The sequence below is a fragment of the Lathamus discolor genome, chromosome 1 (assembly GCF_037157495.1).
Source record: "Lathamus discolor isolate bLatDis1 chromosome 1, bLatDis1.hap1, whole genome shotgun sequence".
NCBI classification, from domain to species: Eukaryota; Metazoa; Chordata; class Aves; order Psittaciformes; family Psittacidae; genus Lathamus; species Lathamus discolor.
Genome location: NC_088884.1, coordinates 58,275,419 through 58,416,780, shown reverse-complemented (window position 1 = coordinate 58,416,780; position 141,362 = coordinate 58,275,419). Strand labels below are relative to the sequence as shown.

At 38.9% G+C, this 141,362-nt stretch overlaps 1 protein-coding gene across 3 annotated transcripts; it reads left to right on the top strand.

Annotated features, from left to right (window-relative positions):
* The first annotated feature begins 28,824 nt into the window (after positions 1–28,824).
* ATXN10 (ataxin 10) lies at positions 28,825–132,370 on the top strand. Of its 3 annotated transcripts, XM_065672780.1 has the most exons (11): positions 28,827–28,970; positions 34,532–34,723; positions 36,765–36,847; positions 56,803–56,899; positions 58,331–58,495; positions 69,863–69,943; positions 75,467–75,629; positions 80,759–80,867; positions 84,164–84,333; positions 114,882–114,945; positions 131,564–132,370. In XM_065672780.1, the coding sequence occupies exons 1-11, from the start codon at positions 28,846–28,848 to the stop codon at positions 131,749–131,751; spliced, it is 1,437 nt and encodes a 478-aa protein (XP_065528852.1). In that variant the 5' UTR covers positions 28,827–28,845; the 3' UTR covers positions 131,752–132,370. The 3 variants fall into 3 exon arrangements, with proteins under 3 accessions (XP_065528863.1, XP_065528852.1, XP_065528870.1); XM_065672791.1 differs by lacking the exon at positions 69,863–69,943 and having other exon boundaries at positions 28,825–28,970; XM_065672798.1 differs by lacking the exons at positions 36,765–36,847; positions 56,803–56,899; positions 58,331–58,495 and having other exon boundaries at positions 28,829–28,970.
* Positions 132,371–141,362: the final 8,992 nt, after the last annotated feature.

The following is a 141,362-nucleotide window of genomic DNA, read 5'->3' as shown; positions in this document are numbered from 1 at the left end:
ATTTGCACATATTGAGCTGGTGACCATATGTCCAGCTCTACCAGGCATCAGGTTATCTGTGGTGTCCACAGATGACAATGTACTTTGTAAAACAACTGACCAAAACATAAGAAAAAAGGGATTCTGTAGCCTTCAATTTATGATGCGCTTCACCTCTGACGGATCAGAGACCACCTCTGCAGCCACCAAATCTCATACTTGTTTTAATTCAGACCCCATTAGTTAACAGGTCACGGTAAACTTTGCTTTCTTCAGTAAAAGTGAGCTTCACTTTGTCTTTAATTATACACGTGAGAATTAATTCAGTGATATTTCTTCAACACATGCAGGCGAAACTGGCCTTTCCAAACTCATGCACCTTTGGCTGCTGATCTCTCTGTAAATGTTTGTGAATACAGTTTTTCACCCCTACACTGAGTAAGCTTCACACCTGACCTTCCCTTCCTGAAGTTTCTCAGGTGTGGAACAGCTGGGAACATGGAAAGAGGATTTCAGCTGCTGATGCCTCAGTCAAACAGAAGCGAGATGTTTTGCCCCCCACAAGCCTCCATGTTTGCAGAGCTGCTGCCTCCCTGTCAGACAGATACCCAGTGAAGAAGGTTATATGGGATTAGATGGGCGGATAGAGGCAGGAAAGCATCTGTTAGCAAGCCAAGAAGTAGGCATTAATGCAGTCAGAAAACATGTGGGCTTTCCCGAGCTCCTCCTAGGCAAAGGTTATACTGAAATTGTTGGTGGTTCAGGCTTGACTTTCTGATGTCTGTCCAAGCACAGTTAGCTGATAGGCGTGGGTGGCTGAAAGATTGCTCTCATTGAACAGCATTGACAAAATGAGCAGCTTTTTTATTTCCCTAAAACCCACAAGCTTTCCCAGATCTGCAGATGAATGGCTTACTGAGGCACGGTTAGATCTTTCCTGGCTTACTGAGACGCGGTTAGAGAGCAGCTGAAACAGAGCTCCATGTCTAGGCTAGAAACGGGCTTACCCAGGCAGCGGCAGAAGGACTGAAAAGGCACAAGTGGTCAGTTGAGGTGAGACCCAGAGATCCCCCTCTTCAGAGGTGGTTTTGTAATCAATACTTGCTCTAGAGACTGCCTCTGGAGGACCTTCTCTGCAAGAGGAGCAGAGGGAGAACAGCAGTTCGAAAAGCAGCTTGGTCAGGAGGGCCTCTGGTATCTCTGCCAGCAGAATTCATGCCCCCTTTCTCTGGAGCCCCATCTCCTCTGAAACATGGAGGCAGTGGGTTGGCAGGAAGGACTGGGAACCAACTGGTTCATCCTCTTTCCCACGGCAGCCAGTTATGTTCTAGCAAAGTGGAGAAAACGCTCCTACTGAGGAAAGGAGGAGGAAAAATACAAGCCAACAGGATTGATCTCCCAGCAGGGATGTGCTCAGCAGAGCTGGGTGGGCAGATGTGCACTGTTGAGAGCTGGGTGGGAGTCCAGCAGCAGGTGAGGGTAGCTGCATGAGCCCATGGAGGGGAGGAACACAACTGAAATAGAGAGAAGGTCTCATTGTGTCTTTACACAACACCAGGCACACAGGGAAGCCATGCTGGCTCCACACTGCATTCACTGTACCAGACCTGGCTTCTTATCTGCTTGGATGCTGTGGCAGGGGTCTGGATGGCTTCTCCAGTGCCAGCTACATAGGGTCAGTGCAGGGTTCCCAAGCTATCTAAAGCAGTATTATCCAATTCAAGATTTGTCAGGCATTCAATATCATAAAGAGACCTCAGACCTCACCTCTTTACACCATGTTTTACCCGTTACTTTTATGGAGATTATAGAGACAGGTACCTGAAAAATACGCATTTTGATGTTTTGCTACTAAAAGCAAGTTGTACTGTCACCTTGGGTTGCAGAGACTCCAAGGGAGAACACAGATTCTATTAAGTGGCTTATCTTAATATTTATCTTTAGTTATACAAAAATGTTAACATATTTTGTAAAGATTTGAAATTTATAACCCAGAAACTCCACAGAAACAGTGGAAAGGTGATGATAGCAGTTGGGGAGGCCAAAAAGTATCTTCTGCAGTGCTGAGTTTGGCAGAGAGCAGGTCTGCACCGGTGTTGCTGAGGGGGATGGCTTTTGTTGGCTCTTGCAATCTGCAGTGGGTTATCCTGAGCTGGGAGGGTCCCCAAGGGGTGGTTTGATCCTCTAGAGTGACTCTAAGGGCTCAATACAGAGCTTCCACCTGCAGTTCTTGGTCCTTGGGTGCTTCTTTCCTTGAGCTGATGGAAGCCTTCAAAATTACATAAATACTTGCTTTCTGGCTGAGCGGGTGGGAAGCAAAGGGACTACTAAGCAGCAGAGCCAGATGGAGGAGGAAGGAGAGGCAGCAGCAGCCAGGGAGACCAGAGACCATGTTGTGAAGCCAGCTCTTAAGGAAACAGTAGCTCCCTGGAACAGCTCTTCAGTCTGAAACACCCGCTGATGGATGTGCAGGTCTACATGAAATGTGACTGTGAAGTAAGACAGGGCTGTTAATCTGTACGGAGTTGTCTGGGGTCTCCAGGGAATTTGGTCAGTTGGTCACTCAATGCTCAGCTGCAGTAGCTCCTCCCTAGCTTATCAGTCCCTGTGCATTAGTTCCCTGCATCCTTCAGCTAGCCCACCTAGTCCTGCCACCATGACCCCAGGCAGACTGGCAAGCAAGAGTCTTGTTTGAATTTGTCCTGTTTGTCTCCACATGGCCCCAAGACCACGTGTTGTGAAAGTGGACATTCGGTCAGAAACACCACTCTCAGCAAGGACCTGATAGGTGGGATTCAGTTGCTTAACCAGCTGGCTTCTAGTGCCATTTTTGGTGTTTTGGGATGACAGACAACTCTGTGTTGCTCAGGATATGACAGAGGACTTCTAGGAGACCCACACCCTTCTGGAAGAGGGTGGAGACCAGGGGGCATTTTGACTGTCACTAACTGCCTGGATTTCAGCATCTGAACTCCATCTCCAGGGCACCCTAGAGCACTGAGCCCTCCTGGGGCCTGCCCTGGTGGGACAACACAGGTTAGGCATGGCTGATATGGCCATATCTAAACTGGTGGCACTCTTCTGTTTCCAGTAGTCAAGAGCTGGCTTTATTTATGCGGGACTGGATCCAGTAATTTGTGCCGACAGGAATTTCACCACTGAATTCAGCAGAATAAAGGCTAGCACAGATTCATGCTGATGGGCTTCCAAAACCATTTGTTGACAAGCCACTGTAAAAGGGAAAATGAGATTTAGTCTAATGGAGATAACAGGAAAATAGAGTTGTGTAGACAAAAACGCTGTTTTCTGTCATCTTGCCATGCTTCTCAGAGAGGATAAGGAAAAGCAGATGTTGTCTGTAGGGAAAGGTGTCTATAAGAAATGAAGCACATCTGGAGAAGATTTTTCAGTATTATCTTGTCTAGCTTGGAAATGGAAAATGCAGACTGGAAAGTGACTGGGCAGAGAAGCTGAATATGTTCAACCAAGAACTGACCAAAACAGAAGAGTAATGCAGGTAGAAAGAAAGATTGAACAAGGAGCTGGGGAGAGTTGGCAGCTTCTGGGTTTGCTTTTCCTTTTTTCATCTGATTAAAGAAATATCAGCCCAGTGGGTTTCCATCTGAGTGGTTGAGTGGCTGCCAGGTAATATCAGTGCAAGTGCTCGGATGATAGGAGCATTTGGTAGCTACCTGTATGTAAATCAAGTGAGTTATTTACAGACCAAAGACTCCAGGATATGAATGAGAGGTGCTATCACTTGGCTGGTTCTCGTCAGAAGAAAACCGACAGGACCTCCCAGTCTGCCACAGCTGTGCCCAGGAAGACCTGTGTGAAGTACTTCCGAGGGTCTTGTCAGATCGACCTTTGCGGATCTATCAGTGGAAACTACTAACAGCAGGCTTGGAAGCTTAAATCCTATTATTTTTCTGATATGTATGAAAAAGCAAAGGGAAATGAATATTTCTTTTCACCCCATTCACAGAAAGCACATTAAGATGATGGTTCAGGATGAATGAAATGAATCTCACTTTTCAAGTCATTCTATTTCTCTCAGCATTCATATTTTTATTAGAATATTTTAAAAAATATAAAATCCACAGACATTTTTTAGGAAAATTTAATTAATAGAACAATGCAGGAAATAAACTGCATGCCATAAATAAATAAAGACCATTAGTGTGTTGACAGAAAAAACTGCCACTGAAGAAAGGCAATTCTGTCTGTAATATCTGTTGCCAGTGAATCCGAGCAGAGGGCCAGCAAGGGTCTGTAACTGAAAAGGCTGTTGAACTGAATTCACTCTAATATCAGGGTCTTTATGGAAACTGGTGTGAGCTTTAAATGCAAAAATCTAGATCACCCTGTTCTGCTCCATTTGACTGGAATTTGAGGACTTGAGTCAAAAATTGGAGTCTACAAAAGTAATCGTATTTTATTGACAGATCCCCAGGCTGGGAAGGGAGACTGCAGGCTTGGTTTGACAGGAAAAGAGGGAGTTACAAACGTTTGTTTTCCTTCACTTCTGTTCCTGATCATTTGGAAAAGAGAACATAGATGAGTTAAATGCAGTGGAGATAGTGCTCATTCTGAGACAGAGGATGTCATAACAAAAAGAGATAACATAGCTATAACCAAATTAGCCATGTCTAATTTACAATGCTGTGTCAGGGACTATCAGATACAGATGAGCTCAACAAATCAGCTTCAAACCACAGGTGCCTCACTCAAGATTAAGTCCCACATGTGAAATTAAAGGAAATCCAAGAACATAATTATTTGCAATATATTAAGGAGTTTACATCAGATTTCTTGAAGGAGGAGTTTGTAAAAGCAGGGATATTATAGCCTGTTTATAGGCTAAATACCAAGCTGGCAATGATGTTCTGCTTATTTAATTTCCTTTGCAATTCTAATTGCATACACAAATCTTCTTCCTCTCTGCTCTCTACAGCTCTTCAGGACCTGCCATACTCTTTGGAACATTGTGTAAGTTATTGTGTCACTATAAACAAGCACTGATCTGTTCTGCAGCTAGTAAATGTTATATGAAACTTCATTCATGCTCAAATAAGGAGCACTCAGGTAACTGCAGCCCTGGGTCTAGCTCATAAATGCAACATGCTAAAATAACCAAATAGCATCCATCTCTGAATTTACACTGCACATGTCTTGTCCAGACAATGTGCTTTTATTCTCTTCTAGTTGCGGTAGCTGCGGTTCACGGCCTGAACTTGCTTTCCTGAAGTCTCAATGGAGCACTGCCACTAGTTTTGACCAGAGAATTTCATTAATGACTAAATCTCTTTGTCTCTCTTCCCACTGCCTGTTTTCTGTAATTCTTCTAAAATGCTAAATGCATTAGATCCTCTAAAACATATCAACCTTATTTTTTATTTCCAAAAACCTAAACTCTTGGGGTGAGGAGTGGGGGGATAAAATGGATAAACCAACAAATATTTGACAGATCTGTGGATCTGCAAACCATTTTCCACATGGCCAGGTTTCTGAAAACCTGCAAATGCCTAGTGAGATTGTTGTAAGAGTCAAGACAGATTAGCTAGCTGTGATATTTAGGTATGTCACTGTGGGTTTCTTTTAATCTAGTCCTTAATCTCCTCAAAATTTGTCTGTATAACAAATAAGAAAGTACATACTAAGGTATTTACAGAAAGGCACTTTTAAAAATACAATTCTTTCCTGATGAAACATGAAAATAAAATACAATGAACTTGACAGAAAGTAATGTACTTTCCCACTGCCCCCCTTAAACTGGAACCAGAGACTATGTCTGTAAACCCTGAAGCCAACTGAAAGTGCTATAAGCCCTCCAACTGGCACGAAGGAATTGAAATGCTGATACTCTGTAAGATACTCAGACGACATGATTCAACTAACTGTAAACCACCTACACCACAGAGCAAACAATCACTTGTTAAACAGTGGAAGAAAGTCTACTGATGGGATGACTTGCATCCTCTTCACCTTCAGCTAACGGTCAATAAATCTCATTTGAAAAGTAATACTGCCCACTTATCCTTTCAGCACAAAGAGACTGTCATCACCATGCTATATTATTTCTGACCTCATAGCATTTGCACTGCTGACCTATTATTAGTCAAATTATATCATCATCCATGACTAAGTTGGTTTGCTGGTTTGTCAGTGGGTGGAATTGTCCCAGGTCACTCTGCATCTCGTTGATGGAAATAAAAGCACTTCTTCTGCAGAAAAGAAAGATGAAAGCGACAGGTCCAAGTGATGGCGGGGAAGGAGGGGCAAGGGAGGGAATCTTGTCTGACTGCAGCTGGTGAGAGATCAAATGTGCGCCCTGATATGAGGCCTGAAATGTTTGGATGCAGTAAGTTGTAACTGCACACTTAATTGTGTCACATATCTCAAAGAGGTAAGAAGCAGCTCAGGAGGGCTGAGCTTCATTTTCATGTTCTCTATAGCCTTGAGCAAGTTGTGTAGACTTTGTCTACACTACCAAGCAGTGAAGTGCAAAAGGATCGGTTTTGGAGACTGAAAGTTGAAGGTAAGGAGCTGATGTTCACCCTCCACACATACACCAACCTCATAGGTTGTTTTTTCCCCTGAAAAAAAAAAGTCTAGTCTGATCCATAGTGCTGAACACTCATGAGGCTTAGGAGCCATCTTAGTATGTATCTTAATTCAGTTTCATCTAGGGTGAATCCAGCTGTTACTGTGACCTCTCTACAGTATAAACAAAAGCATTTTAGGTAAGGACAACCAGGAGATTAATTTCAGAAGTGCACTAACGGTGCAAACTAAAATGCCAATGCAGATAACCCTTTTACTCCTGCTGCCTCATAGGGATATGGCTATGCTAGATTCATTTTTGTATGACCTGTTCGACTACTATGATAATGATAGTAGATGTGATGACAGCATGTTTTATTTCAGCATTCACTTGACAGTATGTAAGCAAAGATTAAATGATGTTTAGTAGGTGCATAATTAGCAGAGATCAGACTAAAAATGAAAAAGGAGGTGGTTTTTCACATGGTGGGGAATTAAACTGTGGTTCCTTGCTACAGGATATTGTAGACAGTAAAAATTCACATCACAAAAGTGGCTGCACAGATTCCTAGAAGTAAAATTCATGGAGGGGCATTTTTTCTAAAGACTTTTCCTGTGTCTTAGGAAGCCTGAGCTGCAAATTGCTGGAGGTTTGGAGTTTCCTTGGGAACAATCACTATGTGCTTCCCCAAGCACACAGTATTGGGTGCTGCCAGAGATAGAGTAATGGAGCAAAACAAACCTCTGACCTAACATGTTATAACAATTCTTGAATTGATCACATCTTTCTTTAAAAAGCTTTATATTTTTCAAATTTAGTCATTCAACAACTAATTTCAATGATTCAGGTTTTGAATTATTTTTATTTTAAATACATCTCTTTGGAAATTATATTGCGGTTCCCAGGGAGAAGGCACGGGATATTCCTTCTGACAGAATAGCTGAGGTCCTCCTCCTGGCTCAGTCCCACTATAATGCCACAAGTCTTCCCCGAAAGTTGGGCAGGGGTCCACAATGGGAAAAGACACAAACTCTGTCTCTATGTTATGGTAGAGCACTGAAAACAACATCTGTACTTCAGCCTCAAGTAGCTGGGGACTGGCCATTCATGTTTTCACACAAAACTGTGATCTCCCCAAAAGTCAAATGTTTTATACGAAAACGAATCTGTTCAGTCCAAATCTCAGCATCCCACCAAACAACACGTCAAAAAATGAAAAAACTTCCTTACTGGCTCACTCTGAAGCTTTTAATTTGCCACTGTGGAAAGCCTCAGTGCACACATACGATGCAGTATAAATCTACAGTTTATATGGGACACAAGGAGGTAGTGTTGCTGCTGGCCATGCTCAGGCTTTTCAATATTCATCAGTGGATCAGACGTTCTGGTGGCTCCAACCAGGTCTGAGAGAGCAGTTCCATAATATTCAGAGGGGATTGTATACTCTGTGACAGGTCTCATTCTCACAGCCAGTTTGAGAATCCCTGCTCCTCACCAGCCCTTTCAAACCTTGCACAGTGCTCTGCTGTCCCGTGGCTATGGGTGATGCGGCTCTTTAAGAACATGTGCTGTAAACCAGGTCTTTTACATGGTCTGTATTAGAACATGAAATCGTTGCTTTGTGATTCACGGGACAGACAACCCTGCAGCCAGTTTGTCAGGTGTGCCAGGCCCTTGTTTTCTTAGGCACTAGACTAGACTAACTATGTGCTGCCTCTAGAACAGGCCCAGTATTCTGAAGGGGACTGGTGTGTAACTGTTACACAACATTTGAACAAAAAGAGATGACAAAAAGAAGAAATTTTAGAATGGAAAATGGGTTTTGAAGGAAACATGCCTGCAGCCAATGAGGTTAAAATAGTGATGAAATTAACTGTTTGCTTTCCAAGGAAGAGTGTTTGTTTATAGAAAATGTCCTAAACTCAAGGCAATTCTCAGTCCTAAGGCATGTCATGTAGTTGTGATATGGCATTCAACCTGTTCTGCTGCAAGAGTTTGCTTTCAGCTTTATTGCTTGAGAAAGATTTAAGGCGTCCTATCTAGCTGCAGTGACACAGCTGTGACAACAATACTGTGGTTACTTTAGCTAAAGTGATTATATTTTTAAGCGGGAATAATGAATTCAGTTCAGAGCTGGGGAAAGCTTTGTAGTGACTTTACTAAATTTTGGTTGTGTAACTGGATTAAAATGGCATTGTAGAATAGTAGCACTGTATCTGACATCCCATTTTTACTTCTTTAAAAGGTTTTCCACGTCTTTTCCTTGTGATAGGATTTGAGATTCCAGTTTGGATGGGTTAGGTGTAAGTTTCATCAATGTCAGGATTACTTTTGTTTTCTTTAGCCTTTATGTTACATTAATAAATAAAATATAAGATGCTCCAAAAAAGTGACTTTCAAACCATAATACCTGTTCTTTTTAGCAACAGATCTGTACAAAAAAGCAGGGTAGCGTGTTTGTTCTTAAGAGCTTATTGTAAAGGGATGCATGTGAAAAGCTGTTTGCAATGCATGGAAGGAAGTTTGATCTGGTCTGGGAGAAATAAGTGCCATCTATTGGGACTTTATCCATTAGCAATTAGCATATCTCCACACACATCTCCCTTCCAGGATGTATTACTATACCCATTTTCGGTTTGAGGTTTAGATTTTGTGAAATGGAGCTGTGCAGTATGGGCAGAAAATGGCCAGATGCTCAAAGGAGCCAGCACAAAACAGTGAGATCTGTAAACTGAAGTAGAGTCCTGGGAGCATGGGAAGGATGATGCTGTGGTCCCATTGAATTTGAGTGTTACACTGCAGCGTATTTATCCATGCATTTATGCAGCATTTTGTCTCGCCAGCATCCCAGGGCATACAAATGAAGGGCAGAAACAAGAGCCAAACTATCTAGCCCAACCCCTTGCAGAGATAATGTTCTCGCAGTTAAGGAAATTCACTCTTATTCAGCCAAAATAGGTAATGGAAACCAGGTTAAGCAGGCCACCATCTCTCCTTGCGCTCTCTGTATCACAGCTACTTTCCTGCTTTTACCCTTCCTGCTTCCTTACTGCTCCCCCAGCCCAAAGGAGACGTCAGGTCTCTGCTTTGTGTGTGCTGGCTCTTCAGCCTCTGCTTTCCAAGAATGGTAGTTCCCTGTGCCACGGGCTGCGTTTACCTAAGCATTTCCCAGACAGGTGCTTACACTCCATGGTCCGAGACTGAGAGCTAAACCTTTGGTCTGACCTGCAGCCATTGTGTGTGTTGCTGTCCTTGAGCTCCTGAGTTGTCCCTGACAAAGTGGGATGTGGATTCATGAAGAGGCGATCTTGGCTGGGAATGTGAGGCAGATTTAGGAGTCTTGGTCCAGTCAAATTTTTCTAATGAGAAACTTCTCTTGCACACAAAGTGTAGCTAATGCTAGAGTTTTCACTAAACCAAGATAACGAAGAATCCTAAAGCTAAAACAATTCAAGGAACAAAGCTTCCCTTTCTCCTCTGAAGAGTTTAACCCACAGGCCAATAGATTTAGTTGACGAAAGGATTGGAAAATCTGACACATGGAGGCAGATGCAGGCATGTGTAAGATACATAAGTAGTTACCTGTAGGCATAAGGATTATAATACAAACATACTGATGTTTGTCCTTGCAAAGGTGGGAATGTTAGTATAAACACTGAAGTGCTGGTTTCTATAACATCATGTAATGATCCATTTTTGAACCTTGATAATGTATGGGCCAAATTACTTATCCATTCAGCTGATGAGCACAGAAGCAATCTTCCCCTCTGACAGCACGGTGTTGCCTGGACAGTCTGCAGGTGTCTGAGATCTTGTCAAGACTGTATTACAGCCTGCCTGGGCTTTCGCTGCCCCTCTGGAAAGGTGTATATCTTCCACAGCTCCAATATCACATCCGCCAGCCTGGTGTGGGTATCTCGGCTAGCCTAAATAGTTTATTATGGCACTGCACATCTGTGTTCAGGAACCTGAATTGCTCCCCTCAGGAGCTCTGCTGGAGCCTGTATTGAGAGAGAATTATGGCCAGGCAATAGCGGATTTTCACCATTGGGCAGACCAACACACTGTGGAAGGAAGAAAAAAGTTATAATAGATTACAGAGGGATTGCCTGACTAAAATGCTCCCAGCTGTGCATGGGAGCAGGGAGTTTTGTTACTGCTAGCAGGAAAGGGAGTAAAATGCCCACTTTGTTAGCTGGAGGAGACCCAATTTGTAAAGTTCAAATCTGCATTCAGACCAAAGTCCAGGGCTATTTTGTTCAAAGAAGTGGGTATTGCCTGCTGTGGAGACAAAAACAATAGCCAGACTGGACTGGCAGAGAGTGAGCTGAAGCTTTCAACAACCAGCTTCTCATTTCTTGGAGCATTGAGCCTGGATACAGTTGTCCAGGAGTGACTCAGTGCACAAAGAAGCTGTACTGGGAGCACTGAGACTGTTAGGTAGATAACACTAGGGGTAGATTAGATTGCAGTGTGCCAAAGGAACATGTGTTTTGGGGAACAGCAGGAGGAGCAGAAAGAAAAAGACAATATAATGTGCAGAAGCTAAGTTTTCGACAGTATTCCCAATTATTTGAATTCTTGGATTCCAAAAAAGTTCTCCTTGTTAAACCACTGGTGAACTTTCCCACTGCTCAGGAGTTTTCCTGTTGTCAAGGAGCTGGGTCATTGCAGAAGGTGCAAAGAGCTCACATATAATGAATGCTGCAGTGGAGAACAGCCAGTTCAACGGCCATACTTGATTTAAAGTGGCGAACTGCACCAAAGACAGCATTTATGATGTTGTAAAAGTAGCATCTGCATTGCTCAGGGTTATTTAAGAACTACTTTTATTGAATCACTCATCGGGTCGGCAACACGATTTTAACAGCACAACTCCCCTGCTCCCCTCTTTTATCTCTCTGGATGATGTACTTTTATCCTGAGAAAAAATAGAAGTAACTGGTCCTGACAACAGCAGTCATTTGAAGAAATATAAATGCTGACAGCACGGAATTGCTCAGCAGCAGATACCAGCTTTGCACTTAGGGTTGCAGAGGCTACAGAGAGCTCCAAGTGCTACATTCCCAATGAGGATAAGATCATTGATTTATTTCATAATTTCACCTGCCTCCCACTGATAGATGGCTGCTTATTTTGATCCCTGGAAAACAGTTCTGCACAATAACATAGGTGCATTGAATGCTCCAAAGGTCAAGCAGCTTGAGCATGGGAAAATATTTGTGAATGAGGCCCTAAAAAACTACTGAAAGAGGTGATTTCTGGCTCAAAGATTAGTCTTCATTTAGAGACTGAGAATTTATTGCTGCCCAAACCAGCATTATCAGCTTTCTGTCAGCAACAATCATCAGGATTTCCTTTCCCAATCAACGTGAGCTGTGACCTCATCGTTGCAAAGGTGAAACCCTGACAGGGATTAAAGGCTAATAGAGAGAAATGAGGTAGCAGGGCTAAACAAAGAGGAGATTGTTACATGGCAATAGCGAACTCGGGCAGAATGTTACAGCTGAAACATGAACCACTGAGCCAAAGGGAGAAAAGTGTATTTTTAAGAAGAGCCAGAGTAACTCTGGGTTTCTCTGTCTTTCAGTGGAGAAGGAAGGCAGGCTGCTATCCTTGCCATCAGAGGTTTTTGAAGCAGGATTAGCATAACCTTGTGGTTTGTCAAGTGTTTAATTGCAATTCTGCAGGGACATAGCCTGAAAGACACTGGAAACCAATTTAACAATCATGCATGTCGTTATATACACTAAATTGCTCCTGTGCACACATAATATTTAGGAGTCTGAAACAGAGATGCCAAGTCTAGGGGCAAGGTTTAGAATGTGAAAAGTGATGAAAGGCAAATACATGCCTGATATTCATCAAAGCAATTTAATCCATGTCTGAATAGTGCGCAGAAGTAAAAGGGATTTTATGTTGTTGATCCGTGAGTTATTGGTTCCCCCCCCCCCCCCCCCCCTTCAGTTTCTGGAACCAGCAAGTGAGGATGTTCATTCTGGGGGGTTCTATTCTCTTATAGGTCACTCTTGGCTGCCACAATACTTCTTCATCTTAAAACTCTGGATCAGCCCCTTCCTCAATCTCCAACATACCCCTGTTTGTTCCAGCAGAGGCAGACTTGTGCTGTAGTCCAGGTCCAGGTGTTTTGGAAGTTCATGGCATCCAGGTTGCTTTCTGCACATTTCCAATATCTTCAGCCCACCAATACAGGGTAACATCTTCTCCTGCTGTGTTTTGGATTCTATTTAAAAGGGACCAGATAATTAGACCTCTCACCAGAGCACAGAAATTACCTGAGTGCTGAAGGTACTCAGCACTTTACCACATGAAGTCTCTAGGTTGCAGTCACTTGTGAGGTTGCAAGTGGAAGATCAGAAACCAAACCCATCTCAAAGGTATTAGAACAGTACTGAACTTAACATGAATCAGATGTCATTATATTTGATGTGGTCTAATTACAACACATCTCAAACTGGAACAATGATTTCAAGTGGATCTTAAGCAGAAAGGGTGGATGAAAATATTTTTATTATGATAAATATATACATTAATCAGGGTCCTCACTGATACTAAGCAGCCTTCAGAAACTACTCAGAAACATCTCCAGCCTAATGCATTTCAGGGCTTTCTGTGAAGAATCAATGCATATTTAAAACATCCAAAGTGCTTTTCTCTTTATATTTTAGGGATTGATGTCAGCCACAAATGCAACAAGGTTAAGCCTTCCCTAGTAACGAAATAACCAACCCAAGCAATCTGGTTGATCTCTGGCTCCCAAAAGGTGGAGCTACAGGAACAGCCTTCAGTTTGCTCTGAAACTTGAAGTCACGTGCCCAGCCCACAGGGAAGCGTTCAGATGCAAGGTTGGTATCTGCAGAGGGTAGCCCAAGTGAAATTTGGCTCCTAACTAATGATAAAAACACACAATAGCTTTTGGAGGCTGAGCAAGTTGGTTCCCTTTCTGGGCTGTATTGTGTGGGTTTGGCACTGCTGGAACTTTTCACTCCAGGGTATTAAAATACCTAATTGTATGAAAATCTTAGAATATTAGGATTTAGCAGTGCTATCCTTGAGCTCTTTTCTTTAGTGCTACCAGACTAAGAAATATGAAGCCTACTAAGGCAGAGGTATAAAGAGTCCTGCAGCAAAACTGAAAGCTATACAACATCAAATGGCAAGTGGCAGGCTTTAGATTTGTTAGACGACAGTTTTCAGAGAGGAAGACACATACATCATATTGAACTGAAGGGGAAATTTAAGTAGGCACAATATAATTACCTTCTCTGGAATAAGGCCAGGAAACCAGACTATGATCTTTATGCTCAATGAAAACTGCATGGATTTATGCCCGGAAAACTATTTACCAGGAATAATTTATTAATTCATATGCTTTATTTTGTTTTCAACTTAATTTTTAGTGACTGACCACCTGCGAACAAAGATAACTTTTCTCTCTTTTTTTCTTCCTATCCTCAGCGGTGATCAAGCACTCATCAGAATCCATTTCAGTTGCTCTCTTTCTTGCAAAGCATTTTATTTTCATTATTTTTATTTTTTGTTAATTTTATTTTTTATCTTATGCTATTTCCACTTCATGGATGACTGGATCTCCAGGCACAAGAAAGGTAAAAAGGTTTCAAGAGCTCAGCCTATTTAACTGTCAGGTTTGAATGTTTTTACTAACACTGGAGTTTGAGTGAGGTGGTTTTGCAAACTTTTACAACATGGGAATATGCCCCTCCTTGTTTCCTCCCTCTCTCTGCAAACACACTCTGATTTAGAGTGAGCTTGAACTACTTTTTTTCACTATATATATTGAAGACAGGCTTGGTGTTTGTATTGGCCCAGAGCCTGACATGGCATTTGTGAGGATGAACCACAAACATGTGTACTCCAGCTAAGCCAAGCTAGGAAAAGGTGTGCTGCAACCAGGAGCTGCCTTCTCTCCCCATCCCTCCATTTCCAAACCATTAAGGTAAGGAGGAAAGCACACTTCAGGCTTCCCCTCTGTAACTTGTAGCCATGGCTTCCTCTCTTACATCTCACTACTCTCAACAGGCACACACTGAGACCACTCACGGTGCTAGGGATGGTCAGGTCTGCGTGAGCAAGCTTTAAGAAAGAAATTCTTTGCAATGAGAGTGGTAAAACACTGGCACAGGTTGTCCAGAGAGGTGGTGGATGGATCCTGGAGACATTCAAGACCAGGCTGGATGTGGTTCTGGGCAACCTGATGTAGTTGAAAATGTCCCTGCTCATTGCAGGGAGGTTGGCCTAGATGACCTTTGAAGGTCCTTTTCAACCCAAAACTATTCTATGATGTGCAGGGGTAGAAGGAGAGGAACATGGAAGTGGTCATAAATAGATGATGCTTTGGCTTTTTTTTTTCAATAAATTGCAGTGAAACACAGCAAAGCTTTCATGGAGGATAAGATAATATGCCCCTAATAATGGGCAATAATTGAGCATGTCCCCAACTGGATCAAGGAGAATATTCCAAGGAGGCAATTATAACTCTATATCCCAATCCCTTGAGGAGCTCTGCCCCTAGCCCCAGCTAGCAGTAACTCATACACGTCAGTGAGCAAAACTCCACTGTGTTATATAAAGACGTGTTCTGTAGTAAGATTAATCTGAAATGGTGCGATAGAGCGGTTTGGCATGTGAAGGAACTAATGAACTGCAGAACTTTTTGACTCGATAGTCATCAGATCTCATCCAAGCTGGTAGCAGCCAAACTCCCCCAGACAGAGACTCTCCTGTTCCTGGGCATTTTTCACAGGGAATCGTGGTTTTCTGACTGCTACCCAAACATCCAATACAAATAACACCTCCCTGCCCGGTAGCTTGCCTAAGATAGATTGGTCCAGTGCCAACAGAGCTGATAATTGATCATATTTGAACAGGTGCCATCTTATGGCTCTACCTATGCTGAAGGACGTCAGTGGAAGTGCTAGAAACCAATTGCCAGCTGAGGCCCAGGCTGTTACTGTCTGCCAGTATGGGAAAAGCTCCTAGGACACTGCCCTGATGGTATCTGTGCTGTACTCATTCTAGGGGCAAACCTGGATGTTCTTTTCCAATATATTTACCGACTGATGACTAATGAAAGGAGGAGATGGAATTTTTGTTAGTATATGTGAATCAAACCTGATTTAACATTTAAGGGCTTCCCAAGGACCAGCCACTACAGAGCGAACTAGCTCAAGTTGAGTCCCTGTGCATTTAGTGATGCCTGGAGCTGCAGGAAGAGATCAGGTCGTAAGGCGGGAATGGCTCCTGTGCACAAGGGTCACAGAGATGCTCATCCTTGTTCGATGTTAATGGGAGCTTCAAGATGCCTGAATAACTTCCATTTTCAAAGCCATTTACTTTCCATCTGTGCTCAGTAGAAGGTTGTACATCTGGAGGTAACTCCTACAAAATGTCTTCATTTGCAGTGTGACTGGAAAAAACACCATCTCTTGAGCTCATTAAGGTCATTTGACCAATTAATTTATTGAAACTAAGTAATTTTTTTGCTTAACCAGCACATTCAGTCTACTCTTTTCCCACAATATTCCTTCAGACTGTGTTGCTGGCACTTAGTATTTGCAGTTCCATACTTACTTAAACTTGAGGTGATACAAGTAATTGTGTGTTGTCATTTCTATCTAGATCAGGATGCACCCAATTTTCTCTGGTTTTATTCAAACTCTGCAAAGCTTTTAATGAAAATTTTGCTCTTCTTTCACGTTAAAAAAGTAATAAATTTTTTTTCATCTCCACTTCAAAACCTGGATGATTTCAGAGAATTATTTTCTGAGAAAAAAGTTACTGTTTTTGAAAAACAAACAAACACCACCACCAACAACAAAAAAGTCCTGAAAACCCCTTTATTTAATTCAAATTTTAAATTTTGTGAAGATAACATCATCCAAAATTTGGAAAGCTTTCATGAGCTCTGAGCCAGATAGATTTATAAACTGGCACAAGTGGATATAGACTGATGGGTTGGGGTTTTTTGACTGAAATGATTAAAACCTTTTTCCATTTAAGGTTAGCAAGAGCTAACTGAGACAGTATATTTCAGCATCTCCTCTAAGTGAATTCTTAAGAATTCAAAGGTAGACATATCAAGAAACTGTAGTTAATATGTTTCCCTGATACATTCCTCAGTCATTTACACATCTTTTTGTTGTTTGATCATTACATTAGTCAATCTTTTCTGCTTCAGGTGTCTTACATTGTTGTGTAGGGATTTTTGACATTTTTTCCATCAGAAACCCTGCAGTGATTAACAAGATGTTTTTATAAATGGCAGGGGGGAAAAATCAAGAGAAGAGGTTTTGTCTTTATACAAGCAGGTTGGCTTCATTTCTTTTGGTATATTTTCCCCTTTACTCTTGTTAAGAGAAAATTATTTACCTGCCTAACTTCGTGCTCTTATCAAGTTTCTTAAATGTGAAAGACAAGTAGGACAGTACTTTTAAAGGAGATTATTGGACAGAGTGTCTGGAGAGGTTGAAATACCTCTTTAAAAAGCAGGTATTTTTAAGAATCTTGGCTCTAGGAAGGAAGTTGGAAGCTGCTGTCAGCTCAACTCTTTGTTTGCCAGAAGTCAAGAATGATGAGAAGAGATTATGCACCAAGTAAATAATGTTGAGTAACGAGCTCTGAAACTCTTCTGAAGTTTTAAGCTTGCATTTTCTTCCATTTCTTCTACATTGGTCTGTATAAATCTTCTTAATTAAAAAAAATCAATATCTGGAACAAACATTGCTTTGTCATGTAAACCACAGTGCTCAGTAAGTCTTGCTGTTTCTGGCATTAGCAGACAGCTGAGGGTGAGCGTGTGGCTGTGCCTGAACTGTACCTGCTGAGAGGACGGACTCTTCAGAGTTTTATCCATCAACCCCTTCTCAGGAACACTCTCCCCTGGACCCAGTTCTCTAGAGTGTTCTGTTGACTGGTATCTTTCTGCCCTGTGCTCAGTCAGGTGCCCTGACCCTATGCAGGAGGGCATAGAAGGAACATGGATGGCATTTTCTGTTTCAGGAGTTACCTGTGGCTTGCTTGGTGCCTAGTTTGGGCTAGGTCTGCTGTAGATCTGGGCTGTATTACAGCACTAGAGGTGGTTGTCTGGCCAGTAAAACCTGCAAAGTTCACCTTCCTTTCCAGCTCTGACCCGCCTCCCAAAAATAACCTGCTTTGTCATGCTTTGTGCGAAGGGTGGCAATGCCAGTTATGACATCCTGCCCTTTCATGTTCTCTGTTCCTCATTCTTGCAGGCCCCCATCTCTTCCCTTGCATCAAACTGAGTGTTGAGTCACCACATGGTGGACCATGCAAGAGCTGATAAAAATAATAACATGAACATGATGTAGCAAAATTTGAACCGTCAGATCAGATCACCAGCACAGACGGATGTGTGTCCACAGAAACACTCGCAACAGTACAGCATGGGAGGCAAGGACAAAGCAGGACTGCTTCTTTCTGAGAGCTTTCAGTCTGCAGCCATCCCATTTGCCTGACTCAGCTGCCTGCTCTGGATCATCAGCAGTCACCACCAGTGCAGGAGAGAGGCTAGGCAATTTCAAGGCAGATTATTTAAGTCATTCCTGGTGTCTGAGCAGTACAGTCTCCCACAGGGTACTTACTGCTCTTCCCCCATTCTTGTCTACCTGCCATGGGGCAGAAGCCAGCCTGTGAGGCTCACAGACAACCTCTTCTTGATGTCTGCAGTTGCACCAAGGGCTGAAAGGCCGCTGAATGGTAAGAGAGGATGAAATATTCCCTAGTTAATTATGTCCCAGGAAAATGCCAGCATACCACAGGAGAGATACATTGCTCTTGTTTCAGGGAATATATGAGAGGCCAGATGAAGGTATCCCCTAAAATAAGGAGATGAATTCCTTAGAAAGGCTCTTAGCAGCATATCAATATGCATCAATATGGGAGTAAAGCAGCACAACTCACTTCAGACTGGGAACACTGTTATACAGTGAACACAGTGGCTGAATGTGCTGTCATGTTTAAATCTCAGCTCTTATTAATGGAATGGGAGAGGGGAGGAAGAAAAGACAAAAATGGCCCTTTCATGACAAAACCAGTCATTGTTTTTTTCTTTACAAACAATGGGGAAAAGAGGGAAAAGTGCTCTCATGAGAACCTGTATGAATTTCCTTAAGAGGGTGTACTTCAGATGCAGAATAAGCTAAATTCTGAGAGATATTGGGGTTACCAAGGTAACAATGCAGCTTTTTGAATACGAAAGCAAACAGATGTATAAGCCCAAAGTAAATCATTAATGTGCATCAGTATTTTTGAGATGGGTTGGAGTGACTTATATATTGTAGTCCCTCTTTATTTAATATTTCAAAAGTGTTCTTTGATTTAAAAGCAAACACTTAACAGGCCTCTCTTCAGACAATTATGCTCCTTTTTCTACACAGCACTCTGAGAAGAGACTGGTTACTGATGCCATCTAGTAGAACAAACACACAAACTTGATGGAGTCAGAACAGAACAGAGGGGCCTTGGTACATCAAGAAACTTAAGCATGGGCATTATTTTAGGTTGCAAATCATCCCAGGACTGCTCAATTTCTTGCAAACTTGCACTTGCTTCAGCACCCTGCTGAATTCCAGCTTACTTGGGCAATCTGCATTATACTTTTTAATCGCAGCAAACAATTTTTGTAACAGTATTTTTTAACTAAATCTTTCTATAATAACAAATTTAAAAAGTAGTTGTAGACAGGTTGGGGGTGGACACAGCTTTTTTCCAAGCAATTATCTTCTTTTTCATACCCTATTTTCCCTTTTTAATACAATTAACTCAGTCCAGAAGACCCGTTTGTAACTGCATGATGAATAACTCCTAAGGTAGGTTAAAGTGTCAATTGAAGAGATTTTACACATGGCCTCTTCAAGTACTGAACCTCTAATGCTTGCTAATAACTGAATGATCATTTCTTCCCCCAAGATCCAACCATTGTTCCAACTTCTCTTCCCATTTTCATTGCTATACTAGTGACATTCTCAAAATGTGGGCTACATAATTAGCAGTGCTAAAACATGATCATTTGAAAGTGCTACTAAGATGAAATAAATACAGCTTAGAGGTACTCAGCTCATCAAAGTTTATGATCAATAACACAGGATTATTTTCCACAACAAAAAAATTATACTGCCAGCCTAACAGTATGGAAGGGAACTAAACTATGATCTGTGTTTAAAGAAATCTTTGTAATTACTTTCATTAGTCCAATAGAGAAACATATATTTTCTCTGATATGGGAAATGTTAAATCTGTGGCAATTTATTCAGTGATGGAGTTTTTACAGTTCGTAATGCAGATGAATAATTACAAAAAAATAAGTTCTTAAGAACTCAAGTAGTGTATCTTCCCAGGATTATTTCTGAAAGCTCCTATTTGCTGTAAATTATTTGTGTCCCTTCTGTCTTGACACATGAGCAGCAGTGAGTTTGTAAGCAGCTGCTACTGAAGAAGGCATGTAAAAGCACCTCCGGTTTCTGCAACTCTGTTAATGATCTAACAAAACATACCTTTTATTGCAAATCTCATCTCCTTTAGACAATCCTGACTACAGCAAATGCCTGTCACTTCCAGCTGCAGAGGAGAGCCTGGTACTGGGAGCAAGCAGCACAAGGAGGAGGGGGAACTCTGCTAACCTTCCCTGGGAAGCTCCCAGCCGGATGACGGTGCCACACCACATCACTGCTGACAGTTCCCTGAGCAGATTCCTTCCATGGGTAATTAGCTTTCACAAAGCATGAATGGACTAGTTTTCTATTGGGAGACTGAATTTTAGCTGACAAATTAGACAGATTCCCCCAGGCCAGAGTTATGTAGCTTTGCCAGACCAACTAAAAATGTGATTTATAACAGATTCCTCGGCAAAGGCACTCCTTGCTTCAGGAATGAAGGTGCACACCACACTCAGACTCTTTGCTTAACATGATGGTCTTATAAAACTTTGTCTTCTGCTAAGAAAAGCTGACTTTGTTACCTACTTCTGATTATCAAGTGATTCCACTTTTGTCCATCTGTGACTGTGCTGAGAAACTACAGTCTGTATTCAGAAGCCAGGCGTGTGCAGGTGTATATAACATTTCAGGAGATAAGGGGGAGCATTATTTTGAGAAGTTATACCAGATTAAGCTGGATGGAGTTTCTAGCTGGGAAAACAATTCAACAGATTTTATCTAAGATATGTCTCTGGTTTTTGATGACGTTGGCATAAAAACAGAAGCAGGGGAGCAGAGATTGTGGCCTGTGGTGTTCAGGCCTCTTACCTTGCATTAATTACTTGCATTAATTATATGGAAATATCTCATCCTGCATGTTCCCCGGCACTGGGGCACTGAACAGCATGAATCCCAATGTCTATTATTTCTGAGCATAGCCCCAGGGACACGATAAGCCTGCTATGCCAATTCACCCCGCAGGCAAGGATGCCTATTTCATCATTGCGGGGCGAGCATGGGTAGAAGACAAAAATGAAGTCTAGCAGACATGAATGCCATATTCTGCTTTATTCCTCTTCTCATCCTGCCTCTAAACCAGACCACACAGAAAAGCAGACAAACAATATGTTTTCTCGGGATTAATGGGAAAACCCAGAGTCTTCTGCAGTTGCAGAGACCCAGGTAATAAAAATGATGGGCAAGAAGAAAGGGTAAGAGAGAAGTCTGAAGGGGCTTTAGACTAATATAATCCCAGACCCAGTTCTTGCCAATGGAGGCTCCACCTCCGACTCACCACTGGGTTTTCTCTTTATTTACCCCTCCAGCAAAACCGGTATTTGTACTAGGTGAATATCAGCACTTACTCTGATCAAAAAGCAGGCTCGCCCATCCCTGACAGTGTCTTGAACATGCCTGTGTTTGCAAGGTATTAATAGTTAATATTTACTTTAATTATTAATTTATAGTACTTAACAACTTCATGCAGTGTTATTGAGGTACCAGGCACATTAGAGGCTGATGAATGATGGTGGGGAGGCTAATAAAACCCATGGATTCTAGGTCTAGCGAGTGGATAATGTGTGGCAGACTGATGCGGGCACAGCGGGCTGGTTTTAGCTGTATGGATTTTAGGCTTAAGGAGGATACTACACAGGTGAACGTATGGACAACCCCCTCCTTCAAAATTTGCTTTTATCTATGGGAAATCTAATAGCTCCATAGCATGATTACTCCCAATCATTAAAGACTGTGGGATTTTTCAATTTAGAAAATCAGAATCCTGTCATGTAAACACAAATAATGACTTTAGTGGAGGCAGCCTCTTATAATCAGCACACGCAGAAGGGAATTATCTAATTTCATTTATATTTGTGGTGGCTTTAGGAAGTTAAGACGGTGGTTTAAAAAAGTAATAATCCATATATCACTTAGCTTTAGTCTAATGACATGATCATGTGGGGATAAAAAACACATAAAACATGAATGGAAAAGAGCTTCCCTTCCAATATGTAATTAGGTTAACTTTTTGGACAGCTATTACATACTGGTTTAAAAGAAACTTAATTTTCTTCTTTTCAGGTCCACGGGTATGGCAATGAGGTTTCATCTAATATTTCTTTAGTGTGTTAAGGTTTTGAAATTTAAAAGGCAATAAAGTATCCTCATATCCACAAATCTTCTGAAATCTTCTGAGGACGCTACTTTAATAGCAATATTTCTTTCCTTTTTTAAAATTTAGGTTGCATGCTTCTTTCAAGGGGATATAAAGCTGATATAAGACAATTCTAAGAAAATAAGAGTTGCGATTTTTTAATTAGCTCTTCTTAATTAGCTCTGTCAATTAATTAATACTCACAATTTTGACTGCCCTTTGCTCATGACTATTAAACTTCTCTTATAGCTGCAAAAACTGACAAAGAAAATCCTGAAGAATAAGATCCTGGAGAACTTAACTTTAAACCCTTTATTTCTCCATATCTGTCAGTCATTCAAACAACTCTATGTAACTGGATACATTTTGTGCTTAGAGACACACAAACAATGTATGTGACAACTTCCAGGTTATCATTAGCATCTTCTCACACATTATTTCTTAAGCTAAGACTGGCTTTCACAAATGCTCCGAAACCAAACTTTGTATTTGTTTCCTAATAACTAAGGTACAGATCCCAGTCCTCCTGCCCTCATCTTACAAAACCTATCCATTGACACAGTATTGTAAGTATGGAAAATCTTCTAAAGTTTGAGTTTTTGTGATTTTAGTTGGATCCTAATATTATTTCTGTGTAAGCTAAATGAAATACTGTAAATCTGCCTACTGTTCCTGTGATTTCAGTTTACAATAAGGATTCATAGATTCAATCATCAAAATATTTTACATTTCAGAAATGGAATTAACAAATTAAATGAACTGAACATCTGTAGTAAATAATATGAGCTCAGTATAGTCATTCAGAAACGGTTTTAAGTGGAGTTTTGCAGCCCATTATTTTACCTCCACTAGATGTCAGTCTGTTGACAGAGCTGGAGGGGTTTAATCCCTATTTCATAGTAAAGAGCATGGTCAGGATCACAGCTAAAATTCTCTACTTCCAATCACCAGCAGTAACCCAAGAGAGGAGATACTCTGAGTCACTACATTGGGGTTTTTTGGTTGTTTTTTTGTTTTTGTTTTTGTTCTTTGCTCTCTTACCCCCTGTATTTTTCCTCCAGCAAATTTCTCAGAAATTGACAAGGTCCACCAATGCTGATATATGGGAGCAGCGCCGAGTAACATGGTATTCCCCACAGGCATTTTCCCTTCGCTCATCCATTCATAAGAGGCCAGGCTTGACACATCTACTCAGGAGGACTTGTTCACTTGTGAGTTCCTTGATAATATATAAGTGAATGCCTTTTTTACTCCCTGACAGCGGCCAGGTGGTGAGAAGCTTTTCGGCTATTCCTGTTCCTCAGTAGGGATACTTATTTTTATTTTCTGGGAAGAATGTATCATTTCAGAAAGTATTGTCACCACTCCAATAGTATCTTTATAAGACAGCTGAAGGATCCAGGCTGGACTAAAGGTTTAGCAGATGAATTAAACCTCTCAAGCAGCAGAATCAGGATAATATTTCCAGGACTGTACACAGGATTTTGGAGGATTTTGCTCGCAGATGCTAATTGATGGCTTCTGCAGCCCCCAAAAGGTAAGCTTCCCAAGTGCAGCTCTGCAAGCGCAATGCCATCCCAGCATGTCAGGTTTAATGTGCATACAGAGAGTGAGCAGACGCTGCATGCGAAAGCAGTGAGTCTGCTTGAACTCTGTCCTGTGATACAAAGTTACTCCATGAACGCACAAAAGCTTGGTGAGCTCAGTACGGAGCACAGGAGTGATTTATGTGTGCTTATGTGTGCTTACTTAGTAGCAACTGCCTGGACTGTCAGTTGTCCAGGCTGCTGAAATCCTAAAGAACTGCTGCTGCTGTCAAAACACAGGAAAAGTCAAGATTCTCACGAGAGATGAGATCTGACTGCATTTGCATGGGAAATCTATATTATATGACAAAACTTTCAAAATTAGCACTGCTTGTGGGAGCATTTTCACATGGGAGTATAGGACTTAAAATAACACTGGATAGCTGAAAAGGTCACAAGAGGACACTAGGAACTGCACATTCTCACCTTCGCAGTCCTCTTCAACAATCCTCCTTTCCCACAAAACCTTAAACAAAATGCTTGGAACTTATTTCAGATATCCTGTTTCTATGCAGCACAAGCCATTTCTGGTCATGCTTTGCTTTAAACCTGCTGCTTACTGTCACCTTCCCTACATCCATCTTTTCTTCTTTAGTCTTGCGGTCAATGTCAATGGCAGCCTGTCTTGTGGAGAGAGGCTTTTCCCTGTTTTGTGTATTGCCTGGAGCATGCCTGTCCTTTCCTAGGACAGATGTTAAACTGCAGTAATAGATTTTCCCCCCTGCCATGGTGTCAAACTATATGATTGTCAACTACCATCCAAAAAGAGGAAAAATCAGCGAGTTTTTTAAGGTTTAGTTTTATCCAAATTTGCATTTCCTCATAGAGGAAAAATGAAAATGTCATACAGAGCATCTGATAGAGAGCAAACTGTATCCCACCTTCTCCTATACGCATAAATTTTCTATTTTGACTGCACTCACCTCCTTAGTCATCCCAATCCAGACTTACCCTGGTTCCCTCAAAAATGAGAATATCACTCCCCGTGTGCCAGCCTGAATCCTGATTTAGCATATACTGCAAAACATCAGAGAATAAATTCCTATGCTTTTCACAGCTCTCCCTGTCTCTAATACGCCACATGCCATGCATTTATACATGTAAGCAGGTGCAAACACTCATGCACAAACTGTACCAGTGGTCCACTTCTGCAGTGGTGGGTGCTGTGTGCTGCAGACAAAAGGAATCCTGCTGTGCCCATCAGACCCTGGGGTTTTAAGCAGGCAAGCCCTGTATGCGACATAGCTCCTGCAACACAGGTTTTGCCACTGAGCTCCTCCCAGTCCTGGTAATTAAACTCCAAGCATGGGATTTAATGTAAACCCCTGTAACAGGGAGATTCTCTGTCCACGAGTATAAATTCCTAAACTGAAGGAGGCCTCTCCCTGGCCAAGGTTTTTGCTTTGCTTGTGCCCTCACAGCACGGGAATTTCTTCTCGTCACAACTGAAAACTGACTGGAAAGGAAGAGGTTGCTGTGGCAAGGGAGGGAGCCAATAGAAAAGCAGACAGAGAAAGGCACTTGTTAGGATCCCTGGAGGATGCCCAGCCAGCTCATATACAAATTTGAGCAGCCCAGAATGTATTTTCAGCTGGAGGACAGGAGAGGTGGCAGCTGGGATATGCATGGAAGATGCAGGCAGAGCCATGCACAGCAGATATGGGTCAAGATGGGGAAAGGGAGGAGGTGATAAAATAGTATGCCTTCTCCTCTGTGAGAGAATAAAATCTTTGAGATAGCTATTGCCAAGCCCAAAGCTAATGACAAGTAGAGAAATAAAAATGACCCTTCCCTGGTGTTCCTAGTTTATAGTGTTTAAAATCAGAATGCTGGAGAAATGCAGAGGCAATGAGCTAGGGCTGGATGTAGGCCTCATACTCCCAGGGATGACATATATTCTTACTGATATGACAGACAATCTCTGTGCCCCTTACACACAGAAAACTGCAGGACTATATAAGTTGACATACGCACAGCCTCCTTTAACTTGGTGGCATCAGCCTTCTTACAATTCAGCTGTGTCTTCTGCCATACCCAACCAAAGCTGGACTTTAAATTCTACATTAAAAAAATAAACTGGTATATGTATAAGGTAGAATTCATGTGCAATGAAATTGCCAAGGTTATTAAGGAGCTAGATTTTGGGTACCAGATATCCCAAGTACTGTCTCTGATCCAGCTGAATAGGGCAAAGATTGAGTCCTTCCATACACTTGTGCAGCTGCCAAATGTGATGATGATCCTGAGAAAAAAATCCACTCCATACAGATGCAGCATAAAAACTTTGTGAAGGGCAGATGACAGTTACAAAATTCCTCATTGACTCTGGAAATCGGACTGTATCTAACAAATGAGGCGAAAGTATCTGCAGTGTCTCTGACAACCTGTACAGTGAACAGTATTTCATCCATACTTACGTCTTGGAAGATGCCAATCATTTCAATGATAAACTGCAAGTGCTTTAAATATCTCCTCCAGGGTTCTGCAGGCTTTCTTTCCAGATGGATGGATTTCTTTCTTATGAAGAATGAAATTTATTTCTGCTATTACATAACAAAGGAGTGACACATACATCTGAACATCAAATGCAACCACTCTTTTACGGTCTTCAGACACGTGTAACATCTCATCTGAAGCCAAATAAACTCTAAAGTTGTTGAATTGGGACTTCAGTAGCTATCTGAAGGATTAAGACAGTCTGCAGTACCCATTTCATATGGATTCTTCATTGCTCCCAAATACCTCCAAATACTTAAAATACTGTTTTGTGTTCCACCTCTGGTGGTTAAGAAGATAGTGCTGTCTCCTCTCAGATGTATTCTTCCTTATCTTTAGCATAGGTGTTCAGAATTCCTTGGCCAATTACTGTAATTTGCCTGGTGTAAGAAGGAAGCTGAGAACCAGCATGAGGGTAGGGTGTGCTCCGCAGCTCAGCAGATCTGCTGTGGGGCTCACTGCTCAGCAACAAAGGCTAATCAAAAGCATTTTCCCAAGTCCATCAGTCAATTTCACTGGATCCTATTAAATGCTGGACCAAAAATAAAAACTTTGGTCTACAGCTTCAAAGCTCTGTGGCCCAGGTCATACTTAATCTAATACAGGCCCAAAATAAGAGTCAGAAAACTAATATTTATGCCGGAAATATAACATGCTGCAGGATTTGTTTCTTTAGTGTAAAGTAACTTTTTCCAGAGCCCGAATTTTATCTTCTGATGGGAGTTACCTCCAATAGAAAAGGGCAAGGCTAGTATACATGTTGTGATTAGAATGAACAGCCACCTCTCAACATTTGAGATATGAGGGATGCAAAGTCTTTGGCCTGCTTTGCTTCCCACAGAGCCATCATTTGTTGGATTGAGGGAACTGTCTCCACCCAGAGTCTCAGCTGGGACAAATCTTTCTCCGCATTCAGCTTCAAACACCAGGGCCTCAAGAGAGTGGTCTTCCTCTTAATTTTATGCAGAAATCTAAAAATAGGTTCTGTGTAATTTTGTTTTCAGCTGGACTATCTGGCTCTAGGTGGATTGTTTCCCTTCTAGTAGTTCTCTAAATCTGTGCTAAGAAAAACAGACATTATTTAGATTGTAAGCACTTTGAGGGGAAAAACAGATCTTCAAGGGATCTGCCAGTGCTCACGGAATCAAGCAAATCAGATGAGCTCAAGATACAGCATTTGCAAGTATCCTGGTAAAAATTACTAAATTCTGTAACTGATAACCCTGAGACCCTGCAAAACTCCCTTGTGAGAAACCTATCTCAAAGTATTGCATAGTCTTGTAATAAAGGTGGTTTCGAGTTTGCTGTTGAGAATGAATGAAAGCATGGAAAGACTAAAATGAAGAAAACGAAAATCTCTGCGGCTATTTAAGGCAGGAAACAAAAAAGCGCAAAAGAGATTATGTGCATAGGCAAGCCTATTTTTCACAAGGATCCATGAGTAATAATCATTAATACTGATTGCAGAGGCATTTGATGAAACGTGCAGCAAGTCTAAACAGGTAAAGCTGGCCTATGGAAACCACTGAAGATATCACCAAGATCAGGTCTCTGTTAAGATTGCCAGAATAAAGTAAAAAAAAAAAAAAAAAAGACTTTTCCCTTCTGCATTGCTTTCTAAGTGCTCTTAAAAAGAAAATACTTATATGTGGAGCTGCTGTGTGCTATCTAACCCCAGGGTAAGCATGAGTTATTTTTGCCTTCCTTTATATCAGCTGGGGTTAGGTTGAAGCCTTAACAATGCAGTAGGTTGAATTAGAGAACTAATGCATTCTCATACTGATGTCTTGCACCGTATCTATAGCCAATTCTGTGTTTTCAGCTATTAAATCTGAAATATTTTGCAAAGTAACACTTCAGTACACGTGCAAAATCTGTATACTTATGGAGTAAAAGCTGGTTAGCAGTCTCCTTAGAATATAACATGTTTAAAAAAAAACCCCAAATCCCAAAACAGGTGTGCTTGTAACGGGTAAAGAAAAAAATCTCACAAGATTTGTGTTTGACAAAAGACAGGCAAAACATCAGCTCAAAGACAGTGAGTTAAACGGGACTGATGGCCAAATAGCACCCCTTCCCACACAGTGTGGTATACAAACACAGAATTAGTAAATTGCAGGTAAATTTCACAGACCACATGTGACTATGTTGTCAGATTTTAGTGTACTCCACTGCTTTCCTCACTGCAGCTGTGATCTGCTGGTTGTATCTACTTTAACTTTTCATACATACGCTTAGAACACACTGAAATGCTTATTTGGACCTGGAAACCCCAACCGCACATGTGAGGAGGGGAAGGACCGGGCTCGATGGCTGCCTTCCGCAGCCAGCCTTCACAGCGCTCCGCTCCGCAAGGAGAGCCGAGGGTTGGCACCCCGGGCTGCGGAAGAAGGCGGAACTGAAGGCTGTCGCCACGGCCTGCTTTTTACGAGGGGAAAAGACAGTGGTTTACAGCCCCTGGGCCCACACGGGACACAGTCCCACAGCCGGCACGCCGAATCCCCCCGCAGGGTTCCGGGCCTGCCTCGCGAGGCGTACCGCCCGTGCGGCGGGGCCTGGCTGCCGCCATTTCCGCGCGGCGGGAGGCGGAGCTGGGCCGCGCCGGGGCAGGCGATGGCGATGGCGATGGCGATGGCGATGGCGGCGGCGGAACCGCTGCCCGCCGTGGCGGCCGCACCGGGGGCCCGCCTGGAAAGCGTGCGGGCACTGGCGGGCCTGTTCCGGGAGGCGCAGCACAGGTAGCGGGGAGGAGGGGCCGCCCGCGGCCACGTGCGCCGGGAGAGGGAGGTCCGGCCGCGGGAGGAGCCGGTGTCGGCGGGCCTGGGACGTGTGTGGCTCGCTGCTGCTTCCAGCGCAGTCTCCTGCCCCTCGGGCAGTGGGGTCCGCAGGGAAAGGGTCCCGCAGTGCCCACAGTGCCGCCCTCCCTGCTGTGAAACCTCTGCCTTTCCCCCTGGGGCTGTTGGTGTGGGGCCCGGGGCCAGTAGGGTGACCTGTTCCTTTCCTTTGGGTCCCATAAGGAGCTGGCAGTCTGCTCATCTGCCTGAGGCAAGCCTAGGGCGGGGGGGAAAACTTTGTGCCTCCCAGTCACGGGTGACAGCAGTTGCACTAAAAGCAGGTGTGCTCGGGTAGCCACTATGGGGCAAAAAGCCACGCTGAGCACTGCAGGGTGTCTAGAAATGGGCAAGGTGTGTGTGACTGAGGCCTTTCTGGGTGACTGTTTCATGTGCCTGCGAGGCCAAGGCTTTGAAATGAGAGTGGTGGTTGTAGGCAACTGAGGGCAACTGCTGTGCAGTAGGATGGGCTGCAGGGGCTTCAGTGGGAGGAAAGGTTGGGTGCCCCTTAGTGTTAGGGTAGGGAGAGAAAGCATGGGGTTACTGGAGAAAGAATGGGAGGAAAGGTTGGGTGCCCCTTAGTGTTAGGGTAGGGAGAGAAAGCATGGGGTTACTGGAGAAAGAATGGGACTGGTATGGAGGGCAGCTGTGTCTGTAAGGTAAGTGGGACCTCTGCAGTATTGCAAACCACTTGTTGGCTTTGGCAAAGGTTGAGTGTGCAGATGTTCAGCTGTGTGACAATGCTTGGAGTAATGTTTTTCACTCTGTCTGGGAGGTGGCATAGGTTGATGTGAAGCTTGTGCTCACTCCTAACAGTAGCTGTTTGAAAGTTATTGCACCTAAGAATGAAGAAATCAAACTACATAGCTTAGCATGGAATTGTAGTGGTTGGTGCCCTTCCCCCACCATCACCCTCCCTCTCCTCCCCTCTCCCCAGTTCTATTTTTGAGTAGCTATTCCCCCAAAATTGCCAAGTTTTGTGGGTACAGGTAGGCCAAAAGAGAGGCAGTGTAGTTGCCCGTCCAGAAGGACAAAGCTGTAGTGTTAGCGCACATCCAGAATGGATCAGAATGGATCTGAGAGCAACTTTGGCAATAAATTTGCCAACTGTGGAAAATGCTGAACCAGAAGATGCAATCCAATGGATGTTTGGTATTTGAAGTTATGATACTTAATGACGATTCTTTTGTTATTATGTGATTGTTCAGTGCTTGTGGAAACAAAGTAATTTTAAAATGTGAGTGCTAGTGGTCTGTAATTCAGAAGCAAATAAGGTGAGAAAATACTGCCTCAGTTAGGAGACCGTGGTGTGGAACTTGGGAGACTTGAATTCAGCTGTGTGCTTTGGCTGAGACTTACGGTGCTTTTGAGCAGAAAACTTGATTTCCTTATGCTTTCATTACTGATCTACAAGAGGGAAAAAATGGTTTTATTCTATTACCAGGATATTATGAAGATAAATACTTTAAACGCTTTTTTTAGGGTCTCTGTTTATAGGTATGGAATTGTGTAAGTATCTAAAACATGAAATGGAAATGCAGATTTACAAGCTTCTGGATTCTTTGCATAGTTCTTGACTAATTTCATGGGTTTTGGAGACCTGGTCTTTTGAACAGGGTTGCATTAGTATTTTTAACTCTGTTCACTATGATCTTATCTTGTACAGTTCTGTTTTTAAAGTCAAGCATGTAGATCTTGCAAAGAGTGACAGTAATCTTTCTTTTGGCACGGATACATGAATTCTGATTCTTTGTTTTGACTTAATGAGAAATTGTGTATGTCTTCCTTGTCTGAGAGCTGGGCTGCTGTGCCTTTTGCTTCTGCTTCCTTTTGTATGCCTTCAGAATACTTGATGCTGAAATCAAGGACAGGTGGGAGTAGCAAATTGTGAAGATCCTCTTTTAGGCAACAAAATAAAGGAAAGAGAAATCTGTGGAATACTCACAGAGCAGTTCTGAAAGAATTTCATGGCCTGTTTACAGTAGAATATATTTTTTGAATCTAAAAGCTACTTAGCAGGCTTTTTACTAGTTTTATAGATTGCTATTTAAAGATTAGGGAAACACTTGTGAAAGGAAAATCCTTTAAAGAAGTACATTTTAAATACTTGTAGCTGCTATTTTTATATGTATGTGAATCTTTGTCGTACTGCTGGAAAAGGACTGTTCTTTTCAAAAATAGTTCTAAGCACTGCTTGGAACAGTTACCTGAAGCCACTCCTGGCTGATTTCTTAGTGTTAGCTAAGCACTTCCTGCCCTCCTCACCAATTTGAAAATTTAGTGTTTGTGCAGAAGGATGATTTTAATTAAATTCCTTTGTAGCGCACATTCAGATTACATTGATGCTTAAGTAAGAGTTGATTAAAATTTCCTCTGAATAGAATCCTGCTTTACACCAAACAGCCTGTAAGTCATTCCATGGTCATTTGGAATACTTTTTGAATGTTCACTTAGGCTTTTCTGTTGCAGGAAGAGATTTGATTTCTGCCCAGAAAGATCTGGGTTGAGCACGTGGAACTTTTTTTTCACAGTGTGCAAGAGAGATTTGGAGAGCTTTCTCTCCTCACTAGTACGTAAAAATCTGCATCTCCTTCCACATGCACAGCGAGGACAGGCACTTTCTGGTGTACCTCATCCTTGCTTTGTTAGGATGAGTTTTGTCTTTGTGTTTCATGGGAAATGTCTGCACTCCAAGGCTGGGTGTTTTTAACTTTCAATCCAAAATTGAAAAAAGAAGTTGCCACAGTGGCCTGGTATGTGTGTGATCCAGTGTCTGGCTAAAACTTCTGTTTTGCTGCATAACTCTGTAATGAAGTAGAAACTTTTCCAGATAAGAATAACTTTTAAGGTGCCATTTTAATGGTAGGTACTTTTGTGCACAAAAGTACTTGCAGGTGTTTTTTTTTTTTTGGTTTTTTTTTTTTTGGTGGGGTTTTTTTGTTTGTTTGTTTGTTTTTTTGTTTTCAATTTGTTTTACTAACTTCAAATAACTGAATGTTGGGCAATAGTACCTGTCTGTATTTTTAAGTTGGGTCAGGAAATGACTAGTTTCATGTGATAACCCAACATATGGCATAGACATATACAAAAGAAAGTGCAGTTGGACCGAGAGTTTTCTTATTTTACAGCAATTTTAGTGTTTAAAAACTCAGTAGACTAACAGCTAATGGTTCTGTATGGCATCTTCACTCAATAGAGAATACATGGCTTTTTTGTGTTTGGGACAGGGCCTGTCTGGGTGCTCCTTTACCAGACCGTAGCTATTCTGATGTTTAGAAAAACTTGTGTCTGGATGCATTTGCCATGTGTACTGTGGCGCGTCAGCCGCTGAATCTCTTTTGGCATGCATGCCTGTCATGAAGTGGCAGGAGGTGTACCACTTCTTGTATGTGGAAGGTTCAGGAGCCATGAATGTCTTTTCTTAGATCTTGGAAACTAAACAAAATTCCAAAACTTCCTTCTGGTTATGTAAGCTCTACTGTTTTCTTTATGACTGAAGCCAGCTCTGCTTTTGGTCTTTGTTGTGCTACTTTAGTATTTTCTCCTTAGGATTAGAATCATAGAATGTTTAGGGTTGGAAAGGACCTTAAAATCGTCTAGTTCCCTGTAATATGTATCTTGATGCTGTGGTGGGTTTTTTTTTAAATATTTTAATGTAGATGGAAATTGTGTAAATGTGTTGATTTTGATCAGCTGGGAGGTTGTAGAATAAAACACATATTTCCTGGAGATCTGATACATAATGTTTAGTAACTTACTGGTATTTGTAAACATGGTTGTATTTACTACAGTACAAGTGCTCTCCCTTCTTTGTAAGTCTACCCCACACCCTAACAGACTTCAGTATTGGATGCAGTGTACTGTCAGTAAGATGTAGATGAATATGAAAGTGGCATTGTTGAAACAACAAAAGTGTTAAGAGGCTTAGGAAATATGAACTGTAAGCAAAGGTTGAGAGAATTGTTTTTGTTTAGTCTAGGAAAGAGAATGCAGCAGGAGCAATGGTGGGAAATACAATGTTAAGACACGTTTAAAGGTGTTACAGGTAGGATGTATAGACATGGCATTTAGGGACATAGTTAGTGGTAGAGTTGGCAGCCTTAGGTTAATGGTTAGACTAGATGATCTTAATGGTCTTTTCCAGCCTGAATGATTTTACATTTCTGCTGTTTGGTTTATGAACATGTGATCTCTTACTGTAAAAAGCAGGTAGAATTTCTAATTGTGCAAATGTTTAGGCTTTAGAGAGAGCAGCTGAACGCAGCTAATACTGCATCATCCACTAATGTTTGATGAAGAAGATTTTAAATTCTCCTTTAGGAAGAGTTTTCTGTGTGAACATCTTTTGTTTGATATACTTTTGCTTAGTATTACTTTCCATTTCATCTAACTTTCTTGTGTTCATAATTTCAGAGGTATTTCTCAACCTTGTGTCTTGGATCCTAACTTTCCTATTTGATCTTGTGTACATGACAAGCCTGTTTAAGGTTCAAGGAGGCTGCATCTGGATTTCCCTTTTTTGATTCTGGTTAGAAGTATTAGATGAGTGAATTTATTGGACTTCCCTGTAGCAATGCCAGAAACACTCTTTGGTGTGGTTTCTTTTCAGCATGAAATACCTAAAACTAAGTTAGCAATGTTTGTAATGTGTTGCTCTCATGTCTTTTCTAAACATAAAATCAGGGAAGAGAGCATGTGAATAGCTGTAGTTTGGAAGTGTGCATATCTGTGTGACAGAGCATCTGCAGATGTGCCTGTCAGTCCTGGGGAGGCTGGTCAACCTGTGTGGTGCAGCAGCATCACCTCTTTCATCCATTCATAAAGTGTCTCTTTATATGCTTATGGTTTTGTAGTGTTGTTTTCCTAGGTCTTGATACTCGTGACATGGTATTTTTTGTATTGGCATAGTTGTCTGCTGCAATAGACAGAGTTGACTTTCTCCCTTGGCTTTGATTCAAACACTTGAAAATGTTGATTGTGCAGCCACTGACTTTCTTCATGACTTCTCTTTCTCCCTCTGGTGAAATTTGTGGCAGGGTATTTTATAATGGAGCTTCCGGTACCTTTTTCTTCTGAAACATCTAGTGCTGGGCACCTAAACTGTGTTCATGAATTAAAGCAGTTCCTAATTCTTAACAAACCATGCGGTGTCATATATAAACATGCTAGCTACATGCATTAGGGAGTCTTCTTTTTAAAATTAAGATTCCAAAGAGCTGTTGGAGGGCTGTGAGGAATACTAAGGCAACACGACTCTCCCACAGCTCATCATCTGAAAACGCTGGTGGAATGATTGTGTGCATGTTTTTTGCTCTCTCTACTTGAAAGACCTTATATGCTATGGGTAGTTAAGAGATTGTTGCAGAAACATCTTCGTGTTTACAGGAAGATTGTCATCATACAGGCTCTTTCATAGCAGTGCATTTTTTTGTTGTTGTTGTTATTCACTACAAATTCATTTGTTTCAGAGAAATGGCGAAAGAAAGTGTATTTCAGGATCTCCTGGAAATCCTGAGGAGCACCTCAAGTGAGATTGAGCAGGCCTACAAGGACTCCTGTGAATTGGTAGATCTAGACACCTCCCTGCTGCTTATAGCAGAGTGTTTCAGATGTCTGAGGAATGCCTGTGTTGAGTGTGCCAGGAATCAACATGTCATGAGGTATAGTTATGATCCATTTTAACCCATCCAAAAGTATAATGTTACGATATTTGTGTGGTTTTCTATAGTCATTATTATTTTATGCTGCTGTGTTAGTTGATTTATTAACTGGTATTTCCTGCTTGATTCAATCACTTGAAATTAAGTATGCAAGAAACAGAAATAGCTGACCTATTTGTAGGTCAGAGTTTGGGGCACTGCTGAATAATAGTGTGTGTCCTTAGTACAAGTTGATTAGGCAAATGATGTAAACCTTTTGGAAATCTGACTGTAGAACTATCCTTTTTTTTTTCTCTTTTATTTCTTTATTTAACATAATGAAGAAGTAGATAGTCTTAATTATCAGTTACAGGATTACTGTGTTTTTTAAGGTACATGTGTATCTGTCTGGCACTCATGACAAAGTATGGCATGTAGAATTGTGCATATCAACCCTGATACATATAGAGGTAAACTGATACTAATGGATGATAAGAAGTCAGTCTGGCTCCTTAAGTTATTTAGACTGTCTTTGTAACATCCAGGGGATGCTTGGGGTTCAGCCAGCTGTAGTTACTGAAAACATGGTAGTCTCTGCAATTCTTTAAAAAAAACCCTAAACCAAAAGCAAACATCACCCCTAAGAACCCAAAACCCATCACCCACCCCCAAAACCAAACCATAACAAAAAATCCCAACAAAAACCCATGGTTGTAAATTTGTTAGATCATGAAGAATTGTTGTGGATCACAGTCTTAAAATTTGGGTTCATAGGGCTTGTCAAATTTGGTTTATTGAAGTAAATATAATTTTGACATGGGACAAAGTTGCAGCTTCTCTTCTGGGGCAGAATTTTGTTAATGCCACAAAGTTGCAAGATTTTTCTTAGAAGGCAGTAGTTGTAGAACAATGCAAATTTAAGTTCAGGCTTATGCATTTTTGTCCTGGCAGTGCTAGCACTCATGTTGTGGGTCAAGGAACTGCTCTGACAGAGTTTCTATGCTTTTTATAGATGTTTGCTGGCTGGCTGTTCAGCCAGACTGGGTTTCTTATTGTAAGTTGCTGTAGCTCCATAGTTACTCATGTTTACAAAATGTGGGAAGCAGAATTGTGGGGCTGAGCGCTGGTAAGATTGTTCTTTTCACTAACATGATAGATACAACCTACTTATGGAGATCTGAGTTCCATTTATTTTCTAAAGCTGAAAATTTCATCTGTTTATACTGCATTCTTTGACTTTTGTTTTTTTACTCTGTAGCATGCACATCCTGACAGGTCTGTTGTCTACCTCCAAGATTGCTGATCTTTGGCTGTAGAATTATTTTGGTGGTTTTGCTTCCAAATGGCTTCACTTCACTGATTTGTCCTCACTATCACCATGTTTTTCCATATCTAGCAGTATTCAAGGTCAGGTTGGATGGGACTTTCGGCTACCTGGTGTAGTGGAAGGTGTCCCTGCCCATAGCAGGGGGGTTTGACTAGATGACCTTTAAAGGTTTTTTCCAAGCCAAACCATTCTAACTATAGTTCTTTCTCACTGGAGAAAGATCAGTGATTAACTTTCCTGCTTCCCTCCAAGAGTTTTGTATACTTGCTTTTGAACTGGCTCTGTTGTTTGTTTGCTGGTGGTCACTAATCACTTTGTTGTTATATAAAATCCTCAAAGTTTATTGCTAAGTAACGTACAATGACACTTTCCCTGAACACTTGAACTTCAAAAAAGCAAAGTTTTTACACAAATAAAGCTGTTTAAATTACAGGAATAACCTGCTAATTTTTGATGTCTGATTTAGAGGAATAGCAAAAAGAGAAGAAAGGGTACTTGGTTCTGAAGGTACTGTGTCCAAAGTTGTTAATATGCAAGCTAATGTAGTAAACCTGTTTGCTTTGCCTCCATTGGTAGTAGTGTGGCTACTGACAGGCACAGTTAAGTAGGAGAAACTGCAATCTGTTTTAGAGCTTCTGAAGATGTTAAAGACTTGCTGTTAACTTCAATGAAAGCCTTTTCACTTTGAGTATATTTCATATAAAATGTTCCCCCCCCCCCCCGTTTTAATAACAGGAACCTGGGTCTCATCTCTGCATCTGTCCATTTGATCAAATTGCTTCATGGAATACAAATCAAAGAAGAATTGTTATTGACTGGTAAGGTTATGGATTTTGTTAAACATATAGCCTGCACTATATTTTCTCATGTGGGAAGTCTTGTGGTGGTATAATGTCACCTTACTGATGCATTTTTTTTATAGATTTAATTGTTTCTTGAATTGCAGTTAAGAATTTGGGGGGAGAGGAGAGAGTGGTTTTCTTTATGCTGCTTGAAGAAAATCCAGCCTCATATCTAGTCCAGTCGTATTTTTGCTCAACTGCTCCCTGTAGATTGTTAAAGGAAATACATGTGGAAACTTCTTTAAGATTAACCAACCTATTTGAATTGCAAAAGGGAAAAGTTCCTGTAATATCTCCATTCCAAATACGTTCTGCTGTTTTACTGTCTTTTTGTTTGATCTGCAAACATAGTGAAATAAAAGAATACTAACTTTTTATTTTGATGACACTTGAAATAATTTAGATGATTCCAGGAAAAAAATTTGGGCTGTGACTTTTATGATTTTTTTTTTTTATATTTTTATTTTTTTTTAAATTTTCATTTCTGTACTGTGGTTGCTGGCCAGTCAGGGTAGGTGCCAAGAGCTAAGCACTGATTTGAGTAGTGTTCAGATTTCCCTAATGGATGAGGGTTTTTCTTCATGCAGTGAAGAGAAAATCTGACTGCAGTATCCTTCCACCTTAATGGCAGTTCTTGCTCCTGATTTCTAGCAAACTCATTTCGCTGGATATTAAGACATTTTCAGTAATTTTCTTCTTTATAATCTCTTTCCCTCTGTGTATTTGGAGCTTGATATAGGGCATTGGATCCCAGTCTTTACTGTCTGTGGTTACAGAGAGTAGGGAACATTTGTTTTCTTTTGCTACTTTTATTTCTTTTCATTCCCATTACTTGGAGGAGGTTTTTACTGGGTTCCTGTTGCTGCTTTATATCATTTTGAGAAAGCAAATGAAACTACTGTCATACTTTAACTTACCCTCAAACACCTTTATGAAGCTGAGAAAGAGCACTGTTGTCCAGGATGCTCTTTTTTTCTTTTGCTGCTATAGTTGGCTCAAAATGAAGCCTTTCAGGCATGTAACAGTATTGTGCTTAAGCCATGTTCACTCCTTCATCTGTTGCTGGAATCCTTCTTCCAGGGAAGGATTGGTGATGCACAGTCCTTCAGTGTGGGAGGACTAGAACTAAACCCTGTGTGTGGAAAAAAGAGGGCTTGCTCATTAACTGTCAAGAGGAGGAGCTGATAGCACACAGGAGTGACTTTCAAGCTGTGTCACACAGTTGGACAGGGAGGACTGGGAAGAGGCATGAAGGGCAAAAATGTCCTGCTCCACAGTTGTGAACCTCTTCCTAGACCAGTAAGAGAAAAGGAAAAGTGATGGGAACTGAAATGCTGTTTTTGTCCATCCTGATGTTGACCCCAAGGACTAGGGTCCTTGATAGCAGTAGGCTCAGAAGGCTGCTGTGGGGAAGTGCATTTCCCACTTTCGGCTTATTCAAAGCTTCAGGAACTGCAGCATGGGTATATCACCTTTCACTGGTGCCTCCCAGCATTTGCAGGGGAGCAAGCAGGATGTACCTCTTGTTGGTTACATGCATGGCCTGATGTTTCCTCTTTAATCTGGTGGCAACTGACCCCTCCTTGATGGGTTATCATACACGTGTGCTGTTCTGCTGCTGTTGGGGTCTGAAGAAGCAGCAGTGAGTGTTAGTTGGCAAAAAACAAAGGAGGGGTTGGAACACAGTAATTCGATTAACTGCTTTAGACTCCTTTTCCTAGCCACAGGATGTTGTAAAATCTCTTTTTATCGCTATTGAAAAATAAAGGGCATTGACCAGAACATTTTTAATAATATTTCGATAAAAAGTGTTTTTTACTGTTACTCTACATAGCTATTCAACAAGTGAGTGTGAGTTATAACTGAAATGTATGTATTGACCCAGGATAGAGGGTTCATTTGATGCTGTGTGTAGTATTGATCTCACTGGGAAACATCTGTCATGAGTATGGCTGGGTATTCCATGTAAGTTAGTACAAAAAATAATTTTTTTTTAGACAAGCAAGTGTTGCTAATTCCTTGCTGAGTGATCTGTTCAACTTTGTTCTGAGTGAAAATTAGCCAGTACCTAGAGCACCAACCCCTTCCTTAGGGCATAGCTCAGAAGTTAACAGTTAAATTCCACTGTGGATTATTAGTCATACTTTCAAAAGAGACATAAAATCAGATAGCACTGTTGAAACAAAAGAAACCCCTGAAATTAGTAAATATTACTGTGTGTATTAGCTGTATTTCTACTTCATGATTGATTCTCCTTCTCGTATTTCACATAGGAAATTGGGTCACAGGGCTAGAGTAGCAATCTGTTTTGTTCTAGCAGATAATTAGGTGCTAATTGGAATATTTCAAGTTGTTCATTTAGATGTGTGTCCCATTTCTGTCCTTAAATAGCTGCTTGGATTTGATGATCCCTCTTGGTGGTGTTATATCCTTCAGGTATTTTATATACTTTAATGTTGCTTCCATAGCAGCAAAATACAAGGATAAAGCATTAATGCTGTATCACAAAGTGAGCAACACTAAGTGTTCAGTTCATGTCCCTGTGAAAAATTCCCAGAGCAAAACATTGTAGGCTGAAGAAATTTGAAGTTCATACATTATTGTATTTATGAAGAGAGACTGAAAACTCTTTATGCAAACTGAAAAATTAATTTAGCCTAATCTGTGGTGTGTTTTCACTCTTTATCCATTGGTAACTGTTAAGACTGGTAAGTCTGAATCTTGTGATAGTTTTTGAAGTAAAGTTCAGTGCAGTACAATTTGTAATGGATAAAAAGAGAAATGAAATAAATTACGTATTCCCAGGCCACTACTGTGGCCAGTGTGGTGTTTCTAAGTGGGGGAGACATGATCAAAGCAGCAAAAAAGGAAGTCCTGTGCAAAGTGATGCGATTATAAACTGTTGCTAAGATTTATTCAGTTGAGTCCAGACTGCTTTGTATTTTCTTTGCTAGGATAAAGACTTTTTGTAATAGTTTATCTTAGGCCCAAGTGTTATATTCATGGCTAATTTGCCTCTTCAGTGTATTTACTGAAACAATTCTAATACAAGTTTTCAGCATATCTCTTTTTCTTTTTTTTAAATTCTGTAAAAAGCTAGATGAATTCCTGAAAGCTTGTAATGTTCTTGTTCCTGCCAACTGTAGAAAAAGCTGTTGTTAGACTATATGGTATGCCACTGAGGCAGTGAGCCAGAAAAGCTGAAGGTGAGTTAGTATGTCTGTCCTGGAATATCACTTTAAGGCTTCACAGAAGTTTAAAAATAACCAGTTAATTCTTACATATGGCATATAAAGGTTGTCCAACTCCACCTGCAAGCCAGTCATCCCTGTAGTAATATTCTCCTTTCTTTTTATACATATATTAAAAGAACATTTTTAGGCCCTTCCTGTATGGTGTTGCTACAGATAGCTGTTTGGCCCTTCTCTTTCTCCCTGCTTACCTCCGAGCACTAGTTGCATTTCGTAGCCTGGTTTCTCTTGTAATTTCTTAACAATACCTAGTATTGATTTGTAGTGAGCAATTCATATTATGTAGTACTTAGAGAAGAGAGGTTGCTCTAAGGAGTTGCACAGTGAAAGCCAACAGCTAGATGAGTGCAGAGGATTGATAGGCAATGATGCTAAACAAATGTTTGACAATTTGCTAAATGTCTGGCCAGCATCAAGACTGATTTGTGACAGGTAAGTCACACTTACTTGTAAATGCTCTGTTTTCTAATTGCTTCAGCAGTCCTCCCTCTTCTCTGCAGGAGATAGAACTCTGAGTTTTAGGTGATTTGAGACCAGTCTTCCAACAAATCATTGTGTCTGCAGAATATAGATTTAATGGAATTTTCATAGTACCCTCTGCACATCCCTTTTGTTTTAGTTTAATTAAAAAAGAAAAGTCTCATCGTAACAAGGGGTTTTGTTTTGGTTTGTTTTTTTTCCTCTGCTGTGGGTACAAAGACGAAGAACACTTGCCAGAGGAACAGGCTGATGAAGCTGCCAGATGAACTTTAACTGAACTTAAAGCAGACCCAGATCTCTTAAGAGCTAAGAAGTAGTTCAGTATGTTAGGGATTGCAGCAGACGTAGGAAATATCCTTGTCAGAAACCCAAGTAGAAAATCTCCTTCACTTCATAGCATGTGTCTTGGTTTGGTTGTGGGGTTATTTTTTTTTTTCCTTTTTCCTATGGCAAATCTTAAGCTTTCCAGCAGAATCCAGCAGACCTTAGGGAAGGTACACTGAGGTTTGTTGAGATGATGGATCTTTGGATTCCAGAGTGTGAGATCTGGATTTAGGATTCATCTCTGAAATCTGGAAAAGAAGGATCACAGAATCACAGAATCACAGAATCCCAAGGGTTGGAAGGGACCTAAAAAGATCATCTAGTCCAACCCCCCTGCAAGAGCAGGGTAACCTACAGTACATCACACAGGAACTTGTCCAGGCGGGCCTTGAATATCTCCAGTGTAGGAGACTCCACAACCCCCCTGGGCAGCCTGTTCCAGTGCTCTGTCACTCTTACAGTAAAGAAGTTCTTCCTGATGTTAACGTGGAACTTCCTATGTTCCAGTTTACACCCATTGCCCCTTGTCCTATCACTGGATATCACTGAAAAAAGCCTAGCTCCATCATCCTGACACCTACCCTTCACATATTTGTAAACATTGATGAGGTCACCCCTCAGTCTCCTCTTTTGCAAGCTAAAGAGACCCAGCTCCCTCAGCCTCTCCTCATAAGGGAGATGTTCCACTCCCTTAATCATCTTTGTGGCTCTGCGCTGGACTCCTTCAAGCAATTCCCTGTCCTTCTTGAACAGAGGGGCCCAGAACTGGACGCAATATTCCAGATGCGGCCTCACCAAGGCTGAGTAGAGGGGGAGGAGAACCTCTCTTGACCTACTAACCACTCCCTTTCTAATGCACCCTAAGATGCCATTTGCCTTCTTGGCCACAAGAGCACATTGCTGGCTCATGGTCATCCTCCTATCCACCAGGACCCCCAGGTCCCTTTCCCCTTCACTACTTTCCAGCAGGTCAACCCCCAACCTGTACTGGTACGTTTCTTCTTGATAAATTGGAAGCAAGGGCATGACTGTTTCGAAGCAAGCTTATGTTCTATAGGCTGTGTCCCATCTGATCCTTTCGTTGATTTCCACCCCTACCACATCCTGGACAGAAGAGCTTTAATCTTTTTTGTTTGTAAATCTTCTCAAACCTTTCACCACTTCAAAATACTGCTGATACTAAAGAATGTACTTTGAATTCCAGCATAATTGCTTAAAAAGTATTTATCTGCCAAAATACTTTTCTCTCCTCTAGGATATAAAAGGCATTGAATGCCTGATAGCTGCCTTTCAAGGGACAATTTGTTGTGCAAGTTCTCTGAATGATTTCATTGTCCTCTTTGAACAGAACTGAATGCAACTGGACGGTATCAGCTGCAGAGCAATACTGTGCTGTTTGTGTGTGTCTGAGAGAGGTGCTCTGAGCATCATGCCAGCATTCCTCAGTTTCAGGCTGCTGGTGATACTTGAGCTAGCTTTAAATCAAGTAGCATGGGTGTTATTATTGTTATGCTGTCCTGATACCATCCCTCTTAAGTTTTTGGGGGTTTTAATCTACCAGGGTAAGCTGCATAAAAATGCGTTAATGGGAAGATGATAACAGCATCTGTTAAAAATCAGGGTCCAGATGTGCCAGCTTTGTTATACAAAGGTTTAGGTCATTCACTGCTCTTAATGGTATGAAGTCCAGAAACGGTGGGTAGATTATCATGGATGAAAAGCTTGAATCCTTGAACAGGAATTTGGCTTTGCTTCCAGTTTTCTGAGAAATGTTCAGGTGTAGTTAAACTGCTACAGATACTCTATTCAGAACAGAACTTAAAACATTCTTTTACAAGCAGGGATGAAAGATGACTCTATGTAAATTTTTTAATACTGTGCTTATTATAGTAACTTGATCATTTTCTGGTAGGATGTTCAGCAACATGAATATCATATGCCTAACACCTGTTCACAGCTCCTTTCTTGAGGGAGGATGTGTAGGAAAATATGGAATATCTTGTTTTAAACATTTTACAAATGCTCTAAATGTCATGTACTTACAAGGGAGCTATAAAGAAATGCTTCTTGCTTTGAGCAGAAGAGGAGGAAGTCTGTGATGCTGTTCAGGTAAAGACCACCTAAAACCTGGGTTCGGCTTCAGTCAGTGTTCTCCAATTATCAAACTGATTTGGACTTTATCAGCTACCATGTTTATTTTCTTTTAGTTAATGAAAAAGCAATTGCTCTTGACCCATTGCTGCCTTATAGGTCAATTGTGGTCTAGCAAGAAAGTGCATTGAAAGGTACTTTTTAATCTGCCAGTGTGGAAGGGTCATACTCTGCAGAAGAAGTGACAGTAAGTAACCTTGGAATTCAGAACTCTAAAAATAAAAACATCATCACTCTTTTGTAGAGATTAAAAGAAAAAAAAAAAGGCATGAGGGAGAGTGTGTGTGTGCTTCAAAAAGAAGAGGTAAGGAACCTAGGCTGTATGTAGCTTTCAGAGATACTATTTCTTGCAGAAGCCAGATAGCTTAGAGGTATTTCATCTTTGAAATAAGAAGGCAAAAACTTTCTCCCAGGGTCTGCAGGAAGACATCACACAATTGAGCGAAGAAAGATACTTGATTACTTGAACTCTTGAAGGTGAAGGCGTGCTGTGTTTAAAAAGCCACTGAGTTCTCTGTTGTAGTTCATGTAGTGCTAGAAAATCATGTTGACATTTTGTTAAGAAGTCCCTGAAAAGAAATGAGGGAATGAGAAATTCACAGCAGCTGCATTGGGTAGCTTATCTATTCTAAAAACTTGTTAATACAAAGTTGTTTTCCAGGCTTTACAGAAAATGAGATGTTTAATCAAATTATTTTGTTTTCCTGAAGAAGAATCTGAGTAAAATGGGGGGCTTTGAGTAGTTATGTTTGCAAAAGTATACCTTAAAACAAAAATGAATGAATAACTCTTAAGTGATTCAAGTAATTTCTACTTCCTCAAGAGACGATAGGAGAAATAAACCTTTCAGTTCTGTCCTTTTCAGTGAAATGAAACATGGAATGTTTCTTTGCTCTTACCTCTTCCTAGTTCTGTACTCAACCATTTGCAAATTGGAATTGCACTGTAAAAATGAGACTGGTTAATTCTGATGGTGTGGAAAAGCAGGGGAATGTGACATTCTCAAACCTGCCAAAGAACACTAAATTGATTTTCCTTTATTCTTTTTTAAATGGGTAGCCATGCATCCTTACCCATTTCTTGATACTTGTCAATATTTGTCTATCTGTTCATTTATTTTCTTCCCCTGGAAGGCAATATCAACAGCAGCACTTACACTTCTGGTTCCACTAAAAAGACACAATCTTAGCAACTGGAAAATCAGCTAGAAGTAAATACTCAGAGTTTTTCAGAATGTGTCAGAGTGGTATTTTTGCAGAACTCGTTAGTTTGAAAATCAGGGCTAAATGCTTCTGTGGGCTTACATACTAGCATAGGAGTCTATCTATGGCCTGTTTTTGATAACTTTCTCTTCTTTTTCCCCCTGTACCTTACCATTTGGCATGACTGGTCATTCAGCACTGTCTATTAAATTATCAGGAACAAGAAATGGAGTGGTCAGCTGTGGAACCTAGATAGCCTTTAATGAATGCCAATATTGGCCAAATGGGCCTGGCCCTTTGTGCTTCTTGTTTATTTCCTGTTTGGTATCTTTCATGTTTCTGTTTGTTCTTAAAAAAAAACCAACGCATTCATCTTTCATAGTTTTTTGTAGTTCTTTAATCACATTGCTCTGAATGGTTTTATTTCCAAAATACTGCTTTTGGTTTATATATGAAAAATAAGCTTTTTAAAATATGCCTGGAAAGTGTGAGGGAACAGTAGATTTTTACTACATTTTTATCCAGAGCTCACCCAAAGCATTTGGAAAACCATTGCTCACTTTTATTGCCTATAAACGGAGATCTTTTTTGCTGTCTGGACAACAAGTGTGGAGACACAGTATTGGCTATATGGATTTGATTGTAATGTGACTACAGTTGGAGAAGATGTAACTTTTAAATTGTATCCTGCAGACTCTCAAACACAATGGCTACTATATTTAAACCAGCAGGACTAAGGAAGGAAAGTTAATCCTTCCTCTCATCCCACATCAATGCCCTCTATATTTATCTCTTGAGGAGAATGCATGCTGTTTTGTTGGGGATTTAGTTGTTGGTTTGGTTTTGAAAGATTTTTGAGAACAAATACTATAAATTATTACACTTCAGATTTTTGCATGAGTCATATGTGATGGGCTGGTTTACGTGGAATGAGAAAGCAAGTGGTTATAAAGCTTAAAGCACTTTACTTGTCATACAGAGTCAAAACATCCTGAACTGTTGATAGGTGACATTTATCAATTTAAGTTCATATGAGCTTTTCTTTCAAGGGAGAGGAAGTGGGAAAGAGTGGTTCCTGAATGGACCCACAGTCCACGGGGTGCTGAACGTGCCTCAGTTGCTTGGCAGAAAAGAGAATTTAAAAATCTGCACTTCGATTTATTTTTGTATTTGGGGTTTCCTTTTGCTTACTGCTAAGATAATTAAGCTACTTCTGTTTTACAGCTTAAATAAACCAGACACTAATTTAAACAGACTTTTTTTAGCCAAATAAATAAAGGACAGCCCTGATCATAAGAGCTGCCAGTTTCCATGTGTGATCTTTGCTTTGTCTGTTAGGCTTTTTCTATGGGGGATTGGTGCCAGTACTTCGCTGCCACTGTTAAAGTAAAAACTGTAATTACATTGTCAAAATAATATTTATAGTATTTTCGGGGAATAATTGTAGGAGTGTGACAAATATATTATACTCATCAAACTTTTATGTAAACATAAGCATGAGTTTCTTATTTGAGTTATTGGTGCTGTTTTTGGCCTTTGTGTTTTTCCAATCTGTAAAAATAATATTGGGATTTTCATGGTCTTTATAGCATTTACAGAGTGTAGGCCCTAACAATCAGTTGATACATTATCTGGTGGAAGTAAACTGCTGTTTGCACTTGTATTGGGATTTTGGTTTCATATTTCCGTAGCTTAAGAAAATCCTGTGTTTTTGTTGAGTTTTGCTATCCCCTAATTATTATAGCTCAGAGCATTTTACTACTTTACCAAACAGGAAAGTTTTAAGTAATTGGTTTGTTCTCTTGGTACCACTCGGGGTTGGTCAGGGGTAGTGTTTTTGTTTGTTTGTTTTGGGTTTTTTTGGTTTGGTTTTTTTTGGTTCCTTTGTGTTTAGCTCATTGATTTATTATTTTTTTTTATTTATTGTATTTTATTTTTTTTTTTGTATTTGAAAGTGAGTCTAAGTGCTTTTGAAAGGTGACTGTGAGCATCTTCCAGAAACATCTGTGCCAGGAAGTACAATGTTTTCTAACAGTAGACAGTTGCCCCTTTGCTGGTTAATGGTGCAGGCAGGACTGTAGGCATTCTTGCTGCTGGGCAATGGTAAGTTACCAGATGCAAAAGTGTTCTGGTTCTTCCGTATACTGCAGTTTGAAGTTTACAGGTGCTCTGTCAGTGCTGTGTTTTTGTGAATACTGCCACAGCTTTTGAATTAATTGTCTTCAGAACATCTACAGATTACAGCCATGCAAGCTTCACCTTTCCTAGGAATGTCAACCTGCTGCCACCTTCTGTGGGCCAGAAGGTTCTCCTGGTGGTCCTCATATTTTCATCCAATAACCATTAAAGGCTGTGGAAAGACTGATTTGGGTGGGCCTTGGTTCAGGTCGTTATTCCAGGTCTTTGACCTTCGGCCTTTTTTTCTGAAACTGCAGATTAAGGAGCCAACTTTTATACCTCTTTCAGCTGTCCACAGAAGGAAAAGAGCCAAACCTGGACTAAGACCAGCCAAACTGATAAGTTATCTGGAGATAGCAAACACTGAATTCTCTTAACTCTTGTGTGGGTAGTATTGCCCATGTCTGCAGTGGTCAGCTCTTGGTCCGTGCAATGCAGGTCCCACACTTGGAATCTTGTGCAGTGTATACAGGCACAATTAACTGTACCCTGCAGGGTTAGTACAGTAAAACATACTTATGTGATTCAGCAGTAACTGTCATTTTGAGTAAATGAGTGTTACCATTGTTTTCAGCCTGACATGTCTGTGTTACACGCACGGCTTGGCTGTGACATCTGGTATTAATATGGAAATTTAGACATGCCTTAAGTTTTTATTTTTTTTTTCTCATTTTATCTGGAGTGGAGTGAGTTTTGAGGAGTGTGAGTTCAGATCCACTGAAGAAGAACAGCTTTAGGACAAGGGGCACTATTTAAATGCAACGTTTTCTTAAGGGAGAGGGGAGGAGGGGGAAGAATGAGAGAGCGGGGCTTTCAGCAAAGCCTGGGTCGTCATTATTAGACCCTTGATAACACAAGCAACTGTAGTTGTAGGATCGTGTGTCCAAATATAGTAAGCTCCAGCTTGCTGTATTTATCCTTTGTTAGTCCTGCGGTTTTAAAAGGTTTTCAAACCTTTTCCTAACTTTGGTCTAAGTGTCCTACCAAGTTTGAATCTTGATAGTGGGTTTTTTTCCTACCTTGGGCTTGATTCTCTACTTTAGTCCTGTTGCTTCTGCAATGATTGGCTGATTTAAGCTATGATAAGCTGAATTATTTTATTTACTGTGGACTGTCAGCATGAAAGTATATTATTGCAGTGGCTTGTTGAGGCACAGTTTGAACTACAGACCAGATCCTGCCTAACAAGCTTCACCTGTCAGATACTGGTGACATGGATGGCATTGGTAGCAGACTTTGAAATAGTGACAGAAAAGCTCGTACTTCCCAACTGTTCGATGTTTTTTTGCACTGCTGATCAAAACTGTCCTTTTCATGGTGTTAATGGAAATGGGTTTTGATTTCTGTACAGGGAGACAGATTTCTGTACAGGTCTTGCTCCAAGGAAAGAGACTAACCTGAGCTAATATCCTTAAGTCATAGCAATTAGTAGGTCAGTGGGCTGTCTTGTAGGTTTCCCTTTTCTTGTTGCTGGTACTGCTTTTTAGGCAGTATGTATACCTGTTTTGTTTTGTTCTTCATTCTGCAATTTGGAGGCTTTCTAGTACAGCCTGCCAAGATGTTGCTGATTTATGACATATGCATAGTGGTTCTATAATGTGGACTGATACCCACTTGGAGCACAAAGGAAAAGGGAGTTTGCTGATGTCTATTTAATTAGAATAGTTTCTGGTTACTTTGGTTGAGGCTTGAAATGAACAGTAATGAATGTATTTCCGTGGACCTTTAAATACAGTGTTCTGTAAGCCCTTTCCTTCCTTCATTCCTTGCTCTTTACTGTCCCCTGCCCTACAAGCAAATAATGTCAACAAGATTCATACTGAGGCAGGTTTCTAATATACATAAATATATGCAAATTGAATTTGCAGAAATATCTGTAGATTTAAGATGGTCACCAGTAGTTTACTGTGAAGGTGTAAAGGTGTATGGAAATTACTGTTCTATACTGGATGGAAAATGTATTCCCTGCCTTCAGGTGGAAAGGCTGTGGTGTTTTTGCTTTGCTCTGACACTGTGTGCTGAATCAGCAGCTGCACAGGGAAGCTCTGGTGTGAGCAGGGCCATCATTGTTCTGATCATCTTACTTTGCAGCAGCTGCTCTGTGGCTGTTTCTAGCTTTCCTCTACATCAAAGGCAGGAAGAGGAACCAGCCTTTATCTTGTAACGTGCTGCTAGGCTTTCACCAGAAATGGGTAGACATCGATGGGTTTTGCCAGTTACATACCGTCCCTAATAGATCTTGTGGTTATCGGCAGTGATGGGCATAGTGCAGGTTGCATGATTCTTCCCTGCTCCTCCTTCTCCACAGCTTCTCTTACAGCTGTCGTGGAGGAGAAGAGATAATCTTTACAATAAATGTGTCCTCTACATTATGTTCTTATAGGACTAGGTGGTTTTTGTTTTACTCAGCAGGGATATCAGGATCATAAAATCAAGGTGGGAAGCATGGGGCAAACAAACCTTGTAATTCAGAGAGCTTCATGAAGACAGGGTGTCCTAAAGGTAATGTAGGGAGAAGAAGCTTAACTGTTTTCATGTGTACTGAGAGGAAATGCCCCTAGCAAAGAATCTCCAAGAGAGGCTGGAGAGTACTGTTACTCCTTCCTCCAGGGAAAGTGAAAATGGAAGGGGGATGAAAATGAGGTGAAGGAGGACCCAGGCAAAGAGAATAATGGGAGGCATCTGCTCTTTGGGTAAGCTATCATCTGTTTGGATAAAAACAAATGATAAAACGTTTAGATAAAATAGTTATAGTTATGTAGAAGTTCACCATGGCACTCTCTCGGCCTTTTGATTGTTATTGCCATGACACAACTTCCAGACTCTGGTTAATGAGCATTGTTCTGGTGGAAAAGGAGAGTACTGTCTGTAACCATGGCTTTCTGGATGCCTGCTACAAGACTTTTTTTTTTCCATTCTGCAGTGTCCTTTTTTGCTAGCAGTTTGGGGCTTGAAGAGAAATGCCGTGTGCCTGTCTTTCACTTTCCAGTTTGAATTTTAGGGAATATTGCCACTGCAGAAAAGAAAAGTTACAAATTTGTACCAGGAGACATCAAGTTTTTTCCCTTTCTTCTACCCTCTGGGCATACATTGAATGTGATATCCAAGGAACCTTAACAAGGCAATGAGTAGCTGCCTTTATAGGTGTAAAAAAGTGCCCAAAATGTGGATGCTGTTGGATGCTGCAAAACTATTGTTGTTTATTAATGGGGGAATGCAAGTAAACATACTGAATGTAAATTCACTTGTGGATTTCTGTCTATTGCAAAAGGACCATGATCCATTTATTAGCCAGGTACTCATTATAAATGGCCCAAAGTGTGTGTGGTGGAAAGTCTAATATCCTTTCCACAGACTTAGAGAAAAAAGGTCATTTAGTTTTTCTAGGGAAAATATAAGCACTTTGGTGGAAATTTTGGTTTAAATGAAACAACAGCCACACTATGCCATCAAAAATAATTTGAGAAATTTGCTCATGAGCTTGGTTAGTATTTTACATGTTAATCTTCTTTTTTCTTTGACCTATACAAGGTATCATGTAGTAGTTGTGTCATATGGTTAGGTACCACGAATAACACATAGTGGGTGGCCAGTCCTTCTTGTTGTTTTTCTTGGTTTCCTGGCATGGTTTAAGTCCAGGTTGAGACTCCCCAGTACTTCAAACTTGCTGATTTTGCTACAGCAAGGTCTTTAAAGAGACATTGTTAGATTTAGGCTCAGCTTCTAGGTTGCTGGAGGAAAAGATTTTTACATCCTAACACATGCAGGAAGCTTATAAATGCAGTTCCCAAGTCTGCAAGCACTTAGATGTGTTTTACTTTGCATAGGAGAGTAATCTCAGGCATGTGTTTTCGCTATTTGTGGCGATATAACAGGAGTACCATTTATTATGCCTGTAGACTTTAATAGATAATTTATTAAAGAAATTAACACACTTAAGATGTTTAGTTTCTAAAAATGATGCAATTAAAATACCAGAAGATAAAGAGACTGCCCCTGTTACTGTATTCAATAACTATTCCTAATGCTGTATGAATTGGAATCAGTATGAAACTGATCTCATGTCAGGCTATGGGCTATAAAACTGACTTTTTTCCTAGTAAAATGCACAAGTAAGGTTGGTTTGAATTTTTTTTTTTTTTTTAATTTACCATTCTGAGATCTCATTAGAACTAAATTTGCATGAGAGCCTAATTTTATTGAGTGGTCTGATGGTTTCTTCCAGCTCCCTTCTAATCCACTTGTAACTCTACAGTTCTAATGGCATGGTGGGGATTTTTCTTGCCTTTCAGTCAAATTCTCCTTTTAGTAAGAACAAAGTGTTTTGCCTAGACATTTATCTTCCAAGAACAGAATGGTTGTCCAGTCAGTGCACGTACTGTTCTGTTAATATTAGAGTTGGCATTTCTGAAGGGAAAGAAAAGAAGTTAAAAGCATTACTTTCTTTTGGAGGTGGAGAAGATGAGGAGTGGGAACAGAAACTTATTAAACACAACATTCTTGGTATTCCACAAATGGTAAAAATGGGTTACTAGTCTGCACTGCAGCAAGTGCAGTATGATCAAGGCAGAAATATAATCGGTAGCTAGACGTTCATTTTATTTACAGAAATAAAATACTAAGCACTATTTTAATAACTTTAAATGACAGAGCCCGTATATGCATTGTACATTCAATTTGAGCAGTCTAGACAGACTGTTTTCCAAGGAAAATACATTTTCATCAGTATTTGTGGTATGATTCATGGTGGTGAAGAGGCAAATAACTCTTTTTATGACTGGAAGTTGCTTTAACTTGCAGCCACAAGGAAACAAGTCAATGACCGGATGATAGTGGTGGAAACTAGCATTTTATAGTAATAGAGGTCTACACCTTCTGCTGAGTTGAAGGTTTTATTTTTCCAGGGATGGCAGTACATCACAAAACATTCTGCCATTGTTTACAAACAACCAAAGGTGGTCTATGTAATGGCTTACAGTCTGCAATTCAGATTTGCAAAAATCACAGCTGATTTACAAGGTGTGCATGCTGTTGGGAGGCTGTGATTTGGTCTAAGTACTTGTAAACCATTGTGCATGCCCCCAGTATAGAGGGGGCATGCCAGCTATGTCTTTCATGCGTACTTAATGATTAGTAAAGCATTAAAGCGTGAAAGATATGCAAGTTTGCTAGGCTTGTGTTTGCAGTCTGGTAAGTGATGCTGTACAGCTTCAGACATGCTTTGATTGCATTTATTTTATGTCTCTATGTAACTCCAGTAAAGGAAGAGGATTGCACTATCTCTGTGCTGTCTACCCCAAATAAAAAGAATGAAAATCTCTTTTTATGACTGTTGTAAACCTCTGCAACTGAGGCCAAAGTGATTGGTCAGCAAGTTCATGGGCTCCTGTTCTTCCCTAGAGAAATTGTAGTAAGAGTTTGACAGATTAAGTCTGATTATCTCTCAGGAAAAAAACTCATGTTCTGTAAGTAAGACATAAAAATGTGTATGAGTATGAACATTTAAATAATTTACATAATAATATAATAAACCAAAATAGACTGCACAACATATTGGTTGTATGTAGCAATTTAATGAGGCAAAATACTGGGAGGTGGGGAGGTGTGTGTGTGAGGGTGAGAAATTGCAGTTAATCTTGTTGATAGAAGCTTACCAGCAGTAAACTCGTCTTTGTTTTCTAATTTTTAAATGAAAAGTGCACGCTAAAGTTTGGTTCATAGAGTGTGTGATCAAAAGAGATTGAAAGGAACAAATGGAGCTGTGATTTTGAAGGTACTGAACTGATGGAGTGCATTTAAGGCATCTTTGTGCAGGGCTGTAAGAATCAGCTGCCTCACTTGTTGCATGGGTGGCATTGAGCAGCTCTAAAAGATCAGTTTACATGTAGACGAACATTTAGGTACCAGAATTTGTTAGGAAGAGTCGTTGTTTCCCCTGTACGGGTTGTCCTGTGGTATAAAGAGGTTGTTTTTGTAGAAGTTAGAAAATTCTCTGTAACCCACTGTAGGTTCATTGTGAAACCTGAGTATTTGCATTTGCTAAAGAACACGCTGCTTTTGTAGTAACCATTGATATCTCAAAGAGGGAAAAAAGTTCTTTAGCTCTTAAGGCCATCTGTGTATCAGAAGTTACATCTTAGTACATGGAATTTCACAGTGGTTGACCATCAGGTTAAAAATAGCCTTGTTGACCCCACACAGTATAACTTTTTTTAAATTAAGATTTAGCTGTGCTGATAGCTACAGAATTATTTGTTAAAGTCAGTGCTTATAGATGCCAGCAAGTAGGGAGTGGACTTAAGATGTTAAATAAGTCAGACCTATGGAAAAGACATTTTTTTTTTATAATTATGAGTAGTATTTCCCACATAGTAGCTAATGCAGCTGGAAAGAGCGGCCGGCAGTTATTTTTAGCTTCATAAAGATCCATACATTTTCAGGGGAAAAGTTTAATAGTTGTCTTCTTATTTTCTTTCTTTTATTTCCTTTACTTTTCCTTCCCCTTTTCACAAAGCATAAGGCTTATTCAGTGGACAGCAGCATGGTTTCAGCTGGTATACTGTGCAGCAAGCTGGTTTTAATCAACTTTTGTATTTTTCTTGCTTTTGCTGTAAGGACAATTACATTGTTGGAGAGGAGAAAAGCAGTATCTGTATTCTACAGATTTCTACTCATAATTGAATCATAAGTTGCAGCAGTCAAGTTCAATAGAGTTAAAACAAAAACAAAATAGAAACATGGAAATTGAATGCTAAGAAGAGACTTGCATAGCTGGGAATACAGTACTTTTATTGTAGCATTTGCATTTTTTAACATGTATACCTTGCTGTGAATTAATAGTTCTAGTTGGATTTTTTTGGGGTAGTGTGTGTGCCTTTTTTTAGAGCATAAATACCAAAGTGTAGGTTTGCAGTGTTCATATCAATATTTCCTGTCACTTGGTAGCTTGGTGCTAGGCTATTACAATTTTTTCTGGAATCATCTGTTAAATGGCAGGAGAGAAACATTGCATGTAAGGTATCTGTATACTTCAAGCCCATCAGGTGTATATTTGGGGTTGGGGGGAAGTGTTTGGTTTTGGATAATGCTTGTTTGGTTTTAATGTTTTTTTTTAAGGGTAAGGACACAGGTACTACTGTGAGAGGACTCAGAGAACGTGCTGCAATTAGCTACTCTAGTTGTGGTGCGATGACTGTTAATGCTGTTTGCCCCTCTTCATCATTGACTTCCCATCTGTGACTTCTGGGCATGGTACATAGATTTATAGCATCGTTTGGGTCAGAAATGATCTTAAAGATCATCTGGTTCAAACCTCTCTGCCATGGGACACCTTCCACTAGACCAGGTTTCTCAAAGGGCCATGCAATCTGGCCTTGAACACTGCCAGGAATGGGACAGCCACAGCTTCTCTGGGAAACCTGTGCCAGTGTTTCATCACCCTCATCATTAAAAATTTTTAACTTGTATCCAATCTAAACCTACCATCTTTCAGTTTACATGTGCTGCCCCTTGTCCTGTCTCTACAGGCCCTGGTAAAAAGTGTCCATCCATCATTTTTATAAGCCCTCTTTATATATTAAAAGGCTGCAATACGGTCTCTTGGGAGGCTCCTCTTTTCCAGGCTGAACAGCCCCAGCTCTCTCAGCCTGTCTTCATAAGAGAGCTGCTCCACCCCTTTGACCATTTTCATGGCCCTCCTCTGGCCTCGTTCTTGCAGGTCCATATTCTTGTAGTGAGCACCCCAGAGATGAACACAGTACTCCAGGTGGGGTTTCACAGTATAGGTCGGTCTAGCTTGTTGGTGAAGACACTCTTGTCTCACTTGGCCAGGTGAATCTCATCAGCTCCCAGCAGACCTGGCTTCTCAAAGGCACATCCATGATCATATAAGCTGAAGCATAAATATTCACACTCTGGTATACAAGCCATATTTGTCCTATGTCATTGACCTGACATCACACTAAGTACTTTGAAATTAGTTAAATTCTGTGTAATATGAATTATTTTGGTTTTTCTTTTCGTAGGGAAAAGGAGTTCAGACACTGCAGAAGCAGTGCAATAGTTGCACTGTAGTTGTGACAGAATTGATTGGACAGATTGTGAGCTAGGTCCTGTTGTATGTAATCTGTATTCCAGGAGTAGCGCAATTACTTCAGGTGTTTGTAGAGTCACATCTTTTGGATTGCTGAGATTCATCAAGTAAGATTAATTGGATTGGAAAACGTTGCATTATCAGAGCATCATCCTTTTTTGCTTATTTGTGAATAGATACCGTATGTTTTGTCTTTCAGATTAAATGCTTGCCCATACATTGATTTGTATCTTCCAATTAAAAGGAAGATGTTAACCATTACTGGTTAAAACTAAGCACTTACAGATGAAACTGTTTTGTTTTCCATGGTACATCCACAAAATCTTGACCTTTTCCTGGATCCTTCTTGCTTGTTCAGGACATTGCAATTGAACAAGGACAGTGTTAGTTGCTTTCACAGATATTAAGACTCCAATATGTTAATGGAGAATTTGTAGATATTTATTATTGTACTGCAAATGTGTTCATAGCATTTGATCTTTGTAACGTTAAGGGTATCAACTTCTTTTAAAAGATCTTTAACTTCTCCCATTGCCTTCTCTTCCCCCTCCCCCCCCCCCCCCCCCCCCCCCCCCCCCCCGTTGTATTTTTTTGACAACGTAAGCTGTAATAACCAAAGGGTAATTGGTAGCTGAAAAAGATCAAGTGAATTTCAGGTAGAGATCAGGATATAATCAAGCAACCTCATGTCCTTTGAGAGATCTTTCTCATAGCAGAGCAAGCGAGGAGTTCACCAAGAGAAAGAATACCCTTTTCCTAGGATTTAGTGCTTTGTTGGCTTTTTCTAACAGGGAAATTTTTCCATAAAATGTCTGCTAGAACAGTAGCGTGCCCATGCTTGCTGTCCTTCAGAAAAATTCTGAGTCAGCAGGATGGGAACCAGATGGATGGGAGAAGCGGAAACGTAATGACAAGCAGAAAGTAATAAAAAAGAGCAGATGTGCAGGGAGACAGAACAGCATAAAGGAGAATATGATTCAAAATGCATTATGGAGAGAATATACATACTGCAGGCTTAAAAAATATATATGGAAGAAAATTACTTACTATTCCCTAAGCCCAAGTGACCTCATTTCAGACTTGCTTTCTTTTTGTTCCCAAGAGGACATATGCCCAGACCTCTGTAGGAAATCTGGCTGCCAGCTGGCCCAGCACCTTTCAAAGAGTCCTAATTTTATATTTGCAGACCCTGGCAGTATCAGCCACCTCCATCTGTAATGGTCTGCTCATTGTAATATCTGTCAAACTGCATTTTGATGTTTAATATTAAGTTTCTTTGCCAACCTGTTAATAAGGGCCAGGCTTTTGAGAGCTGTCAATAGGGCCAAAAAAAGTGTTTCAATTTTGTGAGGTCTGTGGGTTCATGCTTTTGTTTTTCATGAATTTACACCTTTTAACAGGCTCTAGGTTATTAACGTGTATGATGAAATATTATCTTCCCATATTTTAAGTCTGTATTGAGAGGAGGCTGGAATAAATCCTTCATAGTAATAGTAGAAATCGCCATATTAAATTCAGTGTTAAAATCGGTGGTAAAGTTACTTGGAGTACTGGAGTTTTTCTGGGATGGAAGTCAGAAAGTACTGAGCACATCATCATATTGTATAATGACTTGTCCAGCTAACCAGAACATAATGTGGGTAGAGAGTGAACAGATTCATTTCTCTTGCTCTGGCTGTACCTGCTGCAACAAAATTTTCAAGCTGTCTCTGGCCAGCATAGGGAGGGTGCCTGGGGAGCTCTTTTAAGACCAGGCAAAGCTGCTCTTGCAGAGTTCAGGTGACGACAGACAACCTATTTGTATTAATAAGAGGAAGAAGGCCACCTCAGATCTGGAAGAGGCAGAATGGCCACTGCTATGTGGCAGCTGCTGGCTCAGCATGGGTCTGCTTCAGTTTGTGCTAACTGTAGATCCAAGCTTTCATTGATGTCAGTCTGACTTAAACCTTGACAGTTAGTTAATTCCTGTAATCACTGGTAGTCAGGTGTTTGATCAAACCATGTTTGATATTCCTGTCTGGGGGAAAAGCTGGATTTGTTTTGGGTATAATTCTGGAATACTTTGTAAAATTATTTGCATTGGAAGAGAAAATGCAAATATGCATTGAGAAAATGCAGTGAAATAATTCACCCTAAGTTTAATTGAGATGGATTCTGTAGTATACAACCATGATGCTGCAGTTTGTCGTTTATTTGAAATTCATTAGTGTTTCTTTGAATTTCTGTTAATATATATTCTGGATTTTTTTTCAGCTCTTCGTTGTAGCCTCCAGTTTCTTGGAAACATTGCAGCAGGAAATGGAGATTCCCAGAATAGCATTTGGAAGTGTGCTTTCCCAGATCTCTTCTTGTAAGCATGGATGCGGGTTTTTTTTTCTCCTAATGTAATTTCTGTGGTTATATTAAAATCTTTTCTGCACAATAGTTGTGCCTCTACTAGCACCATGAAGCTCTGAAAAATAACTTTGGTGAGAATGGGATGGTAGAGACCATATCCTGTAGATGGTTTTTTTTGTTAGACAACTGCAGAGGTCAGGACCTTTAAAAACCTGCTTGCTCTAAACTAACAGTAAATTGGTTTCATTTAACAGAAATGGGAAGAAAACTTCTATTTCAAATTAGAAGCTTCAAGCATAAGCTTTATTTAAGAGGTCTTTTTAACTAGTTATACTCATCTGGTGTCCTCAGCATAAGAAGGACGTAGAGCTGTTGGAGCAAGTCCAAAGGAGGGCCATGAGGATGATCAGGGGACTGGACCACCTCCTGTATGAAGACAGGCTGTGAAAGTTGGGACTGTTCAGCTTGAAGAAGAGAAACTCTGTGGGGATCTCATAGCAGCCTTACAGTATCTGAAGGGGGCCTACATGGATGCTGGGGAGGGACTCTTCATTAGGGACTGTAGTGATAGGACAAGGGGTAACGGGTTAAAACTTAAACAGGGCAAGTTTAGATTAGATATAAAAAGGGTGGTGAGGCGCTGGAATGGGTTGCCCAGGGAAGTTGTGAATGCTCCATCCCTGGCAGTGTTCAAGGCCAGGTTGGACAGAGCCTTGGGTGACATGGTCTAGGGTGAGGTGTCCCTGCCCATGACAGAGAGTTGGAACTAGATGATCTTGAGGTCCTTTCCAACCCTAACTATTCTATGATTCTGTTATTTTCAAGAACGTACCTTTTTTCTTTATTGATTTTGCTGCTATGCAGACCTGTCAGTATCTGTGGATCAGATGGAATCTCCAGAAGTGACATAATCTTTATATATTCTAATGATTCTGCGCCTCCCTCCCAGCCTCAGCAGAATATCTTCTTGGAGGTTCGATTATATATGTGTAATGAAATATTACATAAATGTTTGTATGCAGACATACAACAATATTGTTGATGTGTTTGGTCATTTTTTTGTAGTAAGCTAGTAACAAAGGCACTTCTATTCAATTTGATAATCATTCTGAGTGTGTTTTTAGATCCTACTTGTCATTACTGGATGTAGAAGTACCTTATAATAATAGAAGCAGATGATCATTATTATGGTTTCACCCAATTTCTACAGCTCCAGTTAACTCCAATTTAGCATTAGTTTTGTAAATTGCCTGTTAAGTTCAACCTTTAGCTAGAATTTGGATGTTTTTCTTTGCAGATAACTTCTATCCCTCTTAGGCAATAGCAAACTCATAATTTTCTAAAGGACGGCAAAGAAAAACAACCTGGCAAGCTGAATGTTGCTAGTTTGTTTTTCCAGGTTCATTTGTAACTTACTCTCTAAACTCCTTATTTTCTCTTAAAGGACATGCCTAACATACAGTGATAAGAAAATTGTTGCCTATTGTTGTATGGTCCTGTTCACCTGCCTTAATTCAGAGAAGGTGGGAGAACTACTGGATCCTGGGAACTTGACTGTGGCTCTTCATGTCCTGAAAGTCTACAAAGAGCAGTTGGAGTCTGAGTGGTCGTACGTATCTTTAGATTTATTCCCTGCCCCCTCTGAATTAGGTGTTTTTTCTAGTGTAAATCTCTGTATTAAAAAGTCAAAATTTGTTACACTACTAAATAGTAAATGAAAATCTACTTAGAAGTTAGTAATTTGGTACAGACATAACTTTCATGATACTTTTTGCTGCTAAAATAAGACTACATTTTTGTTGAGGATATAGACAGGAATTTTAAAATCATGGTGGGTTTTGTTGTTGAAACAAGGTTCTAGAATCATAGAAAGGTGCAAACTAATTTATACTCATGTGCTGGTTTGTGTAGATTTTTGAAATAAAGTTAACACGCAACATAGTCTTACAGACTTCAGTTATTGGGTCATGGTAGGAAAACTTGTATGACTACTGCTTGTGAGTACTACAAAAAACATGGGTGGGGTTCTTTGTTTTTAACAGATCAGTTGTCTACTGCAACATGTAATCATTTTTATACCAAGGTAGAGAAGGTGTTTTATTTGTCAGTATTGCACGTTTCATTTTCATAGTGTTAAGAGCACCCAATCAGTGGTCTTACTCCATTGAGTTTTTGTGTTTTGCTAGTGGCCATTCTTGTAAATACTGTCATCAGTTATGCATTTGAGAAACGTCTGCCTTGCATCAGCAAGGATACACATTCTGTTATTTTTTTATATGATGCATTTCAAGAGGATAAAAGTTTGTACTTTTTTGTAGCATTCTTTTGAAGGTCATGTTGAAATTGAAAATTGAATTAGGAAGATTTGTCAAGGTTTTACTAGTTATTTGGAAAGTCTCCAAACAAAATTAAGATGATCAAATGCAAAGCAACTATCATTTAATAGTTTGCTTTTGTACTGTAAAATGACTTCAGAATTGTTGGTGGCTGAGGTTTTTTTCATAACCAGGTCAATTTGCTTTGGACATAAATAGTTTTCAGAAAGCCAAGTTTCAGGATCAGGCAAGCAGACTTCTGTTTCAGAAGTGACAAACTGAGTCTTCGGTTTTGGCATCTGTCAGTATACATACATGTGAAAGATTGCTTTTCAGATAATTATCTTGATTATCCTTCATTTTCTTTATCTAGCAAAGATATGCTGAAATGTATTTTGAATGAGAGATGAAAGCCAGGGAGACCTGGAAGAGGTGGTCATGGTGCAAAATTTATATTTTGAAGGTAATTGTGGAATAAATGGAGCATCAAAATAATTTTTTTTTTTTAATTTTAATTTCCCTGATCTTTCTAGCCTGAAGTGTATTCTGTTGATGTTACTAGGAAGATGTCTTGCCTCCACTATGGATGTTTGATGTGGGTGGAAAATGGTCGCTCTTCAGAGTAGTCTTGAAACTAAAAAGGGGCAAACTTTATACAAGATATAGGACCATGATGAAGGAAAAAAAATGGGTAGAGAAGAATAATCCCAGTCCTGCTATAAGGCAGTTGCAGAATGTTTGTCCTCTAATTCCCGTCAGAACACTGAGTTCCTACAGGGAGTATATAAAAAAGCATCTAATTATCATCCATGCATTAAGAAAACAATATATTAAACATTGGCTAGTTAAATCTTAAAGCTTATCAGTTTTCCCAACTGAAAGAAAAACCAATGACTTTGTAGTGTAAGTTTCTTGGCACCTTGAACTGAATTCTAAACAGAAATCTTTCAATAACGTTGGCACTATTTTCAAGTCAGCACAGGTAAAGCACATTCAGAAGTGCGAAATCTAAGCTAAAAGGTGCATTGCAAAAGGTATTTGAATAGGTATTCAAACAGCATTATCTTGAAAGTGAAAAAGATAATTCCTTGCTAGAAAGGGGCTAATTTTTCTGTTACTCTGTAGCTCTTGTACCCATTTGCCTCCAGTTTCTTGCCCTCATTTCATTTGTTCTTCTAATGCTGTGTTTCTTATGTCTTCCATCTCAAGAAGCACATTCTGGAGAGTGTGTTTTGCCCTCTTGTTCAGTTTTTCTTATTGTGAGCCAATATTTGTCATAGCCAAGGCTAATTTAAATAGCAAAATATGTTCTTCATATTTACATCCTGAAAATCTATGATATTTATACATTAAAATATGTGTAGTATCTTTGGTCTACTTGGTGTGTCAGGGGAGGTAAGAAAGTAACATTTTCACATCCATATTTAAAAAAAAAAAGGTTAGTAGAAGAGGTTTATTTTTCATATTTTCAAATGAAATCTGCCAGTGTGCACCATTCCTCATGCAACAGTGATTTAAAAAAAGATATTTTTTTTCTTGTTTTGGTTATGATTTTTTTTGATGTTGTTTTATTTTCTCTCCTCTCCTAGTTAGCCATAAGTCAGTGTGTTACACTAATGTAATGCTTTTATCATAGACAATACATGCATTTTGTGAGCCTGTACTGCATGGTGTATTTCTGTGGAGTTTGGAAAAGCCTACAAAGTTAATAGAACAATCAGTCTTGCAATATCTTTTTAATTTATTTTTAATTATCAGGAGTTCTTTTCTTGTCTTGGCTTTCTGAGAGGTGAACGTGAATGGATGCAGTCATGTAATATAATGATGGTACCTTCTGTTAGTTGCTTGCTTTTCTTTTTCCATTTGCTGAGCAGCACAAAGTAAGCTAGCCAGCTCTTGTGCTGACTTCCTTGTGTTCTGCCTACTCGAGCAGTTTTCTCTGCTGGTTCTCCGAATTTAGGGGAAAACTTTATTGATGCCAGCCATGTTGCACCTGTTTCCTGTAGGAAACTGTTGTGAACTTTTCACTGCTCTTGATTTACTAGTGTAACATGCTGCTCTGTGCTGTGATCCGATCAGGCCATGTCCAGAAGTGGCTCCCTAACACACACTTTGCTAGGAACAGAAAGGGTGAATAGTAAACAGGATTTCTTACTTTGGTAGAAGTAATGTTATTTACTTTGGCTCGTGAAAGCTGAAGATTCTTGTCCTGAATGTAAGGATGTTTTTTTTTTGGACAACAAGAAATGAAAACCTAAACTTTGTCCTTGGGTCAGTGTACTCCTGATGCATAGTAATACTTTAGGACAGCTTTTGAAATTGTGTAGGTTTGCATGTGCCTTACGCTGATGATAGAATGATATTCTAATCGTTATATTCAATTTTATATTCAGTAATAGTCAATATAATATTTTTCATTAGAGCCTTCTATTAATTATTTTTTATATTGAATCAGTTGCAGTTTTCTGCAATTCGGTGTGTGAAAGACAGACACGGTCATTGCTGCTTTTGAGGATATATTTGAACTGTGGTCTATTGCTGCTCTTGCTTTACTGTCCATTTTTATCACTGCGTATAGTCTTCCTCATTGGAACAACTTCTTGGTCCATTACTAAAGTACTTTTTGTTTCCCCTCACTGAAGAGCTACAGTACTTTCTGATACAGAAGAGCATGCATAAGATATAGTCAGGTAAAAGTGTGTTAACAAGATTTCTGTCCTTTTTCTTCTGAATTTGAAGCTAAGCTTTGGTTGCCTCTCTGGCTGGACTGTAGAAAAAATATTTTGTCCGCAATTCATTGAAAACTTGGAGCTGTATTTCAGCTCTCACTGAAGTACATACAACTAGGATTGCTTAGATGAATTTACATAGTCTCAGTATTTGCAATAGAGCCAGTACTCTGTTGTAAAGATTTGGGTCCCTTGTGCCACAGCTAAGTGCACACCAACCGTTTTTAAGTGTCCATTATGGCATTATATGGCTGAGTTGAAATACAAACTATTCTTCCCGGAGGTTGTACTCACTGCTGGACTTGTAAATGACTGGAATTAAGAGGTTCTTACTTTTAAAGTTTAAAAATATTATTTAATTCCTGCCTACCTTCTCATCTCTCAGCTGGAGCATCCAGTTTCATATTACACTGAATAAAAAGTAAATGCCACGTGTGTTTATTCCTCTTGGCTGGGCTTTCTTGCTGTCAAACACTGCTTTCAGGTATGGAAAATCTTTCTTTGAATAACCAGGCTACTTCTGGTTATAGGCAAAACTTGATCCAATATTTTATTCCCTTTTATTGTGCACTGGAATTTATGACTTAATGTGCTTCTAAGTTTGTATCCAGTGAATTCTACAAATAAACACGATGCTCAAATTATTTTTGCAGTTGCTGCCATGAGCCATTAGGACAGAGAGAGGACATCCAGGACAAATATTTGGGTTTAAGTTCATTGGCTGAACTGTAGTTTCTCCCATTGGGTCCTCACTAGTCCATTCAGCTAGCACATGTTGGGTTTTCTACTCTTCACCCATCACAGGATGGCAAGCACATCTTTTAAAATCTTTTTTGGCAATTCCTCCTCTGTGATCCTATATTCGTATTTGAAGTCCAAGTCTTCAAGTTGGAAAAGTCCTTAGGGAAATTTCAGGAGGAAGTTCTTTCCAAGTGTGATGCCTTTGGTTTCTCCCTTCAGTCTTGCAGCAGTTCTGAAGGGAGATTTTGTCAGAGGAAATCTGAGATTATTTTGGGCGGTTCCTTGGGGCTCCTTTTTTAGGAGCAGCTGTTGGTAGTGGACCTTCTGCAGTTCCTCTTTTGTCTGCCATAAACCCCTCTCTCAGTTAAAGAGAGCAGAGGAAGCATCTTTAAAGGCGGACATAGCTTTCTGGAATTTTCCTGTAACATCTGCCTACTTCTCAAGTCATGAGATGTTTGGTAGAATACAAGGGTCTCCTGTCAGTGAAGGGGGAATGTCTGAAATGTTGGCCATGCTTCCTGAGAGGGGTGGGTTATGGGAGCTAAGGCCTCAGTTCAGTGACTTCTGAATCTAATCAGTGGTGGAAAGACAAAACACATGCTTTCTAACAGATGTGAAACAGAGGAAGGCTATTTTGCATATCAGCATAGTGAGACTGTAAGTACTGGTGCATTTTGAAAATGTGTTTGTAGATGGACAGCTTAACAAAAACTGCCTCAGAACCGGTAAGAAAGGAAGGTTACAGTGCTGTGATGCACACTTAAGCATGTCTTTGAGTAATACAGTTTTCATTAAGTCTCTTCTATTGTATGCTATGAGCTAAGAAGTAGTTAATAAACTTAAGAAGGAAGTCAGTTCTAGAAGGAATGCCCTGGTCAGATTTTACATTTAGTCCTTGTATGATCATACCTATTTATCCAGACCAGATGGTCTGAAAGCTAATTTCATTAAGCTTGCGGTTACTTGTAAGCATCAGAAATGCTTCTGTCTCTGAAATCTGTAAAGTTGCATTGCAGAATGTAATTCACACAATAAATATTCTCTTGCACTGATACTTCATCTTTCTCTTTGTAGGAGCTTTATCCTCTAAACAGCTCCAAGATTTTTTTTAATGTTGCTACCTTTGCTATGTTTAATGCTAGATGCTGAGTGGCATTTTAAAATGGTATTAATTAACATATATTAGACAAGGTATTCTTAAACTGCTTCTAAACTTCTAGATAACACAGCTCCTGAACTTGTTTCAGGCCAGCAATCTGGTAATCTTGAATAATAACAACTATTCTGATGCTGTTGCTGCTGGTCTTGCTCCCAAGAGCAGTGATCTGAGGAGGCAGATTGTGTAGCTCCAGCTGAGGTTCTTCAAAACATCGTTTGACTGGCTGTATACCCCTTTGTTTTGTAGCTTTTGGCTAAAATCTTAGAGCAAGAAGAAACTGGAAGTTTCAGGACTGAAAGCTGTTGAAACTTACCTGTCTTGTCCTGGATGTTTTGATCTATAGTTGGGCTTGTGAGGAGTGCCCAGAGCTTGCTGCTCTCAGAAAGTTTTGAGGAGTATGATGTTACAGGATATTCTTGAAAGTCTTTCCAAAGACGCTGGCTCTGCAGAAACAAGTTCGTTTCCTTTCTTGGATATGATTCATGGCATAAACTAATTAAATGATCCTATCTCCTTGCTGGTTCTTTGCTGTGCGGTTGTCTTCTAGAAAATGTGTTGGTCTTTCCATCATGCAGCTCCTCTCTAGGCTAATAGCTTCAGAATTAATACCCTCTAACTTTGGTGAAAAACTTTCATGCTGCTACAGGAATGGTGCATGAGTGACCATTCCTATCCTGTCTTTAGTTCTGAGACCTTGTCCTTTACTATAGGCTTCCCCTTTCGGTTTTGGTTATGATCTGCTGCTTGCATCTTGCTCTGTTTATTATGATCATGATTATAATCGGTCTTTCTGCATTATGCATCTTTTGGTTCTGCTTCCTCCACCCCTATGCTCCATCTTCTGTTCTATTCAAAGGGATGGGTGTGGTTTTCATGCACTTGTGAGACAATAAACTATATTCTCTGTATCTTCCATCTTTCCAATATAGCTTTGTAATGGGTATGCTGATTTAATTCTTCTGAAGTGTTGATTCCCATGTTGTATGTGTGGTATGCTGAAAAGGCTTTCCAAGCACTGCCATTAATGAATTTATTTTATTTTATTTTCCAGTAAAAGCTTTTCCTTAAAACATGCAGAGAGCTGTGCCTTAGGCTCTGGAAAATTGTGGAGCCTTTAAAAAGCCATTCCTCTGCATTTCCCACACATCCACTCCCTTTTGGGTTTGTATTAATCAACAGCAGAAAAGTGTGTCACAAAGTTTAGAAGCTATTTAGAAGAGAAATCGGCACAGAATGCCACGAGATCTATTTTAGAATATTGAACCTGCAGACATATGTGTTTTGTAAAATAATTAGGAAAAAGTAGTACAAAATTACATTATAATTTATCCTAACCAAGACCAATGTGTATTCTAAAAGCTGTTTATTTAAGAAATACTTTGGTGGTTCCATTAAAGATGAGAGTATAGCTTGTGTCATCAGTTTTTCCGAGTGTGTGCATGGGGCAGCGTAGCTACTATGGAAAGGAAAAACAGGTTGTATTTTTGATTCCTGAAGAGCAAGGAACAGAAATCCTCCATTTTAAAATAAGAGGCGTAATACGCCTTTTGGCTTCCAGAAAAACAACATTAAGAGTGTGGTCAACTGTTTGGCATAGGAAGTAAGATTTTCTGAACATCCGCTTTCTCTTTTGGAAACCACAGCTCAGTGATGACTGTAAAGATTAGGCTGTGGGGTTCCCCCTCCCCATTTTTTGCCTTTGGTTATTTCGTCCTAGCTTATGGAAAGTGGAAAGAAGTGTGGACAGAAACTAGTGCTGCTGTGGCAAGGAGTCTCACCCATGGGCACAGATTTAAAAGCAAAGATGGAACTCCTCAGTGGAGTGCTTGTTGCTTAATTGGTATGCATGTGGTGGAGAAAACAGAAAATGTTACTTTTTTTTCCATTTCTTTATTTTTCTTTCTCATTTTGGGCTGGCAACTCTGTCTCTTCACTCTGACAATTTAGGGTGTCCCTTGCCCCCTTCTTCTACCCTCCAGAAAGTAATTCTTATTTTTAATTCCAGGAAAATTGGAGTTACATTGCAGGTTCCAAGTTCAACTGTGGTTTTAAATAGTACTGACAATTGGGAAAGTCTCCTTAATTGTAGAGATCTGAGTAGCTTCTACTTTCTCTTTGCAATTGCAGTGTACTGGCACAGATTTCCTCAGTCTTTCAAAGCCCAGCCTTACATATTTATTTATCTTGTCACCTCTTTCTTCTTGTATATTTTATGGCATGGGAGGAAGCAGGAAATAATTTTCCTTTTTTTTTTTTTTCTCTTTTTTTTTCTTCCCCCCCCCCCCCCCCCCCAGTAGCTCTTCAAAAAAATATAATTATCCCCACTTCGCACATACAAAAAAATAAGTCTCTTCTAGTGCCTTTCGAACTGAATGGGATTGTCTTCTGAATCAGCGAAATATTACAGCTAATCTGAACTCAGTTTTCTAGACCTGAGAATTTAGTTGGTGGACAGTATCAGGGCCTGTAAGGAAGATGCATTCATTATGGGTAATGCCTTTTGAAGATGGAAGGATGTTCACTGTTTTGTTTGATTCAGCTCAGAAGAGAACTATTGTGATGCTTGATACGTGGGTTGAACCTTAAATATGGAAATGTGTTTCCTTATTCTTTTGAGTGAGAAGTGCTGGTGTTCAAGTAGGGTGAATTTCCTAGTTTCTAGAGGTCTTTGTGACAACACATGTATTCCAGTTTTTACTAAATAGCTTTGTACTTGTAACTGTTTTTTAAATAGTTTTGATAAACTGCTTGTATTCTTCTGGAAGTACCAAAATATATCTGTTTCTGAAGTATGGTCTGGTCCCAAACAATTCCGCATAAGGTGTATTGCTTTTTTGGCATCTTAAAACACTGGCAATATGGCTTTGAAAGGTTAGGTAGCTAAATTGTGGTGAGGTTTTTTCTTCAAAATTTGTATGATTTGTTACATTTTTTTTCTGAAACTACAAAAATGGCTATTTTATTCTTACTAAATATTTTTGATAGAGTGGCATTATTGTAGGATGATGAAAAAATACTTTTGGTTTTGAGATTGGAAGAGAAGTTTGCTGGTCAAATAGAGAATCACCATGTCTTTGTCTTTCTTCTAAAACATTTGTGGGGATTTTCTTCCTCATATTCTGAGACCAAGGACACTTCTCTAAACTTGCTAATGGGATCAAATCAACTTAATATGGAGTATTACATTTGATGATAAAGTCGATTGCTTACACCAGGCTTTGATTGTAGCAAGCTTAGTGGTCATTTGAATAAACTGAGCACAAATGTAGCTCATACCATTTCATCTTGGCTGCTTCTCAAGTTCAGTTTGGTACAGTGCAGCCCTTGTGCTATTGTAAAGTCTTTTGAACTGAACATCTCCTCCTGTATTTACCTACTATGTAAGCACTTGATTTGTTTAGGATTTTAGCCAAACAATTTTTTAAAAGTCAAGAAAATTGGCATATTTAACACTATTCATTTGTTACTGTGTTACGCTTGCAGAACAACTTTAATTTTCACCATTTCCTTCACTAAATTACCATGGTCCTCAGTTTATCCCAGTAGTTCTGCTGTTGGCCCCAAAGAAAGTTTAAATCTCCTACCAAAGCCTTTTGTGTGCATCTGACATGCCATATTCAGTCAGTAACATAAAACTGAATTTCTTCTTTTAGTTCAGAATTGTGGATGGCCTACTTTTCTTCTTCTTTTCCGCAGCCTTAAATGAAAAACAGGGGAGCTGAGGACTAAAGACAGTATGTTTAATTTTCTGCATCCTTGCTTAGCTACCACCAGAATTTCTGGGCATGGTAGCAAGAGTTGAAAGTGCTTTACTCCTTTACTGATTCTTCTGTTATGTCTTGGTGATGATCTTTTACAATATGCTACTGCTCTATTCTTCATGATACAGTAATGAAGGAAGTTGATAAGGTGAAAGAGAAACATAAATACAGAAGCAGAAATTTCTGAGGTGTAACATCATGTCATGAAATAAAAGGGTAAGAAGCACATAGAGAAGTCTATGCTCCTTTATAAGCAGAAACTTTATTCTGAAATACTGCAAGCTCCTCCAAGTAGAGGTCTAATCCACAGAACGTGAAATATGTGTGTGAATAAATACAAGAATGTAGACCCAAGTAACAACTAAAATAGAGGTTGTCTTCTTTGCAATAGTAATCGCTAATGTGCACCTAGTAGCACTAGTTCTTTTTGAGATAATTACTGATCACTTTTTAACTGCAAGGCAAATAGACAAGAAGATTTCCTCTAAATAAAGTTATGAAAATTAAAGTTGAAATTCTTAGTCTGAACTGCACAATTGAAAAACTGAGGTTTAAATTGTCTCCTTAAATGCACTTTCTCCATACTTCATTGTCAGCTGAAATTTATGATTCTAAGTACTATGTTCTGCACAACTCTGATTATTTTGCTTTTTTTCTTTTACACGTCCAGATACAAGCCTTTGCTTATACTCAGCTCTTTGAAAAATAAGTCAGTTGTTATTATTCTGAAGGTTGAACTGTGGATGGCTTGTATACAATGAATTGTTGGTTCAGGAACTGCAGAAGTGTTCACCTTGACTAGCCTGCTGATGGCTTGATTCAGTTGTTATGGCTGGGTCTGTGCTGCTCAGTTGAAGTACATTTGTGCTTTTGACTTTGGGGAAGTCTGCAAGTCCAAATTTGTGTTGAGAGACTCTTGAATCAGTACTACACTGCTCAGAATGCCAATTTTATGTTAATGATTTCGTATGCCTGTACTTTTTTTTTTCTTGAAAGTGTGTACAAATATCAGTTAAGAAAAAAGAACATCACAAAATAGCTTTTATTATCCTTCCTCCTCTTAAAAATGTCTAGTTCACAGCAACTGAACCAGATGCTGGCTAACTCCACAGCTACCGTTAGAAATATAATAGCTATTAGTCTTTTGGACCTCTTGTTCTCCTGTTTCCCCAATTGTTATTGAGTATTCGTCCAAAAAATACTTCACTGCAGCTGGAAGTCTTCTGTGATCTTCCTGTTAGCTGTGTAGTGGGTTATGGATACAGAAAAGGCTGTCAGCAAAGTGAAAAGTAGGGAGAAAGTGGAGGGAATATTGAAATCACTTGGTTTTCATATTATTTTAGCTATACCTTTTTAGTAGCTTAATCAGCTCAGAGGATGCTCTGAGATTTCACCTGTAATTATTTATATTTAATAGGTAGACATGCTGCTTTAAAAATGAATTGTTAGTATGCATATACCTATGCAGCATATATAATAGTGTCAGTACTGCTAGAAGTGTATTTTGAAGAGTAAAATATTTTTACATACTTTGTTGTTCCCATAATGCTAAAGGTACATGTCTGTTTGAAAATAAATGACTAGCATTTGCTATTGACTGCTGTGAATGGTTCTTGGGAAAGTGATCACTGTAAATACTGGTGATAGGATAAGGCTAACTGACCATACCTCTGTGCCTCTTAGAGCTAAGAGTTAGATTTGGTTATCAGCTTAGGTTCTATTACATAAGGAGGCAAGGCTATATTTTTTAAGTTGAGAACGGCATTTTGCTGCCTTACATCTGACAATGAAGTTTCCATTTGGTTTGATGTTTTGCTAGAATTTTTTAAATAAGAAATTATTTGGGCATTTTTTTGACTGGTGCACGTAAAGTAGTGTTGTGAAGAGCAGCATAATAGTTTTCAAGCCTGAACTTCGATTTTTTTTTTTTTTTCTGATATGCATAAACAATTAGATGAGTATTTTATTATTTGAATTGTGGTGTGCCTTTTGTATAACTGGCAAGAGACCCTGACCAGCTTTCCTTCAAGCATTTGAGTGTGCTGAATTGATGGGAAATGACCATTGCTGTATTAGGAAACATGCTGCAGGACAACGTGCAATTATTTTGTAACCATTTCTGTCTATTAGCAAATAGGACCAGAAGCACGTAACCCAGCCATCAACAGGATAAAATAACTGATGCCATTTGGAGTAAATGTAGATGCTGATTTTTATAGCACCAATAACACCTTTTTCTTTTTTCTTTTTTTTTTTTTTTCCCCTCTTTAGGTTCTTGATTGTTACAGACTATTTTCTGAAATGTCCAGAGTTGGTAGAAGCCCTCTATGCCAAACTGAGCAATCAAGAAAGGTAACCCCAAAAACCAATGTGGCTTTTAGTATTTAGCATTCCATATAGAGTATCCTGTTCACATGATTGAAAAACTGTGTGGTTTCATAGTTGGCACAAAATCTCTAAATACATGTTTCTATGTCAGTAATGGTTTTAAATTGGTTGGTTAACATTACAGCTTAGCCACAACTGGCAGTGATTTATGTAGGGTTGCAGAATCCAGGTTGGCGCCATTACTTGGTAAAGAAATATTTAAAAAAAAAAAAGAAAAGAAAAAGTCAAGATTTCATGCCTGTGTCTTGATTTCATAAGAGCACCACACCCTGCAGTGTTTTACAGCTGTATTTGAAATATCCTCAACTGTTCATACGCCTGTTGTAATTACAAGAAATTAAAGGAAGCCTTTACTGAAGTTGGAAATGTGTCTCCTGCTGGTTAACAGAACCTAAATGATGCAGATATGCAGATGCCCATTATTACTTAATTTTTTAGTATTTCCACTATTAAAAACATGAAATGCTTTAACAATCCTTCACCTTGAAAGAAACTAGCTAGTTTTCCTTCAAGTATTTCTGTAAATATATGCTGAATTAATGGGAAATGGTCCTTGCCATATTTGGGAAAATGCTCATTTGCAATTGCTTTAATCAAAGGTTAGGGAAGATAAGTTTTTGGGAATCCTGTGCTGTAATTCTGCTGCTCCTCCAGCTACTTGAAGATCTTGTCATCTTGTTTATGTAGTCAATATAGCTTCTTTGTTCCCCGCTGATGCAGAGAAACTCCGAGTCCCCCCCATATGGTATGCGTAGGTGAAAGACAAAGCAGTAAACAAAGCAGACCCTTAATGTTGGAGGTTTTTTCCTGGTTTGGGGGGAGGTTGTTATGTTTGGTTTGGTTTTTGGTTTTGTTTTTCTGTGACTAAAGCCACAGTGTTATTACAAATGGGGGTACAGACACTGATCAGAGATTAGAAAGAAGCAAAAAGGGTGGCAGGCAAATAGAGAGTATATGTTAGGTTGAAAACGATAGATCAAACAGCATTGATGTATAGGCATGGAAAACAAGGAATGAGAATGCTAAGGAGGGAAATAACTGTCCTCTTCCTTTATTCAGGCTGACCAAATGGAAATGAATATGAGCTGTGGGCTTATTGTGCCTGGAAGTAGGGGCTCCTTAACCAGTTAGAGGGAAAGAGTGCTCTAAATGAATGAGCAAGATTTAATTCTTTTGGGGGATGTCATGGATGGCAGTTTGTATGTTTTCTTAATCCCTTGAGGATAGCCAGGACTGGGTCAGGTTTTCAGTTGTACTTGAAGCAATAGATGTAATCAGTTTCTAGAAAGGTCTCAGCTGGATTTGTTGCATGCACCATGCTACAGAGGGTGATTTGCTACCTCTACGGAAGGGCTTTTGGTGTAGGCATCATATGGATGATCACATGCAGGATGGGTAGTCACAACATATTCACTGAATTTGTTATCAATTCCAAGAGTTCTGCAAATCAAGTAAACTTCATTAAGTTTTTCAAAAGCATAAATCACAGTACAGTTTAATACAAATTTGATACTGCTTAATTTACTGTCAAACATATGGAAGTAGGTGGTGTAGAAATAGTCCTTTTGCATCTGAGCTGTAGAAGAAAACCCTGTCATGGCATCTTCCCATGTAGTGTTAGCATATTTAAGAATGCATTCTTTTGAGATATATGAGGAGACAAATCCAATTTAGATAAAAACATTTTGACTGTCATTAACTGGAGGAAAAAGTAACTGTATAAACCAAAGCATAGGGAATTCATTGTTTCAAAACGAGACAAGGAGCCTTCACCGCAGGAGTTACCGCACTGGGTGTCCAATAAGGCTGACCAAGTCATATAAATTAAGAAAGGACAGATGTGGTATTGAGGTGTCTGGGGAAAGCAGTTTGCACTCATGAATATATGGTAACTCTCAGTATCATGCACATTAAATACACTTACTTTAAATATATTTACTGAAATGAAATTAACTATGCTGAGAAAGTTTGGGAATACGTACCTTCGTGGTGACTCTTGAAGTTGGCAGTTGCCTTAGAGAACCGAAGTATATGCAGTTGCGTAACCGCAGTTATTTGTACTATTCACAGTATTCGCACTATTCAGAGTATTTCCTGTAATTGAAATCTAGTGCATTTGTGATACCCTGGCCGTAGTGCACGCCATGAAGTAGTTCTTGTTGTACAAGTGGATCTGGAATCTGAATTTTCAATTCAAATAAAATTCTTGACTTCTGAACAACTCTCTCTTTCATTTCCAACAAATCTAAGCACTTTAGTGTTGCATGTCTGAGTTTGCAAATGGTCTGAAATAAAAACTGTGATAATATGATCAGCTTTTTAATGGTATTCTGGCTTTGAAAAGTTTATGATGATGTGACAATGCCTGCTGTTTCTCTGCAAGTGATTATTGCAAAAACATATGGCTATGGTATTGAGCCAAAAAAATAGATTCTTGAATTCTTTGCCAGATTTGAGATTTCCCTGCACGTGTGTACAAGTATTTGGCAGAAGTATTTAGAAAAAGCCTGTTTTGCTTTAGTCCAAGTTAGCCTTGAGTGTAGACAGCATAAGTTAATGCTTTGATAATCTTAATTACATTGTAAAACCTTCAAAATGAGTTAATCTGTATTGTCACTTTTAAGAAGGAGTTTTGGTTTAATAGTAACAAAAATGCAACTGCATAGCAACTGAATCAGGTGGTTTTAAGATGCTCAGCAACTTGCATCTTTAGTTTTCACTTTTGTGCTACTTCACGTTGAGAGTTCGCAGTGAATGATGTAGCCATTTACCCACTTACCAGATTGGGGGGGGGGGGGGGGGTGTTTGTTCTTGGTGATGCTCACAAGCAGAATAGCACTTGCTAAGTTATAAGCCAGGCATGCTTGATAGAAAAGTTGTTTGGTGATAATAAAATAGATACAATTTTACAGTATTAGGCTTAGCAAGACTTCACTTTATTTTTTTAATAACGACCTTCCAGATTTAAATTTCACTTAATTGCTGTGGTTTATTTGCAGACTATAGGAGACAGCAATGTGTTTTACTGATGATTGCAAATACTTTATAGGAGTTGTTCTAAGTTCCTGCCAATTTGGTCAGCTTTTGGAAGAACTGGTTTAAATTTGGCTAGGGGAAAAAAAACCACAAGAGAATGACAAAAAGACTTTCTAAGTGGTGTCTAACGAAAAGGAAGATGACATGGCATGATCATTGCCAAATAGAAATAAAATCACAAATAGAATACACAAAATTATATTTTAGATATTGAACTGTATGTTACAAAGATTCATGATGAAACATGCTAAAACTGTCAATACAGTTGTCATATCTGTGTTTAGCTGTATGTAGGCAAACAAGTAGGAACAAACTGTCGTTTCAATGGCTAAATGGTTCTTAGATCGTTTAAAAGAAATTACTAAATTGCATTGTGTAGGAGAACTAACTTGGAAAGATTTGGGTGAGTCTTGGAAGAAAACAGAGAGAAACAATAGAAGAAAGGAGTGTAAAGGAACTTGCACCAGAACAAAAAGCATTGCTCTCAGGAAACTGTTGGCTGAATGGCAAGACTTGCTTGAAATTCAGGGGAAAGATGGGCATGTCCTGAATGACTGTGCCTGGAAGAAAACTCAGGAAAAGAATGTTGACATGAATGGCTAAAAAGAACAGAAAACTTTAAAAGAAATTACATACAGGTGGTGTTTTAATGTCACTCCCATTTCTCTGGAAGGATTATGGTTGTCTGTGCATGCAGTTATATTGCAAGAGGAAGAGTAATACAGAAAACTTCCCTATTTACAACAATCTCATCTCAGTAATACAGTTTGTGGAAATATGTAGTGACCCTCCAACTTCTTTAGAAATGTATTGTTTGCCAGTTTTTAAACATGTGTTACTTGGATCATTGGTACAACAGTAGCTGACTAGAACTCTATTAAACAAGAGACAATATTTTATTGGAATAATTCCTGTAATCATAAAGTCTTTGCGCAGCCTGCTTTCTTAGCTGATAAAAACTGACATGTAAAATCTAACCCTGTCTTGGGAATGGATGACACATCTGTGCACTTAGTTTGATTTTTGCATAGTCTGAGGCCAAATCTGAAAGCCTTCATTCAGTTGGGGATGTTGGGTAAACGGACTCTGCTAGTTTGTAGGTGGACAAGAGAGTGGTACTCAGTTGTAACCTGCAGAACAAACAGAACAACTGCTTTGTGTCAGTGCTCAGTCACGTGCATAAGCAAAGCCTGTGAGAGAGGTTACCAGTGTTTGACAGCCTTCTGTCTGAAGTCCACCCTTTCAAAAATGCGTTGAGTGCATTTCTGTGCTACCATGTTGAAAAAGCTTTTTGTCCTCATTCAGATAATTGTTTAATGCAGCTGTATTGATGACATTGAGGGTTGAGTTTAGCGAGAACTGAGTAGCTGTTAGGTGATTAATAGGGGTGGGTTCTTGGAGGTTAATAAAGCAGTGACCGTGCTTTTTCCACAGAAAAAGACATTTCTCTTCCCCTTGTGAAAACCTGCTTGGTAAATTTGAAAAAAGAAGAAGCATTTGAACTATTCCACATGTTTAAATGTCAGACCTTCCATCTGAATTGCAAATATTTTAGTTGAAAGAAAACTCTGACCTGGCTCCTGAATTCATTCAATAAATAGTGCTCTTTCAGGTTGAGAGAATTACAGTGGGACTTCACTAACCCGTGTGCTCCTCTGTGCTGGAGGTGAACTGGGAAACTATAGGAGGGCCTTTGCCACATTAAAGTCCAGCTTCCAGAAAATACTCCCTGTTTGCCCTAACAACATTAAGGAGTAAATAAAATTACATTAAAGCTGTTCAAATAAATGACAGAAGTGTATTTTATAGAGCAGCTTTGTTATGCATCCACTTACTTGCTAGTTTAATATACTGAGTAGCTCTTACTGGGTATATGAGGAAGTAACTTGGATTTACTGTAGTCCATCTATTGGTAATTATAAAACAACTGTAAAGAACAGAGTGTGCATATCAGCTTTAATTTTCCCTGTTTCTGCTCAAAATTGGTTTGGGTTTGGGGAGGAGAATGAGTGAAGGACTACGTGCAAGTCAAGGGCTGTGAAAAGTGGTATTTTCAATGGAAGCTGTCAAATAGTCTGTGTTTATTTTGCTGAACTTAACAACAGCTTTTAAGAGTTGTTTTAGTGGAAATTTTAGACATACAGAATATGCAGTCAATGCTGTTAGGACATAAGAAATTGCAAATTGAAATATACTTGAAAAAAAATACTGACTTCACTGTCTGGCCAAATTGTATTAATTAAATGATGAATTAAATTAATGGTGTGCAGAAATAAACCATCAATCAGGAACTGATTGCCAGTGTTCAAAAGACTTCTTAATTTTTAAAAATCAACTCTGTTACTGGCATACTAATTGTATATTTTTTAACAACAGTATCTGCTTATTTCTGCAGATAATTCTGTATGTCTTAGTGAATTTGATTAACCAGTTTCTGTTTTCGGATTCTAGGGTTACTTTGTTAGAGCTGATGATGGTGAATGTATGTGAGAAGAACCTACATACCAATGAAGAAATGAATGTGTTCATGAGACATGCTGACTTCCTTGCAGGCCGTTTCCAAGAGAAATACGAAGCTGTGCTCAAGTTAACTTCTGCTGAAGATGCAGATGAGGTATGTCTGACAAAAAACATTATAGTACTAGAGTCTTCATTGCCACTACTACCCAAATGGCCTTTGTGTGCATTTCCAGTTTATATTGGGAAAACACTGGTAGAGTTCAGAGTAGAATCTATAGACAGCAGCCCAATTTTGCTTCTAGTTTGAGGATGACAAAGAATACGGTTTGAAAAGAATACTTTGTGGTAGATTTATTTCTAACTCATTGTTAAAGATCTCAACGTTTTAAAGATGTTTGAGTTGTCACATGTTTGCATGTTTTATTATGTTCTTACTAAGGATCCCTTCTATCCCTGTATAATTTATTTGGGTTGTGAATTAGATTTTATTCAAATATGAATCAAACCATAAAAATATGTATTTATAGGTGGGAAACAGCATCTCTTCCTTTTTTTTTTTTTTTTTTTTTTTTTGTCCTCTCTTCCCCTCCCCTAAATCTGTGTAAAAATGGAGTAGATGCTTTTTGGTTTTGTTTGTTTTTTTTTTTTCCCTAGGAGTACTAACGTAAGTGAATCTTAGGTTTGGGGGTTTGGGGAGGGTTGGTTTTTTTAATGTGATGGTTGGCTATTGTTCTGTTTTGTTTTAACTTAAATAACTGATGATAGCTTGATAATTAATACATCATTAAGGTCCCAAATACTAGAAAATGCATTTGACTACTTGTAAGGCAGATGTTCCTGCTCTATTATGACCTGGAACATCAAGATCTGATTGTGGAGAGCTGTGGTGTGTGTGTGATTGGCTCAGTGCAGGGGCATTGTCTGAAATGTGTAGTGATCCTCCCTGAAAGCAAGGACTGTTTTTAATGGCTCTTCCCTGTTTCCCAATGATCGAGGGCTCTCTGGACCTTGCATGGCTCTGACAAGGCGGCAGTCCCGAGGCCAGCTAGCATCCCCAGCATTGAGTTGCAGAGTTTGCTGAGCTCTTAGTGGCAGATGGCTCCTGTCTCCTCAACACCCAGACACTTGCCCCAACTCCAGTCCACATGGAACAAATTTGTTATTGCTTCAGACTTAATGAACTGGTTCTGTTGAGGATGGCCACAATGAAGTCCCTTTGCCAGCTAAATAAGAAGGCTTTTATGGGTCACAGATGGTTTGTGGGTTGCGCTTTGGGAGCCTCTGGTGCAGAGCTCAGTCCTGGATGGCCTTGTTTTATTTCCGCCTTATGAAGTATCCAAGAATTGCTGGCTACTTGCCATACCATATAGTGCAGTAAGGAGGTTTAGGCCATCTAAGGCTAGAGGTCTGTTCAAATAATCTGGTGTTATTTTTACTCTTGCTTTCAATAAGTTGTTTGAAGATCTAACAATGCCCTTGGGAAAACAGGAAGCAACTTGCACCTAACTTGCAATGACATTATTTTTGCTATGATAGGTCATCGTATTATCAGCAGGCAGTGTCAGGTCATATTGGTCTCCATTCTTGATCCCTCTCATGTAGATAAAGTTTTAATGTTTTCAGCTGAGTTAGGGGTGAGCTCTTTTTTCTTTTAAGCTAGCCAAAAAAAAAAGAGAAATCTAATATGTTTTAGACAAACATAGAATTAGTTAGTCACTGATTCTCATTGATTAATCATGCTTGGTTTTCATTTTCTTAATAATATATTTTAAAATACATTGTTTTGAAGAGTCACATCTAACTTCTGTCTTGCCAAGTGACCACAGTGGTATGTTGAGATTGTGTTACCCAATATACATGTAATCAGAAGCATTTTGTTGTTAAAACAAAATTAACCTGTAATACTTTTATTTGTAGAAACTCTCGAGAATGGCTGTCATAACTATTTTACTACCAAAGTGAAAAAATACTGATCTTTAAATGTTTTTATATGGTAATGTTACTCAGTGTTGTACTTGACAATATTTTTGTTTAAATGGGCACAAGAATTTTAAATGTATGTTGAGAGGTGTTATGAAAAGATATTAAAAATCATTTTATGAAGAGGTGACATTTGGATGCATTAAAAAACTCCCCCCAGAAATCCAAACCAAACAACAACACAACCATGTCTTCTTGTCTGTCCAAGAAGCACAGGTTCACCCCATCACCACAACTGCTTTGTCTAAGTTATATTAGAAAACTTCATTAACTACTTCTGGAAAAGGTATGATCTTTGCAGTAAGAGGACATATACTGAGACAACTCCAGCTTTCCCTGTCCCGCCCTGTTGTACACTCCTTTTTTCTCTTCTTCCCTTCTTCCCCTCTTCCTCCCCCTCCCTTTCTTTTTTTTTTTTCCCTGTGTTGTTTACTTTCCAAGTATTCTGTGGTTTCAGTTCTTGGAAAAAAACATTTGTTTGTGCCTAGTCAAAGGAGGTCTCTGTCCAACTTGAAGGTGCTGGGACAGCAGTATTGAGAATATTACTGTAGGACTTGCCCTGCTTGACACTGACTTTTTATTCTTCTTGCACATAAACATGATGTATGGTAAGTTGAGTATCACTGTTTGGTGGGAAATGTGGATCATTTGATGAGCACAAAGTACAAGCTACAAGTCATAATAGCTGAATAAATGGAGAGCAATGACAAAACTAGAAAGTGTGTATATATGCATATTGTGTATATACGTTTATTCATAATGTATATTTGTTATGGGTAAAAAGAATTTCCAACTTAAGGTCATAAAGCTGTTAATTTTCTTATAAAAAAATTGCACCAATTTCTTCTCAATTATATATTAGGTTTTGCATAAGGGTTGTGCTTAACTGAAAAAAAAAATGCAGTTGTGCATGTAGAGTCTGTCATTAAAAATGCTGTATGCAACATCTGTGATATTAAACTAAACTCTGCCTGGACTATTCTGTGGCCCTGAAGCCAAGTGCCTTGGTCAGGCTGTGTCTGTATTAGTAAGCTGTCTTAGACTCCAAAACTGCAAGGCCACATTTGAAAACTGCTTTTGGGAACAATCCTTGAACTGGCCTGACTCCCACAATGTTTTCTGGGTGTCCCATCTACTATTTAATTTATTATATGTAGACATAGCTTCTCTTCCCAAAGGCAACTCAGGTCTTGCAGCTTCCATCTTAAACCAAAGAAAAGCTAATCATATGCTTCTGCAGTGCTTAAACTAGTGTTTTAAATAACTTTTCCATTATAAGCCTGACTTCAGCATCGTTTTGCTCTCAGTAACTTTCAACCATACTTGCAAAATAAAACCCTTCCCTGGATTTTAAGTTCTTATTTCATCTCTTTATAAGGAACATTTCTCTGAGTCTCTCTTGAAATACGCTTATTTAAAACTTCAGTTATTTCCTTATTTACTTTTCAGATTATATCCATGTCAAGATTGCTGTCAGATTTCAGAACATTTTGGGGTTTGAACAGTGTCTTGTTGCTGAACTTAAAGTGTTCTGCTTTATTGCCTTTCTTTTGTACAGGGGGAGGGTGAAAAAAAAAATAAAATTGGAAAGTTGGGATGGTGTTGGAGAACCCAACCAGAGATGTTTAAACAGGTTTTTTTTTGAAGTACCAAGTTTCAAATGTGGATAAGAATTTGGGGGTTTGTTTGTGATTTTTAAATAATCTGTTCCTCTTCTCAAATCTAGATGGAACACTTGAGGAACTGAAATGGATGTTGGAATAGAAGGGAGAGGTGGCATTCTAAGGCTCTGGGAAGAATTATGTAGAGGACAGTGAGGAAATGCATTTTAAAAAAAGTTAAAAAATAGAAAAATGGGAGAAGGTGAAAAGGATAAGGCTGAAAAAGGAAAAGCCACGACTCACAGTGTCTGCCATTTACAGAGCTTGCATTATGTACATGGATAATGGGGTGCACATAGGCAGCAAGGGCCATTGTACCTTACTGGTATGATTTATAGTTGACTATATATGCTTGACTATATATGCTTGATATATAGTTGACTATTGATGCTTGCTTTACAGATGTAAAGCACGTAACATTTTTTTGTGCAAAGGTAAATGCTAAGTGTATGAGCTGAAGGACTTATGGTTATGCTACTGTCTTATAACAATGCAGAATGGCTTTCAAAATGTTAAATACCAGTGTACTGTCTCTGAAATACAGTTGGGGTATTTTTACCTTATAATAGGACAATGACCAGTGTATTGGCTGATTTTATGCTAGTAAAACCAATTTGTTGAATAACGTAGGGAAGATTGTCCTACACCTATGTGAGGGGGAAAAAGTGAAAGTACAGCTTTAGGACTTGGACCCTGTACTGATTTGTTGCCTCCAAGGAGCAAAGAACGGATGTAATCATAGTGCTTAATTACTGAACACTATTGCTGATGATTTTAATTATGTTACATTGTCATGTGGATTCAAAAATGTTATGCTGTTGGTAAGTAAATGTCTCTTTGTCCAGGATCAGGCAACACAGGAATAGTTACTGTGACCTGTGTCTGAGTCTTTTCAAAGCTACTTGCAGTTTACGTACCACACCTTGTGTTGACTCATCTTGCAGTCACAGTATGGTTCTTGAGCAATATGTGGTGTTCCAAATTATGCCATACACTCTTCAGGTAGTTTCTGTAAGTGCTGGATTGTCATTATAAGCACATGTCAATGTAGTCTGTGAGAAAAAAATAGTTCTCTGGCTGAATAAATAATATGCAAATAAAATTGTCTCATACCTAACCAAAAAGCTGCATCTCTGATCCCAATCCTATTTACCCAAGAATAATGTAAATTCTCGCAGCCAAAGTTCATGTGACCACAGAACTTTACAGAATTCCTGCGGATAACAAATTAGTGTCTTGCAGGCAGCATTTGTGTCTTTAAAGTGGGACGCTCCTACTGAATAAACTCAAAGAAAACATTTATACAGAAATAATTTTCTCAGCTAGTAATTTTCTGTATTTCTGCTTTTGGAAGCTACTGTGTTTTTGTTAAAATTTTATCCTTTATGGCTCTGTTTTGGTTTGCCCATGATTTTTCAGGGCACATATAACCTTGGTTGACTGTAGAAATTATTGCAGTGTAATACGTTATTGTTATTCTAGAAAGATGTCCTCATTTTATATAAATGTATTCTTGGCAGTTTAGAAGACCTGCAAAGAACCTGAGGTGCTGAGAGTTCCTGTCCTATGTTTAGATTGCCAGTTCTAAGTTCCTTTGGTAACCTTCATAAGCCATTTTCATGAATGTCATATTAATTTACAGGAAGCACTGGTTGCAATTCGTCTTCTTGATGTTCTTTGTGAAATGACATCGAACAATGGACAGCTAGAATATCTACAGACTTTGCCTGGTTTGCTTGAAACAGTATTAGGTGAGTGAAAAGCCACAAGGTTTTTCAACTGTTGGCTTGCTCCAAATCATGTTGCTCTGCGAATAAAAACATGTTTTTCCCAAGTGTTGGTAATTATGATACTGACCTTTAATAAAATAAATAAATAGGAAATTTAGTTAATCTGCATTTTCAAATATTTGATTTGTTCCTGGAATTTTTCTGCTTCTCCTCTTGCTCTCTTGGTTCCTATTACTCAACAGAGGCTTGATTCAACTGTAGCAATGCACTATTTATGCAGTGAGAGCTGTGCAAAGGACAACTGCCTCCTATGTTCTTCCACAGGCTGAATATGTGGGGAAGAATTTCCTCAAAAGGTAGAAAAAAGGACTTTTCTGTGCCTGTTCCCTTCTGTTTCCCAAATTCCTGAAAACTGAAACGAAGCGCAGTTTGCATGTTCTTAACCAAATTCAGTTACTTTTAAAGGTCAGTTTGAAACAATTTGTCTTCTGCTAAGGAACAGCAAAGGGCTATACGCAAAGAAAATTAAGCCAGTATTGTCCAGAAAAACCCTATATACTTGGGGCAGAAGGAGGAGGAAGTGTATGTATGCCTGTGCCTTCCTAAATTTTAGCAGTTTCTGGGACTACCACCATTTTCTGAGAAAACTGTAAAAGTATATGAATTTTAAGGAGAAATGTGTAATATTTTGGCAAAAAAAAAAAAAAAAAAGAAAAAGGCTGAAACAGCTGTTAATTGTGAGTATTTTGAGATTTTTCAGAGGTGCTTTGCTGAATAAAAGCCCACATGCCAAAAACCTGAAACAAACCCAGCAATAACCAACACACAAAAAAGAAAAAACACCACCAAAAAAAAAGCCAAACCTATTTTTGATGGCAGGTTTATATTTTTATTCCTTACAGTAAGATGACTAACAACAAGATCTATTTTGTGCATGTGTGTATGTTTTGAGGAAACTGAAAGGTACGTGTTGTATCATCCGAATGCTTGTATAAGTAAACTTAAATGAGAATTTCAGGGAGCTGCAATTCAGTTAAGTTTAGAAGTTTACACACAAGTTGTCCTGTCTCTAGCTGTGCACAGCCTGACTTTTCTCCACAGCTGTCTCCAGGCTAATGAAACGAGTGCAGGCTAGAACATTGCTACCGTGTGCAACCTTTTTATTGCTCACATGCCCTCAGCCAACAATAATTTATGTACTTGCATGGTTTCTTTAATGCTACCTTTTGGTTACAAGACTGCTTTAATTCTGTATTAGCAGAAAGGGAAAAAAGCTGTATTAATGTGGTATATCACCTTCAATATTTAACTCAGAAGACCAGAAGATAAGGATGAATAGTACTAAAGATTTTAATCTAACAGATTTTTTGATAAATTCTTCAGTTTATATGATGAAAAGTTTCCAGTTAAAAGTTAGCAAAAATGTGATTGAAAGATCTGAAAAATACCTGAATAATCTGTTAAGCATCAGCTAAGGAGTGTGTTTTGCTATTTCCAGTAATTGTTGGATTACATTAGACCCCAATGCTTCAGTATTAACAATACCTTTAGCACTGTTAACAGCTTGATTGCGCAGTGTTTGGGGAATATCACCAGGGAGGTAAATGGTCTTTAGGATTGAGGGGCATTTTGGAAGAACTCTTTGGGATGAGAGAATGGCAGACTGAAGTGTCCTTTAGTTGAGAGTATGGGTGACATCCCGGGAGCAGTTGCTGTGTTGTGTTGATGTGCAATGTTTGAGAGGAGCAGTGTTCTCTCTGGGTTGGCATCATGCATGGAAGCTGGCTGTTTTTCTTCCACCTTTTCCTGTACTTCTCTTTCCAGGTAGGTGCACTGCTCATTGCATTTTAGTCTGCACTGTAATAAAATTTGAAGAGCTTTATTTAATTTTTCTATGGTTTTTTTTTGTTTGATTTTGTTTTTTGGTTTAAATAATTTTCTTCAGGGATCCCTCTTCAGGACAGGCAGAAGATTTAGGAAGACCTCCTATGTGTTGTGTTGGGGGGAAGTAGTAAGACTTTAAGGCAAGGCAGCACACAAAGTGAAATGCTATGAAAAGGATGCAAGACTGACAAATTTCATGAATTTACAAAACCAGACTAATTTCTATGAAAGAAGAGTTTGTTAAAACCAATTTTTATGATGACATTTTTAGGGGCTATCAGGAGAGTGTTGTTTGGTTGGGGTTTTTTTTTTCATATTTCAAAATATGAACAACTGTAAGTGGCAGCTATCATACAGGAGGCCTCTAGGCCCTAGTATAGTTTCATATTTAAAAAATCTACCAAAATGTAGTTACCTCTTTGTCAGCACAGAGATATTTTTTTTTTCTTCCCTATATCAACCATTTGGGTGTGAAACTGTAAATGATGGTTCCTCTAATTTAAATCCAGGGAATCTAGTGCTCATTCTGCTATGGATGTTGCCACATCTAGAGCAGAATGAGTATAGGGGTTAATTACCACCTTATTCTGTAACCTGGTTTTGCTGGGTCTTCATTGTTCTAATGTAAGTTGCATGAAGAATCCTGGGGACAGTGGCATAACAGGGCATTTTTTAGTATTACAGGTCACTTAGAGGGGAAATACTTATTAATTTTGAAATATTGGTGCAGCCTTCAGTGAATTTGCTTCTCCAGCTATATGAGCTCTCAGGTGTTCACGTGATTTCAACTTTTCTTCTAGGTGTGGTCTCTTTGTAGGATGTTTTCACAGATTTTAGTTTCCTTTCTCCCTGATTTCTCCCTGGAGCGTTGTAGAAAAAATCCTAGTTGCTATAAACTAGCATTTGCCATACAGGAACATTAGTATTTCTTAGCTGACAAGATTACAGCACTGAAGGATTTGTTAAGGTGTGTCAAGGTGCTATCTGTACTCAAAATCCTCTCATGCTACAGAGCTAGGATGGGTTGGAAAAGAGAGAAGAAAGTAATTTTGTGATTAGGATGTGTTGTTGTGACAAGCTTTAGCTAAATGAAATTTTCTAAAAAACCCTTGAGTTTAGCAAGATATTTATGGTGCCAGAATCAACAGCCTGCAAATTCTAACTCTTCAAGTAGGGACTGATAGCACCAGCCTTCAGACTTCCTGTCTGAACTATGTAGATGTGTAAAAAGGATGCAAAACCACCTTCTGACCTTGAGATGGCCTTTTATGGTTATCCTGGCACAAATTAAGAAATCACAAAAATTTTCAGAATTGCTGAATATCTCAAATTCTGTTGATTGACTTCAAACCTAACAATTAGTAGTAGAGTTTTGTGCAAAGTGATACTAATTTTCATGTGGTAATTAATTTAAATATTGTTGTTTTCTGTAGATACCCTGCGATTAACTCATCTTGCTGGGAAACAGACTGTAAACGTATTTACTGCCACACATGCTGTGACAGGGCAGGAAGAAGTTTTGCATCCAGCTGTGGATTTTAAATCTCATCTCATTCGTTTGATTGGAAATTTGTGTTACAAAAATAAGGAAAACCAAGACAAGGTGAGTTTATACTTTTTTCTGGCAGAACTATGACATGTGAACAGAAGAGTATGCCTGACCGTAACTTTACTGATGAAAATATGTTGTTGATCTAAATTGGATAGAACTGGTCATGTAAAGGAATTACTAGCACAGATATGCTGTCTTTTTAATAGCAATGTAATGTATGCCTGTCTTTTACTTTAGTCCTATAGAATGCAGTCCAGTGACGAATTCCTTTGTTGTTTTCACACTTATGCTTTCTTTGAAAAGAAAATATCTGAGACTAAAGCTCAGCTTTACTTTGAAGGAAATGGATGGGAATTGTTGCATGAATTTAATTTTCAATCTTTGCATTAGTATCTAATGCTTCTTCCCTCATTCCCCTTATATTTTTTCATGCCACTTTAAAAATGTAGGTATGTTTCCATCAAATCACTTTGAACCATTTATCTTTAGAATTTCTGTATAGAAAATTAGTTTTGTTTCCACAATGAGGAAAAAGAGGAAACAACAGCATGTTTTTAAATACAAAACCTTTTTTCTTAGAGTGATAAAAGATGTGGTTTTCCTCCAGGACTTGCTAGACTAACCTAATTTCAGCAATAAAAGAAGTCGTGAAATGATGTTGTCTTATGGCTCGTCTGAGCACTTCCAAAAATCAATTAGGTTATCTTACTCTTTGGTTTAAGCAACCACATGCAGTATTACAGGAGTTTCAGCTTAGTGAAGGGTTTCTGTTTCTCTAGTTCTTCCTTGTGAGTTTCTTGTTTTAGAGAAGCCTTCTCTTGATTCCCATATCTTCCCTTGCTCTTAAATTGTCTTTTTTTCTGGCAGCCTTGTCCTGGAAAGACGTGGTCTTGAGTAGCCTTTGTTACTTGCTGTTTGTAATTGAACAGGGAAATCTGGGTTTGTTTTCCTTTCTTTATAATTTGAATCAAAGTTTTCACCTGCTGTTAAGGAAGTAATTTTTAGGCTGGAAAATGAAAAACATGGAAGAAAGGCTGTATCAAAGGAGTAAAGGAGTATATAAAGGAGTAAAGTAGTATTTTCACTTCTTATGATGTCAAGAGAGGCCCATGTCAGCAAGTACCAAAAATACAATAATTAATACTGGTTATTCTTTAGGCAGTTACATATGATGAGATACATGGAGTCTGATTCTGTGTTGCCAAAGAGCTGTTGAGACACTGAGTACTGAAAAAAAACAATCCCTGTTAGAAGCTTCTTTTCCTCATTTTTGGTGTTTGTTTTTTTTTAATTAATACTTCATTTTACAAAAATAATAGACTCTTTTGTACTGATGCTGTCAAATCTGATTTCAACTGTTTCAGCATCTACCAAATTAGACTTTTATAATGGCAGCAGGGCATTTTCATAGTGTATGAGAGGAGCACTCTTATTTCATTGGGTATTTTTCTGCAGGGTAGAGAAATAGAAAATCTGAGGAATGCTACCCACTTTGACAAATGCTAATAATATGGGCATATAGATGGAAAATACAATAATGATCCTCCCTTTCCCCATTCATATTACAGAATATAATAAAAGATATTAACATTTCTGAAAAATTAATACTATTAATCACTCTTGCATACCTCAGTGTCTGACCCGTTATGGTATAATATGTGTTTGTGTAACTGAAATACGTTTTTGTGGAATACCTTATGATAGTGGAGGGGAGGATGTTGCTTTCATTTGGAAGGGTTGATTTACTGCTTATTGTTCATTTTTGCTGGGATTTTCAAAGGCCCCTGGAGCAATTAGGCAAGCAGACTTAGTGTTTCCAATGGAAGGTGGGTATTAACTTGCCTTAAACTGCCTGCAAATATTATTGCTTTATGCTGTCTTGAAAATTACTTAAGATTCTTTTGTGTGATATCATGGAACATTATTCAAGTGCGGTTGAAACTTTAGAAATGCCAATACTATGATACACTGTCTGTACCTTCAGTTTATATCATACATTTAAATTGGTTCTGGTAAATGCACTTGTCATTTTTAAGGCCATTTCCACACATAAACACATGCTTGGGAGGAAGGGGAAAGCAGCCCATATCATTGCACAGTGAAAAAAAATGAAGTTTTGAGATGAGAGTGAATTGCTCAAGGTGGTGTATGAGTTGGAGCTAGAACTGAATGAAAGTGGGGTTAGTTCCTGGGTTCCCAAACCTCTCTTTAGAGTAGTATCTCACGATATAGATCTTACTTTATATCCATTATTGGGTTTACACAGAGTTTACTTTCTGTATTCAGCCAAAATTAATGTAATACAGGGTAGATTGTATTTTTATGTAACAAGCATACTGGCCAACACATCTGAGAGAACTTGGGCTTTACTGTTGGCTATTGCTTTTGTGTGACTTTGTGTGAATTCTAGGCACAAGCTGGGAAAGTGCCTTTCTCTGCAGTCAGTCTAGCTGGTTGCTTGGCATGAGAGGGCACTTACCAAAGGCTTTTGAACAGCACTGCTAGTATTCTGACTAACTAGCTGAGGCTTTTACACTTGTTTTCTCTAATATTTTGGTGTAATTTCTAGTCCTAGTGTTCTTTTCCCAGTAACAATGATAATGCATTAGTAAATTGAATAATTGTGTACTACTACTAATAAATAATAAAAAATATAGCCCCTAATTTTATAATACAACCTTAAAGCTTGGTGTTGGTCTGCCTGACCTATTCTGAAAACATGAGTAGTCCCCAAAGCCATTGGACCCCAGGGGTGACTTGAGCTAAGCGCCCTACGTGGACAGAGTTGCATCACTATCTTGAGGAGCTTCTTCAAGAGTTGAGTGACTACCTGCCTGTTCTCTGCAGCCTATGTTTCATGCACCACATGTCTGCTGAAGTACAGTGGTGAAGTCCTACTGCGTGGGACATTAGTGACAGTTAAAGCAACAGAATGCCTGAAGTAGAAGGATAATTGCTCTGTAAGGCTACTTCACCATCTCTGTTTATGGTTTCCACCTGCAATGAGAACAGTGATTGCAAGGGATTAGTGCACTGGTTTGTGGGCAGTGGTGAAAAATCTTGTGATGCTTTGAAATGGAGAAATAGAGTGCTTTATTGCTTCTTCGCTTTCTGTTTTATATCGTTTTTCTAAAAAGCATTCTTTAGCTTGTACTGTGTTAGCATCAGCAATACATTCTTTGCATCTTATTTTCCTCATAGTTTTATTTACTATGTGATATTTACTATTGTGACAAGTTCTTAAGATATAAAGGAGTAGACAGACATTTAAGTTGTATACTGAGATGCAGTTATTAAAATGGGTCTTGCCAGGCTTACTGCCCACTTGCATGTTTTGTGAGGCTGGATGGCTTGGTATTTGTAAGAAGAATGTCTGATAAAATGTTAATATTAGACTGATAAATGTTTGGTACATGCATGTCTTTAGATGTGCACACTTTTGCATAAAGAGGAGAGAAATAAAAATAAGTGTTGTACTTAGGACACCAAATGTTGAGCTACTTCTGTGCTGAACCTGCCAGAAGCCTTCATCTGATGTGCAATTCTCCTGTGCTGTCTGTCTCTATAGAAGCAAAAGCTGTAAAGAGTTATTGTCATGCATGTGATGTGATCCTGTATTTTGTTATTTTGTTATGTTTCTTTCACAAATACACATTGTATGTTTTTCTTAAATATTCAAATAATACAAAATATGTCACAGCAATTAACCTGCACCTCTCTTTCTTTGCTCATTTACAGCAGTGTATACTGGAAGGTGAGATGACTGATCTCTGCCTTGCTGTGACAAACAGCATTACTCTGCACAAACTTATTACCTTTCCCTAAAAGTATTGTTTATGTTGTGAGGCGTTTATGCAGTATGACTTGTTTAAAATACTTGATTTAATTGCAAGTGTCATCAGTACTTGAGTAAGGAATGAAATAACATAGACCTTATTCTGCATTGTTTCCCCTCCTCTGTTGTAAAGAGAGGAATTAGATCGACTTGAATCACACAACCTTGCTGGAGTACATAAATAGGGGATTGAAAGGAAGTAGAAAGCTTGGCGAAGTTTAATTGCAGTCTTTATTCACTATTCACTTTAGTGTTCACTATTACCTCTGAGATCAAACGGGGGAGTCTGAATTGCCTGAGGGTTCTATCCTGTGAAAACTATTACTGAAGGGTGCAGTGTTGTCTGGTACAAGCTAGATGTGAGACATGAGCTGTGTTACTTGCAGCATGGGAGCAGCCAACTGGCAGAACATGTGCCTGCTGAGATCAGACTGCACTGTTGCCTTTTAAGAGGGATCCTGAAGGGAAAATTTTGATGTTTCTGAATGCAAAGTTAAGCCTAACTTAGAACAAAGCACTCAACTTGGGTTTGGTGCTGTAATATGTTTGCATTGGCTTTGCTGTCTTTAAGTGACTCTTGTTACTGATAGGGTAGGTAGTTTATTGCTACTTGCTTACTCTAGCAATACATTTAGTATGCTGGGGATAGTTTGATACATGCTGAGAGACCTCTGTGCTCTCCAGAATAGTGAATGTGCACAAGTGTATCTTTGAGATGTCTCTTAATCAGCCTGTTTAAAGCAAAACTGATGCCTTCAGGTAAAGAAAGCAATCCATACCCTTAGGCTAAGGGCATTTTAGACACTAGAGATGCCGATGGACCCAATGATAGGATATCACTGGCAGTGTTCAAGGCCAGGTTGGATGAAGCCTTGTGTGGGATGGTTTAGTGTGAGGTGTCCCTGTCCATGGCAGGGGGGTTGGAACTAGATGATCTTGAGGTCCTTTCCAACCCTAACTATTCTATGATTCTATGATTAGTCTCTGAATTCAGTGTATGTTTCTTTGATAAAGTTGCTCTGTTTATATAGAGGAATAAAATGAAATATAGGGTTGTCTTTGGTACTGGCACCTTCCTACCAAAATGGAATCACTCTAATGAGGTGAACAATTTATGAAGGAATTTTTTTTACGTGCCTGCTTTTTATTTGAGGTGGCAGCAATGCTTTCTCTAATGTAATTATGTTGGGGTTTGCCACTGCAGGCTTGAGAAAGTGTTCTGGGAGAAAAGGTGGTGATGGGGTGGAAGTTTCTACAGAATAAAGTAGCAAATAAAACATCTGGGTACTGTTTTATGTGATTACCGTAACTTTGATATTTTTATATATATATCTAAGCCAAATTGCTCTATATGAGACTAGCTCCCTAATTTGAAGACTGTTCTGCCTGAAAGTATAAACAAGATTTGACTTGTTTGGAATTTGGTTTTTCATTCTCTTTTTCACTGGGGCAGGGTGTGTAATGAATCCAGTTAGAATACAGTTAGAAAAAGGTGCCAGCACCCATAGATAAAATTGTCACCGTTTGGCTCCTTAACTTAGTCTTCTTGCTGCAGTGATTATAAAATAGAAAATTTCAAACTAAAGACAAATACTTTGTTTTATTTAACAATTGGCTTTTTCTTGCCAGAGGTTTTCAGAAAGACTCTAGGAGTTTATCCAGTTTCTGGGTTATTGGGGGTTTTTCTTTGTTTGTTTGTTTGGGATTAGTTTAACTTTTTAAAGTAATTACATTCTTCCTGGCATGGCAGGATTTGAGTTACTTGCAGTGAACAGCATCCCACATTTATCTGTGTGCTGTTGAGAGAGGGAGGAGAAATAAACTGCTTTGCTTTCTTCATTAGAAACCTACATAATTGTGGTTATCATATTTTCCTAATTTTAAACATAAGCCAAAAATGGGCAAGATTCTTCATTTACGAGTTGAGCCTTGTGGATATGGATGATCCAAAGTTGTGAGCTCCTTCACAGCTAACTGCAAAGTTCTGCATGGTTCCACTGTTTGAATGGGGCTGTTCTAATGTTGTGCCTGTCTGTATGTTTTAATGCTTTGCTAGCTAAGGACAAAGCATTCAGGGAGTTGCAGGACTGAGCCCTTTAATGGGTAAGTTTTGTCTAGGTATAGCACTGTAAAAGTCAGCAATAAAGCTTAAAATGGGCTTTCTCAGAGAAGTGCTTTAAAAACCTAGGTTTTTGCTGGGGAAACAAGATATCTACCTAACTGGTATAGACTTACTCCAAGTAGAAAAGTATCTCTGGTTCAAGAGTGTCTTTAAAAGCATCTGTTCTGACATCCAAGGTAACTGTCTCTAGTCTTGGTCTCATATGGATTTTATTTTAGTTTTCTGTTCTGTCACAATTGATTAATGATGTTCCAAGATTTTCTTCAAAGTGCTGGAGATTGTTAAATAGAAAAGAATTGCAAGATCTCCAAGTGGTGGGACACTGTGAATATTAAAGGGTTGATGTGGATTTTTTTTTTACCTTAGGTCAGAGATACATGCCCACTGCAGTATTGTTTATGAAGTGCTGAATTTTTTTTAGAACAGTGTGATTGATTTGTTGTTAGAGAATAACCCCAAACTATTATGTTGTGCTGCCCCTTTATAGGCAACAAGTTAATGTTCCCTCTTGTCTTGCTCCTATTCCTATTACCAATTTTTGGCAATTGGTAGAGTTGATCAAGTCATTCCTTGTGACTGGTCCAGTTTGACCAGTTTCACTTGAAGTTTTCTCTTGCAAAGAACTTAGATGCAGTTAGATACAGTCAAAGTTTCATATTAAAGGTAATTTTAGTAATGCATAAGCTATTTTTTGTTTTTTCTAAAGCTTTTATTTTAGACAGCTTCCATTTGATATTTAAATTGCACACTACATAAGAGGTATCTTCACATATTGATTGTCTGGATATCCTCAGTGATTAAGTGAAGGCTGACATATGCACAGTACCATACTTCTTTTCTTGTATGTTACTGGCCTGCTTCATGTGGAGGATTACTATAATTGCCTTCTAACAGATAAAGGGGTATAAAGATCCATCTGTTTATTATTATGTTCTCATGAATCATAGGCTGAAATTCTGACCAAACCTTGAATATACATAAGTGTAAACTACATTTGCTTCTGCCAATGTGAAGATGTCTGTAGAATGATTCTATGCAGCATACATTTACCAAAAGCAAGAACAGGACTTGGGTATTTTGGAGTAAAAGGAAGGCCGTGAGAGGAAGATTATCTTGTGAAGTTCAGTCTTTTAAATTGAGATGTTGGATAGCTCTAGAAATTAATTGGTTTGATTTATAGTGAAAAGGGAAGATAGAAGAGAGTAAGATGACTAGATGTCTTCTAACATTCAGAATTAAAACAAGCTGGCTCTGCATACCTTTCCATAGTCAGTACCAACTTATAGGCTTGTTGGCCTGTTTTTGGCTCTGGATGGTTTTTGAACCCTGTTTGGTGTTGAACTCTGTTACCATTGCAGCACAGCACAGGACTCTAGCCCTTTTTAAAGCAAAGCTCAGCACGCTGTTGTCAAACAGCCATTTCCAGACCTTTTTCAAACTCACAGTAAACTTATTCTAAGTATTGAAAATGCATCTATAGTGTTTAATTTGCCTAGGGAGGAGTAGCTCATATGAAAATGCTCATTTTAAGCCAGACTGAAATGGAAAAAAGGTAAGGTATTTGCCTTTATATGGAAGAATTTTCAGAGATTCCTGAAACTTTTCCTGGCCCAGTTGACTGAATAGTAGTTACCAATTCATGTCTACCATGTGTATAAGCTTGGTGTTCAGCAGAGAGTATTTTGTGCTGTAGCAGGCTTTTTAGTCTTATACATTTGCAGAATGACCTGACATAGTACTTGCTTGAAATGTATATTGTGTGGTAGTCATCGCTGCTTGGAGTAATTTCTGTTAACACAGGGTGAATCATATAATGAGGGATTGCAGCTGTGCTGTGGATATCACAGGTGGGTTCTTGGCGTGTTACCTCCTTTGTAAAACAGAGGAGTGTTCTCCTGGACTTTGCAGGTGTTTTCTCTCTTCAAGAATAGCCCCAGCATCTTTTGGGCAAATACCCTAGTTTAAAGTCCACTGAAATCTGAAAATGTCTTTGCTTTCCTCAGCAGTCTCAATCAGCTTTGTGATTTCTTTGTCCAGGTATATATTTTGAGGCCTGTAACAATGGGAGATGATGTGGCCTAGCATCTAGGAAAAGGAGTCTGGGAGTTGTGACAGCTTTGTTTTTCTTTTTTCCAGCTTGTATTTAAATGCTTCAGTAAGACAAGGGATGTTAAAGTTCCAGTGGCTTGCAAAATATTCTGAGATACTCGGAATTTTTTTGTTGTTGTTCCATATACCCTTCTCAGTTAAGTGAAGAGCACTATATCAACCAAAAATGTTTCTCACTAGTTTATTAGCTGGTGAAGAACTTAATTTTGGGGGGGTACTCACTGTTATGAAAACCATTACTAAAATAACCACCTTCTGATGTGGCTAATAATTTTTTTCTTTTTTAAAGGGTCTTGGAAGATGTACTGAGCCCTGTATTGCAGGCAGGAAATTTGTGTTTCCTACTTATTGTCAGTGCTGCTGATTGTTGGAAGCAAGACCACCATATGTAGGAAAATATCTGCCTTTCTGAATACTTTTTCTCCAGCTCAGGTCTGAGCTGTTAATTCAAATTCTTTCTGCTTTTACTGGTGTCAGATACAAGCAACACCTATTTTCCATTACCATAACAAGGAATTTCATTAGCTTTCTGTGTCATTTTTCATTGTTCTAACCTCAGCGTGAACTTGGAGTTTCCCTGTCTTACCTTAACTGCCATCCTACATGCAGTTATTTGGGTTTTTTGTTGAGGAAATAATGGAGCATGACATATGTGATATTCTACGTTTTGTGATGAATTTACTGTGCTAACTTACGGGTTTAGTGGTACTCTGTGCTACATCCAGGGTGAGGAGAACATAAAGGAGACTTTATGTGAAGGCTTGTGGAAGGGGGTGGTGGAAGCTTCCTTACCAGTGGTCAGCAAGCAGGATGCTGAACACATGCTACTGAACTCTGATATTAATTTTCCCACCAAAATCAGAGAAGCATCAAGCTAAATAGAAGCTTACAAATGTGCTTACACAAGTCTGGTGTTTGGTTCCTGTTTCATCAAAGTGGAGTTCAGTTACTTAATTCCCTGCACTCATGTGGCAGCCCATCTTTAGGTTCAGTAGAGGTGAATTGTCTTGCACACTTTAGCCTGGCTTTGCCTTATCAATAGCCTTCAGTTCTATTCACCTGTGTGCTTTTGAGCCAGTTTAACTTCTGTCACCAACCCTGAAAAATGTTTGCTGACATTCCTGTTTAAGCACATGAGGCTGTATCAGAGCACCTACTTAGTCTAGAGATAGAGAGCATTGGTTTCCCTAGTTGCAGATTGTTTTTTTTTTTTTTCACTTTCTCCTGTTTTTTCTTTGTATCTTAGCAAGGAGCAAGCACAGACTGTCATCTGCAGTTCTGAATTTCTGCCATTGGGTGATGCTGTTTGTTCTAAATTGTTAGACCTGCAGTATTCTGCTTCTTGCTCTCCAGCATAGCAATGCTTGAGCAAAGTTTGGTGATGCCAGTGACCAAAGGGGATCAAAGTATTTGTATTGTCTCATTTTGAAAGGCTGTAGAAATGGGGGAAAGAGAATAAATGAGGGTGCACATGTCCATGTACGCAAAGGTTTAGCCTGTTCGGCTTTTATTTGCAGGATTCCATTCAGTTATCTTTTCTGCTTGAAATGCAGAGCTCTTTGAGGAGACCAAATGTTATGAGAGGGCTACAATAATAGGAAAATTATTAGTGATTACTTTTGCACTGTTTTATTAAATATGGATTATCTCATCTTATTAATGTCAAAGGCCAGTGATTGAAAGAAACCTACTTAGCTTTTCATGCTTTCTTTGCCTACACAGTAGTAGAACAAGTGAGGAGAACTTCTTGTATTCTTTAAGGAGATTTTAGAAAAATATCTCAGTTATCGCATTGTTTAAGGACTTTATAAATAAGGAGGATCTTCTGTCTGTGTTTTGAGGGAGAACAGACAATATTTCTTTTACAGTCTACCTTTGTTTTGGCAATTCACATTAACTGTGCTTTTTGAAATTGTTTTATGCTTTAATCAAAAAAGCTTGTTGTTTCTGTAAAGAAGTGGCAAAGGTAACAAATAGTCTCATTAGCATTTAAATGTTTAAAACTGCATCTCTCCCAAGTTCACACACCGTAATTGCGGTCAGTCAGACTTCTTCAGATTGTTATGTCAGAAGTGGTTTATGGGAGGGATTTTGAAAGGACATTGACGATAGATCTAGTAAAGACACTGGGAAAACAACTGGGTTTTAGTTCAAGTTCCTTGAATGGAGCACTGCCTATATTTAGATATTGTAGCAGTGGGAGCAACATCAAAAGTACTATGTCAAATGATCTGAACCACTGAAAGTCAGAGTACCAAGATTTGTCTTCTGCTGTTTTGAAATGCAGAATTAGCTAAATTTTCAAAAGCCAAGTTGATGGCTTGACTGTGTGTGTTAAACCTTTAGTTGATTAGACACTGCTAGCAAGATTGCTTCCATCACATATCCCAATGCTAAGCACCTCTGTAAGAAGAAATCTGTGCCTCCAGTGTGATTTTTCTTCTTGCTCATAAGGTTATCACTTGTTAGGGTAAGATTAAGTGCTTGCTAATAATCAGTGTGTATTCAGGTGGAGGATCCCCATGGATTTGGTATGAGAGAGAGTAACTGAATAGACAATAGCACTGCACATATGTTTATCCACCTTCCAGACACTGATACAGATGGATGCATCTTCACAGTACAAAATTCTAAAGTGCACTGCTTTTGCCATTCCTTTAGGTTTGGGGGAAAACGAATGGCTAAAATAGGCATAAAAACTACTGGCAGTTGTGATGCACAACTAATGGTTAGTTTTGACCAAAGTTATTCTTCACAAGATAAAGTAAGATTTAAGTTCCGTGTAATAACTGATGTATAATCAATCTGGTGGGTTATCATAAATGTCCTGTAGGTGTAAAAGTTTAGTGATTTGAGGATGTACAGAAGAGAGCTCTACTTTGTTTCATATGTACATTGAGCACCAATGGACACACTTGTACTGAAACTGCAAATACAGTCTTCCTGTCAAGATGGTGTTCTTTTCTTATTGTTCATTGTTATAATTTATGAAACTGAGTATTTTCCGTAAATGTAGGGAACTGGGGAGTTGATAACCAGTAGAAATTAACTATTTTCTGGTTTGCTGTATGTAATTTAGTGAAAAGACAAGAGGTGACAGTTTCAAACTGAAAGAGGGGAGCTTTAGATTGGACATAAGGAAAATATTTTTTATAATGAGGGTGGTGAGGCACTGGCACAGGTTGTCCAGAGAAGCTGTGGCTGCCCCATCCCTGGCAGTGTTCAAGGCCAGGCTGAACGGGGCTTTGGGCAGCCTGGTCTAGTGGAAGGTGTCTCTGCCTGTGGGAGGGGATTTGTGACTGGGTGAGCTTTAATGTCACTCCCAAGCCACTCCATTCTATGATTCTATGATCTTAGGTGAACAATACACTAGTTAGGTCTGAATGATGCAACAAACTTAGGTCATTCCAAATCATTTCAGGAGAACTTTTAATTGCATTAGTAAGAGATGCAGAGCAGGGATGCTGGGCTTGTGGTTGATGGTTTTTGCTGTACTTTTTGGATGGTCCCAAGAGCTGTTGGCTCATAACAACTAGCACTCTTTTGGACAACACTTGGGAATGGCTGGGTATAGGGTGTAGGCTATAGGCTCTTCCCAAAGAGAGGTATGGGAAGGTGGTTCTGTGATTTTTATTTTGTGGGGTAAGATTAAGGTGGAAGAAGAAAAGTCTATAAAAGAGAACGCTGTCATGCTGATGTGAGGTGTGCCAATCTCTGCAACCTGCCCTCAGGACTCAAAACGGTTCCTAACGCTTTTTACTTGCTGTCCTCACTAGTGACTGGCCCAGTCTTCATGTGGCACTGACTGTGTTTCTTTGCTGATGATCCATACTTAAGGAAAGTTGAGCAATTATTCCCTACATTTACCTAAACTCTATTGCCTGAAGAATACGTATTTTCTTTTAATGATTCACCAAGCATAACCTTTGCACAGGATCACATTCTCTTATTAAGATAAATTTAGCCACCTTGGTGAGATTAAGATCAACTTTACATTTAGAAAACACAAGAATCCTGATGTTGTGATTTATATGACTATAAAAGCCATATATTTAGTATGCATGATATACAATAACTCAGGTATGCATGCTCTAGCCCTAAATTTCATGCTGAAAGCTTGCTAGTGCCTCAGGCTATTGAGCGAGATGATACATGAAGCTATACATAAGGAGACTGCATACTCGTTTCTTAATTTACCTCTAAATTACAACTACCAGAGGGTTTTTTTGAGTATTTGTGTCTCTAAATGTCTTGCAGTCTGGGAATAACAACTACAGGTACTATGGAAGTAAAATTCCCAGCTTCTAGGTGAACCATATATGATGAACATAATTCTAAGTTTTTAAATTTGTAAAATTGTCATACATATTGTTTTAAAAAATCCATAATAAATGTATCCTTTTTATATGGTCAATTTACATTAAAATTTTATTATGCAAAACAAGACATGCATATATATCCTCAAGCACTAAGCCAGTTGTTTATCAAAGTTTACATGTTCTGTTTAGCTTTATTTATATTCGTTTTTGCCTTTCTTGCAACAGATCACTGATTTGATTACAGGTCTGTGCTTATGAAGTCAAACCTGCAACTGAAAACTAGAGAGAGTTCTTGTTTTAAGGCACAGCTTCATTACTCTTCACAAAGTAGATGTATACACCATGTTATTAAAACTTCATTAAAGGAAACCTGCACATGCACAGGGACTCTTCCTAGCAAATCCATTAAATTAAAAAAAAAAAAAAATCTCATAGGAACAGAGCTGGAGGGTACATTTCAATAGCTGAAATTTGTATCGAAATAAATGCAATCATAAAATTAGGTTGTTTTTACATTCTCAAGACCTACAAGTCACTATTTTTTTTTTTTTTTTTTTTAAGAACAAAGGAAACTTCTATAGGAGTTTATTAATAAACACTGTTTTCTTTGAAGATGATTTTCAAAGGGACAGGTTGACACTTTTATAGAAAAGCCTGCAGGAACAGGTTGACAGTAATGGTGGGTCAGAAAGTGAGAGGAGAAAAAGCATTGAATCAGAATCTCAGTCAGCTGCCACCAGGTTGATCTATTGTAGGAGCATTAAACTTTCTTTCTCACCCAGTATGCTTCCTTTCTGAGGAAAGGAAGAGAAAGTTGGAGCTGTTCAACCTGGAGAAGAGAAGGCTGCGTGGAGACCTCATAGCAGCCTTCCAGTACCTGAAGGGGGCCTATAGGGATGCTGGGGAGGGACTTTTCATTAATGTCTGGAGTGATAGGACAAAGGATAACGGGTTAAACCGAGGAAGTTTAGATTGGATATAAGGAGGAAGTTTCTTACTGTAAGGGTGGTGATGCGCTGGAATGGGTTGCCCAGGGAAGTTGTGAATGCTCCATCCCTGGTGGTGTTCAAGGCCAGGTTGGACAGAGCCTTGGGTGACATGGTTTAGTGTGAGGTGCCCCTACCCATGGCAGGGGGGTTGGAACTTGATGATCTTAAGGTCCTTTCCAACCCTAACTATTCTATGATTCTGTGATTCTATGATTCTTAGAAAAGACAAGGAAAAAATTATTTGGAGGTAAATGTTAATGTTTACCCTAACTAAAAGTCAACAGAAATGTGGCCAACTTCAGTATGAATTCACAGAGCTCTATAACTGTGCTCTAGAACAGTAATTAATGTCTAGACCAAAATCTAAATCCATCTTATTTTGTCACAGTAAAATTCATGTCAAACCAAAGCAGACCATAAGGCTAACACACACACACACACACACACACACACACACAAATAGGAAGGCAACTCAATACTTAATTTATTTTATGATCTAGTTTTATTTTTCAAGATGGAGCTATTCCTCATATTAAGTCCAGTTTCAATATTTTACTTGAAATATGAGTTAGATTGTAACAACTCGAAAAAAATAAAGCAACCTGAAATATTGCATATCACCTCAAAAATGATTAGACTGAAATGAAGCACACTGAATGTTTTTACTTTACAAGCAACTATCTAAATTTTTTTGTAATGCTTAAAAGCAACAAAATTATATTTCTGCAGTTACACAAGCAGAATGAATCTTAAAATACTGCAAAATAGCCTTGATGGTTTGTATCTTATCTACATTGCACAGTGGGTTATGTACATTGTTCAAGACTCACATTTTTGGCACTCATAGTTTTCAAAAGTACTACTGACTTGTAAAGTAAATTTTTCAGCCTCTAAATTCATATAAGTTATGTTTATACAAAATTTGTCATGTTTTCAAGTATCAGTGTTTTCTTTTTCCTTTGCACATCATCAAGACTGCTCCATAGCTCATTTTTTAATGTTGTCTTTTGTCATCTCTCAATGAACTACATCTTGCCATCAATGAAGAAGATCTAACAGCGCATGTGAAACAAATAATAATAATAAAAAATTCCAATTTAACAATGCAACTTTTTTTTTTTTTTTTCTGCCAGGAATGGAATGAAAGTTATGATTCTTAAGAGATTTATTTGAAAGGGACAATTTAAAAATCTCTTTCACATTATATATTAGTAATACAATCTAAACACTGCTTATGGGAAGATTAGTAAATTAAAGATGTACAATGCAGTTAGTTTCACCAAAAGTAACACCTCTCTTCTGTATTTTTCCCCAAAAAGCCCCTCACAGTAGTATATTATAGCAACTGATCAGTTTGTGTATGTGTGCATATATGTGTGTGTATGTATGTATATAGAATCATGGGTTGGAAGGCTCATTAAAGCTCATCCAATTCCAACCCCCCTGCCACAGGCAGGGACACCTTCCACTAGACCAGGCTGCTCAAAGCCCTGTTCAACCTGGCCTTGAGCACTGCCATGGAAGGGGCAGTCAGCTTCTCTGGGCAACCTGTGCCAGTGTCTCACTACCCTCATTGCATAACCTGTGCAAAGGTTATGCTTGGTGAATCATTAAAAGAAAATACGTATTCTTCACGTAATAGGAGTTTAGGTAAATGTAGGGAATAATTGCTCAACTTTCTTTAAGTATGGATGATCAGCGAAGAAACACAGTCAGTGCCACATGACGACTGGGCCAGTCACTAGTGAGGACAGCAAGTAAAAAGCTGTAACTAAATTTCTCCTGAAATGATTTGGAAGGACCTAAATTTATTGCATCATTCAGACCTAACTAGTGTATTGTTCACCTAAGATCATAGAATCATAGAATGGTTTGTGTTGGAAGGGACATTAAAGTTCCACCCCGTCTGCCATGGGCAGGGGCACTTTCCACTAGACCAGGCTGCCCAAAGCCCCGTTCAACCTGGCCTTGAACTCTGCCAGGTGTAGGGTGGTTAGGATGATGTGGATGATTCTTCGCCTTACTTCCTCCCTATGTTCTGCATCTCTTGCAATGATTCTTGTGCTTGTTTTGATTATGGTAAGTGGAAGTAGACCTTGGGTCCCATTGGCTTGGCCATGGAGACCCTTCACCTCAAGATGTTTTGTGTAGGTAAACCTTTGACAGCCCATTACTAGTTCATTTGCAGACCTTTTGAGTTGCAGCACATGGTTTTGAAGCTTCTGTGCCCTGCTCCTCTATTAACCTTATGACATTCTCTAATTCCTAACCTTTTCAGTAGTTTGTTTTCATTAAAAATAGTTTTTAAAATACAGATAGCTCTCAACCTGCAGGAGAGATTTGTTAAGTATTACATTTATCTGTTTGTCAAAGGGTGCTCCAGGGGTTAGGGGTTCAGAGTCAGCAGTAGCATTTCAGAGTGCAGGTGAGCTGGGTTATGAAGCAAGTGGACCATGTCATTTGATAACTGATTTCCTCATCTGTCATGGGGATGTAGTGTAAGGTGCAAGGATTTATTCTGTTCTTTTATATTGGTATGTTTGTAGATAACTGCTGGAGGGGGCCAAGTACTGAACTATTACACTACTGTAACCTAGAGTATAATCTGGTTTGTTTTCTGAGTCCTTTTGTGGTTTGGCAGTTTGGGATTTTCCAAAACTATAATGGAAAAGTTATGAAAATTCTATGCTACCAGAATCAGACTTTGTAACAGCTGTCAGTGGGAAAACACTCTAGCAGTTATTTTTAACTGCAGTTACATTAGCAAAAGGGTTGCAAGTATCAAGAATGATGAACAGTCGTTAAAGGATTCAGATTTCTTTTTCAGTTAATAATCAAAAATGAAACACCATTACTAGCAAAATCCTGGAATTGTTTGGGATTTGGTTCTGTTTATGTAAGAGCTGTAAAAAAGACCCCAAACCAAAGTAAAACCCTTTGTGTTCTGCAGAGTGAGGAACATCAAATGCTTAAATAGTATGCATGCACAGGGATTTCCCCATTTATTTACTGAAGCTGATAAAGAATAATACTTTAATGCAACTATGCTGGTTTACAGACCTCAAGTCAATACTTTTTTTCTTTAAATGATGGAAAAGGCTAGTTTGTAATCTTCCCTAACACTGATATTTTACAAGTTTTATATTACTATACAGTGCCATTATCTGCTCCATAAGAGGTTGGCAATTCACAACACTTTCATTAGTACATCTCCAGCTTTCATTAAATTACTAGTTTATATGACGCAGCTGGTGAGAAATCAAATTTGAGTTACAAACAAATTTATAAATTACATTTATTGAAATAGTCATTGTATTGCAGAATGCCATAAAGTGAGAATAACAAACACATCATGTTACTGATTATTAACTTGAATAAAACCTCTCTTAATGCATCTGAATACCTTTCCATTGAAGAGTGTTTCTCCCATGCCACAGCTTCCCTTGCATTGATATTATGAGATCTTTTAAATATATCACTGAAAGTCTGTTTTCTTTTAATGCTTGTTTTCAGCATGGGAGAAATCATTTAGTCTGTCTGGGATACTCTGTCTTGAAGAGAGTACCTTCTTCAGGCAAAGTTCTTAACTATGAGAGTTTTTTATTAATAAAATACATGACTAGTTATTCTGAGTAGAAATGTTGCTGTAGTTGTTTGTGGCATTAGTTCAGTCATGAAGAAATAAATTCAATCTGACTTGTAAATGAGGTTAAACTGAACCAGAAGCTACTCTGTTCAACTATGGTAATTTCTTTTAACACTGCTTACAATTTGTTTTACTTTACAATGGATGCTTTCTACAGATGCGTAATACTGAAAATGCATAAGAAACTTAAATATGTGAACTCCAGCACCTGTCAGTCTGTTATTGCTGCATATGACGTAAATGTGATGGGTTTTAATCACTGTTCTTTCAGGTAGTATGGGCAGAAACTGATAGCCAAGTATATAGAGCTTGTGAAAGTAGATTGAAAGGAGCTTGGTGTTTGATCAATATTTAAAAAGAACCTAGTCCTCATTATAAAGTTGAGCTGAACACTTCAACTTTCTCTTGCCTTTCCTGACTGTTCTGATGAAAGTTGCCAGGATGTATTTGTGTACTGAGCACTGAGTAAATAAAAATTGTACTGAATTTGGTTATAAAATAACTTGGAAGAAGAAATGAAAAGGCTTTACAGGGAACTGCTTAGACCAGGATTGATAGTTTGTACAGGATTATAAAATAAAAAGAGAGCCAATGAATTAGTTCTGAAAAATGAAAGAAATGTACTTGCTTTGCTTTCTATTTGAAATGATGTGCTAGCTGTTGTATTTTGGATGAAGAATACTCCATGACTCGAAGGTATCATAAAGGAGAAAAATTACTGGGAAGGTGATAAGAATCAGTCTCAGCAGAATACTGTATGTCTAAAGCTTGTTTCCCAGTGCAAGACTAGATTTGCACCTGCATTAGCCTCCTTTGAAACCTACCCCAGTAGGCTGTATGTATTGCTCTGCAGTAAACTGAGACCACATCTGTTACTCCTGAAACAAAGCAATTATTGTAATTGCAAGATCTGGTTTGTTTGTTTGTTTGTTTTTAATTTTAAAAGGACCATAGTTCTGTTATTTATATGTTTCTTGGAAAATGTAGCATTTTATATATAATGGAGTGTGAAATAGGCATTGCACAGTGAGGAGTATTATGTGTGGTGGTCTTAAGCAATGGGGTTGTATGGCTGGGTGCAGACTTCTGAAGGCTTCCCTGACTTGATTTAAAACCCAAGCAGCAAACAGCATTAAACTGTCTTCTGGCTTTAGTAGTCAGCCAGGTCCTGCAGCCTGCCATTTACAAGTTCTGTAGTGTTCTAGAAAGGCATTTTACACTCCTTTGCCGAAACTTAGTGTGCTCTAACCTAATGAAAAATCTAATTATCATTAAAGATAGTTTTATACTTAACATGTAATATAGTGCATGTCCTTTACACACGTACAAAAAAAAATTAATGGTTTGTTCTTTGACCCGTTACTAAAATCTTGGAAGCTCTGCATACAAGGGAATGTGGAAACATAAAATAGTGAATGTCATTAATAGTATCAGCATGCTGTTTCCAATCTTCCAGCCTGCTAGCTTTCTTTTTTACTTCCTTCCACCCTTCCTTGGCTGTGAACTTTGGGTAATATAAATAGATACAATAACTTATTCTTTACAGTTCCTTAAAAATAATTACCACTATTGAAGCCACATAATTTAAGTAGGAAACTCTGGGGAACTATGGGAACCTGCCACCACTTGGGTGGTTGTGGTACTTTGTTTTTAGTCCTAGGGTCTGACAGTGCTGCAGTTCACTGTGTGCAATTCTGTTGTATTTAGCTGCAAAATTTTACCCTGAAGTGCAGCAGTTACTAGCACAAATCACTCCTATGTTTCAAAATCCTACTAGATCTTTTCTCACACATTTTTTCCCTTGAGTATTGTGTGTTTATATCTTTGTAACAGATGAATTTATATGTCTGGCATTGAATTAGGGTTTTTTTTAAACCCTTGGTTCAAAGTGAAGTACAAGGAGAATGCAAAGTAATGCTGGACACAACAAAAATTATCGTTAGAGGACAGAGCATCTGGCTAGAATTTATTTTTGCTTGCTTAATTCAGAAGTTTCCAAGGAAGAGTTGAAGTCCTTGATGTTGGGAGTGGAAACGGTTTTGAAATACAATAGTAATGTGGGAGAGTGATGACATGTGGCCTCAGTGATCGTGTGTATTCATCGAAAGAGGGTATGAATTTGAATTGCTTTTTCTCCTTTTCCATTCCCACTCACTCTAAGTTGTAAGCTGTTGATGGTTTTCAGGGATGCTTCGGTTGAACTGGGTTTCAAGGAACAATTGGAATGTTGAAGAAAGGTAACAGCAAGTCAGGTGTGTAGACTGTTAGGAGAGAAATGAAGTAAGTACCAAAGTTGGCATGAGCAGTAGAATGAAGAGGTTACTAGAGGGTCACAAGACTGTTGTGTTGATTTGTGATTAGAAGAGTGTGTGATCATGTGTAGAACAGTAATGAGGAAATCTTCAACAGAAAAATTTGTGGTAATTATTTTTCTGTCAATGTGAATGATTTTGAAAATTAGTATATTTTATGGAATGCCTGGAATTTTATTCCAGAAGAAAAGCTGTACCAACATAATATAAAATGTTAAAACTGAAAAGAAAAACAAACCAAACAAAAGCAAAACAACAAAACACTCTCCCCCCCCCCAAAAAAAAAGCCCAAACAAAAACCAAACCAAACCCCTGATAGACACAACCCACAAAACAAAGGCCCTCATTTTAATAGAGATGCTTAAAATGCTTTGTTAAGCTTAACGTGGAAGACAAAAATACTGTAGCCATGAAAAACAGTGGCAGCTTGGCAGAATGACGTGGAACTTCCTATTGCAGTAGTGATTAAAACAGCTGAAATTATTTGTCTGACTTACCCAACCATATCTCTGTATTTTTTCAGAACTTTGGAGTAATTTCAAGTCTTCATTTTTCACTGTGTTTTGGAACGAAATACAATTCTGAAATTCTGATGATGATCTTGTATAAGTTGTTTCCTCAGCCCCGTTCCAGTCATGTAGCTAATTCTTATACTTAGTTTCCTTTAATTTTATTTCCTGTTTTGATGAAAGAAAAAAAATTAAAAGAACCTCTTTTATAGCAATGATTTGAAATCAGCAAGTAAGACTATCCAGTTATTAGGTTTAGTGGATAAGATAGCGAGTGACTAGAAGTAGAGGAACATACTCTGACATGAATTTGTATAAAGCAAGAGTTTAATACTGAATGGTGCTTTTCTCTTACTGCTGCTGCCAGGATAGGCAAAGACTATACTAGCAAATGTGTTTCAAGCAAAATCTATCTTGTGTTGGACCATATTTTATCCATGTTAAGTAGCAGATCTAAACTTAAAAAGACCTAAGAGCCTGCTCCTCATAGCAGCATCTGTTTGTTAAAAGTAGCCTCTGTTTCAAGAACTGTAAATAATGAATGATGAAAGCTAAACTGTTTAAAAAACAAATGAGCCAATTGTATTACTGTCTCTTGAATTTTGAAGTGCTTATCATCTCAGTGGCTGGAAACTTATGTTTTGTTCTTGGATAAACTAATGGAAAATATTACTCAAAAACTGAGATGACTTGTAACACTCTCCCAGTATCTGGACATTCTAGCTTCCACTTGTTTTGACTTAGTCCTAACTGTGTGCTTGGTACCTTCACGTTCTCTTCTGTTCTCTTCCCTCCCCTCTCAGTAAGACCAACAGACATCTTCTAAACCAATTCTTTTCAGAGAATTTTAGGACATCATAAAGGAATCCCACTATTAGATTCTAAGATAATTTTTTTAATTACCTTCTTTTATGTCTTAGAAAGAGGCAAGGGTCACCTTTTGTGGGAGAGTTGAAATAAACCTCATGTCTCTCCAGGAAATAATGCTGAAAGAGGACAATATATTTGAAATCAGTGTAGCAGAGCAACCAGTTTTGTTGCCATTATTTCTGCATTTCAAACATTAAAATGTTAAATACATGCTTACCTAAGCTGTGTAGTAGGTGAAAGAGTATTCTGAAGACGTTGCCTTGACTGAAATGGTCACAGAGATTTCTCTTAGCTCTCAAAGTCATTCACGCTGTTGCAAGGACCTCTCAAACTAGCTAAGCAAGTCTGCTGTGATGTCCTGGGGAAAGGAGCCTCTGTCCACAAGTATTTCAGTAGATCTGCAGGATGTGGTGAACTCCAATAACAGACTTGATTGCCGCAAGCCACAGCTGCCTCTGTTCTAAGCCAAAGTGCCTGTAGTCTGCAGTGGACCTAGGAATCCACTAGCACAAAGGGACTAAAGTGTACTTTTGTCTTTTGAAGTAGAATCTACTGTGTATCTCCTATCACTTCTGCTGCTTGGAAAACCTGAAAAATAAAACAGAACCAAGCCCCAAACTGAGACTCAGAAATTAAAAATATGAAATAACATTTTTCAGTATCATCATAGCTGCAGAGGAGCCTGTTTGTGAACCTGACCAGTTGATCTATTCCTACTCTTGTGAATGCTTGGATTCTGCCCAGATGTTTTAATTACTAATCATGTTACCTTGTTGAGCAGGTCTTGCAGGAAAATTGACTCTTTTTGGTCAGCCTGTTTGGTGGCAGAGCCTTAAGTATGTATTTCTTATCACACAGTCACTATGTAGTCCACATCTGTACATTCAGAAGGAGTAAGACTTAAATGTATCTTCAGTGATGACCAAAGTCGGGCAGCAAATTCCCAGTGTGTATTTCACTGCATCACTTTTCTTTGGCATGATTTATTTTAGTATGATCACAGAATCACAGAATCCCAAGGGTTGGAAGGGACCTAAAAAGATCATCTAGTCCAACCCCCCTGCAAGAGCAGGGTAACCTACAGTACATCACACAGGAACTTGTCCAGGCGGGCCTTGAATATCTCCAGTGTAGGAGACTCCACAACCCCCCTGGGCAGCCTGTTCCAGTGCTCTGTCACTCTTACAGTAAAGAAGTTCTTCCTGATGTTAACGTGGAACTTCCTATGTTTCAGTTTACACCCATTGCCCCTTGTCCTATCACTGGATATCACTGAAAAAAGCCTAGCTCCATCATCCTGACGCCTACCCTTCACATATTTGTAAACATTGATGAGGTCACCCCTCAGTCTCCTCTTTTGCAAGCTAAAGAGACCCAGCTCCCTCAGCCTCTCCTCATAAGGGAGATGTTCCACTCCCTTAATCATCTTTGTGGCTCTGCGCTGGACTCCTTCAAGCAATTCCCTGTCCTTCTTGAACAGAGGGGCCCAGAACTGGACACAATATTCCAGATGCGGCCTCACCAAGGCTGAGTAGAGGGGGAGGAGAACCTCTCTTGACCTACTAACCACTCCCTTTCTAATGCACCCTAAGATGCCATTTGCCTTCTTAGCCACAAGAGCACATTGCTGGCTCATGGTCATCCTCCTATCCACCAGGACCCCCAGGTCCCTTTCCCCTTCACTACTTTCCAGCAGGTCAACCCCCAACCTGTACTGGTACATGGGGTTGTTCTTCCCCAGATGCAAGACTCTACACTTGCCCTTGTTAAATTTCATCAAGTTTCTCCCCGCCCAACTCTCCAGCCTGTCCAGGTCTCGCTGAATGGCAGCACAGTCCTCTGGTGTGTCAGCCACTCCTCCCAGTTTTGTGTCATCAGCAAACTTGCTGAGGGTGCACTCAGTTCCCTCATCCAGGTCATTGATGAAAATATTAAACAGCACCGGTCCCAGCACCGACCCCTGAGGAACTCCACTAGTCACAGACCTCCAGCTAGATTCTGCGCCATTGACCACAACTCTCTGCCTTCTTCCTTTCAACCAGTTCTCGATCCACCTCACTACTTGATCGTCAAGCCCACACTTCCTTAGCTTATCTATGAGGATGCTGTGGGAGACAGTATCAAATGCCTTACTGAAATCAAGAAAAACCACATCTACCGCTCTACCATCATCCCTCCACCTAGTCACTTCCTCATAGAAGGCTATAAGGTTGGTCATACATGACTTCCCCCTCATAAAACCATGTTGGCTGTTCTTAATGACCCCCTCATCCTTGATATGCCTAGTGATGGAGTCAAGAATAAGTTGTTCCATCATCTTTCCAGGGATGGAGGTAAGGCTGACCGGTCTATAATTACCCGGGTCCTCCTTCTTGCCCTTCTTATAGATTGGTGTGACCTTTGCCATCCGCCAATCCTCAGGCACCTCGCCCATTTCCCACGACTTACCAAAGATGATGGAAAGTGGCCTAGCAATGACCTCCGCCAGCTCCCTCAGCACCCGTGGGTGCATTCCATCCGGACCCATCGATTTACAGATGTCCAGTTTGCATAGCTGATCCCTAACCCAATCCTCATCTACCAAAGCAAACTCCTCCTTTGTCCTGACTCCTTCTGGGGCTATAGAAATTTTCTGTCTGATGAGGTCATGCAGACTTAGAGACAGAAGGAATTCAAAGGGTCATAATCATTCACCTGTCCAGAACAGGGCTGCTTAAGAGTGTTCGTGGTTTTAAGATTTGTCAGGTCATTTGTGGAGACTTGCAATGTTGGAGAATTATCCAGGAGTCTTTGGGACTTGTGTTTCAGTGTATTGCAGTGCTTGACTAACCATCATCATTAAACATATTTTATGAGTGTGTAATGTGAATATTATATTTGTTAGGCCCATTAGTTCTTGTCCTCCTGAATGCAGATAACAAAACATTTTTACCTTGAAGCTGATTAAACGTTACTGTGTTCACTAGCAAGCTTTTGCTGTAGGTTAACCATGTTGCTTATACTTTCCCTCTTTTTTTTTTCCCTAATAAAATGTAGTTTTACGCCTCACTTTTATTCCTCTGTTTTCTTCCCAGGCAGCCCAGATATTTCTTCAGTATATTAGATTGTACAAATTCTTAACCTTTTACTCTAGAAAAACAGTTGTCTTAGCTTGTACAGTTGAGGATTCCTTTTTATTTACTCTCAGGCATTAATTCCTAGTTACATGAGCTTATAGGAACAAAATTATATGAACAGTCTGGCATCCAAAATACAAATTAATTTAGTATTTCTCTGTTGTGTGGAGATAGTGAATATGCAAGATTATTCCATCAGTGGGCAAGAATCATATGTTTTCTAGAACTATTTCTGTTTGTTACATACTCTGATAAACTGTTTCTGACAACTTTTCCCAGCTTTATAACCAAGGAAAGGTCATATTAGGGTAGAAAGAATCTGGTCTTCAACTGATGTGAAGAATGGACTTACACTTCTTTCATGGTTTTAGCCCTTTCATTTTTGTTGGAGTGAGATGGAAAAGGCTTAGACTAGCACAGTCATTCAGGCTGGAAGGGATTTCAGGAGGTCTGTAGTCCAGCCTCCTGCTCAAAGCTGAATTCAGAGCAGGTTGCTTGGGGCTTTTCTGGACAAGTCTTGAAAACCTCCAGGATGCAGAGCCCACAGTGTCTGTGGGCAACCTGTGCTGTATCTTCATTGTAAAAAATTTTTTTCTTTGTGTACAGCCAGAAACTTCTCAGTTTCATTTCCAATATTTTGTCTATTTAAACTACTGTGAAGCCGAGTCAGGACAGCAGCTGTGTCATCTTAGTAACCTCTTTGTAGGTACTGAAGGTTGACATCAGGTTTTCCTGAAGCCGCCGCCTCTCCAGGATAGAACCCCCCAGTTCCTTCTCTTTGTGTGGCATAGCTTCAGCCCCTTGAGTAGGTGGCTGTCAGATGAATACCGAGGAAAATAATTACTTTCCTTGACCTACAGGCTATGCTTCTGTTGATACAGCTTAGGATTCTTCTCTTTCATGTCAGATGGTTGTTAATATGTTGATAATTCAGCTCTTCAGAAGAATGTCAAAATGGAATCATTTCAGTGATCTTGGGTACTAGGAGAAAACAGAAAATACAGTCAATTGGTTTGTTTTCTGTGAGCTTAATACATCTTTCAGGTTTTCTATGGTCATGCTATCCCAGCTGTGTTGTTCCTCCCTCTCTCCCGTACTCTACTTCCTCCAGCATTTATATCCATTAGCCAGTTTAAATAAAATTTGCAAGAGAAATATGGGTATCATAAATAGTGTTATACTCCCTTTTTTATCCTCATGAGAATCAGCTAGTAGGTAAATGAAGAACCCAAAGTAGTGCTGCTGAGGGGGGAAGCTGGATAGTCACAGCTTAATCCCTGACCCAGTGCAAAGGCTGGCATTTGGCAACCTGTCAGCACATCTGTGCCTATGAACCGTGTGATGCTACTTGCGTGTTTTTTGACACTTGTAGCTGTGTGAAAGAACTAGGAGCATTGCAAAGAGAGAAGGAGCCAAGTCCATTAAAATGTGAAGTTTGCCAGTGATGTTGCTCCCAGAAGCCTTTTTTCTTCTAGGTTCACTGAAGAGTCCAACGCAAAGCCACAAAGATGATTGGGGGAGTGGAACACCTCCCTTATGAGGAGAGGCTGAGGGAGCTGGGTCTCTTTAGCTTGGAGGAGACTGAGGGGTGACCTCATCAGTGTTTACAAATATGTAAAGGGTGGGTGTCAGGATGATGGAGCTAGGCTTTTTTCAGTGATATCCAGTGATAGGACAAGGGGCAATGGGTGTAAACTGAAACATAGGAAGTTCCACGTTAACATCAGGAAGAACTTCTTTACTGTAAGAGTGACAGAGCACTGGAACAGGCTGCCCAGGGGGGTTGTGGAGTCTCCTACACTGGAGATATTCAAGGCCCGCCTGGACAAGTTCCTGTGTGATGTACTGTAGGTTACCCTGCTCTTGCAGGGGGGTTGGACTAGATGATCTTTTGAGGTCCCTTCCAACCCTTGGGATTCTCTGTGATTCTCTGTGAATTTAAATGTAATACTCTGGAGCTAAATGTTGTTGGAGACAGGCTTTCTTTCTGGTAGGAAACTGGTGATCTGTAATGAATGCCATATCTGGAGTTTCTCCATATAAATGGCTTCTGTTTGTTCCTACTTTTTGACTTGCTTCTAGAGTGTGTGTTTCCTGTACCCAGCTGCTTTTTAAGGTAGAAATTCATCTATTTGTCAATGTACCAATCCATAACATGTAAAAAGAAGAGTGGGTGCTAGCATGGATTACTGTTGGTAGTCCACTTCTGTTTGTGAGAATGTATTTCCTTTTGCTTATCTATAGTTAGACCAAATAAAAATTTTAAGAAATAGAAGTCTTCTTTGGCTGAAACAAACACATTTTTCAGTCTGCCTTCTGCATCAGTTGAAGACTGAGAATTGGTCATGTTCTGGTGGAAGAATAATTTATGTTCAAGCTGTTGTTACCTGAAGGCATAAATGTTCTTTTTCCATGACAGTACTCTTTTAGTTGACCAGGTAATGTTTCTAATGCCTGAAGTGTTAATGACTCTTTGAAGAGCTTATTTTTGCTGGAGATTCTCTGTTACTGTCCATATAGTTGCTGGACCTGGAGACTGTAGTTGCATTTTACGAGATAGATGCACACAGAATCATCAACAAGCGCTGTCATGCTTGGAGAATTTGCATTCTTATCCCTGAGCTTGGGTCCATTGCTGCTACAGGGAAAGATTCAAGAAACAATCTATGGGTAATTTATAGTTTTTCTGGGTTCTGTTGTGAATTATTCTGTTAATGATGATTACTTCCATGAATTTCAAAAGAAAATACTGTGAACTTATCAGAAGTACTTCTCTATGGGCAGATATCCTTAATTATGTTTGTGGCCTTATTTATATGTAAGGTAAATAAATGTGAATTCTGTAAGATAACATGAAAGCTTTAATTTTAGCCTGAATATTTTCATTGGTTATTAAGAGAAAAAAACACAGCTTTTCCCACAGGACTGCCATGTTCCAAACTATCTGAATAAAACACTATATTGTTCCTTGACCACAAGAGCAGTAGGCATGGGCTGAGCTGGTAATTTTCCTAAGTTCTTGTTTAATATTTATTTAGTACCTCTGCCTACATGGGCTTCTGTTCATTGTCTGGTTCTGTACATTGTCAAGTAATTGAAATAGATTATAAAATACCGTGTACACAGAAAGAGGAAAAAACCTAGCAGTCACTTTGTCACTGAGGAATGCATTTTGTTTTAAGCATAATGCATTTAAATTTCTCACTGGCATGAAACCGATCTTCATTATGTTTCAAAGGCAAGTATAGAAAACAAGTGGGACAGCAATATAAAGCTGTGTTGTGAAAGGTACCTTTTTTAACTGCCAAAGACAGATAACCTGCTTTGAATGCTGGATGTTCTGTTTTTCTGCTTTTTAGAAAACAATTGCAAAAACTGCTATTAGAGCAAAAATTTTGGTACTAACTTGACTAAGGTACTAAAGAACATTAGCACAAAGCTGTATTTTTTTGTCTTAAGTAACCTTTGTAATTAACTTAAATGTGGTTGAGATTTCAGCCTACACATAGGTTGCAGCTTCATTTACTGTTTCAGTATAGTTCAGAATAAAGTAATATAGTTCTTCATAATAAAATAACCTTGTGGTTTTGCTACAGTCCGGTGCAGTTCCACATTATTGGCCAGCCATGTTGTCAATAATGTAAATGGAGAATAGTTTTAGTGATTTCTTGTAACACAGGGCAATTAGTTTACCAGACAGACACCAGAACTATTGTTCTGTTCCATAATTTCTGTCTATAGTTTCTTCCAAAATCTAGATGGATTACAGCTAGTTTCACACCAGCTACTACACAGTTTCTTCCCAGGATAATTTTGCACCTTATTTAAAGTGAGATTTGAAGCTTGTGCACTATTGACTCCTTTTGCAAGCCCTGCAGATGATCCCTGCAAAAGTTCCACTGCCTTACTCTGCACTGTGCATTTTACAGACATCTCTCTTTAAAGGAAAAACTTTTGAGACCAATAATTATTTTGAAAAATTCCGTAGCCTCTTTGTATTGTGCAGCATAGTTCCAGTGAATCTGTGTGAGTGATTGGGACCTGGGATGATGGTTTCTGGATATTCACAAATTCTGCTGGTGTGGGAGATTACAGGCAGATGAGAGTGAGAGGATTTGAGAGACTCTTAGAATGCAAGTGGGACAGCCTGGTGGGGGGGACAGTGATCACTTCCTTTTACTATCTGGGACACTCATTGCAGAAATGGCTCCACTAAATCCAAAGCAATTGCTAAACTGACTCATATTGCAGCCCAGATCATTACAATACACTGGCATGAATTTTAGGTTATCATGAAACACTCTTTTAGTGGATCAGTGGTGGCTCAGGAACAGCTGACATGGACTGGAACTTCTCTAATAGTGGTTGTTCAGGAATCTGAGCACTTTGCCTCATATTTGGACTGAGAAGAATATAGATTTGTCTTGGGCGGGTACATTGTAAAGCTTCTTTCCCTTGCTTTGCATCACTGTGTAATAAATCACAGGTGACTGCTAAAGCTGGCATCGTAGTGACAAATGCTATGCCTAACTTGGTCAAAGTATACATACAGTTTAATTGTAGGATGTTCAAGAGACTCTCAGTGGGTGTGCAAGGCAGTAGTAGTTAGCAACTGGTTTTTAAGTTAAGGTGTCACTAAGGCTGTGGTTTACTGTTTCTGTTCCCACTTAACTTTGAAGGAATCTCATTATATTCCAGTACTAACTTCTTTTGAAGCATGTGTGGATTTTAATTAAAATTCTCCTTTCCCAGAATACTTACTTATTCTGTTAACCAAACGACTCATTTGAATTGGACTGGACAGATTGCATGGTTTATTTCAGTTGACAGCGTTTAATCTAGATTAATTTGTACTGTTCGGCACTTCACTGATGGAAATTGAAAGGTAACCTTGTAGGCGTGTCAGAGTTTGGCTACAGTGTGAAAATCAAAGAAACATTTCCCAAGCATGCACAAGTATTGTGCTACTGAAAGGTCACTTGCACATTCTGTCAGGCTTTGAAGTATGATGTGATAGGTGATGCATGATCTTTGGAAAAAACGAAGTTTATGGAAAGAATGAATATTTTAAAACTCGCATTGTTAACTATTTCATGTAGGTATAGTTAGGCATGTTAGCACTGATGTGCCAGTTAGGTCTTAAAAGCTAGGAATACTGTTTGGTTTTTTACATATAAGCCTTTCCTGTTTGCAGATCTGTCTTCTGTTACTGTAACTTTTTTAGGTTATAGCTTAAGACTCTGCAGTAAGATTGTCAAAGGACCTTGTAAGAGGCACGTGCTGAGATTTGTCTCTAAATTCAGTTTTACTGATCAATAATCTGTTTTGGATTTCGCATCTAAAAGTCATTCTACCCAACTTTTCTCTCTTAGCATAGAACTTGCGTTTCAGAAAGCTCATCCATCCTGCAGTATAAACCTTGTGATTTGTTGTTTAACATGATATAAAAAAAACATATATAAACATTTGCGGGGAAAAAAAAAAAAAAAAAGGATGGAAGAGAGAATCCCATCATCAAGCTACAGTCTAAATCAGTGTTTTGTCTAAATTCCTTGGCCTGGCAGTTCTTGGTTTGAAATTAAATTTTAAGGAATTAGATAATTCAGTATTTGGACAAATATGGTTTGGCTATTGCAGAATCACAGAATCTTTGATATTGGAAGGGACTTCTAGGGGAATCTCTTGTCCAACCCCCATACTTACAAGCAGATCAGGTTGCCCAGGACCATGTCCAGGTGGCTTAAAGACTATAAATAGTATACAGGTATAAGAATATATACAGTTAATCCTCATGCTCTCAAGTATTTTTAAAACTACTTTTGTATTAAAAAAAAAAATGCTTATTATGTCTTAAGAAGGTATTTCCAAGGTTGAAATTTTGCGCATAATTTAGAACAGGTTTTCTTCTAAGTAAGTAACATTTTCTAAATCTATAAATATATTCATGATGATATGTGGTGTTATAGTGTAACTTATAAGTCTAGATAAATGTCTTGTGGAATATTACTAAGAAAATTATGCTACAAAAAAGGAAAAAAAATAAAATTTGAAAAAAAAAATTAAGAAAATTATGGTACATATTTATTACTAACAGCAACTTGTCCTAAGTTCTTGGTAGCATGGGTGTGTATGTGTGAGTCTATTAAGATCATATGTTATTATCACATCCACACACACATGTAATTTTTGAGTTCATATGTGTATGCATACACAGAAAATGAAAAATGACAGAATTCAACTTTGCTGGTTTAGTAATAACATAATGATCACCTTATCAAAGGAAAAAGTCAGTGGCTCTTCATTGAATTTGTGCTTGGGTACATACAGGTAACCCATTGCTTTTGAAGGCTGCACAGACACAGAAGACACGTGGCCCCATGCTAACTTCTATGCATATGTATATGTGTCCTTCAACTTTTGCTTTTTTTTTTTCTATTCACTCTTTTTATTTTTTTTATTTTTTTCTTTTGGAAGTAAGTGTGAGCTGCCAGTAAGCATCACTTTTTCTGGCTCAGTGTCAGAAGCATGACATTGAAAATACCTCAGTCAAACGCATGCTAAATGAAGAAAGAATGTGAAATTAATGTCTGCTTGTGTTGTTGCTATTTTGTGATACTTACTGCTGAAAACATCAGATTTACACTGGAATTAATGTTAACATGTTTAATATTTTGGGTGAAACAAACATCTGTTATGTTCTACCTATTTCTTGCATGAAACATCATTAGTATTGTTGAGACATCTGTTAAATTAAACTTTTGTTTTTATTTAGGTTTATGAGTTAGATGGCATCCCCTTGATTCTGGACAACTGCAGCATTGATGACAACAATCCTTGTATCCTTTACAAAAGAATTCTAATTCTTGAATAAGAATTCTTTCATAAGAAAAGGTGTGGAGGTTTAATGTATTTATGCCAGCATTGCTTTCACTTGGTATCTAAGTAACTGGCCTCATGAGTGTCTGTTGTATTTAAAGGCTTGGTTAAGAAGTGAGCAAACTCATAAATATGCTTTCATAAACTGGATTCTAAAGTAATTTGAACTGTTGTTCCATTCTTTTTCCTAAAGTAATGAATATTACTAGTTTACAGATGTCAATTCAGAGAGCCAACTGTAATAGAAATCTGAATGAAGACTGTGGTTTGGTCGTTGTAACAGACCTTAGAGCTTTTGCTTCAACTGAAATCTGTTTAGTAGGTTGAAATAAATGCCACATCAATTCTATACACTTACTAAATCTGATTGGAGAACTTAGTATAGAGACAAGCCTAGTAAGCTGAAACAATATGTATAATTGAGAGAATTAGTGATGCAGATGACTAAAATGTTGGGGAGATTTTAATATAAATGACATTGTGCTTCATATTTAGGATTTTATTTTCCCATGGGTTTAAGAGCAGAGACTGTCCAAGATGGATTGCTATTAAAGGGAATAATATTATTGAAGATAAACAGTTGTTAAGCAGACTTATCCATCTCTTCATTAACTGCATAGTAATCCTGCTGGTATATTCTAGGGGGTGAGCCATTATTTTCTGGCATCTAATCATTAGCTTCTTGTAAGTTTCTGTTAAGTGCATCTGGAAATCAAATGCCTTTCCTGTCTAGAGTAATGGCAGCTTTCTTGTACTAAACACATGGAACATGTTTTTAAATTAATTTGTCAGGAAAAGCTCACTTTTTAACAAGTAGTGTAAAAAAACAAAGGTGTGAAAGTATTCTCAAAACTGTGTGCTGTAGAACATTATCTACATTATAAATATATATCTCGAATGAAACAATGTAGGGACAGATGACAGCAAAATGTTACAAGCTGGGTGGAGAAGCAATGGGTGTTGAAGTGTCTGAGTCATTCACTTTACTGGTTTATATGCAAGGTTTTTAAATTCATCACTATTCCTGTAGTTGGAGACCTAACAGTGTGTCTCTTGACAGCGCACCAAGTACCAGAGTTGTACTTCTATGATCTGATTCTGGTAAGGGGTACTGCTGGATACAGTAGGAAGGGGAGGGAAAGTTACATTTTCCTAAGCAGAACAGCAGCCCTGAGGAAACTGTAAGGAGTTTTGGTTCCAAGTTACTCTTCCTTTTCTGGAAAATGCAGCTGTGCAACAGCTTCTAATTTTTTTTTCTAGGATCAGTCATTCATTTTAGCTGTTGGTAAAAGAGGATAAACTTTGAAGCCTTCGAATGATAGAATTGTAATTTATGGTCTTGAATCAAAAGAAAATAAAGTACCATGGGAGACTTTACTGCATTTTGAGCAACATGGAACTTCTAACACCTTTTGATACAGGCTGACATTTTATGGTTGTGCTATAAACTTCTTGCCAGAGCATAAGACATTTTTTATTTATTTTTTTAAGATATAATTATACCTCTTAATATGAGCTTTCACCAGTGATCCGTAGCATGCAGTATTCAGATATGTGAAAAAGTCAAGTTGAACTTGGGCAGAGGGGAGACTAGCCTGGTGTGATGAAGTTTGCTGTGTCAGCTTTTGGAGCGCAGCTTCTGGCTACTACTCCCTTTTTCGGTTTGGCCTTGAGCTATTCCAGGTGCTCCTGTGCTACATGAAGTTAATGCTCCCCTGCTTCTCTCCTGCCTCAATGTTGCTGATCTGCTGCATTCTCAGCATGTCTTATGCAGAAAGCAAAATAGGATTTTGCAATGTGCATCTGTCCACTTTCACCTGCTTTGCAGCGTATTCTGCTACTTCTAGACACCGCAATCCAAGTCTAATAGCATGTAGGTACCTGGCTCCATTGCATAACATTCCTTTGAAGGGATTAAACTGTTTCCTCCCTCTGTGCACACGGTCCTTTCTGTAACAAATCCATTTTGTGATGCTTGTAAACCAGAACAGTGCTCTTACTATGATTTGAAAGCCTACTTGCTTAAAATTGCAACATCCTAAAATTGCCTGCATTGTAACTTTGTGATCCAGAGTGGAATTATTTTGTCTCTTTCTGTTTTCAAGGAAGATTAATTAAAAGGAAGTATTTAGGCAGCTCTTGAGCTGGGTGTTAAGAGAGTTGCTGAAATTCAGATGTGGTCACGAAGTGGTGCTACATCTTACCAGGGTGATGTAGAAAACTGAGAGGGAAAGGTTGGTGTAGCTCTTCAGCCACGGTTCCTTCAAGGAAGTCACGTCCAGAAACTTCTGTTTGCATTCTTGTTTCTAATGCATGTTTTTGTGGTTTCAGGCTGTGTTACTCATATTGCTTCTTGGATAAAGCTGTCTGGAAAAGCTTTAATCTGGATTCTTTTTATATGAGAACTTTGTAATTTCTTAGTAAAGTCTTTGTGGATGCACATTTTTGTTCAATCTTCATCTGTTTTGGAGACAGCTAAGATGTCATTATGTTTTCTACTAGAAACAATATTCTTATTTTCTTCATTTTAATAATTAATTTTTGCTTCCAAATTACAAGTACAAAATTTTCCAAAGAAATATCTAACTATGTGGAAAAATGATAGGATTTTTTTTTTCTGGATAGTAAAAAAAAAACCCGAACAATTTCCCTAAAGTATGCAATTCATCAGCTGAAGCTGGGTTGCCATGTTAAATGTTAAAAGAGCTCTTTATTACCTTTGAAAGGAGAAATCCTTTGATAAATCTTCTTATTTGTAGCATATGGAAGCATACTGAAAGAGGAAATGGGTATGCACTTATCCTAAAATAAATTTCTTTGTAAACCTGTCATTACCTTAAAATTGCATCCTTTGAGATCCTGAACAGTTCTGTAATGTGCATAGAAATATTACAAGGTTTATAGCTTATGAGATAGCTAGCTGAAGTTCAGCTGACATGTTTGCATTGCTTTAACTTTCTCAGTTTGAATTCATCTTTCAGTGCCCAATTTAGGAGAACTGTTACCTCGTCTAATTGCATCTCAGACTTTGTATCTTTTACATTCATGCTAACAAATAGTATTTTTTCCTTCAGGATATTTCTTGAGGAAAAGCAACAAAAAGACCCACCCTTATTAGTAAGAGACGTGAAGGTGATTAGGGACACTTAAGAACAAATTTGCTGTGCCTCTTGCAGTTATATGAATTTGTATTTTATATTGTCAGCTACTATAATTTTGCATAGTTCCAAGTAAATTCAATTAAGAAATGCTGAAAGATGCCAGATTTTTTAACTGTTAGTTATTAGGCTTTTAGCACAGAGGAAGAGGTAAGCAGAGTGAGACTAGGGAGATGCAGTTCATTACAAACCTTGCGGTATGAAGAGTTAAATTTCAGGGAAGTTTGAATGTCACTTTAAATTTTTCTCTGGCCTTTAAATCTTTCCATCTTGTATTGGCTGTATCCTAGTCATAACTGTGCTTCTGCATTCAAAAGAAAAAAGGGTGTTTCAAAACACAAGTGGACTTGTTTGCTGTTAGATTAAGGAGAGTTTCTTTCATAAGATGAATTTTTGGTTTTGAAAATTCAGTTTCTTGTTCTGCTTCTGAAAAGATTGGAGTGTTGTGCTTTACTTACGTAACCTGCATTTAAAAACAAATAACCTGCCACATATTAGGAGAGTGGATTGGAGATGCCTATCTGGGTAATACCAGTAAAAAATTTACTCCAGATCCTGCTTTTCAGGTTATTTGGGCTGAAAAGGTCTTCTAAATTAAAATATGTTCTATTTTGCTCTATAAGCCACTGTCGTCTTCATCTCTTACAGGCTCTAGCATCAGACAAGAGCCCTTCTTTTTGTTCTTGTCTTTTACCTCATCCTAAGCTCTTACTGCTCCTTCCAGCTTCATTTGTGGTCTTTCACAGATTCCGCTTGTTTAAGGCAAACATAAGGAAGACCAGCCCATTCTAATAAAAAGACTATTGACCCCAGTGAGACAAAAAAAGGTGCTTGTGAAAGACTTGAAATAAACTAACCTGTTTATTATAGAAGACTTTTCAGTTTACCTTAAGTTGTCTGGGTTTTCACTACTTGTTAACATTTACACTCATGAGTAATACAAAGGTGTGCCTTTTTTAATTTAAATTTTATGGTTGTCTTTAAAAATATTGATTACTCTTTTAAGAAAAAACGTATTTTCTGAGGTACTGCAAGGAAATAGTTGTTAATTAGTGGTAAAACTTGGAAATCAGAAATAAAATGTAGTTTTGAAGGTGGAATATTCTTGTTTTTTTCAGGATGCTTGCTAATCTTACCCTTTTGGGGTTCTTTCAGTAGGCCTATTGATAAATTGATTTTGTGAATGACTGAATTTAATTGGAATAACCTTATGTAAGTGTCCATGTTATATTAACCCCTAATCAGGCACGTTTTTCTGTTAGCCAAAAGTGCAGTCATAAGTGAAGATAAAATATCCTGCTGTAGGGTGTGTATGTGTGTGTGTACACACACATGTATATGTTCTTACATATATGAGTAAATACCCATCTGGCTATGTTTTACAAGGAAGAATTTTAAGTATTTATGAAAGAAAAACATGTGGTTGCTGCGGATATCCATACAAAATGTAGAAAACATAAGTTCATTTTCAGATACTACTTCCCTAAGCTGCTTCTTATATTCAGTCTGAAGGTCATCTGAGAGGTAGATCAAAAATACTTTTGACTGCATGGCAGCAGCAAGTATAATTGTGGTTCATGAAACTTCTGGGTAAAGCTAGAAGAAATCAAGTTGCTACGGTCTACAAGAGTGGCAGTTTGTTTTTGTGAGATGCCAGTGAAGACTTTCAGGGGAGCTGACACAAGTTCTATTTCCAAGTTACAGAGTGCAACCTAAAACAGGCCACATGCTGTAAAAAATCCTCACAGCTGAATAGAAGCCAGTAGAAAGCAAAAATAGGAGTGTAAGATGACTTTTTAGAGTAAACCATAGTACAGTTGAGCTTTTTCACATAAATGTGGCTATCTCATGTATGTTGGCAAGAAAATACAGCATAATGTTACATCAGTAATGGTTGCCTTTCTTTGGAAAGCTTGCTTTAGGCACTGCCAATGCATTTAGTAGTTGGAGGTGACCCATTTGATTCTGTATTTTCATAAGCATACATAAAATCATGTTATTTCCATGGACGTGGTCAATGCAAAGGACCTAGTCTGCTGATGAAAACAATCATGACTTCCTCATGCCAAGTCAAGTTCTGCCCACTTGGAAGACATTACACTTTTCCCCATCCCATTGACAATTTCTTTGTTGCACAATTAAGTTTGAAGTGGGCTAAATGGAAGTGTATTCTTTGCTAGAGGGCTTCAATTTTGCATTATTGCAGGTTGCTGCTGCTGCAACCCTTATCCTTAGACAAAGCACTATTAGAATCTTATTTTCTGTAAACCAATACTGATTGTGTCACTATGACTTTAACAAAAAAAGGTAGATGGTAAGGGTTTAGTGACCCCACAGTGGTGGTCAGCAGTGAAAGAATGGGACTTAACTCTGGTAAAGAGCAGAAATTTCTTGACCTGAACCTTTAGGTTCATAGTGCTGAAGACGACACAAAATATCAGCTGAGTGGAAGCCAACTACCATAGATAGAACTAGGATGAAAACAAAGAAAAAAAAGGTCAAGCAAGAAGGAATCTCTGTACTGCCATTCTCCAGTTCAGACTAATTCAACTCCTATGTGCTGTGAATTCTTTACACACAGAGTGGAGTTCTGGTTTGTGGAATATGCACAAACCTTAGCTCCTTCTCTATGTCTTACAATAATACTCGGATGACTGGTCAGACTAGAAGCTGGAACTGGTACAAGTGTTCATTCATTGAGCAAGAACAGGCTGAGAGGGGCTTATGTCTTTCACCTTATTCAGTGGACCAAATCCTACCCTGTTGCAGCAAGTTACTGTGAATTCTTCATAGCTGTATTTTGCTAGATACTAATGGAGCCTAGGGGTCTGTGTAGTTCTCAGGGGAGTCCCTCAATGTTGTATGATAAGGGTGGCTGCTTGGTTTTCTTTTGGCTGCAGTAGTGGACCAGTTTCCTAAGTGATTCCTAAGAGTCTTCAACCTTTTTATTATTTTTCATAGTGAAATGGGAAAGATGCTATTCCCAAACTCTACTTTGGGTTTTAGTTGGGAAGGTCATCTGCCCATGAGTACTTATTTCTGTCACTATGTATCAGGGCATTTTTACAGTCTTGAAATAAGTGTTGCAAGTAACCAGTATTGTTGTTACAGTAGTGTTACAGTCTGGATTCCATTCTATGTGGAATTTTTCCAAACAGTGTTGAATAAAGTGTCCTGAGTGAGGTTATTTAAAGGGGGAGGATCTAGGTGCATGCACCCTGTTGAAGAGGATACAGGAGGTGTTTGTGTAACCTAATCTTATTTTAAATCCCTCTTGACACTGGCTTCATGTCTAAAGAGTTGGGATAATACAACTTCTATGTCTTAACCCATTGTTTATCTTTTCTGTGCATTGCACTCTTTGGAACAGAACTTGGTTAAAGGTGAAGAACCAAGAAAAAACCCAGCCACCTTAAGCACAGTATTTGGTAGGTCTAAATTCTGACTCAAAGACTGCACTTCTGAAATATTTATTGCAAGAAAATGTTAACTTTAGAATGAAAACAAAAATGTGAAGTTTTCTTGTGAAATGTTCTACATCTACTAGCTGTATAACTAATCCACACTGTTCCCCAAGGTCAGATTTTTCTCTTGTCAAACACAACATTCTCCTAATATGAAAAAGACTTAAGACCACAGAAAGAATGTAGTATGTAGAACAGGAAAAGATGCTCTGAGAAATGAAAGCACTGCCCTTTTTTTTTCCCAGAAATAACCACAGATTAAATTTTGTGTTTGGACATTTAACAAATTTATAATTCCTAATGTTATATTTCAGGTTGCTGATTCCGTAGTTTCAGGATGCAATTTATTTAGTGCATCTGAAAGATGATTAAAACTCTGAAATTCAGAATTCAGCACAAGGGGAAGTATTAATTTTCTTGAGAGTATATGAAATACTAAAGCAGATTTGCAGAGATGTAAATATGAAGTTTGTTCCTTCAGTATCTCCCTTCTATCCAGCTCCAGTAATTGACAGCTACCATCATTAAGAAACATATATAATGTGCAGGGTTCCTCTTCGAGCTGGTAGAAGTTCAGCAGAGCTATACAGAATGCAAGCAGGTTTTTTCAAATGTTACATTATAATATTTCTAGTCCCTTGAGAAGTGTAATCTCTGTAGGTGCCAACTCATGCATGTAAAAGTGAGGAATTAATAACTCTGTTTCTAAACCAAATATTGTCATATTTGTTCTCTGCCCTGATCCTCTTGGTGGATTTAAATCCACGACAGGCTTGAATTCTTGAAAGAAGGCGGATCTTTAGTTACCTGGAGCAGCAACAACAACAACAAAAAAATATATAGATAATCTTTCACTGCTTTTGTAGCTCAAACAGCTTGCTTGATTTTTCTGTAGACTTTCTTTTGAAAAATTCCCCTCTGGGCTGAGACGGAGAACCAGAAATTTGAGACCTAAAGATTTTTTGGGGGTTTTTTTGGTTTGTTTTTTTTTTTTTTTAAATAAAGCTAGGAGTGGTTCAAAAATATTGTTGAGAATGGAATGCCTTCTATGACTGCCTTATCATATTTCAGTCTGTCTGCTTGACATTGTTTCTTGCATGCCTCCAAAGAATATTCAGATGTCATATGGCCAACATAATACCTTTATTCTGACATTATTCTGTAGCCATATTTTGGTCACTGTTATTAAAACAATTTGTAACATCAGCTGGTGAATGTATTGTCCCCTGCAGCTCCTTCCTGATCCTTAAATCATTTTCCCTCACTTCTGCAGTTTAGACTTCCTTCTTTCTCTTTCTGAAATTGTTTCCAAAATCTAACCTTTCCTTCCTCACAAAGAATATATTTGCTGTTCATTCCATCGAACTTCCTTATGTGCTCTTGCCTCTTGGTGTTCTGAGATTTCTTCAAGGAGATGCAACCATTTCCTGAAATTCTAGCAGGAAATTTGGCCAATGGCTTTTTTGCAAAACATGGGAGAAAAACCTTAATTAGTTATGATTTAGTGGCATCTTTCAAAACACTCATTTATTTAACCACTGTTATTTTTGGATGCACTGGACATCATCTGGTATCTATGACACTGGAACTGGAATTTCATTTGCCTTCATTGTTTTGATTATTTGTCATAATGTGACATTTAAAATCACCAAAAGCAATAGGAGTGGGAGTTAATATGTAAGTTAATCAGAGACACTGAATCAATAAAATATTCAAAACAATGTTGAAAGATAAGCTGATATACAGATCCTTCTTGAATCTGTATAATAGAGGAATCTCTAGAGATTACACATAGTAAAAGAGTTTCTGTCCAAATTGTGGGTAAGCTTATCTTGTCATCTACCTTAGTGTGATAAATTGGAATTAGCTTGACCACATCCCAGGTATTAACTAGGCTGGCTTTTTAAGTTTAGTGTCAAATTTTTGAAAGTTTTTTTCTCTACTTCTGTAATTTCCATTTTAATGCATTTTAGAAAAGCTCTTTGATTTCTATATGTATCCATATAAATGCACATTAATATATTCCTGTGTGTAGGTGGAGATTTTTTCTTTACATATCCAAGGAAATTTAAAATTACTACTGTCTGCCTGATATTTAATCAGTTTGTGAACACATTTCCATCCCCCTATGTTTTAGTGCATTACATCTCGATGTTTGTGATGGGTTTTAATAGTAATTTGATGCATGAGTTTCAGCTTAATGGAATTTTGCATTTTTTCTGTAAATGGGATAAGAAGATAAGCTGAGGCATTTTTAACAGGTAACAGCAGTTAAAGCCTTTTCTTTTTTGATGTAACAACCTGCTAACTCATTGGTACCTCTTCTAGGTAACTAACAGATTTAGTTGTTATGAATTGTGAAAGTGGAATTAGTGTAATAGAAGGACCTGTAAGAACAGAATATAGTAACTGTGGAGCATTATCTTAAGATTGATCAAGAGTGTGATCCTTTCTTTTGTAAAACCAGATCATTTATAGTTACTCATAAATTATGGGTTTCTATTAAAAAAGTCGTAATTTAAAGAGTAAATTGGCAGCCTAAGCAGCAAAAATAAATGTGTCATATTCATGGTTTTAAGCTAGTATTACAAGTCCGAGTATAGGAAAAAGTAAACTAGAGGTTATGGCTTTATTTTTTTTTGTTGTTATTGTTAAGTTCTGTAAGTTTTGGCATGAGAGACCTACTAGATAGAAATAGCCTCGCATAGCTAAACATGTACTATGGCTTTTGCAGCTTCAGCGTACTTGACCAAAATTTTGTGCTTCATGCTAAGGTGTGTTGGCACTGTGCTTTTAAGTCCCACAGAGCATGAAAGGAGGCACATAGAAATATGGCTTAAATGTTGTTTAGTTAGTAGGCATTAGAGAGATAGCAGTCTGCGTGTAAAATACTGTTCTATGTTGTCTTGTGTGATCCGTTAACCTGGAAATACAAGTGATCTGAGGAGAAAAATCCCCACTTTGCTCTAGGTAAGAAGTGTTTTACAACCCAAAGTCTGAAGTGGTATACAGCACTTTAATGAACGTTGAGTACCACTTAGTTGGATATCACTGAAGTATCTAGTTAAAAGCAGTCATGCCTCATGAATGAATGAGCCTCATAATTCAACTCTGGACAGTGCTGAAAATATGTTCCAAATAACATGGAGAGTTTGGATTCTGCTTGTGGGAATATAGCTAGGAGTGATAGGGCAACTGAATATTGGGAGCTGCTTTTATTTGTTTGTTTGTTTTCTTCATTTTTTCTGAATTCCTGATAGCCAGAAGGTGCTCACAACTGTGTTACACCTGTAATCAGCCATAGAGCAAATTTTGGCAGAACTTGTTGCATAGCTCTGGTGCCTATGCTTCAAAAGGGATGCTGAAAAATACAAATGGAGGGAATAGGTACAAGATTTATGCAAAGCTTGGAATGTGTCCCTCAGTTTCTCTTTAGTTCAGGCAAAAGATGCTTTCTGAGTGCCTTGATCATGATCTGTGAATGTTGGAGTTTTGTTTGGTTTGGGGTTGGGTTTTTCTCTATAATGAAAATTAGTGTTTGGAAACAATTCTAAACAAATATAAACCAGAAATAGATCACAGGCTGTAATAAATGAGATATTTGCCCAGTTGAACAATTTATTTAGGGGCACAGTATAATCTCCCAGTCATCATAGTACATCTTTCTGAAAAAGGCATGGAAATATCTTGTACATGAAACAGAACTGACAGGCTTGATTTCAAGAGTGACTGACCAGTGTCATCCGTGTTCTGTGCAGAAGCATTGCACAAAAGAGGTTTAATCATCTATCCTGGTCTTGAAGTGTATTTGTTGGCCATTGATCCTTAAGTGAGTGAATTTTCACTGAAAGTCACGCATGTGATATAACATGCCTGTCAGTTGATTATACGGAAGATAACACTCCCATTTTAAGAAAACCTGTATCCCAAATGGCACACTTTAAGAAATGGATTCATCATGACAGGTGATGGGTAGGATGTTCCAAGACTGATACAAGTACAGGTAGTATTTTTCTGCTAGCGGAAGAGATAGCTACTGGTATGGGATGTTAGTGAAAGCTTGGGAAAAAAAAAAAAAAACCACCCCAAAACGTTAATGTGCAGTTATTTTCTGCTGTGAATGTTGTGTTGGCTGTGAATTAAGGAGAACGTTGCCTTAGTACTGAAACTAATTTAATTACTTTAAACTGAGTAGTTTTGCACATTTGTCTGTTCTGAGATGGTATATTTTGACATCTTTCTCTAGCTAATCAGTGTTCTTCTATAGAGTGGAATTCGAGCTGCAAACCCCTGTTCAGGTTTTGGGGGATAGGCTTTCTCTCTTTCCAAAATATTTTCCTGAAGCAGATTTTATGGGGAGTGCTTGCAGTAAGCGTCAACAGCACACCCTGGCCTTCCTGTCCTAGATGAGTAGGAAAGGTCTGGCTGCAGGCATCTGATTTCATGCATGTCCAGTGACGCTTTGCTGCCACGTAGTGGTAAAGATAGAAGCTTGTTTGGCGGTGGATGGTCCAACCCTCCTGATCCCTAGGACCAGGTGAAAGTTACCTGTAGTAGACATGAACCTCCGTTTTGAGTTCCCCAGTGTTACAAATCTTACCTCTAGAAAGTGTGATCAGTAATAAATGCCTTGTCCAGCATCCAGTGATGCATCTCCACCTGGGAGGCTTCTAGGTTAGATGAGTTGTGTTCTGTATGCTCTTCAAGAGCCAGGTCAGTCAAGAAATTCCTGGGTGATACAGCACTGCCTGTTCCTATTTTTAAAATCCAGAATAACGTGACTGCAGTCGTAAGTGATAATAACTGCTATGGAATAAATAAAAATAAAGGCAACTGAAATATTTTGGACGTTTTTATTCTACCTTCCAGGCAGTCTTTTAAGTTTCTATACGCTGAATTCCTGAGGTTTTCTCATGCTGATAATTTAATATCAGGTGTAAATAGAGTCCAAAGTATTGATTGTAAAAATATGAAATTCTTTAAGTAAATCAATTAAGATAAAATCTTTAATTCTTTACATTTCGTGTGATTATGTTTTGGGGGTAATGTCTTAGGCACAAGTAAATGTTATTTAAAAAAAAGGTAAAGAAGTTGTAAGGAATTTGTATCATCTCATACAGCTTCTTGGACTTCATAAAACTACTAAAAGCTCCAACAGGAAGAAACTTGTAACTTTGTTAGCAATTTGGCTGACTTGGAGGGACATAGCTCCTGACTGTCTAATACGTGTGGTCAGTCAGAGCACGTTGTCCCAAACTCTGATTAACAGTTTTGGTAGCTGTCTAGAGACCTCTTTTAATGGTGAGAAGAATTACTTTCCAGTTGCTGTGAAACAGAAGTACTTGAAAAGACTGAAAGAGTTGACGGGGAAATGCTTTATGTCTTTTCAGTGTGGTCCAGTCAGGTCTGTAAGTGGAAGTGATTCTTCTACATGTCACTTCAGTATTACTTTCTTGTCTACAGAAGTTTTAGTGATAATTTGATTACTTGTTGAAGACCAGGAAGAAATATAATTAACTAGAATGGTATTTTCATCATCTCTGGTTTTTAGCCCTGTAGACCTGTTCCAGAAAAGCGCTGGGAGAAGTTGTGTGACTTTCACTGTTGCATAAACAGCCCATTTGACTGGGGTTCCAATTCTTATGGGTTGTCCATCTTTTTAAGATTTTGTACCTCTTCCTATATTTGTTTAAAATGTACTTAAAAATTAAATGGTCAAAAATCTGATTTAAATGAGGTAATGGAATTGGGCAAAGAATATCCTCTTTTTCTCATTAGGCCAAATAATTCTTAAGGAGGAAAGTTTCCTAAGAAATCATGTAATTATTGAAAAGTAACTGTAATGCAGGAAATGTTCTAACTAAAAAGAAAATAATTATCTACATTATGTAAGGAATCGAACTCTCCACCAAAGATGTTATATTTAGAAATTCTTTAGTATTAATAACCATTAAGGGGACTTAAGAAAACATATATTTCGTTCTCCTTGTCACCACTCTTCAGTATCCTATATTAATGATAATGCTTAACATTTCAAACTTAACTACTTGCTTTTTTTAAGCAACATACTTTCCAGGTTACTTATGCATTGCTGCATTTCTACCTTTCATCAATAGAATCAAAAGTGTTTTATAGAACAATTCATAAAGGACCTGGTGGCTGAAATAGCGAATGGCCAATAACATTTAGTCCAAATTGGACCTCCCAGTATGAGAATAAAAAGCTGGAATGCTCTCTTTGAGAAATAGTTTGTAAGTCCTCCTCTCCAGTAATGCATCACAGAATCACAGAATCACAGAATCCCAAGGGTTGGAAGGGACCTAAAAAGATCATCTAGTCCAACCCCCCTAGCGATTCCTGACAGTATGCGGTTTTATTTTCACACACCATTAAACTTGTAAGTCACTCTGCAATTGCAAGCACTAACTCTAGCCACCTCTTGTAGCAATATCCATATAAGAAAAATGATAGAATTGTTAAAAACTTCCCTTTGCAGTCAGTGGCATATTTTCATGGTTTACGTAGGTGCCAGTAAAATATTTCATCGTAAAATATTTCATCCTTTAGGGCAGATTGGTAGCACATTTTCTCTGCCTCTCTTCTTTGCTCCCTGTATTCCTCTCCCTCCCCCCCCCCCCCCCCACCCCCAACAATTAAAGTTACAACCCACAAGAGTTTAGATGATAAATTTTAAATCACTGTATGTAGATCTTACATCAGTGTGGAAAACAGGGCAAGTTGATTCAGTTTTGTTATTGTTTGTATAAGTCAAAGTAACATAGGAATCCCATAGCATACAGTACTGAAGCATTTTGAAAGAGTTGCTATAAACATATGCAAGTGTTTGCTTTCATTCCCTAAACACAGGTAGTCTGGTAATGAAGCTCCTGCAAAATGAAATGAATTTTTTTCTTTCTTTTATATGCCCTCTGCACTGTGACAGAAAGATTGTAATCTTTACTTGTCTATAATACTAATTAATTTGAGAGTGTAATACGTCCTGTTGGAAACATCTAGACAAGTCTGTGCAATCAGATCTACTGTGCTTGCTGCATTTCTTTTATGCAGTTTCACAACAAACAGGCTCATGCTCTTATTTGTAGTAGCTATGGAAACTTTAGAAGCTCTCTCTCTAAAGCTGAGCATACAATAAAGTGCTTAAAGTGCTGGTAGGATTAGAGACTGTAGAATATTTTTAATTTTCTCTCTGTGTCTCTATCTTTGGAGAGGAGCAAGAGGGTAATGTGAATATTAGCTGGGGACTAGCTTTAATCTCTGCTGACACTTAAGTCTGTCTAGGTCTGCACACAGCCATCCAAAGGTCTTAGCCTCACACAGCATGCGAACAAGGGAAATCATGCATATTCATGACTGAATTTACAATGGAAAACCTACATACAGAAAAGAGTTTTTGAATGGGTGAAAATGTTATTGAAACCATTTTGCAGCTTCAGCTACAGTAGTCAATAATGATAAATGCCATAATGATGATAGAGTTCATAAGATAATGGGGATGTCTTAGATATTATGTAAGCATGAATGGATATGATAATAGGAAAACATCATTTGCTGTGGGGTTTAGCAGTGGTTTTGTATTGAAGGACATAAAGGTGATGGTAACAGGATTATTCCCAAGGTTAATACACACCAAAAATACTCTGAATACTTTTTTTTTTTTTTTTTTTCCTGTGTGGCACTTTGTGTGATTGAGAACTGTCACTCTTTGAAAATTACTTTTATTTTTTTAGGAGGTTTTCTTTTATGCAAGTGCTGTATTTTATACAGAGCTGTATTTTAGGAACAGAACAAGAGAAGTCGCGCCTCATTGCAGGAGCAGAGCCAGGGAGGGTGGTAGTATGTTTCTCCCAGTCCACCGGGAGAACTTCATGTTACTTTTTAGCATTTGTGAAATGCCTTAAATCAGACCTCAGAAAGACCTGTTTAGGTATCAGCTTTGTTCCTCTGCATTCATCAGCTTGCATATTTCACTGTTGTGACATTTCTTCTCACCATTGGAGGTGCTGAGTGACATCCTGCTCATAAGCAGTCTTATTTCTTTGGTATTTTATTGTTGTTTTATATACTCAAATATAATCTTCAGTGGAAATACTTGGTTTATATAACTTAAATGAAGGAGGTGTGCAGAATGTTTCCTGTCAAAGTCTGAAGAACTGTCAAAAAAAAGCCCCCTATAGTTGTTACTGCTTTGCCAATTTTTTATTTTCCATTCTGGGCTGCTTGAATGCAAAAATAAATATAAACTGCTGTTAAAAGGCAGGGGGCTGTTTCACTGATTCGTGCCAATGCTGGGTTGCTCCTTAACCATGTATGTTTCCTGTGAAGTTTGTCCAAGCTACTCTTCATCTAAACTGCACTCTCTGTTGAGGATTCCTTGTCTGCTTTTCATTTCAGTTTCTTCTCTATTCTGTTTCAGCACCAAAGCAGCGCTGTGCTTACGTATGCTTTTTTTTTTTTTTTTTTTTTTTTTTTGTCTCCTGTGCACTCCGTTTACTGATTCCCCTCCCTTAAAATATAAGCTTGTGAAGGCAGGATCTGGTCTTACATTAAGAAAGCTGCTTCTGCTACTTGCTGTTGCTCACCTGCATTGCCTCGTGCATCCCACAACCAAGCTTGGAAGACTGCCTCTGCTGAGAGTGTATAAGCATAAGGGGTAGTTGAAGGCAGCAGTAAGATAGACACAGCTGTCAGTGCAGGGTGCACAGAGAAAATGGCAAAACTGCTACTGTAAGAATGTCCATGTAGTGGTACTGAATTGTCCAAATGCTGTCATGATAGATTGCATAAGAAAGTCCAGTTCCTGTATTTTATTGTTTTGGCTGAAGTTCCTGTCTTCCACAACTCAGGATTTTTCTCCTCCAGTCACCCCCTGGCAAATGCCAGTAAGAAGACTATCTTATCTCTGTGCTTAGACACTGTCCAACCCAAAAGACGTCAAGGAGATGAGTAAATTATGCATATTCTTCTACTGGATGTGAAGCTACATGTAGTAAATAATTGGTGCCCTGCAGGCAAATCACTTTTGTGTGATTCAGAATGGCTTGCCTCCCATATGGGTAACTTGGGAAAGATTATATCGTAACATAGCTTTTCAGCTGCAGAATTGGGACTAACATCCCTGACACTTCATAAAATGAACACTGTAGTTCACTTGGAAGATGCCTGACTGATAATCCTGGGAATTTAAATCCTTTGTCTATGGCCCTGACATGTGCTTCAATCCTGGCCTCAAGGGACCACCGTAGAAGGTGAATGAGTTGCAGCTTGTGCCCATTTAAACATGAACAGAAGCTACCTGCTGGTGATCTTAGTGTCTCTTCTGTTGGCGAGTTTGTAAAGGCACCCAGGCACAAAGAAATTAGTTTTGCTATCATTAGAAGTTAAATATTTTAAAGTGTCTCCCATGTTACTTGTGCTATTTTCAGTTGTTACCCTGTGCAAGAGGTGTTTCTCTTTTTCTACATTTCTCCAGCTTTTACAGAGAAAATAATAGTTGTCTTTCTTGCACCTGATTTACAGCTCATTTTGTTTGCCTGTCCTTGGAAGTGTAGTATTGAAGTGTTCAGATCCTAAAAACAGTGACTTTTTTTTTTTAAATCTCACTAGGAAGATCATTGGAACATTTCAATTAACTGTAATTTTGGCTTAAAATAATATGTCCTTTTAATTCCTTCATTTGTGTTTTGTTTCTATTTTAATTCAAGATAAAACTTAGTAAAATTGCCTGAAGTTAATGGACATACTTCATTTAGACTTAAATTACCTCATATGCAAGTATTTGCAGGTCCAGAGTCACTGTCTGTAAATGCCTTTTTCAAACCCTTGTTTTCTGCTGTTTTATGGGTTTGAGGGATGGGGGAGGGTGGGAGAATGCAGTAATAAATTAAAATAAGCATTGTTTCATTTTTAAGTAAATGATCCTTAACTTTGTGTAACAGTTGTGAACCCATGGGCAGTATATGCTATCCGAAATCTCACTGAACAGAATGAGAGAAACCAAGAGCTTATTGCGCAGATGGAGGAGAAGGGGCTGGCAGACAATTCTGCCCTTGAGAGTATGGGCTTAGAGATAGAGAAACGAGATGACAAGTTAATTCTGAGATCTGTCAGGAAGAAGCCTTCATGAACAAAAAATTAAGAGCAGTCAAATCATTAAAAGTAGATTTCTGTTTAAAAATACTCTTCCCTGCTCAGGCAATCAAGATTTCTTCAGTTTTAGTTCCGGTCTGCTGGAACTGTTACATTCATACTCAGAAAAGCTGCCAAATTTTACTTCTGCCTCACTGTTGTAAACAAAAGGACACCTACACATTTTCTGAATACCTAGATAAATTAACGTATGGAAAAAGATCTTTCTTTTCAGGTGGTTGAAATTTCATTACTTTCTTGTTCCATTAGTAGAAAGATCACATGTGTGCACTAGTGGGTTGTTCAAATTTCCATTGCTGAATCTGGAGATAACTATCATTAAAAACTCAGGAAAGAAATAAGTGCTTTGCAGTCTGCTTTCTCCATGTACAAGATCTGTGCTGAGTCAGGGCTAAACAATGAAAGTTACTTGTTTTCAGTCATGGTGCTTAAGTATCTCTTCTTACATAAGGTTTGGTGGAACACTGGATGTACATAAATATTTAGCGAATTAAAGATAACCTGTCTGTGTATTTAAATTATTAGTAAATTGTCTTTTCTACCTTGTTACCTTTCAGTCTTCATGACAAGTATATTAAAAACAAAGCTGAAGCTGTTGTGGCAACAGATGCTACATTCCTTTGCACTGGGGCATGTCTCTGTTTTGGAGACTTGGGTGTTTGTTTGAATTTTATTTGTTCCTTTGGATGGTAAGTCAGCCCGCTTTCCTTTTATTTTGCACTTCTCATGGGTTTTCTGAACTCTGGCAGACTGCTGAAGAGGTAGTTTCTCACTGTGATTAATTCTAGCAGTTTCTTTTCACCCCTCTGCCTTTCCAAAACATTGACAAAACTCATTTCCAGTTAATTAATTCAAGAGAGGCAGAAGAATGGAAGGCCCTGCCTCTTCATTTTGGGTACCCTCCTATATTGTTGTAGGACCCTGCCACCGTGGAATGTGGCATGAATGAGATGAGGGGAGAAGGGGGGTAAAGAAAGGGTGGGGGGGCACGGTTAACTCTCTATGTGCCATAGCTTTGCCGTGGTAGCCAAGAAGTGTAATCCTGCATGCATAAGCAAAACAAGAATTACAGCTTAATATCACTAGCACTTGTGTATCAGTGTGTCATTTGTTTGTCTTCAGTTGTGTCTAACGGGAAGGTCCCAGAAAAATTAAATTGTGGTGTTGTCATCTTTTAATCCTGTTTTAAGATGAAACAGCAAGTTCATATCCTAAAACTACATGTAAATGTAACAGACATTTAGCCACGTGCATCAGACTTTGCTCCTCCAATTCATTTTTTGATCTAAAAATGGCAAAAAAACACATGGTGCTTTTAACGATGAGAAATACATATTCATACTTAAAATAGATAGCGTAGCTAGACTACTAAGATCTTTTCAAGTTAACCGTGTCTACTGAGCTGACCAGGTGGGACTACGGAATTGACCTAGTGGGATTTTAGTAACCTGCTGGTTTTAAAGGCAGTGATATGAAACTGCTGTCTTTAGACCGTATGTAAAGGGATATTGGCAAAAGGAACGGAAACTGTAACTTTTATTGCTTTTAGTGATTTGTTACTTTAAAAACAAATGGGAGAAGAGTGTTAGTTGCTTATATTTGTATTTATTCTTTGCTCAGACAAAGTGCTTTATTTGCTTTTTGAAAAATAAGTTGACAGGACATTTCAGTGGATGTTAAAATCTTGTGTTTCAAGTGCTGGTTTAAAAAGTAGTTTCTTGTACAGATAGGTGCTTTTTGCTAGCTGAATGGAAAAGTGTATATGGGTTTTGTTCTTCTTGAGCACATGGTCTATTACTTTGTGGTTTCTCAGTGATTTCCATAAGCCTTAATTTTTGTGTTTAGGCCAGGATTCATTTAGCAGTTTAATTACTATGTCACATTAGAGTTACAGCAGGTTTTGTTTGGGTTACTTAATCTTCTTCTCCATAACATAATGGAAAAATTGTACTTATAGCACCCAAATGGCAAAAAAAAAAAAAAAAAAAAACAACAAAAACAACTTTGCTCTTTAGAAAAAATATTGAGAGGGCTTCATCATTCAGCCTTAAAAGGAAAGAATTAAACTTTTTGCTGATGGAGCATCAAATATAATAGCACCTAGAAGTAAAGTGGAGTAATTTTCAGGTGAGTAATTACAAAACTTTGGTGTTGTTTTATTTTAGCACCACTACTTAGCAAATTCATGTTACACAGTTTAACAACATGAGGAAAAAAAAAAACATAATTATTCTGAAAAGAAAGTTAACTTTCTGTGTAAGGAAAAAATGCAAAGAATTTCCTTTTATTTAGGGTAATAAAGAGTTAAAATCCTGGTCACAAAGCAAATCCAGAAGGAACTTCGGTTGTGGAAAAAGCAGTAGGAGTCCTTTTTTCCTTTTAAGCAGTTGGGAAAAGACAGGGTTTGGCTTTTTTTTAACTTGATGGTTGTATACCCACCAATGGAATACACACAAACCCATAAATATAAGCCAAATGATAACAAACACAGATAAATAAAAGGGTTTTGTGTGTTTCAGTACATAATGGAGTAATAGTTGTGTTTTCTAAATGGGAAATGTAGGGCTTTCACAGTGGAGAACATGCTGATTACTGTATTGTGAGTGGCTGGCTTTTGATTTTCCTGGATGGATTAATTCTCAGAACACAACAGCTTCCCTGTCCTCCCCCAGTGGAGTCCCAGTCTCCAATAGGCTTGTTTTATATGCTGGGGGATTAATACAGCACAGCAATCAGTCATAAAAAGCAAGCTTTATTGAGTTTGTAAAGGGGCAGAACAGTCAGATCAAGCCTTGTGACCATCTTATTGCTTTTGAGTGCTTTCAAACAATAGTGATCAAATCTTTTTTCTTTTTTTTTTTTCCTTAAAGGTCTCTTTTTTATAAAAAAGGGAATAGAGAGTTGGTTTTTCATCTTAAGTGGATAGATTTTTAAAGAGCTTTCTTGCAAGTTGTGAGAAATAAGCTTAATTGCCTGCAAAGCTCTGAACTTTCACTGCTTCTAGTAATTTGTTTTGCCTAAAGCACTTATAAAATATTTTTAAGCACAACCAACAAAAAATAAAGTCAGAGGCAGTTAATGCCTTTGTCACAGCTTTTAAATAGCAGTTGGCATTGTATTTTGAGGTTAGTATGAGTGTTTACATAGCGAGAATCCCCCCAAAAACCACTAATTTACTTGCAAATAAAAAAACACTAAAAATGTGTGGCTGCACCGAAAATTACTTTAAATTTTGCTATCTAGCCTTATGTATATAATTGGATTATGTTGACAGAGAATTCACTGGTGTCTTATGGTACTCTTAAGTAGACTTCTATGATTATATGCAATTTCTATGATTCTGTGTGACAAAAAAAGAAGGAGACTCCCTTTTTACAAGGGGTCATATGGAAAAGGCAAGGGGTAATGATCGCAAGTTCCTTCTGGGGAGGTTCCAACTGGATACAAGAGGAAAATTTTTCACAATGAGAAAAATTTTCTATGAGAATGATATTACCAGGGAAGTGGTGGACTCTCTAGTGTTGGACACTTTCAAGACTGAGCTAGACAGGGTGCTGGGACATCTAGTCTAGGTCATACTTAGTCTGGAAAGGTAGGACTAGATGATCGCTGGGGTACCTTCCAACCTGGGATTCTATGTTTCTGAGGCTTCCTTGTGAGATATATGCCTCTTTGGTGTCTGAAGGAGGGGGCCGTGCGGGGCTGAGCTAGGCAGCGGTGGAGTTTCTCTACTGCTGTCCAAGGTTCTGACCAGACTGCCCATCGCCCTGCAGAGGAGAGCTCTGCAAACTGCCTGTGTCCTTCCCGAGGAAAGCAGCCCCAAGGCTTTATCAGCATCCTAATTTCCTTTAGAGTTTCTCTGCAGTGTGTTGAGGCCACAGGTGGGTAATAGCGTGCATGCTGCTGATGACATATACTTGAAGATAAATACTTCTTGTGTTACATGTGCAAAATATTTAGGTCTTTGTTGTTTATGGCCAGACCTGTTAGCAGTGTCTCTGTTTAGGGTTAAATGATACTTTCCATGGTAAAATCTGATTCCAGTTTCTTATAGCTTGGCCAAATTATAACCATTCAAGTGGAGAAATTTTCCATGCTGCTTTAGGTTTAATCGGTTTCTTCACAGGAACTTTCACGTTCAGTGATTTCTGATAAGGTCCAGTTATTTATGAGGGTGAGAAGCTGACATTGGTTTTGTATATGCTATCCCTAAAATAATTGTTTTAAAGACTATTCCGAATATAAATGGTGGTTATGCATTTTCCTCTGTCATAATTCAGTCCAAATTTGGCCACATTGTAAGCTCTGAAATCCTTAGTTTATACATTGTAAGTAAAGGCTTGTGAGGGCTGAGCTGCTAAATTTGCTGAATTTGCTTTTGCACTGTCTTTCTTCCACTCATTAATCCAGTGCCTGTACATGGCATTTTCAGCAGCTACTGCACCTCACTAATGTGGTGCTGGCAAAAGAAATCAAGAACTGAGAGATTTTCCGCACATCTCACTAGCTGCTGGTGGTGTCCATCTAACATGGAGTTAGGAGCTGCATGAACTGGAGAAGAGATAGTAATAAATAAAAATGGATCTCAGAGGGTGAGAGAGGGAATGGCTTAAGTCTGAGAGAGGACTACTGGAAGATGGGGAATGTATTATCAGTCTGTTTGTAAAACAAATGAGGGAGCATGATTATTTTGCAACATTCCTCATGGACTCTGACAGTTGTAGAACTTTACTGTCCAAAAGGTATCCTTTAGGAAGAGCCAGACAGTAAAGTATCTTTGAGTTTGATAAGGCAATTAAAAGCAGCAGGGCCAATTCTGTCAGAAAATACTAAATAATTAGAATATTTAAATGAAAATCAGAAAATATGTAAATCAGAATTCTAATTTTCATGTTTTCATAGGAAGAAGCAGTTGTAGGTAAAGAGAGAGTCCAGAGCATTTAAAATTAACCTCATCCTCTTTTTGCTGCATGACCTCAGTGAGATGTCACACAGAAGCACAGCTAATGCCTCACTAGTAGTGATGTGGAGCACCTCCCCTATGAAGACAGGCTGAGAAAGTTGGGGCGGTTCAGCCAGGAAAAGAGAAACTGAGTGGAGGCCTCGTAACAGCCTTCCAGTATCTGAAGGAGGGGTATAGGGATGCTGGGGAGGGACTCTGTCAGGGACTGTAGCAATAGGACAAGGGGTGATGGGTTAAAACTAAAGCAGGAGAAGATCAGGGTAAATAAAAGGGAGAAGTTCTTTATTTTGAGGGTCCTGAGGCACTGAAACAGGTTTTCCAGAGAAGTGGTAAATACTCCGTCCCTGGTGGTGTTCAGGCTGGGTTCTACAGAGCCTTGGGTGACCTGGTCTAGGACGAGTTATAGGCCCTTCACCAGCTTTGTTGCCCGTCTGTAGACACACTCCAGCACCTCAGTGTCTCTCTTATAGTGAGGGGCCCAGAACTGAACGCAGGATTCAAGAAGCAGCTTCACCAGTGTCCAGTACAGGGGGATGATCACTCCTAAAGTCTTCTTTGTGAGCTATTTAATGAATGTTTATAAAAGCATTTTCTTGGATTCTCATGATAAATGCTGTATATACAGCTTTAAAAAAAAAAAAAAACACAACAAAAAACTAATGAGAAATCAGTTTAAGCATTAGCATGTGATGTGTTGTTTGACACATTTCACACAGAGCAGATCTTAAAATTAGAGTGTGGGCTTTTGTAAGATAAACTGCTTATGGGCAAATTGGGGAATAATGAGGAAGTCAGTGTTAGCGCAAAGGACTTTCTTGTGGCTAATTAGTTATAAAATCCACAGCTTGTCTATTTAAATTGTTATGTGATGATTTCTTCTCAGTAATTTCTGCAAATATTTTGTTACTGGAAATGCCAGGAAGTGATACTGAATTTGGGCAGAGGAATACCTAGGAAGAACAGTGGGAAGAGTGATAAGAACCTATCATGTTCTGTGTGGAATGCCTGGAGTTACAATCATAGAATAGTTAGGGTTGGAAAGGACCTTAAGATATCTAGTTCCAAACACTTGCTATGGGCAGGGACACCTCACACTAAACCATGTCACCCAAGGCTTCATCCAACCTGGCCTTGAACACCACCAGGGATGGAGCATTCACAACTTCCCTGGGCAACCTATTCCAGTGCCTCACCACCCTCACAGTAAAGAATTTCTTCCTTATACCCAATCTAAACTTCCCCTGTTTAAGTTTTAACACATTACCCCTTGTCCTATCACTACAGTCCCTGACAAAGAGTCCCTCCCCAGCATCCCTATAGGCCCCCTTCAGGTACTGGAAGGCTGCTATGAGGTCTCCATGCAGCCTTCTCTTCTCCAGGCTGAACAGCCCCAACTTTCTCAGCCTGTCTTCATACAAGAGGTGCTTCAATCCCGTGATCATCCTTGTGGCCCTTCTCTGGACTTGTTCCAACAGTTCCATGTCCTTTTTATGTTGAGGACACCAGAACTGCACACAATACTCCAAGTGAGGTCTCACGAGAGCAGAGGGGCAGAATCACCTCCTTCGACCTGTTGGTCATGCTCCTTTTGATGCAGCCCAGGATACGGTTGGCTTTCTGGGCTGCGAGCTCACACTGCCTGCTTGTGTTCATTTTCTCATTGACCAGCACCCCCAAGTCCTTCTCCACAGGGCCACTCTGAATCTCTTCTCTGCCCAACCTGTAGCTGTGCCTGGGATTGCTCCGACCCAGGTGTAGGACCTTGCACTTGTCGTGGTTGAACTTCATAAGGTTGGCATCAGCCCACCTCACAAGCATGTCAAGGTCCCTCTGGATGGCATCCCTTCCCTCCATCGTATCAGCTGGACCACACAGCTTGGTGTGGTTGGCAAACTTGCTGAGGGCATGCTCAATCCCACTGTCCATGTTGCCAACAAAGATGTTGAACAAGACTTGTCCCAACACTGATCCCTGAGGGACACCCCTCATTACTGGTCTCCAGCAGGACATTGAGCCATTGACCACAACTCTTTGCATGTGGCTAGCCAGTTCGTTATCTACCGAATGGTCCATCCATCAAATTGATGTCTCTCCAATTTAGAGACAAGGATGCCATGTGGGACAGTGTCAAACGCTTTGCACAAGTCGAGGTATATGACGTCAACTGCTCTACCCCTGTCCATCAGTTCCTTAGCCCCATCATAGAAGGCCACCAAATTGGTCAGGCAGGATTTCCCCTTAGTGAAGCCATGCTGGCTGTCACCAACCACCTTGTTGTTTTTCATGTGCCTTAGCATGCCTTCCAGGAGAATGTGCTCCAAGATTTTGACAGGCACAGAGGTGAGACTGACTGGTCTGTAATTCCCCGGGTCTTCCATTTTCCCCCTCTTGAAAATGGGGGTTGTATTTCCCTTTTTCCAGTCATCGGGAACTTCACCTGACTGCCATGATTTTTCAAATATGAAGAACGGTGGCTTAGCAACTTCATTTGCCAGCTCCTTCAGGACCCACGGATGGATTTCCTATGGACTTGTGCACGTTCAGGTTTTTAAGATGGTCTCGATCCAGACCTCTCCTACAGTGGGCCCAAGTTCTTCATTCTCACAGTCCCTGCGTCTGCCTTCCAAGTCTTGGGTGGTGTGGTTGGAGCCTTTGCCAGTGAAGACTGAGGCAAAGAAGTCATTCAGAACCTCAGCCTTCTCCAAATCCTGTGTAGCCAGTTCTCCCGATAGCTTCCGGAGGGGGCCTACGTTGTACCTAGTCTGTCTTTTATTTGCTGTGTACCTACAGAATCCTTTCTTTCACATCCCTAGCCAAGTTTAACTGGCCACTTTCTTCTAGTTGGGATGCAACACTCCTGAGTTTGTAGTAAATGATCCTTGAATATCAACCAACAGTCTTGGGCCCCCCTGCCCTCTAGGGCTTTATCCCATGGAACCTTACTAAGCAGCTTCCTGAAGAGACCAAAGTCTGCTCTCTTGAAGTCCAGGGCATTGAGCTTGCTGCATGCTCTTCTCACTGTCCTTAGGATCTCGAATTTGACCACCTCATGATCGCATGAGTTGTGGTCTCACATTGCAAAATCAGTGTCTTGAAATGGGCTTTGCAATGTTTTCTATTTTTGTGGTGTTATGGGTTTATTTTTCTGGTGGGTGGCAGGAGAAGAATCCGATTGCTTCAGGTTACCTGTTCATTGCGTGTGGTTGTAGTTGCCTACATTTGCTACATAACTAGGACTAGAAATACAGATCTAAACAGTCTTAAGTTTTCAAGTTGTGTTAGCTTTTTTTTTTTATTATTATTATTTGAAGGGAGGCTTTGGAGATCAAAGCCCTTTGGTGATAAACCATTAAAATAATCATGTTTTCCCAGACAGAGAGTGTAGAGCAGGTGATACTTGTGTTCCTTAACCGCCTTTTTACTGTGCACCACGTTTCTTCTGCACATTATAGACTGATCCTTCTTTTGATTGAAGATGAGGTGCAGTAGGCTGATTATATGAACAAGACAAAAAAAATATATGCAGTATTACTTGTTCATTAGTAAATGGGAGAGTGTTGGGCTAATAATATTGATTAAAAGAAACATACAGCTGTCTTTTATTACCCCATGTTCCCCTTCAAACTCCTGCAGCAGCCCTCCTGTTCTGCTTCATATAGGCCCATCATGATTCTGCCAGCTGTGTTAGTTTGTAAGAAGACTGAGGCTCTGCATCAGAGGCAGCCTCCCATCCTTGCTCAGGGTACTTGAGATTAAAGACTTCAACCCATCTTCTTTGTGAATATGTGTATTCCTCCTTCCTGTAGTTTCCCTCAGTGCAATTTAAGATTTGTTTTCTCAGAATGATTTGAGAAGTCTTGGCAAAAATGTCAACAAAACGACTTCATAAGGCATAATGAATGGAAATGCCAAGCTCCTTCTAGGGGAAAAAGCAAAAACATCTTTACTGACTTAATACCTTTGAGGAGTCTCATCCTTAATGTCAAGTCTTAGCTGAACCAACAGGTTTGAGTGTGTCACTTTTACCACTCACTGAGCGCAAAGTGCATGCATAACACTGTTACAGATCACCAAGGGATTTTACTAATAGTGTCGTTGAAATTACAGCACATTCTTTGTCATTCTAAACGTTTGTGTATCATCCAAGTCTTTGCAGGGTGGCCTCACTCTCTTTTCCTTGCCTTGTTATCACTTTGTTTCAGGAGTTGTTTGTTACTGCATTTAGACAGACCTCAGCACCTACTCTCTACTCTCAACTGCTTTCTGGGCCAATATTAAACATTTTTTAAAACAAATTATTAAAATAATTACATATTATTTAATATACAAGTTTTTTTTAGCCACATATTTTATAAAGTGCTGAAATAAGTTTTTCCAGTCTTTGGCCAAAGCCCACATCTATTTAATAATGCCAAGATGTGTCTGAAGAGTGTCCTCCTCAGTTCTGTGTATTTTCCATTGTTAGTGCTTTATTCTAAATTGCAGCCATCCATGGTGAGCCTGCACTCCATGGGTTAAAGTGTATTTTGATATTAGAACAAGCTTTCTTTATGTTTTCTCTCTTTTCTCCCCTTTCCCCCTCTTCCCCACAATTTGGAACTTTAAGCTTTTTAGTTAAGCTATTA

What these genes read in the sequence shown, in the direction of transcription:
- ATXN10 (XM_065672780.1), top strand. Translation starts at nt 28,846, where the DNA reads ATGGCGATGGCGATGGCGATGGCGATGGCGGCGGCGGAACCGCTGCCC. An exon ending in AGAAGAATTGTTATTGACTG is followed by an intron (nt 36,848 to 56,802) that starts GTAAGGTTATGG and finishes ATTTTTTTTCAG; the next exon opens with CTCTTCGTTGTAGCCTCCAG. An exon ending in ATAAGGAAAACCAAGACAAG is followed by an intron (nt 84,334 to 114,881) that starts GTGAGTTTATAC and finishes GTTTTTATTTAG; the next exon opens with GTTTATGAGTTAGATGGCAT.